Source organism: Xenopus laevis, chromosome 5L (genome assembly GCF_017654675.1).
Source record: "Xenopus laevis strain J_2021 chromosome 5L, Xenopus_laevis_v10.1, whole genome shotgun sequence".
NCBI lineage: Eukaryota > Metazoa > Chordata > Amphibia > Anura > Pipidae > Xenopus > Xenopus laevis.
Genome location: NC_054379.1, coordinates 81,905,464 through 82,049,642, shown reverse-complemented (window position 1 = coordinate 82,049,642; position 144,179 = coordinate 81,905,464). Strand labels below are relative to the sequence as shown.

The 144,179-nt window shown below is 38.4% G+C and overlaps 3 protein-coding genes across 4 annotated transcripts in view; 2 read left to right on the top strand and 1 right to left on the bottom strand.

Annotated features, from left to right (window-relative positions):
- Positions 1-28,570: 28,570 nt before the first annotated feature.
- nr2e1.L (nuclear receptor subfamily 2 group E member 1 L homeolog) lies at positions 28,571-55,962 on the top strand. The gene is made up of 9 exons (XM_018263330.2): positions 28,571-29,075; positions 43,745-43,890; positions 47,788-47,875; positions 48,309-48,544; positions 49,426-49,572; positions 51,032-51,128; positions 51,535-51,687; positions 53,290-53,395; positions 54,468-55,962. Exons 1-9 carry the CDS (start codon positions 29,051-29,053, stop codon positions 54,628-54,630), a joined length of 1,161 nt encoding a protein of 386 aa, XP_018118819.1. The 5' UTR covers positions 28,571-29,050; the 3' UTR covers positions 54,631-55,962.
- A 2,155-nt stretch (positions 55,963-58,117) lies between these two features.
- snx3.L (sorting nexin 3 L homeolog) lies at positions 58,118-82,626 on the bottom strand. The gene is given in 6 exon segments (NM_001094475.1): positions 58,118-60,875; positions 61,153-61,317; positions 61,489-61,877; positions 65,982-66,106; positions 66,393-66,488; positions 82,398-82,626. Coding segments are annotated over 4 exon segments (489 nt in total). The 5' UTR covers positions 82,560-82,626; the 3' UTR covers positions 58,118-60,875; positions 61,153-61,317; positions 61,489-61,771.
- Positions 82,627-123,016: 40,390 nt separating this feature from the next.
- Positions 123,017-144,179, top strand: part of afg1l.L (AFG1 like ATPase L homeolog) — a 47,896-nt gene continuing 26,733 nt past the window's right edge. Inside the window, exons 1-5 of one of the 2 annotated variants that reach the window (XM_018263327.2) lie at positions 123,017-123,166; positions 126,577-126,800; positions 131,636-131,687; positions 134,670-134,771; positions 136,034-136,164. In XM_018263327.2, coding sequence (XP_018118816.1) covers positions 123,022-123,166; positions 126,577-126,800; positions 131,636-131,687; positions 134,670-134,771; positions 136,034-136,164 — 654 coding nt within the window. In that variant the 5' untranslated portion in view covers positions 123,017-123,021. Of the gene's footprint in view, positions 123,291-126,576; positions 126,801-131,635; positions 131,688-134,669; positions 134,772-136,033; positions 136,165-144,179 lie in introns of both variants that reach the window. The other variant, XM_018263328.2, reaches the window with a different exon arrangement.

The following is a 144,179-nucleotide window of genomic DNA, read 5'->3' as shown; positions in this document are numbered from 1 at the left end:
TTGTGTCTTCTTTCCAGTTACTATATAACAACTAGTTTCTGCTGGTTAAGATTATTAACCTATAGGAGCCACACCTGTCTCCCTTCAGTCCTATCAAGGCTGTAGTTTTGCAAAAGCAGGAAGTTCAAAATATTCTGAAATATGTAACGAGTTTAACTGAATTGTTTGCTCACCCTTTGGATTCAAATGTTGACTAAAAGTTTATCAGAACAAGGAAATTCAGTGGCTGATCCAGAAAAGACTGGGACCACTCCCCACTACACATATCCATTCAAAAACAAGGTTAAATCTCATAAAAGCAGAAGGCTTATGTGTTTCATGCTGAACCATAGACTGGGCATCATTTGTCAACACTGGACAAATTTGAGATTTGGCAGTAACCCATAGCATCCCAATTTCTAAGTGAAGACACCAATACCTGAAGTTCATCAATTAGGTGTTCACAATTTTATGTGATAAGGACTTAAAGGAGAAATAAACCCTTAATTTAAAAAAAACCCTATCCCCCTACCCTAGATAGACCCTCCTCCCTGCTACCCTCCAGCCTAGCTGTTACCCCTGGTAAATGCCCTTAACTCTTTACTGTGCAGATTCAGGGCATCGGAGTTCACAGGCACTATCTTCTTATCTTCGGTAATCTTCGGGAAGAGAGCAGCATATAGGCCCATGTACAGTTGGAGAAATCTTCCGTTTCGCGACAAGTGCGCATGCGTCAAAAGTCACAGAAATTGCCAAAGTGCCGGAAGAAGACCCAAAGATTACCAAAGAGAAAAAGATGGGGCCCATGAACTCCAATGCCCTGAATCCGCACAGAGGGGTAAGTAAAGAGTTAGGGGCATTTGCCAGGGGTAACACCTAGGCTGGGGGGGAGCAGGGAGGGAATCTATGTAGGGTAGAAGGGCGTGTTTTTTTTAATTAAGGGTTTAGTTCTCCTTTAAGGAAGGGATGGGTATACTATTATCCCGAAACATTTGGTCCCATCAATGTGTCCTGAGCACCTCATCTTTCTTCACTTATGAATTGGGATACTTATACAGGTGTAGGAGGAGGAGGCCAGCATGAATACTCTATCCCCATCAGCATTTATCAAGTAACCCATAGCAACCAATCAATTGCATGCTTTCAATAACTAATTGGTTGCTATGGGTTACTGCCCAGGAGCAAATGAGCCCCAGTGTCTTTTATTCCAAAACACCATTGTCTAGTTCCAGGTTCCTCAATTTGGTGCCATGAGGAAGAGCGTCATAACAGAAGAACAGTTACAGCTTCCTGATGTTTTTTCTTATGGATGGAAGCAGCCGATCAATGTTATCACTTGAGACGGCTGACTTTGATTTTCACTTGGGGGCACATTTTCTTAGCTCGAGTGAAGGATTAGAAAAAAAATTCTTCGAATTTCGAAGTATTTTTTTGGCTACTTCGACCATCGAATTGGCTACTTCGACCTTCGACTACGACTTCGAATCGAACGATTCGAACTAAAAATCGTTCGACTATTCGACCATTCGATAGTCGAAGTACTGTCTCTTTAAAAAAAACTTTGACCACCTACTTCGCCACCTAAAACCTACCGAACATCAATGTTAGCCAATGGGGAAGATCCCCATAGGCTTTCTAGCCAATTTGTGATCGAAGGAAATTCGTTTGATCGATGGATTAAAATCCTTCAAATCGTTCGATTCTAAGGATTTTTCCTTCGATCGTACTAAATGCGGTAAATTCTTCGACTTCTATACTCGAAGTCGAAGGATTATACTTAGATGGTCAAATATCGAGGGTTAATTAACCCTCGATATTTGACGCTAAGTAAATGTGCCCCTTGATCTGTGTGTTCCCAATGGAAAAGATAATTGTGCTTACTAGAGATTTATGTTAAAAAAATAAAATGCCAAGAATACATAATGTTTAAATCATTTAAAAATTAATGAAACCCAATAAGTTTTGCCACCAATATGGATTCATGCATCTAAGTTACCCTCAAGTACAACATATGTTTTATTATTACAGAGAAAAGAGAAATAATTAAAAAAAATGATTTTCTTAAAATGGATTCTATGGGAGATAGCCTTCCCCTAATTCCCATAAATACCATACCTGTATTGAAAAAAATCATGGCATTTTTTAGCCGTGAGCCACATTCAAATGTAAAAAGGGTTTTGGAGCAACATAAGTATGAAACAAGTAACCTGGGGTTGCCAAATAAGATAGGCTATTTAGTAGCTCCTGTGAGGACTGGAAGCCTATAGTATACCTGGTTTTGATGCAACCAAAACTTCCCTCCATCTCTGAAGTTCAAAAATAAGCACATATGGAATGCATTTTAGGACATCATCAGGGGAAATCATTGTCCTGCATGCACTGTCCTATGCAAGAGGAATGCGACATGGCATGCTTTTTTACTCACCCATCCTCTGAGGCTGATGTCACACCTCACTCCTCCCTCCTCAGCCATCCGTCCTGGGTCCTCACTTCTCACTACTCCCTCATCAGCCATGAGTCCTGGGTCCTCGTTCCTCACTCCTCCCTCCTCAGCCATCCGTCCTGGGTCCCAGCTTCTCCCTCGTCAGCTCTTGCTCCTCACTCCTCAGGGTGCGTATATTCAACCCTGCTCCCTGATTATAGTTACTTGTTCTTCCCATTTGTTTTAGCCAATAGGCGTTTTAGGTTTTTTAATTGCAGCAGTCAAATTCGAGCTACAGCTGAAGGCTGAGGAAGGAGAAGCTATGACCCAGGACAGAGGAGGGAGGAATGAGGAGTGAGTACCCGGGTCTAGGGGCGCTTCTATAATGAGGCGGCCTGAGAATCTCGCCTCAGGCAGCAAAATGTGGGTCAGTACAAGGGGCGTCATTTTGGCCGGTGTAATAGACTGCTGCTCGACCCCTTGACATGCACTGTGAGGCCTCAATTTTACATCTCCTTAATATAAGTTTGTTCAGCATTTACTTAATTATAATGCAATTATAATCTATAGTGTAACATTAATGCTACAGTTTCTACTGTATCTCCAATCATCCTACACTTATTCTACTTGACTCTTCTCCTTTCAATGGAAGCAACACTGTCACATCTTAACTGATCTGTTCTTCAGAGGGATTTTTAACAGTGCAAGGTACTGTAACTTAAAGGGATTGTGTCATGATTTTTATGGTGTAGTTTTTATTTCTAAATTACACTGTTTACACTGCAAATAATTCACTCTATAATATTAAAATTAATTCCTTAACCAGCAAGTGTATTTAGTTGTAATATTGGTGTGTAGGTGCATCTCAGGTCATTTTGCCAAGTTATGTGCTTTCAGAAAGAGCCAGCACTTTAGGATGGAACTGCTTTCTGGCAGGCTATTCTTTCTCCTACTAAATGTAACTGAATGTGTCTCAGTGGGATTTTACTATTGAGTGTTGTTCTTAGATCTACCAGGCAGCTACTATCTTGTGTTAAGGTGGCCATAGACGTAACAATTATGATCTTTCTTGGAAAAGATCTTTCCAAGAAAGATCGTTCGTTTCAATACACACGTGTAGAGCTGAATCGTCAGATATACAGGTAGGTATACGGGAAGAAACAATAGAATTCTACCTGTATCTGATGATTCAGCACTAACAATGGGCGATGTTTGGGCACCCGATCAAAATTTTCTGTCCAGCCTGATCGACGAGCTGACCGATATCCAAGTCTTCTGCCGATATCGGCCGGCTCTTTTTCCACCATACACGCAACTAATTTCTGACAAAAATTTGTTTTGTACGATATTATCTGTGCGTCTATGGCCACCTTTAGGGAGCGGCTATCTGGTTACCTTCCCATTGTTCTTTTGTTTGGCTGCTGGGGGGAAAGGGAAGGGGTGACATCACTCCAACTTGCAGTGCAGCAGTAAAGAGTGACTGAGGTTTATCAGAGCACAAGTCACATGACTGGGGGCAGCTGGGAAACTGACAATATGTCTAGCCCCATGTCAGATTTCAAAATGATAGATGAATTTCCCCTGATGATATGCTAATATGCGTTCCGTAAGCACATGCTTTGAGGCAACTGAGATCAACATCCAAGGGCTTGTGAGCTTGTCAACTAACCCTGTTAAAAATAATCAGTAAAATACGCAAGCTTCTAATTCCCTCAGCCACTAGAAGTCTCAGTTTCTTGCCTATATCATAACTACTTCAGTGCAACTGATTTTTAATTGATAAAAACCTCAGACATGTCAACCAGGCCAGCCTGGTTGCAGAGTAATTACAGCTAGACAACATATACATTAGGGATGCACCCAATCCACTATTTTGGATTTGGCCGAACCCCCGAATCCTTCACAAAAGATTCGGCCGAATACTGAACCGAATCCGAATCCTAATTTACATATGCAAATTAGGGGTGGGAAGGGGAAAATTTTTTTACTTCCTTGTTTTGTGACAAAAACTCATGCAATTTCCCTTCCTGCCCATACTTTGCATATGCAAATTAGGATTTGTATTCGGTTCGGCTGGGCAGAAACATTCGGCCGAACCCAAATCCTGCTGAAAAAGCCTGAATCCTGGCCAAATCCCGAACCGAATCCTGGATTCGGCGCATCCCTACACTACGGTATATACATTAAAGCCTAATGCTAACCCCCCTTCTTTACTTACATTCTTTACTCCTCCCATTTTTGATTACATTTTGTACTTGAGAGATTTTTTCCTCACTTTCCTGTCTTCCACTTAACCATTAGAATAACAATGGCTGTACGAAATGTATCACAATACAAATATGAATAACACCCCCCCAAAGAGTAAATCTCTTTACGACCAGCTCAGTGATTGACTTATATTAAGCGCCTTGTGCAAGTCTGTAGGTGTCTGCTGAGAGATCAGTATAAACTAGAGTGTTTGTTGAGCTCTGGAAGTGTATAGTTGATGGACAAGTAAGGTTTATCCCCCGTGGGGAAAGGTTTTCAGATCTACTCAGTGAATAGAAGTCAGGACCTAGTCTTGGTTTGGCTCACATCATAAAGGCACTTCTTTCTTTCTTATAGAGTAAAATGACAATTTAGCACTCTGGAAACAAAGTTGCATAAAAGATGCCCTGCCTATGCTCTTTGTGGTGTAGGAAACCCTGATAGGCCTAGCTTTTTTTTGAAACAACAATCATCCAATCAGTCTGACCTCGTAGAAGAAGTGAATGCTCCGAATGACCATTCTTTTCTGCAAAATTCCGCTGTACTGGGAGATTAGCATGTATTACCTAGGTCTGAAAAAATCAAAAAAACAAAATAAAAGAAACCAAAGAATTACATGACATCCCAAAGCATGTCTTTGGTCTTGTGACAGACATTATTTCTAAAGTTAGTAAAAGAATGTCCATCAACTAAACAGTGTTGTTGGCACTTGTTAGACCCCATTCCAATTTTGTGTCTAATTAAAAAGTGCTCTTGTACTGCTTTTTATGCACAAGCATCTTAACTGCCTTTTGTGAGAGGGGAATACAGGACTGCCATGCTGCAAAACAGTTGCATAATCGACTATTTGTTTGTTTATTGATTTATACACTGTAGAGTACTTTCATTTACTATGTTATTTGTTTAGCTCTAACCTGACTTTGTGATATGGGCAGAAAACAAGAAAAACACTTTTTACCAGTACAGTTTGCAAAAAATAGAATACTCATTTCACCCGTGCATTAGGCAGTAAAAAGCAAACTGTTAGACTGGTCTTCTAGGGGGCGTCTGAAGAAGTGTTAGGGAGGGCTCAGCCTGAAGGCTTATCTGGAGGATACATTGAGCTCCAAATCTGACCAAATGCAAGCCAAGCTTGAAGATCCATAATGGTGAGATTAACGTTGCTACTGGGATTTGATTCAACAACCTACAGGTTCCTGGTGCTTCTGATCTTTTTTTTACCTCGTTTTCCCACCACATCCCAACAGTCTTATTGGTCTCTGTGCCTGCTCCATCCTAATCCTGCTTGCCCTGTACCTATGACTTCTAGTACAGGCTGAAATTCAGAATAGGCCCTGGTAGGTAGTGGATATCAAGTATAGATAATTCATTCAGTAATTAATAAAGGTACAATTATAAGTTGATGATTTACTGGATAGATAGATAGATAGATAATGGATCTCCTTTTGTAACACATAATGATAGTATAAATCACCAAGGAGTTCCCTGACCATATAGAAGTATAAGGCTGAAGTTTGATCACGTTCTTAACATTTTAAGTAAATGTATTTTTCAACTTTGGTTTATTAATATAATTTTTTTTTCCACTTTCTATACATTCTTTACCTTCTTAAACATTAAAGGTAGCCATACATGGGCTGAGAATTCTATAGGGCTCATTTACAAGCAGGGCAAGAGTGTGCCCCTTGGTGCTCATTTACTAGCATTGCACATAGTAATGGTGGGTTTGTTCACCCATGAAACTCCTCAACAAATAGTTCTTGTGTTATAACCAAGGAAATTTCCTTTTTAAATGGAGAATATAGAATCATAGATTTTATAATTTTTTTTCCCCAAACCTCTTTTCATTTTTTCTTTTTTCTACTTTTGCATTTTAGACCCCCCCCCCCTCCCCATTTAATTTTTTGACACTTTGTGTGAAAGAAGTTTTGGAATGCACAGAGGTCAGTAAGGATTCCTATTATCCATGTCTGATTTTGGTCTTAATACCCATCAACACACGTCTTCACTTGATTGCTGTGCTTTCTTACTCAGGCACCCATGTGTACCAACTGAATTCTGTCACTCATTCTCCATTTCTGTTTCCTTCTTTTCTTTTCCTCACTCTCGCCATCTCTCTCTGCCCTTCTTTCTCAACTCTCCCTCTCTCATTCTCTCCTCCCTCTCCCACTCTCAGGTTCAATAAAGATTACATCATGGACAAAGTATGCCCTGTGAATCAAAGCCGTCACAATTGGCGGCTATTTAACTGTAATGTTGCTGAAACACATCCCTCCACACCCCACCCTCTGAAATCCCCCTTACCATTAAGGGTAGCATTATTTAGCAGGGGCAAATCTGATCAAAACTGTCGACCGCCAACTGCAGATTTTCTATGGCTTCAATAAAGGCCACCTTAACGATTTCCCTAATTAATGGATGACATCTTTGGCTAGAGGAGAGGCAATGTATTCTACTCTGCCTTATTCTTTGTTAGGCCACTAATTAACTTTCCTAGGTCACCCAGGTCTCCCAAACCTAAGAGAGGAGAGGTCTATTGTGAAAAATGCAGTAAGCTCACTTTTTCTGCATTGGGTACTTAAAAAGGAGGCATGATTATAGTCAGGGGAAAAATAACTCTGCTAAAAGTCTTTGAGGCTGCCAAGAATACATAAGCATTCTCCCTTGGAAAGTAATCAGAAAGCCTTCCATACTAATATTTCCATATGTAATAAAAATGCATAGAGGTACTGTTTGATATTTTGTTTAATATTTTTTGTATTTCTGTATTTTTTTTGTGTGCAGAACACAATGAGTTGTCTAAGGACTTATGCATTTTGCCACAGCGATGAGGCTTCATACTGACCGATCCTTTACAAAGGTTCTGCTCAATATTCACACAAGGCAGATCAGGCTGCTTGTATCATGCAGGAAGAATCACAGAGCAATAGTCTACATTTTCCTTCCATTAGCTCCAAAGATGTCCTTCAGCTATAAACAGAGAACGTTTTCAAGCTGAAAGCAACAGGGTGCACAATGATTATGCTCAAATAATAGAAACTGAGTTGAAATGTACCAAATTCTCCCTTACGCTGAAAATACGGTTTGTTTGTTGATTTCAGGATAAACTACAATTAAACCAGGGACACTTCTTTCTAGAGCATAGACAGTTACATTTAAAAATGTGACTTAGGTTCAATGAGAGAAACACACAGCAATGAGTCAGTGTTCGTCTGTAGTTTTATGTCACATTTTGCTTAAATTTTTTCTGTTTTCAGGAAAATACAATGGGGTATAAAGCACATTTTATTTTGATCTTTTGGGGCAGAAGAGTTGGTGACGACACAATTATGTTGATGTAATGAAAGGCACAAAATGAACACTGGTGATCAGTAAATTGTACTTGCTAAGTAGTAACTACCCATGGTATAGCTGGTGCCAACTTTGTTGATTCGGGTTTAGAGGTGCCATGTCTGTGTGTAGTGTGTGTTTCTGTATTGAATAATGCACTTTTTTACTGTAAATTATAAGGATATTAGAAGTCACAGAGGAGTTCCATAACCATATATATATATGCAGGTCATGGAACTCCGAGGTGACCAGGGGTATAACTACAGAGGAAGCAGACCCTGTGGCTGCAGGGGGGCCCAGGGCGTATAAGGGCCCCATGAGATCCTAATTCAAATACAGTTTCAATAAAGTTTATTACTTTAAAACACTTCCTTTTTTTGATGTTACTGTCCCTTTAAGGAGTAGAGAAAAGCAGTCTGGGAACCAATAAGTTTATATTTCATATTCACAATATAAAAAATGCCTACATAGCTGAGAAAGCCTTTCACTTGTTTCATAAAATGACTATGTATCTCAGCTGGAGTATGTTTGTTTACTTTACAAATATGAATTACAATCAATGAGTGTAATAAATATGGAATGAAATGATCCTGAAAATTTGCAAAATAGGCTCTTTTCCTTTTATTTAATTTTATTATTCCTGCCTCTCCACAGGTTGTTGATCTGCGTATTCTCTTGAAAGAATCAAGCATGCTTACAAATGCCTGCAAATAATCCCATTAATAGGCCATAATGCTGCAGAAAAACCTGAGTGAATAGAAACGAGAGACAATTTAGAGCATCTCTGAGTTAAATGTTAATTCCTGAAGAGAGATAATCAAGTGTGAACTGCAGTTGTCTCTTTATGTACCATGCCTTGTGCAACTAGCGTTCAGCAGGATTCACACTGCAAACAAAATAACTGGAACAACTTGACAATATTTCTGCTCATCCTGTATATACAGGCAGCTAAGCGAAGTGCAAAACCTATTAGGGATACTTATATACCAACAACATAAAAATGGAATTAAAATGGATTAAAGATACAAATTATGCAAAGATCAATACTGCATTTCACTGTGGAAGTCTTGCCTTGGAAATGTGAGTTTGAGTTTGCATCTGTGTTATAGTAATTATCCCAGGGAGGAGCAAATTATACAGCTCTTCATTGTTTGCTTTCCCAGGGGATCCCTGTCTAATTATTATATACAATTGACCCGTTTTTAACACGATTCCCTGTGACTTTTAAATTCCTGTGTGAGACAGAAAGCGTGCTACAGACGAATGAGCCCTCTATAGTCCCAATGCATTTAACATATATGTACTCATGTATGCATACCAGCTAATCTATTCCTAAATACCACACATCATTTAAAATGTCTTTTGCATGAGTTTAATAAGCCGGTCTGCAGTGTTAATAAGTGACAACTCTAACACCATCCTCTGAAAATGCACTAGAGCAGTGATCCCCAACCAGTAGCTCGTGAGCAACATGTTGCTCTCCGACCCCTTGGATGTTGCTCCCAGTGGCTTCAAAGCAGGTGATCATTTTTGAATTCCAGGCTTGGAAGTAAGTTTTGGTTGTATAAAAACCAGGTGCAGTGCCAAAGAGAGTCTCAATGTATGTTGACAATCCACATAGGGACTACCACATGGCCAATTTACAGCACTTATTTGGCACCCCAAGAACATTTTTCGTGCATGTGTTGCTCCCCAACTCCTTTTACTTTTGAATGTTGCTCACAGGTTCAAAAGGTTGGGGATCCCTGCACTAGAGTATCAAGTACAGTTAAAGACAGCTAACTGTATAATTCAACTAATATAAAGCCTGACCCACAAAGATTGCATATTACCTTTATTTTAATACATTAACCTTAGGGATGGGCCAAGTACGCCCGGGTGCTCTAGGCAAGCCGGCCAGCCCACTAGCCACTGTGTGCATGCCCGAACGAGTGCGCACATGTGCACTGTAACAGAGCAGTGGTGAGGGACGGGGAGCGAAGTTAGGGCAAGGGGAAGGAGGGAGGGGAAGGAGGAGGGAAGAGAGTGAAGGAGAGGGGACGAGGGAGGGGAGAGGTAGAGATGCCTGTGAACATGGACTAGGGGTAGGCAGAAGACCTTAATATGTACCTGCAGGGTCGAACTGGGGGGCTCAAGGCCCACTGGGGCTGCCGCTTCAGGGCCCCCTTCCAGCCCTCCTCCCTGCATATTCCGCGTGCACGCCTGTGCACGATGTCCACCGCGGCTACTGCCTCAGGGCCCCTCTCCGCCCCCCCCCCTGCGATGTCTGTGTGCGTGTACTTACACGTGCACGCCTGCGCATGCTGTGTTTTTCAGGCTCTTCTTCGGGCCGGTGGCGGCAGTCCAGGAGTGTAGGGTGCAAATCTGGGCCGGCCCAGTCCGACCCTGGGTACCTGCCAAGCAGGTCCGGACTGAGAATTAAAATAGGCCCTGGCATTTCAGGTACACAGAGGCCCAGACACCCACTCAGAGGCCCAAACAGCCCCCACCAGCCCACTAAATAGTGACTTTCTATGGCACCTTATAGCAGCCCCTCTGGCATTTGCCAGAACCCACAGATTACCAGTCTGGGCCTGCTGCCAAGTGCCCCCTTATCATTGTGCCCTAGGCAGGTGCCTCTTCTGCCTACCCTTAGTTCCGGCCCTGCATTAACTATACAGATGCTGTTAGTAAATGAGGGCTGGAGTCTGATGGTAGTTACCAGTGTGTGGTTGCAGTGCTTTTGATTGCCACTGTTGTTGTAGGGTGAATTCCACTGCACAGAACATGCTTCTTCTGGCAGCAGCCACTTGCCATTTACTTGAATAAAAACACTCTGTGTTGGTAGCAGACACTTGTATTGGTAAGTGGGTGTCACTGACAACCCCCAGTCATACCCACCTACAGTGTAACATGACGTTTCTTATATAACTCAGAGAGGTATTTCAATACAGTTTTTCCTTATAGTTTTGCCAGTTGTGGTGCACTCAGAATTGAAAATCAAATAAATGCGCCACTGCTGTCATATAAGAAAATACATTAATTTAATATTATTATTAAATTCTTATATTGTCAAGTTTTGGTCCTACTGGGGGGCTTTCACAATATACTTCTCAAGATACACACACAAAAAAATAAATATATATATATATATATATATATGTATATATATATATATATATATTTATATATATATATATATATATATATATATATATATATATATATATATATATATATATATATATATATAGACAGGTATGGGACTTGTTATGCAGAATGCTCGTGACCTGGGATTTTCCGGATAACAGATCTTTCCGTAATTTGGATCTTCATACCTTAAGTCTACTAGAAAATAATGTAAACATTAAATAAATACAATAAGCTGATTTTGCTTTCAATAAAGATTAATTATATTTTAGTTCAAATCAAGCACAATCTACTGTTTTATAATTATAGAGAAAAGGGAAATCATTTTTTAAAATCAGGATTATTTGATTACAATGAAGTCTATGGGAGATGGCCTTTCCGTAATTCGGAGCATTCTGGATAATGGGTTTCCGGATAATGGATCACATACCTGTATACATGAATCAGAGATGCCATTTCAATAGTATTGCAGCATTTTCACAAACTTCACCAAAGTAATACAGTCTATCTCTATTAAGGACATGAATGGCATACCTCTATTTATGAAAGCAATATGGTAGTTCCAACTTCCTTCTCTACAGTATAACAGCAAATAAATGTAATATCAGCGCTACATAGGACTACAGTGTACTTTGGGTGAGGTAGAGGTAAGTTGTTTTTATACTTTGTGATATTTTTTTGTGAGCCACAAATTGTTCTGTCCAAATCTTAGCCTTAAAATGTAGTAAGAAATACAGGATTTGTTGATATTTGTACTGGGGAGTCCAAAGTGAGCACAAAGCAAATGGTTTAACTTTTCCCGTCCACTTGTCTATCTGGAGAAAGTAACTAACTTTAGAGCCCAATAGAGAGAGAAGCAAACAACGAGATCTTCTAATCCATCAAGTCACCTTCCACAGCTCAAACATGGGCTTCATTTCTTTCCCTCTCTCTCTTTCTCTCTCGCTCTCTCTTGCTGGCTAGAAAAAAATGAGAGAGAAATTGACTTTTGTTTGGAGTTTGTGAAAAGTGGGGCTGTGGTCCCAGTCAATGGGGCTCCCCGCAGTGCGGGCTGAGTGGAGCCATCTCGAATCAGCCAGCCAAGGCCCCAATTAATCCGCTCTTTGTCCCGTCCAAACCACCAGCAGCACATCAACACATTTGGCTATTGTTCAGACCTTCATGCAATGGGATTTACCCTTTCAAACAGCCAGTTTTGTCCAAAATAGTTCGAGCGGAAGTTTCTCACTGACAATTTGCCCCAAATAGATAGATTTGTCAGCACCGACCTTTAGCAAAAGCCAAGGAAAGTTAGATGTCTACCAGGGAACAGGTGGGGGGTGCCAGGTTATGCTATCCTTGTGGGTCGTGGGGAAGTCAGCTCCCCACAAGATCAGTTTGAGAAGCTAATATCCTTATCGTTCGCAGAAATGGAATTGGATAATGGACCTTTCACATGGCTGGTTATATCTTGAATATTGTGTGCTTTGCATTACCAAATGTTTTTTTTTTTTTTTGCAGCATATACTATATAAAAATGCAAATGATATATTATTTTTTTATTTTATTATATTCATAATAATGTTGTCTTTTTCATGCATTTTTTGTGCTGGCATAGGATTTCATACATAATAGATGAGAAGTGACTTGAAAAAAAAAGAATGCAGATGCTTAAAATACAGGAGTTTCCCACGTGATGGTGAAAGATCCTGAGTACAAAAGCAGACAGTCTATTGTTTTGCATGAACTCCATCTCATAAAGAAATCACACAGGAGTCAGAAAAAACAATGTACCAGCTATGGCTCAGCCAGGAACCCATGGAGTCCTGTACAGACTTTGAGAATTATGTACCCTACTGAGCCACCTCACCTTTAGCTTGGATCATCAAGAATGTTGATGAGCTACAGACAGCTTCAGAAGAGAACCCACTGGAACAAAAGATTAAACAAGGGATCCAGGGCATGGTTACCCCACAGTTTTTGCAAAGATTTTATTTAGCATAAAAACATATACATGAAAAATACCCTGGTGCCCACTTATAGAATGCAGGCAAAAGGGAGCAAAGAAAATGCAATTGGAGAGATTAAAAAAACTGAAAAAAAAGAGGACACAATGAGATTGCAGAGAATACAAATATAGGATTCACTACCGATTAGTCTGATTATCCAACCATGCCTTTCAAACTTGACCAAACATCAAGAATCGACCAAAATGCATGCTTTTGTGTTTTTAAAGCCAATCTCCGCTCTGTGTAGCTACATTCAGCCCAACTATATAGAGCAAATTTACTTACGTGTAAATTTTCGCTTCTGAAGGCTATTCCATTTCATGCAACTACGTCCGCCATTATTTCATCTTGGAAAATGAACGCTGGCATACTTTTGCAGGCGAAAATTCGTCAGCGAAATGAAGTTTCTTTTTTTTCCTCTAGCGTTACTTTCTTCCTAGCGAAAATTCGTTAACATACTTACGCTTATGTCAATTTAAATATGGGGGTACATACAGGTCATATATATTAGTGATGGTGAAATTGCTGGATATAATGTTGAGGCTGTATCTTCATCTAATTAATACATCAAATATAATATTAGCGAAAAGGGTAACGTATTGGATAGTTCACACTTAAATTTGTGGATTAAGATTGTTCGCCCTGAGTGAAAATTTGCCTGGCAAAACAAAGCCAAACTTCTCTAGCGCTGAGCTTTTTCACTAGTAATTGTCTTCTTCACCGTTTAATAAATTGCCGATGTCCATGCAAATTGTAATTTTGGTAAATTTTCGCTAAAAAACATGCTTCCCCCTTTAGTAAATTTGCCCCTATGCCTCTCAATGCAGCTACACACAGAAGCGTATAGGATTGGATCTGTTTCCATCTGCCTACAAAAATACATTAAAAATCTTAACTTTTTTTCCCTTAGGCAAAAAAGTAAACTTGAATCATATTAAAAGGTATCATATGTAAGTACATATATTTACATATGTGATACTACTACCAGAGGCATTTGTCGCATGGTTAACATGGTAAATTAATTCTAAAATGAGCCTATTTAATTGGTTGTGAAACGCTACACATATACTATATTTATACAGTATACATACAGTGCATTCCATAATTGTTTATCCCTCTTCTTATACTTTTCCAGATTTTTTGTGTTACAACCTGGAATTAAAATGATTATATGTGCTACTTTTACCATGAGACTTCCACAATATTCTTTTAAGTAAACACATAGCAGCTTTATTTACTGATTGGGAGTGATGTTATGATGCATGTGCCCCTCAATTTTTAAATAGTCCTGCAGAATCTCAACAAGATTTGATCTATCATCTATCCCTCTCTCGCTCACTCTCTCTCTCCCTCTCTCTATGTTTATCTATCTATCTATCTATTTATCTATCTATCTACCTATCTATATATCTATCTATCATCTATCTATCTATCTACCTATCTATATATCTATCTATCGCTATCTATCTATAGGTATCTATCATCTATCCCCCCTCTCTCTATGTCTATCTATCTATTTCTATCCATCTTTCTATCGCACTCTTTCTATCTCTCTCAATGTATCTTTATCATCTCTCTCTCTCTCTCTCTCTCTCTCTCTCTCTCCCTCTCTCTCTCTCTCTCTCTCTCTCTCTCTCTCTTTATCTATCTCTATTAAACAATCTATCTGGCAATCTCTCTATATCTATCTAACTATCTTTCTATATTCACTTTTATTCACAACTAAGGGATGTATAGCAAAAAAACAACAATGTCTTTATAGTAAATTGAATCAACTCTTTTTTCCTTGTAGTTTCTGGAAAATTCTAGGGTGACCAAAGAAATCATTTTTAAAAATACTAAACAAAGAAGTCAGGAAGATAGAGTACAATTTCCCCAGGGTAAGCCTATGTAGTTATATTATAAGAAATAATGTATTTGTTTAGGACAATATTAAAACTAACAGTTGCTCAAAGCACCCTGCCTCCTTAGTCTGTCTGTCTGTCTGTCTGTCTAACATTTATTAAAGGTGTTGTCCATCTTTATTAAACACCTAGTTGCTTTCAAATAGATCACCAGAAATAATGACTTTTTCTAATTACCTTCTATTTTCTATGTGTCGCCGTTTCCTAATATTGAAGTGTAAAGTGTCATTTTTCACCTTCTAAAGCAGCTCTGGGGAGGGGGGTCGCCGGCCCTTCTAAATGGATACATTTAGTTGATACATTTCTTATTTTTGTCCCTGCTGAGCAGAATCTCTGGGTTTCATTACAGACAGCTGTTAGAATTGATACAATAGTTGCTAAAACTCCAGAGATGCTGCTGAGAAATGTATCAACTAAATGTTGCAAAATTGTAACAGTTCAGAGTCTGCACCTGAATTACTAAACTGCCAGACTCAAACACCAGAGACATGAACATTCAACTTTAAAATTAGATTTTGGAAGAACAGTAAAAAAATAAATAATGGAAAGTAATTGAAAAAAGTCTTTATTTCCAGGGAACAATCTGAAACCAACTAAACTGAAAAAAGTGTTTGGAAGGTGAACAACCCCTTTAATGTCTATCTATCTCTTTCGCTATCTATTATTCTCTATCTATCTATTTATCTACAGTGTATCTATCTATCTATCTATCTATCTATCTATCTATCTATCTATCTATCTATCTATATTTTTCATTATTCTATCATTATTTACAACTAAGGTACTAAATCAATAGTTTATAATGTACAGCAAAACACAACAATTTCTTTATAGTAAATTAAATTAACTTTTTCGTGTAGTTTCTGGAAAATTCTATTTCCCTATAACTGTGCCTGCTTTTTTCCCCCCAAATTAGTCAAATAAAAACAGCTCCCTACCGTCTTTATCTTCATTTTGTTAAAGGACTTGTCCAGAAAGGAGCTTCTGAGATCAAAAGTTATGCTCTGTTTGGTTGTAGTTCTAGCACTGTCTGAAGCACAAAAACATAACATCTTATTTCGCTCTCACCCAATTACTGCTTTCAGATGAGCCATGTGAAAATGAACTGGAAAACTGCCTTTACAAAGGGACATTATTTCAGTTTGAAGACGTGACTCCTATTTAAAACATAATCCTGATTACCCTCTTAGTCAATTATTTTGTAACATCCAGAGGTAGAATGGGGCATAAGATAGTTCAATCATCACAGCTGCTTGTTCTACACAATAGAGAGGGAGTTAAAAAGCCCCAAGCTGCTTATAGACTTTCAGTTCTTTTTGTGAAGTACCCTCTCCACAAACAGTTTCTTGGCTATACCCACTAATGTACTTCCAATTGAAACATCCAATGGTAAACATTAACAAAATGCTGCACAGCAAATTAAAATGAAATGCTCCTCTAACTTCTATTCACTCAAGGGGTATTTCTCATTGTCCTGGCAGAAATCATCAAGGTAACTTCAAATAGGTTTGGCCTTTTCTTTATCAGAGCTGTGCAGATGTGTCAGTAGGGTTACAAGTGGGTCAGTTAACCCTTTTCACATCAGTAGGACAGGCTGTTTCCTTTCTGCCAGCTTGGTGCATCATCTCACAACCCTGCTATGCACTATAAGTTATCCCACTAACGCATGGGTTAAAGGGAAAATATAGGCAACGTTTTTTTTTAATTAGCATTAGGACATTAGCTGTGCAGTTTCCCGCTAATAGCATGTAAAAAAAATTAGCATTTTGCTATGTTTTACTGGCAAGGACCATCATTTCTGGGACCGTGTTGAAACAGCTGAGTATAGTAGGTATAGCAGGAGATAGCAGCATCTATTCATCGGTGCAATTCACAGATAAGGACTGTTCTGTACACACAATCAGCTAAACTGCTGTATAAGTTTTACTTTAATTGTATTACTTAAAAGGGTGGTTCATTTTTAAATTAACCTTTAGTATGTTATACAACTGACAATTCTAAGCGACGTTTCAGTTCAGTTTCATTATTAATTTTTTCGTTTTTTAATTATTAGCCTTTTTCTTCTGACTCTTTCCAGCTTTTAACTGGGGGTCACTGACCCCATCTATAAACAAATGCTTTTTAATGCTACAAATGTATTGTTATTGCTATTTTTTTTATTGCTCATCTTTATATTCAGTCTTCTCCTATTCATATTCTAGTCTCTTATGTAGATCAATGCATAGTTGCTAGGGGGATTTGGACCCTAGCAACCAGATTGCTAAAACTGCAAACTGGAGAGCTTGCTGAATAAAAAGCTAAATAACTAGAAAAAAAAATTGCAAATACAGAAATATGAAAAACAATTGCCAATTATGTCAGAATATCACTCTCTAAATCATACTAAAAGTCAGTGTCGGACTGGGCCGGCGGGACACCGGGAAAAACCCCGGTGGGCCCCGGGCTCTTGTGGGCCCCGCCGGCCCAGATCCGCTACTTAGTGGGGCGGCGCGACCCCACTTTGTTTGGGGTCGCGGTAGAATAGAAGGGCTGCGCATGCGCACAAACGCGGCGCCGCGCGCATGCGCACAAACGCGGCGCCGCGCGCATGCGCACTAGCCGCCTGCAGCACTCCGGAGCGGCAGTGGCGGCTGGAGGGGGCCCTGGGGCAGTAGCCCCGGTGGGCCCCATGCCTCCCAGTCCGACCCTGCTAAAAGTTAACTCACAGGTGAACAGCCCTTAAATGTTACATATAATATTCCTTTCTTACTAGCCTTGCTTACTTGACAAGCCTTGTGTTGCTGTTTTCAGTTGCCACATGTCAGCATTAATTGCACCCAGTGTAAAACTGCATGATGACAATGTTTTACAGTAAGGCATGTCTTAACAACTAGAAAACAACATTATGTGCTATTTACTCATTTTCTAATTCCTGCTAATGAGCTGTTATTATGATACATATGGTGTTAGCACAAAACATATACCGTAAGAAATTAACATTTGCGTTGTATGTTGTTCCTATACAGTGCATTCTCCTTGCACATAATGTTGATTGCAATTAGCATAATGTTCAGTTACAGTAGCAAACATCATATGGGAAAGCAATGCTAAACAATATGAATATGTAATATTTTAATTTACCTAATGTGTCTTAGTTTCATTTCTGCTTCCATAATTTAGAACCAGAAAACTTTTTTATATTAACTCACTCCTGTCCATAATTGAATGCAATCATGCCTTTCTTTTCTCACGCAGGTCTGATTGGTCAGATGAGTGAAAAAATGACATGGGGCAGATCACCACTTGTTTGTGAGGACCTTTAAAGATACATTATTACATTTCCATGACCCTTTTCAAGGCAGAGGATTGGGGGTTGAATCATGACCTGAGGCATGGTCCCCCAAAAAATGTTGCTGGACAGTGAGTAGAATTGAGTATGTTACCTGGACAGGGATGATGACTAGTGGCGGGTTTCAGAATGGTCTGTCATATATTCATTCTTTACATAATCCACAAATATGAGATTTGGGGATAAGCCTGGTGTAGAGACACTGTGCTTCTGTAATCCAGCTCCTAGCCTTTCCGCATAATATAAATATAATATAGCTGTACGCTTGAGACAGATACTGACTTTTTTTCGGCATTGGAAAATAATAGTTTAAAAGACAGAAATCATTAATATTGACTATTATGAAGTCTGGGGTGTTTATTTTGTTTTGAGGGAGTGTGTCCTATTCCAAGATGTTGCTGAGTCCTTGCACAGGAAAGGAAATGCTCCCTGTATGAGCAGAACGTTTCTTCCCTGTATCTGACTGCTATGATGTACAAGGGAGTAAACAGGTAGGGGAGGGAACCAGGATGCTTACATGCCTCCCGTTCTTCATGAATAGATTATTACTTAACCTAGGCAGTGCTATATTCATTGGGGAGGCAACAGGAACGTATGGAGCAACCGTACACCCTTACCTCACCCGGTAAAATAAGCTTGGTGCTCGATGATGGAAGTTTTGGCACCCTCCCAAGAATCCAAGCAGAAATTTCACCTGCACACAAGACTGCTTACTGCAGGGCAAGCCCTTGCCGTTTATTAGTGTGGAAGTGCAACGTTTCAGGACCACGCCCCCTTTATCAAGCATATTGAGGACAGTAGTAGAAGGGTATTTAACACAGTCCAATTTACAAAATTAACATAACAATGTAATTAATTAAACAAAACACACCCACAGAAGAAAAGTCCTAAAGGAAAGATAAGAAAATTGAAAAAAATCCTAAAGGTGGCCATACACGGGCCGATAAAAGCTGCGGACAGACTGAGTCGACAGCTTAGTGGCCCGTGTATGGGGCCCCCCGACGGGCTTCCCCGATCGAGATCTTGACGAAAGTCGATCTCGATCAGATGGGACTAAAAATCCCGTCGGATCGCGGCCGCATCTGTACGTTAATGCGGTCCCGCGATCCGACCGCCTGTTACCATTTGTTAGCATCAGCCCGATATTGCCTACCTCAAGGTGGGCATATCGGGGAGAGATCGGCTCGTTTGGCAATGTTGCCTCCGTGTATGGCCACCTTAAGGAATGAGTTCAATGCTGTTGAACCATACCAATAAAGTCCGTGGTAGGTTAATGCAATGTATCATAAGGAAAGTATAATTTACAGAAAACAAGACATGTTGTATTCTTCATTAAGGCCCCTAGGAACACTAGACTTCAGTAACCAGATTCAGTACATTCCCTTTGAAAACGCAAACAATTTTTGTCCTGGCCCTGCTTGACCGTCATTTTTTTGAAAAACAGAGTTGTGCCACCCGATGGCCTTGTGTGAAGAAATGTCTAGCTAACATTGTTTCTCTCTTTGATTCACCCATATCTTTATCCATCGAGGGATTCAGTGGTGTGGGAGGCAGCTGGTAATTACGTATTGTAGATTTATGCTCATTTATCCTTATTTTCATAGCTCTGGAGGTCTGGCCAACATACTGTATGCCAGACCAGAAGGACATTTAATGCAATATACCACACAATACACCAAACCTTAAAGGGATACTGTCATGGGAAAACATGTTTTTTTCAAAACACATCAGTTAATAGTGCTACTCTATTCTGCACTGAAATCCAATTCTCAAAAGAGCAAACAGATTTTTTTATATTCAATTTTGAAATCTGACATGGGGCAAGACATATTGTCAGTTTCCCAGCTGCCCCAGTCATGTGACTTGTGCCTGCACTTTAGGATGGAACTACTTTCTGGCAGGCTGTAATTTCTCCTACTTAGTGTAACTGAATCAGTCTCAGTGGGACTTGGCTTTTAATATTGAGTGTTGTTCTTAAGGTCCCCATAGACACAAAGATTTCTCTTACGATTTTTCGGCCGACATCTGTCAGGAAATTGATCGGCCAGGTTAAAAAATCTTTGTCGGTCCCAGTGCAATCTATCTATGTTTGCAGGGCCAAGCAGGCAGCTCCCCTTTGTTTTCCTGGCAAATTGGTCTTTTTAGTTGATGGACAATACGTACGATCGTATGACCGAGAAAATCGTGGTCTCACGATGAGGATCTTTTAAAAATCTTTACATCTATGGCCAGCTTTAGATGTACCAGGGAGCTATTATCTTGTGTTAGGGAGCTGTTACCTTCCCATTGTTCTGTTGTTAGGTTTCTGGGGGGGGGGCAATGGAGGGGGTGATATCACTCAAACTTTCAGTACAGAGTGACTGAAGTTTATCAGAGCACAAGTCACATGACTGGGGAAAGCTAGGAAACTGATAATATGTCTAGCCCTATGTCAGATTTCAAAATTGAATAAAAAAAATCTGTTTGCTCTTTTGAAAAATGGTTTTCAGTGCAGAACTCTGCTGGAGCAGCACTATATCCCTTTAATTCTATGTTTAGAGCCTTGTTGTGGATGTGTTACCATGTTTCCTGGGATGATGCTATTACAATGGCCACAGTTCCTACATGGTAACATACCATTAAAACTTATGTTACTGGGAATATAACCACCGTGTCTCTTTTGGGACCTGGTTATAATCAGTTCCCCAATACTTTTGCCCCACCGATAAGAAAACAGGGACTGGAATAAGTGGCCATATTGTGCAAAAATGGACCTGGGTGTAAAAACCCCAGGTCTATCACGTTCAGGTTCAGCCTCTACACATCGGCGGTATGAATAAGCGTAAGTGATAAATATACCACACTCACCGATGGCATCTGATGGCGCAGTTGCACCGCGCAGAACCCATAGCTTTAGGGAGTAATACCAACGATAATCTGAATAGAACACACACTCCTGGAGCCGGTACATTGGAAACACTTAATGATTTTCTCAGTTATTTAAACAAAGTGCACTCCATGGTCAAATTCACCTTGGAGGTTAGTTCTACTGAAATACATTTTCTGGATGTAAATATTGTTTACACAGGTACACATTTTGTCACTTCAGTATACACTAAAAACGATAAAACTTGATTTTATTCCAATATGCTAAAACAATTGTTTTAGCATATTGGAATGAAATCAAGTTTTATCTGCATTGGCAAAATGCAATAAACTGGTAGATGCACCCATTTTTGCACATTGCCTTCTGTGATGTAAATGAGCCCTAGGATCTCATATGACTAACGGCATCTTTGTCTTTGTGATCCATTGTGCATATAACAATGTCAAGAAACAGCTTCAGGGACATCTGCCATTGACTTCTACATGGCCTCAACAAGTTTGATTGTATTTTTGGATGTGGATTTTTAGCAGCTTTGGGGTAAAATAAATCTAAAAAATTAAGGGATCTTTTTCAACAAAAAATTCTAGTTTCCCCCTTTAAAATCTCGACCAGATAAATTTGAGGTCTAATAAATGGGCCCCTTAAAATCATATGCCATTCACTTAGAATGGCAGTCACCCAAACCTACTCTGACACGATTGCTATTGAAAGTGAATGGGGAGCAATTTTGCTATGTCCCACATCGAAGCAGCTACAAACTTCTCAGGTAAGAAAATGGTGGAAATTGTCCCATGTGTCATTGCCAGTAATCAATATTATCATAATTTGCTATTGTTATTTAAGAAGCACAGAAATGTTTGCAGCACTGAATGCAGACTACATACAGAAATACAACCAACAACGGATACAAGAGGTAAAGAGGGCCATGCTCAACAGAGCTTACAATCCAATCGTGTCTATAATATATATAAAATATATCCAGCTCCTACAGTTCCCAGCAATTTTGAATGTTGAAGTCACCTTAACCATGATTTTTTTGGCAGTCCTGTAGTGAGAATAATCTGTATAGATATTTGCAATAGAAAATGGCAGTGATTATTTGTATGGAAATAGGGAATGGCATTAGCCAGCGGCATATCAACAGAGACAACAGACCCAGCATGGAAACAGGGCCGTATTTATATATAGGTCCCCTTGGGTTTTGGGACTGCCCTCGGGGTGCCTATTTTTTTCAAAACTAAGATATAATTAATCGTTATTGGAAGCAAAACCAGCCTATTGGCTTGATTTAATGTTTACATGATTTTCTAATAGACAAGGTATGGAGATCCAAATTACGGAAAAGATCTGTTAACTGGAAAACCCCAGGTCCCGAACATTCTGGATAACAGGTCCCATACCTATACTATCATCATATGATTTGAAGGTCCAAAAGTTGTATTCACGGAATGCTACCAGAAACTATATTTGCTCTCAGGCTAAATATTTTTTCTACTTTTAAAATCTGTTTTAGCTCATCAGCATTATATATTTTATTTTCAGCTTTGCTCGTGAAGTGATGCTTCTTTACATATGTCATCTATTAATAAGTTGGGTTCCATTCAGTAATAAATTCGATTTCATTATCAACGGGAGGTTTTCAAGGTTATTCTTGATTAAAAATCATCAAATGGTGATTAGTACAGGGAGAAATCTGAATACCTGTTACAGGAAATGTTTTAGATTTCCCATTCCTTTTGTTTTATGTTCATTCAGCGTTCAGCAGTGTACTAACAATATCACTGCAAAGTATTTTGCCACCATGAAATTGACTCGCCCTTACTCTCACATGGTTAACATTGTGCACTCACAAAACAGCATAATAAGATTATCCTAAAGGGGCTGACATATTATTATTATTAGTAGTAGTAGTATTAATATTATTATTATATAATATTATCTCATTGCCCGATTAATTATGCTATTGCAAGATTTTTTCAGGGGTTGACAAAAAGGTTATTAGTACAGGTATGGCACCTGTTATCCAGAATACTAGGGACCTGGGGTTTTCTGGATAATGGATCTTTCCGTAATTTGGCTTTTCATACCTTAAAGGTAGTCATACACAGGCAGATTTAAGATGCTGATTTGGGTACTTTATTTATTAATTTAATTAATGGTACGCTATGGGGGGGGGGGGCATGTGCAAGGTCTCTCTGTCAGTCACATACACAACCTAAAGCAACAAGTGATTGCATCTGGTTTTAAACCTTTTATATTTCACAAATAATAACATTTATAGTGGAACAATATTGGATTCTCTTGTCTGTTCTATTAGTATCCCAAACTGTAACTCTTAGTCATTTGCCTAATAATGATGCTACTCAGTGGGCATAGAAAGAAGTCATTTTGACCAGCCTATAACAGTGATCTAGCTATAACCAATACGCAGAACTTCAGTAATGACAGAATGGACATGAGTAATGTTCTTTGGGATTCTGGAGAGAACTACTCACATGATATACGAAGAATAACTGTAACATAATTGTGGCACGGTAGCTGGGAAGACCCTAAAGGGGAGTTATAGTTCTACCAGCTGGATTTTCCAGACTCTATGATGAGTCTGTACCTGTAGAAAAGTGGAGGGGTGAAGAGTAAGTTCTCTGTACAAGAAGTAGGAAGGGAGCTTGTGCAGTTTGAGAGGGCTGACGTGAAAAGTTATAAAAAGTGAATTAAATATATGTACTTTTCCTGGATTAATTTACCCTAATAGTTACTGAGGTAATACCCATAGGAGGTATCTCATTTATGAACAGACTGCCAGAATACCAGCTTGTTCTGTTGTCAGGATGCAAAAAAAAAACGGGAGCAAATGGTGGGGGCATAGGTCGTAAGGGCAACTTATTTTCCTATGTTTTGTTTCTTTCAACTTTCAATATTATCATTTATTTGCACAGTTGCAAAGCTCTTCACAAGGATTTAGAAGAAACAATAACAAGTTACAATAATATTTAAATATATATATATATATATATATATATATATATATATATATATATATATATATATTATATATATAATCCAGTAAATGGACCCGCACTCGTTCATATTAGTGAAATAAATGTGCCTTTATTCACAAGTTCATTTCCAACATTTCGGAAAAAGGTCCCAGAGAGGACCGAAACGTTGGAAATGAACTTGTGAATAAAGACACATTTATTTCACTAATATGAACGAGTGCGGGTCCATTTACTGGATTGTATTATCGAACTTTGACCAACGCACCACCATCGACAAAAATATATCCGGGAGGAGTGCGTTCACTGTACAGACATAATATATATATATATATATATATAAATATATATATATATATATATATATCATAAAATATATTTAATTATAGGCTTGGGGGACCCTGTTCACAAGAACTTACATTTTAAGGGTAAGATATGAGAATGCATTAGACTAAATACTCATCCCTAAAGATATCTTAAAAGGTTGTACAGCACTTCACAGTGATTTATAAGTTTATAAGAAACAATAACAAGTTACAACAATTTTACAAATAAGAGCAACAGAAAGACATAGGTTTGGAGGGCCCTGTTTACAAGAGCTTACACTTTAAAGGGTAAGATATGAGAATGCAGGATACTAAATACTCATCCCTAAATATATCTTAAAATGAGATACCTAACATGATGGATCCTGATATTAATGGTACATATTTAATAATGTAGCTTTGTACCAATGCTAGTACAGTTACATTTGTGAAAACAAATGCCAGGCTGGTTGCTCTGGGTTACTGCACAGGAGCAGATTTGCACCCATATTAGTAAATGAGAACCAACTGTCTCCTTTTCAGTTGTGCCTGACCACAATACCATTGGAATGTTCTTCATTTACAGACTGAGAGATTATTTACAAAGACTTCCATTTGTTTGCCTGATATTCCAGCAGGAGGGTAACACCACTATACACACTGCAGTGAGAAATACATGACTTAGCTTTGCTCTTTTGTGTTCAGCGTTCATATTACCTTTTGTTTGCTAAATAAGTGATGTAATTTGATCTATGTCCCTAATCAGTTATCAACAGTTATGTGCTAAGCAATCTCAGTCCTTTTGAGAATACAATTATCCTTCTCAGCTTCCAGGACAGCCTCTCTTCCCAGCTCATGTGCAATGCTTTATACTAAGAGATACATGATGTCATAAGCAGGAGCAGCAGTGCATACATTTCTCTGTATAGAGGCACCAGCAGAGTTTGGGGGTTATATTTAAAGATTTGCAAAGAATTTAAATCCAGACACTGTCTGGAAGGTGAAGCAGTATTAGGGGATATTTGAGCTACTACTCATTCTGCTGGACAAGAAATAATAATATAAATAATCACAAGAAATTATGGAGTAACATCTCTTACCACCTCTTCCGACTTGGGCTATTAGAGAATTTTGGGGGTTGTAGTTTCACATCAGATATATGTAACAGATCGTCGGCTGAACGGGGTTTTTGAGCAGAGAACAGAAAAAATAATACAATTAGTAATATTTGATATATACATTCCTGTACTGTCACGTTAATAAATACGGGAATATGTAAAGTTCGCTTTTTTTGCAGTGCAACTAAAAATAAATGTAATTGGAAAATGAATATAACAAAGCGAGTTTATTTCAGGTAAATAATGATTCGTCTGTACGAGCTTGAACTTGGATTTGTAAAAGCACAATTAAAAAAAATATCCCAGTGTACCAAGTGACTTATCTAAATTGTATCAGATATTAGAGATAAACGAATGAACTTTTCTAGCCATTACCCCCACAGCGATCCTGCGCTAGACAGTTTCCGACTGGTGAAGTTGCAGCGCTAAAGATCTTTCCTAACTTTCCCTTTAATGGGTTTATTCCATCAGATGAACATTGCAGTGATCTGGGGGGAAATAACACATTACACTTCCACTGGGATCCTGTTACAGGGGGGGGGGGTGAATATGTTAGTTCCCATACTGAGAGATTTCATTCAAACTGCAATAGCAGCTAATTACTACTCTCCCCCCTGCAAAGTGACCCGCTTATTAGGGATCTCAGGTAAATCCCACATCAAATGCCTTTGCTTGTGTCACGTGTGTGCTTTATTCCATTTGTGATCTGCAAATGTATCATAAGAATAATTACATAATTGCCCAGTGAACACGACGCTCTTTCTCTCTTTATAAAAAGGTATTTTATATATTATACTGTACATAGGTGTGTGTATGATAGGGGGAATTCGTGGAATGATAATTTATGAATACAAACAGGTAGCATTGTAACAAATAATACAAATAATAATCATACGAAGATAATAGAGTTTCTGTTAAAAAAAAATATATTGACTTAGGAATAGACGAAACTTCTTATTACAAGAAAGAGAGAAAGTGCCTGTGTCTTATTGGCATCGGTGTGTGTGTGTATATATATATATATATATATATATAGTGAATAAAGTACCCCCTCTTGTAAAATATAAGGATATTATAAGTTGTAATATCCTCATATTTTGCAACAGGGGGTACTTTATTTATTATAATACCCCCTGTGACTGAAATGACATTAGAACTCACCGTTTATAACTGATGACATCAGAACTCACTGTTTATAAGGATATAATTTACAAGATATTCATGGCTTTTGTGTATTATATATACGTATCTTCGAAGAGTTAAACATTTTCTACATACATGCCGATTATGAGGTCTGAATATTATTTTCTGATAAGGGGTTACAGGAGAGGGTGCCTATAACTACTCTAGCTCACCACTAACTCCAGTTTATTGTTTATTCTAGTATCATTATTTGGGCCGATGAGAGGCAGAGGGGTTTCCTACAAATCGGCTCTGTCGGTTTCTTCCCTTTTCTGATTAAAGGTGATGATCCATAATAGAATGTTTATATTTCACATATTCGTGTGGATAGAAAGCTCTATACGATTCGCTTGGAGAATCCGTTTTTATGAGGGTGGTTATATAATACAAATTGAATTAGGGTTTGGACAGTACAAGCAGGGGCGAGTATTTAACATATAAGCACCTGAAGCACCACATGCCCATTCCATAGAGCCCAGTGTAACAGCAGGTAGGAGTCACTCTAGGTAATATAACTGTACATGTGGCAGGACCATTTAGATATAATGTCATATGCATATTATATCCACCTCACCTCCCTGGGTCAGGCTACATAGATGCAGAGAAGGGCAGAGGATTGGAACAGTGTCAACAGTGAGCGATAATTTCTGCCTTATATTTACAAACTACAAACTTAATGTGACACCACCAAGGTTGCAGCTCAGCTTAGTGTGTGCGATCAGCTGTGCCAGGCAGAAGAATCCCATTATAAATCCATGCAGCCAGAATGCACAGGGTACTGACTAGTAAGAAACTAAAGGAGTAAGTACTTCCCCACTGGTAATACCCTTGATGGAGTGGGACATACACACTATGGTCCAGGTAACTGGAACCCATAGCTAAATAATTTTACCCCCCCCCCCCAAACTTTAGTAAGAACACCTAGCAGGAGAGTCCATTCTATACTAATGCCAGGTCTACTTTTAGTGATGTTGTCCCATTATGATCTACATCCATAATAGCAGTGTTAGCATTCTGTTCCATATGGAAAATATTACTTAAATACTGATTTATGAGAAAATGAATGAGGTTATATTTAACAAACACCCATTTCTTATGTAACCTTCTCAAAATAAATATGTGAATGAAAAGCATGAAACAGGAGGGTGATTGAGACAAACTGTTTGAGTCTTGAGATGTTCTGATCAGCAGCTAAAAGTCTACTGCTACATCCAGATCTACCTTTTGGACACCTATTCCATAAAACTGTTTATCAGTCAGAACCCTTATGTTAGCCCTTCTATACTTCCCATCAAATGCAGGGACTCTGTGGAATTAACTTTTTTTTTTTTAAATACACCTTTCTGAATTTAGAAGCTGTATTCAATTGTAAAGGTAGACAAGCAGCATAGAAACCATGGGCAAAGTTATACGGCTGGCACCTGCACTGGGATCATGTCTAATAATAGGCTTACCCATGACAACACGCATTTTGTTATAAATAACAACGGGAGACAATGTTTAAAAAAGATGACACTTTATTAGATAGGTGATTATTACATACCTTGTCCCTATAACAGCTCTGGGGAAGATGTGCGCAGTCACACTGAGCTCCACTCGCTCCTTCCCAAGAACACATGGCAGCAAACACAGGCAGACACACGGGTACCTGAGACTGATGAGGGGAGAAGAGTCTGTAACATCGTGGGATGCGCGGCCCAGTGCAACCAACTCGCACTTCATCATCCCGACCCCCCCCCTCCCCTGTGCAATGTGACGTCACCATTCTCCAGCACTTGGGGAGAGAAGGGGAAGCTAATGGGCAATGAGAGGCCAATTCTCCTCCCTTGTGTCCTGTCACTTGTTCCAATCCCTGTTTTATTCTTGGGGCTGTTGCTGCCCGCGGCTCAGAGCACAAAGTCACAGGGTGTAATGAACTTGTGAGCACCTTGATTTCCCTAATTCTGTCACTTTCCTCCCCTGCTCCTGTTCTGCCCTCAATCCATGTCTCCTGGGCACCTGCCTTCTCGCCCTCTGACTTGCACTGGGGAGGCGTTATCTTTCTAATAAGTCGCGCAACTTGTTTTTAAATATTTGTTGGAGATTTTTTTGTTTTCTTCTTCTACGGCGAATGTCGCAAGGGAAGCGGCTTTATCGATTGTCTACATTTAATTTGATCTTGAGAGCCAGGATGCTGTGATTTATCCCAGAGGAGCGATCTGGAGTTGCGCCTGTTTCATAGGAGACTGGGACTTTGCGTCACTTTCTGCGGACGAGATGAGCAAACCGACCGGATCAACAAGTGGGTGATTTGCACTTTTCCCCCATCCACTGGCAAATGTTTAGTTCCATTAGCCTGTTATATTGTAATTATTCTCCCCAGATTTTAGTCTGTTTCTATATATCTTTCCTTATTATTATTATTATTATTATCATTTTACTGCAGAAATTGTAGCAACTCAGGGACTAACATATTCAGAAATTTTTTTTGGGTCAGTTCCTTAAGAAAAGTAACATATTAATTCGTTTGCTACCGTTTCTCCTTATAATTATGCTATAACATATAATTGTATTCGTTTTAGTTTTTCCCTTTGGAAATAAATGGCAGCAACCGAAACGAATATCACTGAAATGAGCCCCAATAACCCGCTTTGCAAAGTTACCCACTGAGCACATGATTCATGTAAAACTCCATAATACTTCTTGCCACAAAACAGAAACTTTTCAAAGTAGCCATTGAAATAAATCATCCGGGATCACAGAATCATCTGGATGCAAATCGGATTTAAATGGAGCCTGCTGCACACGGCTTCTCTAATTATTTCCAATAATCCTGCAAACGAACCAGGCAAGAAAAACACCAGTTTAAAAGTCACATTTTCCCTAATCCCAAATCCAGGCACTTTAACACTGGAACAATTCTCTGTGTGGCTGATTGTTAATTGCTAAAGTTTCTGCTAATCCTGGGCATGGTTAGGGTGGGCATGGAGTGGGGAACACACACATTTCTATGACTTCTTGATAATGTTAATAATCAGCCACATTTCAGTGCAACCAATATGGGTTAGTGACTGTTCTCACCAATCAAAACGTTAGAAATAATATTGAGTGTTTCAAACTAGTTCTGAATTCATTCAACTAGCACTGTTGAATTATTTTGTAATGCAAAACTATAACCTGTTTTATACACTTGTGAAACAGAGATTTTTATACTCAGCTACTGAATATAATATTTAGGAGCTTTGAAAAATGACTCCCTGCCTGTCCCCTGACTATCCATCTATCTATCTATCTATCTATCTATCTATCTATCTATCTATCTATCTATCTATCTATCTATCTATCTATCTATCTATCTATCTATCAATCATCTATATATCTATCAATCTATCATCTATTGATCTTTCTATCTATCATATCTCTCTATTATCACCTATGTAGTTCTATATTATCTATCTATCTATCTATCTATCTATCTATCTATCTATCTATCTATCTATCTATCTATCTATCTATCTATCTATCTATCTATCTATCTATCTATCATCTATCATTTAACTATCTATCAAGCCTAAACTGAAACATTCATAGAGTTTAAGAGAGTGCATCTATAGGGAAGCTGGTGTTTGCCCTAACTGGAAGGTTATCAGATGGATATTAATGCATACTAGTAAAACTGAGGAATGAGTGCAGCTGTGTGTCATTTAGAAACTGAACGGAGCCATAACCTGATAAGAATACAAACTTCAAATGAGAATCATATAATTTATATTATAAAAGTGACATTTTGACACTGAAGACAGCTGTGTATATAGTGTTTCGCTGTTATATCTATGGCGTACATGTCACATAAATATATGATGTTCACTGAGGACTGTGCATATTTGCTGGCACATGGAACTTGTTTCTGTATTTCTCTCACCAAAAGAATTAAAATAATGAAAATACAGTTGTGCTTACTATATTTGTTAGTAAAATACTCCTTTTCTTATATATGTTGTCCTGCAATGACAGCAACTCTTTGGGTAATGTGGAAAGGGGGTTTATATGTGAACTGTATTATATAATACTCCCAGGGGTATTGGGTCCACTTAGGACCCAGTATTGAACTTATACTTTGATTACTATATAATGTAAGTAGACATATATAGGCACAATGCAGAATACAGAGAGAGCCTTAGAATAGTAAGTAAGATATAACGCAAATAGGAATATAGAGAGCCTTAGAACAGTGAGTAATATATACTGTAACTATAAATACATAGGCACAATGAAGGACATAGAGAGATCCTTAGAATAGTGAGTAATACATAATATATAATGTAACTAGGAACATAGAGGGACCCTAGAGGGTATAGAGAGTGCCTTGGCACAGTCAATACTTTTTGCTGTAAATAGAACTATATAGGCACATCGGAGGATAGTTATAGCACAGCGCGAATCGAGTGATACAGTCTCCCTGGGTCTATCTGAATCCACCAGTGGATATAGCACTGAATATGCATAATAAGTATTGTATAACAACCCTGGGAATTTCTAGGCCAGTGTTTTACAAACTGCCTTACTTGTGAGGCTACATTGCAAATATACATGTAGTAAGCTCCATGTGAAATATTGGCTCCCCATACATGAAGGCATCCAGTGCGCTACTTCCACAGGAAACATTTATATAATAGTCTATTTTGAGCACGTCCTTCGCTCTTTATGGCAATTTCAAAAGTGAGGTTTGAAACAGGTAACACTTGGGTTACTATAATAAGAAAAGGAGACCTTGGTGAGAAATGGTTTCAGAACAGTTAATCCAGGCCACTAGAAGAAAAGGTTGTTCAGCCTGCATAGTGAGTACTATGTAAGGACTGTAGAAATGCATTATATCATTGGGAATATCTGTGCCTTCTGCAGGATTGCAGAGTCTCCTTGCACAGCGATTCATACATAATGTTCCTGAGAATGCTTAATCCCACTGGAGGATATGAACAGAGTGTTGAGCAGTGCATATAATATTCCTGGTGTTGGTCTATTGGTGAATATGGAGAATGCACTGGGCAAGTGAGTGTGGTACAATGTTCCTGGCAATAACTGTACCTACTAGAAAATATTGAGACAATGTATGTAGTATAATATAGATGGAGATATCTGTACACACTGGAATATATAGAGAGATATTTTGCTTTGTGAGTATTGTATATGTCTCTGGAAAGCTTTTGGCACAGGGTACCCAGAGTGCCTTGCAAGTTTTTAATTTTTGCACACTTATTAGTACAGGTATAGGATCCCTTATCCGGAAACCCGATATCCAGAAAGCTCCGAATTACGGAATTGCTGTCTCCCATAGACTCCAATTTATCCAAATAATTCAAATTTTTAAAAATGATTTCCTTTTTCTTTGTAATAATAAAACAGCAGCTTGTACTTAATCCCAACTAAAATATAATTAATCCTTATTGGAAGCAAAACCAGCCTATTGGGTTTATTTAATGTTTAAATGAATTTCTCGTAGACTTAAGGAATGAAGACCCAAATTATGGAAAGATCCGTTATCTGGAAAACCCCAGGTCCCGAGCATTCTGGATAAGAGGTCCCATACCTGTAGTATATAACTTCAATAGGAAGTTCTTAAAACACAGAGAATAACTTGAAACAGTGAGAGATTTATAATGTTCCCGAGAATACATGTTCATGCTAGAGAATATAGCAAGGGCCTTTGCACAGTGAGCATTGTATAATACTTCTGGAGGACTTGTGCAGGGACTGGGAAGCAGCAGGGCTGTTTGTACACAGCAAGGCTGCCCTGAGAGTATAGTTATGTGAACTGATCTCTGCCTGGGTGGTAGGGTTACTCCTGTAGTTCATACGCTCTCTTCTTTCAGCAGCCCCTGATGGTAATTACAGTAATCTAAGCTGCCATATATCTTTAAGCAATTATAACACACAAAAAGTCCCTGGGCACCCTGCTGTGGGATGTTAAAAACGGTTTCCCAGTTCAATAAAAATCTGTTTGTGTCTCGCTGTACTGTCAAATCCAAGCTGCCTTGAGGAAGAGGCTTCTGCTCAATCACTGGGTTCTTCCAAACCCTCATTAGCCTCCATCCAAGTGACCTTGTGTCAGGCTGTATTGCTTTCAGATTCTGGATATGTATGTCCTGTTCCAAGAGCTGCCAGGTTTTCTAGCATGGGGTGCATTCCTTAGTTTTGCCCACCAAATGCCAGCTTTGGGGTATACTTCTGTGGTGCACACAGCCTGGTCTGTGTATGTGTGTGCACATGTCCCATGTAAATCTATCTATCTATCTATCTATCTATCTATCTATCTATCTATCTATCTATCTATCTATCTATCTATCTATCTACCTATCATCTATCTTTCATCTACTTATCATCTATCTATCTTTCCAGATACACCTTTATAGCATCTGTCCATTATCTATGACATCAATCTGTCTAGATTTTTTCTACTTTCTTTGTGCTGTAAAAGATGCTGTAGGAAGCCCAAAGTAAAATAATAATTAAAAAAACCAAGATCTATTCCAAATATATTGACATATATATATATAATGCAAGTAAAATCACATGATCAGCAGCAGTATCCAAAATATCTACTTAGTGTAGTGTATTACAAAATATTAATGTTTTAACCAAAAAATAATTGTGTTTACTAATTATACATTAGTGACTTAATGAATGAGCAGAACTCAAAAGTAAGAGTGTTTTATATTACAGCAGGGAAAAATGTAAGAGAATTGGGCTTCTAAAATGTTATATGTTTTTGCCACATATTTATTAGTATGAAACAGGCCATTGACCTGTGTGTGTAAGGCATCACATTGTAAGCTGGCAGCCTATTCCCAAGGAGCAGTAGAAGTCAGAGTTTGCAGCAGGCCACCCCATGCCCTGTGTATGTAATGCATGACATTGTTAGCTGACTGCCCATTGCTGAGGGCTTGCAGTAGTCGTAAGAGTGCATTGCTTGGCTGGATCAGGAAGGTGGAGTTAGTATCAGAAGAAGCTAAGCCTGCAGGAGGGGGTGCGTGTGCTCCCTGTAGGCATTGTGTGACAGCAGAATTCCCATGCTACTCTTTTTGACGGGTCACTGGTGAATCAATAGGTAGGTGCCAAAGGGACCTTGTAATTACACATTTAGAGGAACAAAACAAGTACATATCTGCTTTAAAAGCTCCCCACGCAAACCTACCTGAAAAGTGTCCTAACCTACACTGAAAGTTGCTTAAACTAGCACATAAACTGCTGTTTGAAGTTATTAGAAAGTTTTCTATCAAATAAATTCACCCCCACCCCACCCAAGCTTAATCCCCCTTTCCCGTAGCCCTGCTCTACACAGCAGCTGTCGAGGCTCATTTACTAGGAGATGTGGCAGCTTGTGCATGTTGGAGGCAGTCAAACAGGTCTCAATGGGAAAATCATTAAGTTAACACTCTATCTAATGCATTGTTTTAGAGTCCCTGCTGGATATGAATGTCCTGTCCTAACCCCACATCTCCCTGGGAAGATGCCTTGTTTGCCTTGTTATTACCCTGCCCCCCTCCCTCAAACACACACTAATTCCATTCCCATATACTTCCTATAGCTTATAGCCTTCTCTTAACCAAATACAAAAAAAGTGCAGCACTCTCCTGCTGGGCAGCTCCCACACTTTACACCTGTTTGACTGCTCAGTCATGAGTATTTACTGCTTTAAATATCACTCACTGGGACCTTTATTAACACTGGGCATATTTGCCTTAGTTCAGTAACACAGAAACCCATCAGAGATTTGCCTTTAGTATTCTATCTGCATCAGACTGATCAAAGGTAATTTCTGTCTGGAACTAAACTGGGGAGATTAGCCAGTAAATGAGACCCACTGACCAATCCGCTGTCTGCAAGTGCAAAAACTACGGGGTGTCACAGGCATACATATCTATCTCTCCTCTCCTGATCTCAACCCAGAACTCCTAACTCGGGTCTCCTCCTGCCTGTCTGCTATCTCTACTTGTATGTCGCAATGCTACCTTAAAGGAAAAGTTCAGTGTGAAAATAAAAACTGTGTAAATAGATAGGCTGTGCAAAATAAAAAATGTTTCTAATATAGTTAGTTAGCCAAAAATGTAATTTATAAAGGCTGGAGTGACTGGATGTCTGATATAACAGCCAGAACACTACTTCCTGCTTTTCAGCTCTATAACTCTGAGCTAGTCTGAGTTAGCGACTTGAAGGGCCACATGGTACATATCTGTTCAGTGAGTTTGCAATTGATCCTCTTGATTGATTCAGCTCAGATTCAAAAGCAAGAGATATGACCCATGTGGCCCCCCTTCAAGTTTCTGATTGGTTACTGCCTGGTAACCAGGGTAACCAGTCAGTGTAAACCAAGAGAGCTGAGAAGCAGGAAGTAGTGTTCTGACTGATATGTTAGACATCCAGTCATTCCAGCCTTTATACATTACATTTTTGCCTAACTACACTTTATTAGAAACATTTTTTATTTTGCACAGCCTATCCATTTACCCAGTTTTTATTTTTAAACTGAACAATTCCTTTAAATTAAACCTCTCTAAAAACGGAAATGGTTCTCTTCCCTCCAACTAACACCATTAACATCCCGGAAGTATCCAGCATAGCTAACAATTCCCCAATCACCCCATCTCCCCAGGCCTGGTGCCTTGGGGTTATCCTAGATTCTGCCCAATCCTTCACTCCTAATATTCAGTCACTTATTAAATCATGTAATTTCCATTTCAGGAACATATCTAAAATACGATAATTTATCACCCAAGGTGCTGCCAAGATTTTTATTCACTCTCTCGTCATATCACGTCTAAACTACTGTAATTCTCTTTTAATTGGCCTTCCCCTCCAGATACTGTCACCTCTCCAGTCCATAATGAACACTGCTGCAAGGCTCATAAACCTCAGCAACCGCTCCTCCTCTGCCATGCCACTCTGCCAATCACTGGCTCCCGCTACCTTTCAGAAAAAAATTCAAATTAATGACCCTGACATTCAAAGCGCTTCATAACTTTGCCCCACCCTACATCTCTGATCTCATCTCTATATAATCACCCAACCGCTTGCTATGCTCCTCTACTGACCTGTTACTCAACTCTTCTCTTATTACCTCCTCACATGCTCTCATTCAAGACTTTGCAAGGGCTGCACCCCTCCTCTGGAATTCTCTTCTACGGTCTGTCCAACTTTCTCCCAACCTTTCTGCTTTCAAAAAACACACTTCTTTGAAGAAGCCTACCCTCACTCTGCTTAACTACTAGTACTACATCTCTCACTCACTTAATTCTGATCCTGCCCACTCCCACACCTTGTATTTAATCCCTTCCCTTTAGATTGTAAGCTCCTTTGCACAGGGCCTTCCTCACCTTTGTATCGGTATTGGTTGTGATGTATGTAACTCCATATGTTCTATGTACAGTATGTAATTAATATGATTTCGCTGTATTAACACATTTACTTTGCAGCGCTGCGAAATATGCTGGTGCTATATAAATAAATGTTAATAATAATAATAAATAATAATAATGATACTTGCAATTGCCACCCAGAGAATTATGCTATTATCAGTGTGCGGCCCTTCCTGAAACTTTAAAAACGTAAAGAGTTATGTGATAAAGGGCACTAAATTTTCTCAGGTGCAGTAACCCACAGCAATCTGCTGTAAGCATTTGTCACCTGTTTAAAATCAAACGGTTGCTATGAGTTACTGCCCCATGGCAAACTTAGTGCCTTTTATTACATATGGGGGATTCTCTAATTAACATCTTGTATTAAAATTATCCGCTGATCTTTTTCCCCTGCCCCAGTGCTTGCCACCCTACCAATCAATTTATCCAAAAAAAACCTGTTTATATAACACTGAAGTTATTGTTTAGTTGTGGTCTAAATAGCTTTTGAAAATCCTTATTAACTGCTGTTTATAACTGTACTTGCGAATAATTGTTCATGGCAAGTCAGTTACAATCATGTAATGTCCCAGCTATATATGTCATAATTTCATTACTGATGCAAAAGTGGCTTTAGATCTTAGTCTTCCTTATTATTCTCTAAGACTGAAAAGTATTGATAAAAATCCCCATATCATTTCTGAATCGCATGCAAATAGTAGAGCAAGGGTCACATGAAAAGAATGAATGAATGTAGCTGCAGTTTCTTTCTGCTGTAACCTAGCTGCAACTACATCAGGACTGGGATTGCTGGTTTGTAAAAAGTGACCCAGAAATGCACCTTTATAGCTGAATCTGAAGGAGCAGAGGAAAAGGCATGTGTTTTATAAATAAAAGGAGGATTTGTATTTACCTTATTAAATCGGGTGATATTTTTGCCATTTACAATACATCTAATTGTACACATCTTATACACACTTATGTACTAGGGAAAGGAGCCCTTTGCTCTATGTGCCTGGGACTTTCATGTCTTTAAAGGAACAGTAACACCAAAAAATGAAAGTGTTTTAAAGTAATGAAAATATAATGTAGTGTTGCCCTGCACTGGTAAAACTGGTGTATTTGCTTCAGAAACACAACTATTGTTTATATAAACAAGCTGCTGTGTAGCAATGGCGGAAGTTGAAAAAAGGCAATATGGCACAGGATAATAATGGATAACAGATAACATTGTGTTCTACAGAGCTTATCTGCTATCTGCTGTGTAACCTGAGCCTTTTCTCCTTTGAATAGCTGCCCCGATGGTTAACAGAACTATTTCTGCAAAGGAACTAGAGCTGTAGTTACACCCACTTTTCATTCTGCTTCTGTAGAAGAGTGATTGGCTGAATATTGTGCCTGGGTGATTAGAATACCTAAACCTCAGTTCTAATCTGGGTCCAAATGATTGTACTGAAATATACAATTCATGTTGTCTAGAAAGGGGTTGGCGCTATTTTTTGGTAAATGAGATAGATAAAATGTGACTTTTCTGAATGCCATATTGGAGTTTTTTTGTGTTCCACTAGCAATGAGCAGGGGTTTAGAAATGTAAAAGCCCCTCAAGTTTCCCTTACCTCATTACAGATATATAAAATTATGATATATAGCTTGATCCAGTTACAGAACCAAACTCTGATGGGGTCCTGGGACAAAACAACACATTGATCCCCTACAAGTACCTTGTGAGCACTTTTCACGATATTTTAGCTCCAAATATATTTGAAATATTTCTTTTATTAATTGATAAGGGACAGATATCCTGTGATTGCATAGCAACAGTAGGCCAGAAGTAGCCCCTTATTTTGCAGTTTTACTAGAAAAGTAGAAGGAAGATTATAATTCTTTCAATTATAACCCTAAAATGTAGGAACAGAAATCCTTCAGAAATTATTTAAAAAAATCTTTAACCTCCTTAACCTCCTCCTGTATCAAGCACTATACTGTAAAACAGGTACCACTGGGATTTGTCATTTCAAATTGTCAATATCAGAAAGAGACTGAAGTCTGTAAAACATGACCTGAGCGCATAGTGTGAATGTATTATAGTTATGTAATTTAATAACTAACAATGCCATTAGAGTGCAACTTTTGCTGTTGAAAATAATAACGGGTGTTCAAATAAATAGGGTAAGGTGTGTGGTAAGGGATACCAGATTATTTGCCAAATCAGGGCGGTATGTTAAAGGGCTCCTGCACTAAATAATTGTTGTTGTTTTTTTTGCATAATAAAAAATTTTTTTCTAAGAAAATTCAATTCTTAGCAAATTTTTATATACATTCATTAAAAATGTTATTAAATTGTTTTCGAACGATCGGACTACCCCATCTCCCGACCTGCCATTAACCATTCAGATCAAATAAAGTAGAAAAGAACAGCCGAAGTTCTGCCCCCTTTCGTACGAAAGTTATGTCCGACAACTAGAGACAGTCTCCCACTGAAAATCATACGATCGGTAATACATGCAGAAATATTATCGGCAGCCGACAGAAATTTTCTAACCTGTCCGATTGACCAAACGACCGATCTCCACCGGACGAAAAATGTCGGGACTCTCCACACACGATCCGAAAATCGTACGAATCCTCGATTCGTACGATCGGTTCTTTGCGTCTATGGCCAGCTTTAGTGTGAGGTCACAAAATATCATAAACACAGTTTGATCAATCTGTGGATGTATAGGCATTTATAGCTATGCAAGTTGCTATGCTGCTTTCCTTACCATAGATAAATGTAAAAATTCTCATTACACACCCACTGCCATAACACCCCCTATCTATGGCTATTTTGTCTGTTTTCTTCATGAAAAATATATCTTATATACTTAAATGTTTAAATATAAATATGGAAAATTATTTAGCGCAAACAATCCCTTTCCACGCGCATTAATGTAATTTCAAGAGACAGCGAATAGATATTAAACTGTACCTGCTAAGTGTTTATTGACCCTTTAATAGCTTAACTTAAGATACTAAACATGTTAAAAACACACATGTAAGCAAACCAATGAAGAATGAATAATGCTGAATAAGAATACGTGATGAACCAAAGTATAAAGAAAATAGAAGTGTACATAATTTAAACAAAACAAGTTTTAGTTTTTTAGTCCTCAATGGTCAATCATTATGAAACAGTCAAAGGTCTTGTTCCTTGATATGCCTTATTGTGAGGGTATTGAAGCCTAGGAAGGAGGCAGTATTCGCTTTTGCCACTTTTGTGTCCCCTAATGATAAAAAAAAAACAGCTCCAGTTGACCCTATATCCATGTAAAAAGTGGTCATATTATGCCCATGCATTAAGTCAAATAGCCCAGTCTGACCTTTGGGCAATGTATTACTGTAAAAATCGACCCATAATTCCAGGGAAAGTGACGTATAGAATATACTCACCCTCAATTACCAACACCGGCCAAAAGTATACCTGCACGGTAACCCATGGTAACCAATTACACTTTTGCTTTCCTTCGACCTGGAGCTGGCTGAACAAAGGGCCAAAGACACTAGAATATGAGTACCCATTAGTCACCATTTTTTTTTAAAATTCCAGGCTGAGTGGTTTAATAATTACATGATTTAATTTCCTGAGGATATGTGGATATACTGAGATGTACCACTACAGCTGTGACCAGTGATAAGAAAAAACATTGCTGCTCAACTCAGCAATCCTATTAATTTCATATTATATCAGCCCCCCCCCTTAAAATATGGGGATAAATGTTTTTTCATAAACATATATTTAACCTTCTGATCAGTTAGTTCCCTACTGGACCCAGGCCCAGATTTGTGGCAGGCCACAAAGGCCCGGGCCTAGGGCAGCTAAATTTTAGGGGCAGCTTGCCGCCCAGCCGCATTAGGTCAGAGTTACTCAGAGTTCCTGCACTGCACTTGTGTGGGGGAGGTGCACACGGACCACGGCCCTAGGACGGCATGCGCTAGGACCGCGAGGCCTCAGGCCATCACAGATGCAAATCCGGCCCTGACTGGACCCCCTATTCCCTGTGCCCACCCAAGAGTCAAAGGGTCAGTTTCCTCTATTCTTGGATTCTTCATATTTTCAATGAAAACGTATGAATGCTTTTAAAAAAAATACAGGAATGTCACCTTCATAATTTTGACTGTACAGCATCATGAGATCCTTAGGGCAAGGTCCCACATGGCGTTTTTACATTGTGTTTTTAAAAACGTGCAGCCGAACCTAAATTCTCACAAAATGAAGCCCTGTTGAAAATAATGGAATACGCACTATAGCAATTCCCGTGAGCCAACATCTGCTTTTTCAGCAGAAATGCCAATACTCCAAGGAAACGTTACATTATTGAACTGTATGGGATCCGCAAGTTTGGAAATATGCTTTGCTGAAACATGCTGTGTATTTTCAATATGCTGGCCAAACTCTCTCGAGATGGATTGCACATATCCGTGTTTGTATGCTGGTTACGTAATTACATTGCATATTGACGATCAGTACGGCTACATTTTGCATGTAAATTGCTTTTCCGCTTGACTTTTTTTCACAAAAGTTTACTAAAATTCTTCCAAGTGGAATTGTGGGGACGAGAAAAAACAGAAATGCATGATGGAAAAAGGAAGCTACAGGCTGAAAGCACATATTATCATGCACGTGGGTTTTATTGGCGTATTTACACTCAACCACGTGTTTTTTAGAACGCAACTTAAAAATACCACGTGTAGCCTCGCCTTTATAAAGAGATCCCCAGTTCAGAATGAGAAGCAAATGCTCCACTGTTAAAACATTTGCTATTTGCCAGCAGGATTTTCATAAATGTTTGCACACCAGAAAATGATCCCTAATTTTCTGCCCTGACCTGAACATTTAGAAATGCTTGAGACCTTGGGCTTTACAGAATTTGAAGAACAACCTTTATCGATAATGAACAGCACATTCAGCAACGTTTCAAGAGGAACGGCTTGAAACGTTGCTGAACTTGGTCTGAGCCATGAGATAATCAGGACCGGAACTAGGGGTAGGCAGAGTAGGCACGTGCCTAGGGCGCAAAGCTGGGGGGCGCCAGGCACGCACTTCCTCTGTCGCCTACCCCCAGTCCGGTGCCCGACTCTTTGTGGTTTTTACGTCTCCTTGCGCTCCTGCGCTGGTGCGCGAATGCATTTCTCGGCAATTTCCACATGCGCAAATTCGCACCAATTTGCGCATGCGCAGAAGCGCAAAAGAAGTAAAAAGCACCGCTTTTCTTGCGCACACGAGCACCACCTTGCACATGCGCAGTTGGGCTAAGCCAGCGCCGTGTCCGCCGGCTTGCCTTGGGCGCCTGTGCAGTGCGGCCTGGCCCTGGTGATAATAAAGGCTTTTTTATCAATACAAAAATACACTCTGGGAATATTGTGCTGACAAGAATTTTGAAAGTTTACAGAATTTGCATATATCTTAAATCTACAAAAAAAATTGAGCAATGAAAAAAAAACACCAATTTGAATTTATGTCAGCATAGTTAACATCAAGTTATTGTTTCATTAAAACACAGAAAAAATAAATCATTAAAAATGTATTTGCTTAAGGTGGACCCTATTGGGGGTAGACTTCTATTTCAAGGCTTTATAAATAATAGGTTTATGAATAAACACAGATGTTATTACAAACAAGTGTTAAGCAATACCATAAAAATGCCATGAGCCATCTCATTTTACTTTGTTTGGACATCACATGGCACACTATGCTGCACCATGCCACAGTATTTATTTCAGTCTGTGATAATGATCTATTTAAATAGGGTGACAAGGTGCTGCAGGGTGGGACATCCGAGCCAAATGTCTATATATGCTTGCTATATTTTGAAGTCCCCAGTGATATGCTTTAAATATGGGGTTGTTGCTGTTAAATATATATGAACAGATATGAATAAGACTTAAGCTGCAATTCAAGCCAAACTTCATAGAGCTTGTATAATAATGGAAGAGCTAGTTGCAAAGCAGTGAAATGAACACAAAGTTAAGCACATATAGAAGCTATGAACCCTTGGAAACTTGATCCACCTTGCCTGCAGAGGGCACTCTTTTCAAACTAAGCTGATTTATGATGTGCCAATAATTAATTTGGAATTCCATGTGGATAATGTAAGATATTAGGCTATTAAAGACATTTTCAGACATGATACCTTTGTTCAGCAGTTATGTTGCTGTTATGTTGCTCCTAGTATGATAAATTACCCCTTATTGGCCAATATGTGCAACTCTGTAATCTCCTTTGTAAGTTGCATCCATGCATGGGAAATGCACTATTTTACTCAGATAGTGGCACTGCTGCAGGAAGGGAAGGGAGTTTTAACTGCTGTGCTTCTCTGTGGCACAAATTCTAATTGTAACATGGGCTTTATGCCATTGGACTAACAGTTTGTCAGTGACAGAGGTGCTTAGTAAGGAAAGCAAATAAAAGAGAATAAGGTTTACTGTTTGGTTTTACATTCCTTTTTCAGAATTCTATTTTTACTAGACACACAATTGTCTTGCTTTATAAAGCTATTTAACTTTTTACACAAGTGTTCTGTTATAGTCACATAAGAGCTTTCATTGATTCAGATATAGAAATTTAGTTGCTTTTTCTGCCTCTGTTCTGTTCTTATTATCTTGTAAATTATATTTTCATTACCATAAGGCAAGAGAGGACTGTCATGTTTATGCCAGAAAGGAAGTAGGGGTGGGGGCTGCATATTCCCTAACTGAAAATGGACTAGCTTCATCAATGCCAGATAGCCAAGATCATTTTGTTTGTTACATTTTTGAGTTCTATTAGAGTCAGACAATTGATCTAGGGCCAAGTTTGCCTGTGGGTTAATGATCTCAGTAAAACAGGGTTGTCTTACATAAGACCCATTTGTATCCTTTGTCTTTTTAAGTGACTTTTTTGGGTCATGAGCAGTCCCCCTGACTCCTTGTTTTGATATTTTGCCTAAATGTAGGCATAATCATTAATCTGAAATCTGGATCCCAGTATTGAGTATTTATAGGCAACTAACATAAAGACCTATTTTTATTTTGTCGCCCACAACTTTACAGGGATACAATAGCTGTTCAGTATTAACATTTTGGACTCTTCCTGAATTGAATTCATTTAACCTTTTGTTCATGCCATTCTTTCTCTTCGGTCCAACTACTCCAAAAACAGGGGCCATTCTTTGCTTTCTCCTTCTTTCTTTTCTTTCCTCCTCTATAGACTCCAGATGTTTATTAAGCTATTGTCATTATTTGCAGTCTATTCTGTAAAAGTTAAAAAAAGGCAAATAAAAATCAGGAGTTAAGCATTCAATAGCAATTGTTTTTACAAATAACTTTAAAAGCACTGAACATTTTTAATAAATGCATATTGGGAAAAATAAATATTATAAAAATAATTATTAAAAATAATTGAACTTAGTGACAAGTTTGTATATTAACCATTCAATGTAGTATGAAACACTCCAATTTGTCAATGCTTTGCTACTTTTAGTTGCATTAAAATTTATGGATTTATTCGTAGATCATTCGTAGATCCTTCTGTGCCTTACTTGTCCATTTTCTCTACCTGTAGGTCGGATCCTGGACATACCATGCAAAGTATGCGGGGATCGCAGTTCAGGTAAACACTATGGAGTGTACGCCTGTGATGGATGCTCAGGGTTTTTCAAAAGAAGCATCAGACGGAACAGAACCTATGTCTGCAAATCTGGAAATCAAGTCAGTATTTCCCTGGCATTCTTCTTTTAGTAGTTTTTAGGTCTGTGCTAGTATATTTATATAACAGCATTCTGGATCAAACTGAGTTATACAGTATTGGTAAATTGACACCCGCCCCTTGCAAAAAGACTTTTAAACTTTAAAATATGACTCCAAGGGGCAGATTTATTAAGTGCCGAATAGGAAATTCGAATTTGAATTTTCGAATAGTTTTTTTGGTCAAAACTCACAAATACGAATTGGGAATAATCCAAACTCGATCCGAATTCGAATCCAAGGTTTATCAAACCTTTACCCTGGGTATAATTTAAATTTGACTATTCGCCACCTAAAACCTGCCAAATTCATGTATAAGTCAATGGTCCAGTGGTCCATTTGAAGATGTTAATAGCCTTCCTGACATTCGAGTTTTTTCGAGAAAAAAAAGTAAAAAATTCACATGAATTCAAATTCAACCTTTGACTAAATAGGCCTCCATATTGTATATGTAAAAAGTGCATATTGTGTATCCCACCATGAGAAATATGTTCATTGTGAGGAATCTTGTATAAAAGCACAGCTTGATGGCCATCTACGGTGAGCACCACTATACCTTGACCCGCTGTTATTCACCATTCATAGATATAATACTTGGAGCTGCACTTTCATTTGCTTAATTGTTTAGAAGATATTCCATGGGTCGGTGAAATAGACATCTAACATGATATCATTTCTGTGCTGAATTCTCAACCCCTTGCAGCGCAAATAGGGTTTGACAAGCAGCAGCCTTCTCTAGAAACAAATACTGGTTGGCTGCAAAATCACTATTGTCCTTTGATTGGTAAATTAATCTTTCCATTTCTTTTTTTTAATTGCTAAAACAAACACTGCGCTAAACTTTACGGTCACAATAGACATTTGTTAAATGAATGGAACTTAACATGAACGATGCATTTCAAATCATGCATATCTTCTTTTAACATAATTCTTTGAAATCATTTAAAGGAGTTTAAAATAAATTAACAAACAGCAGGGACTGTTCAGAAGAGTTACCTGCTGGATTTTTTTATGGCCACTTGTGTCTGGTAGTAGGATTTTAAGACTAGAATGCTTCAGGCTTAAATGGGTTGTTCACCTTCCAAACTTTTTCAGATTGTTCACCAGAAATAAAAGACTTTTCTAAAAATAACTGATTTCCATGAGGTATTTTTGACCATTTTCCAGAATTTAAGATTAGAATTTTTGTGTTCTTGTCTTGCTACATTATTTGATACATTTCTCAGCAGCATCTGTGGAATAATTGCAGCTATGGTGTCAATTATAACAGCTGCCTTTAACAAAACTCAAGGATTCAGCTCAACAGAGACAAATATAAGAAATGTATCAACTAATGTATCAATTTAGATAACGTTACAGAGTCAGTGACCCCCCCCAAGGCTCCTTCAGAAAGACATAAGAACGGTGAAAAATGAAACTTTAAATTTCAATTAGAAAAACAATAAAAACTAGGTATGTTGAAGGAAATTTTGATTCCATTTTACCTTAATTAGGAGCCCCGCTGATATTAAATTTACATGATGATCCTCAAATTCAGTTTAACTATTTTTTTATGCAATAATAGTGCTGAGCAGTGTTCAAAATGTTCTTTAAAAGCCATATTTAAAACTGCTGCTGAGTTGTTTCCTTACCAAAAATTTTCTCACTCATCTAATTTGTTCTGGGCTCAAAATCCCACAGTGATATAAATAGTGGTTTATGTAGGTACCATTCTGTTCTGAATACTCATTTATAAAGGTACTTAAGTAGGTACTTACCTTTCTCAAACATTACCCACTGTTATCAAAAAACAAACATTTGATCGAAGTATCCTAAGACTCTGTTTATGGTCTCAGTACTGAATGAAGAGGCCTGTTTATAATGACCAATATGTGTTTGAAACTGTGAATTATCTGAAGACATTTCATTCATATGCTTTTGTGGGTGCCGGCCTTTTTTAAAAAAATAAAAACAATTTGTGTAGCGTCAAACAGTGCTGTCACAAATGGCCCTAGCACACTAAGGGGCCTATTTATAAATATTCATATAGATTTTTTGCACTTTTGATGAAAGGTGAAATTTATCCTCAAGTGAGAATATGTTTTTCAATTCAAGTCAATTTTATTTTATAATCTTATAATTTAAAGGTAGGGATCTGTTAACCTAAGACTCGTTAGCCATAAAGCTGTGAATAATGCAGGCCCGGATTTCGGGCTTGGGCACCCGTAGGACGCTGGGGATTACACGTACAGGAGTATGTGTCCCCAGTGCTCCTTAAATTGTGGCTGGGCCTCACCACAAGTCTGGGCTTGGAATATGGGAAGGCCATCTCCCATAAAATTCATTTTATCCAAATAATCCAAAGTTTTAAAATGATTTCCTTTTTAAGTAATAATAAAACAGTACCTTGTACTTGACCCAAATTAAGATATAATTAATCCTTATTGGAAGCAAAACAATCCTATTGGATTTATTTAATGTTTAAATGATTTTCTAGCAGACTTAAGGTATGAAAATCCAAATTAAGGAAAGATTAATTATCCGGAAAACCCAAGGTCTCTAGCATTCTTGATAACAGGTCCCATATCTGTATCTATTTAGATTTTGTTTTCAGGTAGTATAAACCATAACTCCTAGGGCATCTATGTCCAAGCATTCTATGAAAATAGTATGTCAGAATAACTTATTACTATGGCAGGGATTCACTAGATTTATCCGAGTCCCCCAAGAATATGGTTAAGAATAACCTTATTCCTGGCTGGACCTGGATAAAGTTATTGAATCAGTTTAATGACCCAAACTTTGGTTTGGAATATTTTTAGCTATTTTTAAAGACCATTTTCTAACGTAGGAAGAATTTCATTGTATTAAAGGGGATCTGGGACACTAAACAAAACAGGGAAGGATCCCTGGTCCCCCAAATATATTTTAACGTCAAACACAAGTTGCAAACTTTAGCAAAAACAGGTAGTCATTTAGGGGGTTATTTACTAAAACTTAAATTTTTCTAGTCAGGCTTTTTGGGGAAAAACTTAAAATTTTTACTGGAAATTTTTTTTGAGATTTATTATATCCTAATGCTGCAAAAAGCCTGAATCTGAAAATCCACAATCTCAGACCTATTGAGGTCATGTATATATCAATCGGAGATGTCTCTATCCCAATTTGAAGATATCATGGTTTGCGCTGATTTTAGATCAATAATCCAAAAAATTTGAGTTTTTGGACGAAACCCGAAAAAATTGATTGATTCTGGAGAAAAGTCCAAAAAAAGTGTATGATTCGGATTTTCGGTTGATTTTATTGAGTTTTTTTACTGATCCAACTTATTTGAGTTATTTTATTAATAAATAATGCAAAATCAGGGATTGGAGTTTGGTCGAGCTTTTTTTTATTAAAACAATAAAATAAAAGCGAGTTTTAATAAATAACCCCCTTAATATACTTTTTTCAAATGCTTTACAAATGTTAATAAATAAGGTCTATGCCTCTGACCTGGTAGCTGAATTTATATTTTTTATACATTATTGGTAATCCATGTACACACTGCAATCTTATAAAATGTATCCCTTACAATGCTGGTGGTCAACTATTTGATATGTGTTGTCACAAGTGGCATAAGGCTAGAAATGTAAAATCAATGGTGCCAACATTCTACTTTATATAGAGCTTAAAGGGTTAACTACTAGAGTTATTATCTGTTTTTCCCATTTGTGATAAATCGAGAGTGAGAATGTAGATATTACAAACACAAAAGCGCATTATCAACAGCCAGTGTTGCTTTAGAACTGAAAAGATGATAGGGGTATTTCACATCTGAGCTTGCAATAAAGTGTATTACTATTAGTATGGGGCAGAAATAACCAGAATTTTCGGTTACAGGGGGGTTGTCCAGTTGACAAGACGCACAGGAATCAGTGCCGTGCATGTCGTCTGAAGAAATGTCTGGAAGTCAACATGAATAAAGATGGTAACTTCTCCTACTGGCTCCTGTTTATGAGAAAATATGTGATCCTTTCACTTACTTACACAATCACCTATTGTCATTCATATTAGAAAAAAAAGGGGGAACAATCCAATTATAATATTTTCTTAGCAATCAGCGAGACAGTCACTGTATATTTTTTTTAGATAAGCAAAATCAAAAGTGTTTTGCTGAAGAACAGAAGCTTATGTTATTATGTTAAAAAAAAAGAGAGAGCGATTGACGTGCCTGAAATAAAATATAGATTAATGTAGTTATTTAGAAAAGGAAAATCATAAGGAAGGGATGATCTCTCAAGGACACAGTATGAGGGAAATTTTTCATGATTTTAACCTTTTAATGAAACAAAGACAGCTCTCTACATCAATTTACCAAATGAGATGAAATAGTTGTGAGATGATTACTGGGTTGATTTCAGCTGTTCAACATGAAAGAGGACCAAGAACATCCACCATAAGGAAGCAAGTGGCACTATACTTTAGAGGACACAAAGAAGTGAATGGAAGCACGCCACACTTTTCATCAACAGCACTGCCGACCCCAACCTTCTTCACTACTGTTAGACAATTGGAAACCCACAACCTGGAGCTGGCAGCTGTCTCCGCTATCCCAGAAAGACAGACCTTGGTAGGACTGCCACAGCCAACCCCAAAGGTAAGCTTGACCTACTCAACAGCTAGTCATTTATACTTAGCTCAGTGATATTTCTAGCTTCTGCCCTTTCCTAATAAATTAAAGTCCCAGTAACCCAACATGATGTTTTCAAAGTCATCATTATCAGCTAAAGTTGTACTGGCGTGATAATTTCTGCTTAACATAACAAATATGGATATTTTTCTTTTAATGGGCACTTGTGATCTCATCATCTGAGGCTTGGCTGTAAAACAATGAAAAGTAAGATGAATTTTGTGGCCACTTTGCAGATATGGCTGATATTTATTATATTCTCGCTTTTGTACTTTGCAGCTATGTATTTTACTATATACAATACATATACAGTAATGTGTACTCTTATCCTGAAAAACAGAAATCCAGAAAGCTCCAAAGACCATCTCCCATAAAGATCAATTTTAAGCATTTTAATGCTATTGTTTAAACTATGCTATTTCCTTTTCCCTGTAACAAAAATAATTTAATACCATGTACATGAATGTAATTAAGTTGCATATGGCCAATTTTGTGGCAAAACAATCCTACTGGGTTTATTTAATGTTTAAATGTTTTTTTAAGAAGACTTAAGGTATAGTAATATAAAAAAAAGAAAAACTCTTATCCAGAACACCTCAGTATAATAGAACCCGTACCTGTGTGTATATATTAAAGTGTACTGATGCTCAGATTTTGAGTATTAAATGTTATTACATTTTTTCACAAAGAAATCAATGACTTGGCTTGACATTGTATTTGTTGTTTACTATTGGAACATACTCGATTACTTTTTAAATGTAATTTGATTTTCTGTACAGGCACTTCACATTTCATTTTATACTGTATACATGTAAAGCAGAATAATGTACATTTGCTCTGCCTTTTAGTACCCTCATGAAGTGAATGGAGCCCCCCTATATCTGTATGAGGTCGCCACTGAGTCAGTCTGTGAATCAGCTGCACGGCTTTTATTCATGAGCATTAAGTGGGCAAAGAGTGTACCTGCATTCTCTACACTTTCACTGCAAGACCAGGTAAGTTAAAGCCTGGCAGAAGTCAAGAGATTGTTTGATCCTTATCAGTTAAAAGAGCAAATAACCAGAAATAAATGGGTATATTTGGGTCAAAGAACTTTGCAGTTTACTTCATGGGCAACATTTAAATACAGGTATGGGATCCTTTATCCAGAAACCTGTTATTCAAAAAGTTCCAAATTACAGGAAAATTATTTTTTTTCTCTGTAATAATAAAACAGTACCTTGTACTTCATCCCAGCTAAGATATAATTAATCCTTATTGAAGGCAGTTGTGTTTATTTCATGTTTAAATTATCTTTTAGCAGTCTATAGTCACAGTAATCCAAATTACAGAAAGATATCCGGAAAACCCCAGGTTTCGAGCATTCTGGATAATAAATTCCATACCTGTACAGGTTTGGAAACCCCTACTGACATTTTATTTAAGGTTAATATTCATTAGTAGCTTTTTTTTAATTAATAGGACAATCACAGCCTTGCTAAATCTAGTTATTTGATTCTCTAATCCAAGACAGAGAAATATTCACTAGCTAAGGAAATACTAGCGGTGTCCCCAAAGATCAGTAGCACCATCTTAATATTTAAGGTGAATACTATCAGCTTATTTATATTACTAAAAAAATGTTATTGTAATAAATCAGAATGTTTCTGTACAAAGCTATAGGGAGATACCTGCTCTCTCTTTTGGAAAACAAATTACCATTCATATTACTTGAGTAGAAAGACCCATGTTCCCCATTCAAAATGCTAAAATTCCATACAATGGAAGTGTGCAGTATCTACTCCGTAACCAACAAGGGAAAGTTGTGCTCACCGCTATTTTTTGGGTGACTTCAGAAAATGAAGCGCTCCAAGTGCCATCCCGCCTGCGTTTTAGATTCTAGCCAGCAGGAAGGCTTTTCGGGGAGATAAGTCGCTTGAAGAAGAGGCGTTTTGTCGCCAGGCGACTAAATCTCGCCTAATCTTAGCGTGTGCACTTACCCATAAACAAAACAGGGATTGTTTGTCCATATATTGCAATATATTTCAGCTGGCCAACTACGTCAAAGTCATCCCCGGTATCTATGGCCAGTATCTACTCAATAACTCACAGATTGATAAAGTATCCCATTTTGTGCGGTATAAAAGATACACAAGAATACCATTTAAAGAATGCACAAGGCATGGGAGATGAGCCACTTAAACGGTTCTGCCATTCCCCGTGCCTCTCATTCTCTATTCCGCAAACTAGAAGTTTTTATATTTTAAAACCAATTAAGTACAATGAAGTTTGCTTGATCAAAATAGCACAATATGTTACAGACCCTTTTATTTACAAGTATCATTGACCAAACATGATTGAGATAATATATTCAGATAGAAAGGGTTCTAAAGAGTTAGCATAGCAACTGAGAGATAATGGGAATATGCATGGTTGATGTGCTTGTAAACCTATCATTCATATATTGTGTGGCAGCTGATGCTTCTAGAGGACGCGTGGAGAGAGCTGTTTGTTCTTGGAATAGCACAATGGGCGATCCCAGTTGATGCTAGTACACTACTGGCTGTATCTGGTAAGGGCTGCTCAATTTAATGACTTTGTTGTTGAAATTAACATTAAAATGCATTACTGGGAGTTAGAACAAAATGGCAAGAATAACAAATCCCATTCGAACAATAGCCTATACCTGTCATTTATAAATCTATATTTAAATGCAAATAATGTTGTCTTGTTGTATTCATAACTGCTTGTAGCGTTATTGAAATGCAAATGTCTGTGTTTGTTATCATCCAAAAAAAACAAAAAGAGTATTTTATAATAACTTTCATAAAACAAAATCTACACCAAAATCGTTTATCTCAGGCTGACAGCTTGATAGATGTTAATTGGTGCAGATTTGTCAGAGATTAAAACAAAGCGACTGCAGGGGGAGGGGAGGAGAGATTTATGATGAACCTGTTTTTTTTTTTATTTTTCAGGAATGAACAGTGAGAACACAGAATCTCAAAAGCTGAATAAGATAATCTCAGAGATCCAGGCTTTACAAGATGTGGTTTCTAGATTTCGACAGCTCCGGCTAGACGCTACTGAATTTGCTTGTCTCAAATGCATCGTCACTTTTAAGGCTGGTGGTAGGTAGCAATATTCCTGCTTCTCAATGGGAATGTTTTTGTAGACATTTTATCATAAAAAGAACTTCATATAGAGACAACCTTAGGTTAAATGGCTTCCTGTCCTGGAACCTGATCTTCAAAAAGCTTTGCATTACGGGAAGGCCATTTCCCATCGAATCTCCTTTAAGCATATCTATAACTTCTGAATTATTTCTTATGTGATAATAAAACAGTATAGGTATGAATTCAATTATCTGGAAACCTGTTATCCAGAAAGCTCCAAAATTACGCGAAAGCGGTCTCGCATAGACTCCATTTAATCCAAATAATTCAAGTATTTAGAAACTATTTCCTTTTTCTCTGTAATAACAAAACAGTACCTTGTACTTGATCAAAACTAAGATATAATTAATCCTCAAAGGAGACAATTCCAGACTACTGAGGGAAAGTTGCCCCGGGCCCCGTGATTTTTGGGTCTTTGGGGGGCCTGGCCGCTGTACTCACACTGTAAATGGGTAAAACTTTTATGGGGGCTCTCTGTCATCACTGTTTTTTTTAATTTATTGGGGGGCCCTGACCACTAATTATTTTTTTTAACTTATAGGGGGCCTGACCACCAATTTTTTTTTAACTTATGGAGGGGCCCTGACCACCAATGAATTTTTTTTAACTTGTAGGGTGGCACTGACCACAAATGTTTTTTTTGGGGTGGGGCTTGGGGCAGGATCTGGGGTGGGCGGGGACAAGGGGGCCCAGAAAATGTTGCCGTACCGGGCCATGTGATTTCTGATGGTGGCCCTGCCTGTTCCTCTACGAGGGGGCTGCCATATTTGTGCAGCAGAGTCCGTTACCATTAGAAATTCTAACTGACAGATTAAGATGGGACAGTCACGTTGGAAAAACAGTCAGGTTTAGGAACTTCAAGTGACAATTACTTACAAAAGCAGAATGATCAGCGAAAAAAGGTTAAACAGGACCTATAGGTAACTTTTAATGTAGATTAATATTTTGAAAAGAAAATTTTTAGTTTCAGTATCACTTTAAGGCAGCGATCCCCAACCAGTAGCTCGTGAGCAACATGTTGCTCACCAACCCCTTGGATGTTGCTCCCAGTGGCCTCAAAGCAGTTGCTTATTTTTGAATTCCAGGCTTGGAAGCAAGTTTTGGCTGCATAAAAACCAGGTGCACTGCTAAACAGAGCCTCAATGTAGGTTGACAATGCACATAGGGGCTACTAAATGACCAATCACAGCACTTATTTGGCCTTAGGAACATTTTCATGCTAGTGTTGCTCCCCCAACTCCTTTTACTTCTGAATGTTGCTCACGGGTTCACAAGGTTGGGGATCCCTGCTTTAAGGTATGAAGACAAATTATGGAAAGTTCTTTTATCTGGAAAACCTCAGGTCCACAGCATTCTGGATAACAGGTTCCATACCTGTACCTTGTACTTGATCCATATTGAATGAATTAGATGTTTCCTCTTTTCAGCCTTTTATTGCAAAACAAACTTCCAAGGGCAGGATGATCAGTAATAATGGCTTTATCCATGGGGCGGAACCTTAATATAGAGTTCTAGCAGGGTCTACAATACTAAACGTGTCTTTTTTTCTCTTTATAGTGCCTGCACACAGTGGTTCTGAGTTAAGGAGTTTCCGAAACGCTGCTGCTATTTCAGCCTTACAGGACGAGGCACAGCTCACACTCAACAGCTACATACACACCAGGTGATAACGATTTTTGTTGTGATTTGAACGCCAAAACGGAAATTGGCTTAAATATTTACATTTTCTTGTTGTTTTTGAGATGAGATCAAAATGTGCCAAATGGGTTTAAAATGTTGCTTCTAGGCTTCATGTGGTATAGCAAGAACAAATCAATAAAACACATGTAAGATCCAACTTTCAGGTGCACTGAGGCTATCCAATTCTTACTGAGGGATGTTACTAAATATATTCCGTTAGTGACATGTTTTTCACACAAAATATTTGCAATTTCACTAGCTATCTAGTCCAAAGTACCCAAACAAAGTCAAGAACACAATTTTATGGAGACTGATATGCTGCAGATTCCCATCCATGAAAATTGCTTGGTGGAGCTTAATCTTGATTAATTTCTTGATCTCATCCATCCTTAATGAATGTGTCCTGAAATAGTCACATGACCTAGACACTGCATTGGCCAAATAATATATTTAGGGCCTTCCACAACCAGAGCTACAACTGTTTCTGTATTACAAATTCACATATCCTTTAGTTCTACTTTGCTGCGGAATAGTTTTATTGCAGCACAGGCATCCTCTAGAATACAGATTCTCATATAGGCATCACTAGAGGTGCCCAAAGGAGTGGGTAGGACTCCCATCATGGCAAGGCCAATAAACATAAACCAATGCGGTTTTGGATACTGCTGACTCCTAGAGTAAGATTTTGGGTGTTCCGGAAAGGCTGCACTATACATTGAAGTAAATATGGTATGATAAAAGGTATTCTTTCATATAACTGTAACCTATCAGGTAAGGGTAGCCCATACCAAATGGTGGACCACAAAGGAGGGGTGTGAACGAAAAGAAAATCTCAAAAACAGAGCTCTAGATCTTGTATCACTATAGTTTAGAGAACAAAACTTTTTGGCTTGTTAATAAATAAGCCAGATACAACATCAGGGTACTTACACCAGAGCTTAGGTATCTCAGGTCTGGTTGTATTCACACAAGTATACATGAACCACGTAGTGTTCTTCTGGGAGCCTCCCACCTAATACACAACTAATACATGTTTTTAAAAACTTTTTATGCAGATACCCTACACAGCCATGTCGCTTTGGCAAACTCCTGTTGCTCCTGCCAGCACTGCGCTCTATAAACCCATCAACGATAGAAGAGGTTTTTTTCAAGAAAACCATTGGGAATGTTCCAATCACACGGCTACTTTCAGATATGTACAAGTCAAGTGACATCTAGCCTTAAGAAAAATCCTGAAAAATAAAGACAATTGCAAATAACTGTTTAAGCAGATATATGAACATTTCTTCAGAAGGCCATGTCCAGAACGAATAAAGTTTTTTGTCAAAAAGCCATCATATTGATGAACAAGCTATTCAACTACATTCTATCATGGACAAGAACTTGACTTCAAGAAGCAATCCATATTAAAAACGGAGTTACCCTCTACGGTTTTAAAAGTGCTGAGGCTAAAGTGCCATTGTACATAAGCATATTACATCCCGTCAAACTGAATCATCTTAATGTCTAAAAGAACGTCGTATCTTCTTGTTTCAACCTTTTACAGAAAGGAAGAACAAACAATAACAGAAGGCAAGATTTGCTAAGGTGGCAAATGGGTGTTTTCAAGAGTGTATATAGACACAAAAATTCTTGGGAATATGGCTGCTTTTATTCAGACTTGCTTGGTTCCCTGATCTCTGTGTTGCACAGTTCTGTAACATAGTCCTGTATAGGCCTTGGTGCCATAAAAAAAACATATACCACTTCCACTTCTCTGGGGTGGCTTGTGGTTCCAGCCACAAGTTTTGTATCCCCTAGGCTAAGAATGTGCCACACAGATGATTAATACTTTGCACTTGAGAGTGTTTGGAAGTCCATAAATTACTTTTCCATGTCTTATAAATCCTCTAATTTCAATTTGCTGCAATCCCAATCAATACCACGACATGATGAGCTGGAAGCATGCACAATCCATGTATTGAATCTTAGTAATACAGTGTGAGCAAGTACTTAACCAACACGATTAATTCAGCTCCAATTGTTTGAGAATCATTGCTTTAATTTATGTTTTGTAAGTCAGAAATATGTCAAAAATCCTATGTTTTAATAAGACACAAATGCCTTTCTGGAGATGGAACACAAAGAGAACCAAAAGTGAAGGGAGAAGAAGTTGGCTTAGGGTATGAAAACCAAAGGCAAGTGTCCAAATCACTACCATATCATAAACAAATTGATTCTTGTATAGTTCTAAGAACTAATTAGAGGCAATTAAAACATTCATTTGTGTAGTTATTCTGGACTCTATCAATTATCACAATACACGCAAAACCATTGTATCATTACACAACATTTAGAAAGGGACCATTTAGTAACAGTATAAAGACATAGCTGCTTTACTTTCAGAGTTTTGGTGTGATGTTAGGTTCTAGCACTGAGAAATGAAATCAGCACTTCAACTATCATAGACGAGTAAAGATGTTGTTCCCTGTACAAAGTGTCTACTAATTTGTGAAGATAAAAGTTGTATTCAATTTCTTTACAAAGAAAAATAAACTATATTGAATTTAAGCCTTTTCCCTTGGTTCTAGAACGCAACAAACAGTATTGCGGAAGCAATTTTGGGTATCTGGAATCGGAGTTGCCAAAATGTACCGACTCTGATCACTAATAAGTTTAAATACAAGCACTAAAAATAAATCAGATTTAAGAGCTTCTATGAAGGAGGATATGACAGAAGCAATTCTGTTTCTAAGAACAATACTTAATTTAGGATTGTATTTAACAACTATTCAACAGCTATATGTCAAGTTCAATTAATATATAAGTTGTTTTAGGGTTTCCAATTGTTTCTGGTCTATGTCAGGGGTGCCCAAAAGGTAGATTGGGATGTACCAGTAGACCTTTAGCTGGTGATCAGTAGATCTCAAGACTCAAGATCAACAAACGGCTTGACTAAATTACCCTCCTATATCATGCTTTTCATTCAGATATTTATTATGTTAAAGGAGAAGGAAAGCTCCAAGACAGTTTATTGCCAACAGATTAGCCACAATAGTGCAAGCTATAACACTATATTCATTCTGCAGAATGCTTTACCATACCTGAGTAAACAGCTCTAGACACTATCTCTGTTTGTTCGGTATAGAAGCTGCCATATAAGCTTGGTGTGACATCACTTCCTGCCTGAGTCTCTCCCTGCTCAATTACAGCTCTGAGCTCAGATTAAAGCAGGGATGGGAGAAGGGAAGGGGAGCAGACTGAGCATGCTCAAGCCCTGCCCTGGAGGTTTATGCTGATAACAGTAAGTCTGATACAGAAGCCCATGTGTACACAATAGAAGGAAAGAAATGCAGTGTTTCTTTTGACAGAGGACTCAGAGCAGCATTACTTTGAGGGTTTTCTGGTGTATTTATATAGACCTTTCTGATAAAGCCTACTTAGTTTTCACCTTTCCTTCTCCTTTAAGGTTCCAGAAGAAATAGTAATTTTTACACTTTCTTATAAATCAATATTTAAGTAATATTTTCCATGGAATAGAATGCTAACTATGTTATTATGGATTTAGATTATATAATATAATAGGACAACATCACTAAAAGTAGACCTCTCATTAGTAAAGTATGGGCACTCCTGGTCTATGTATTTTAGCTTTGATTTTGTTTTAGTTACCGAAGAATGTGGTTTATATTTTTGAGCTTTGGCAGTGATAAAAATGCCTTGTATGTTGTGTAATTAACTTCTTTCAATCAACATGGAAAATACATTAGTATATTAAAGTAACAGTAACCACAAAAATTAAAACATTTTAAAGTAATTCACATATGATATACTGTTAGCATGCACTGGTAAAAGCCGTGTCGTTGCTTTAGAAAGACCATTATAGTTTATAGAAACAAGCTGCTGAGTAGCCATGGGGACAGCCATTCAAGCTGCTGGAAAAAAGGAGAAAAGCACAGGTTACATAGCAGATAACAGATAAGCCCTGTCCAATACAATGATGTTTTATCTGTAATGTGCTATGTAACCTGTTCTTTTTCTTCCAGCTGGAATGGCTGCCCCCATAGCTACACAGCAGCTTCCTTATATAAACTATAGTAGTCTTTGTGAAGCAAACAGGCCAGTTTTACCAGTGCTGAGCAACAGTACATTATATATTTATTACTTTGAGCAACAGTACATTATATTTTAATTACTTTTATCCACTTTTACTGTTCCTTTAAAAACTGAGAAGTCGGGAGGTACCATAAACTGAGGAGTTGAAGGTTTTATGTACCGACTCCTGCCCACAAACCATATAAAAGTAAAGGTGAGAGAAAATACTAGGTTCTCATGTGGGGAACCATGTAATTCTTCAGCAGAGAACCACAGCCCAATGCAGTTCTTATCAAACTGTAACTATACCCATTCTTTTTGTCTGAAATCAGCTATTGATCACGGTTTTTGTCCCATGCATGAGAAAATACACTCAGGAGTGTCAGCAGCTAATATCAGAATGTTCATGGCCAGCTCGACTGGCAGGTGGGTTCAAAAACAAAAGAATTGACACATTATGATAATATAATCCATAATCAATGTAGGAACCTATAGAGTATTCCAAAAAGCCAGGAAATTGTGTTCTGCTGTTAATATTTATATTAGCTGGAAATAATGTGGAGTGATATTTAAGCAAATCTGAATAATAGTTTCAAATATGTGAATGAAGACAGGCCACAAAGAAGCACTGTGGATTTTTTAGACTTACAATTTTATTTCAAAAAGGTAAAATATTACACAAATCATATAAATGTTTAATATTTTATAAAGTAATTTCTCCATAATGTTAAGTATAAAGTCTTCTGCAAGCATAAAAGCAGATCAACTGGGGTAAGAATAATAATGTGGTTTACTCAAGGTTTTAAGCAAGTATTTACTTTCCAATGAAGTGAATAAGATGCTACCTATTGTTTGGTACTTGCTCCCATTATTACTTTACCCCATACATGTCTACACATTATTATACATTAGAAAAAAACAGAATATATGATGAATGATGCAGAGTAAGACCAGGAGGTGATGATACAACAAGAAGCAGTTTAGAGGTTAGTTACAGTTCGCAGCCAGACATACAGGACAATTTCTACCAAGTGGACTTTCATTAAAAAATCAAGTGGTCTTATTTTCAATTTCAAAGAACATTGCAATAACAAACACATTTTAGATATAAAAGCTGAATTTAAAGGGGAACTAACCCTAAAATGAATGCAACTGACCTTAGAGTTCTTCTAAGCAGTTTGAAATGAACCTTAACTGTCTACTTCTTTAAATCTTTTGCACTGATAATATGCTTTTTCGTTAGCACTACTGTGCTGGCCATAAATGGTTTAAATAACTGGTCCAAGCAGCATTTTCAGACACTACTCTGTATAGTTATCTCCCTCATAATCAGCTTGTTCAGATTTTAAAGCTGATGGGGTTGAAATAGAGGAAGAGAATTGTGCAGAGAAGTGAAAATTACCTGGTCTGTTTTACATTTCCTGGTTGCTAAAACAGTTAAACACAAAAACCAAACAGCATGGATAAAATAACTTAATTAAGGATGCCATACTGAAAAATGGGTCACTGTGAAAGTCTGGGAGTTACTAAATATCAGTTAAAGGAAGAAAATCCTGAATTATAGAGCTGCAACCAACATGGCTCTCCTAATTATTGCTGAAATACAAGAGTAAATATCAGGGAATTCTAGCTCCAGAGCCAGAGATTGCAGGTCTCTGTGATAAAGCAACTAATCGTACATGAAACACCCTCTTTTAAACATGTGGGCTACTGGAACTGAGAATGGTTATATTTTTCTAGCTGTTGCTGAACCCATTGTGGTATCTATAAAAACCTAAATGCTTACACGGGTGGAGTTCTACAGATTGGGCTTCATTTTAATAGGGGATACAATCATAATATTGCTTTATTTTAAATCTTGTAAATAAAAGAAATACAGGTTGAAAGAATACAACTATAATACTGTGCATATATCCAGCCATAATTTTCCCACATGAATGGGAAAAAAAAATGATGCAAGGCAGGCGCATGCGATTGCTGGAATTACAGATAAATCAAAGCTCTTAAAGGCTGTCATTACGTATTTCAACTGCTTGAGCACTGTAGGACTATCAGTCTATCCCACAAATGGTTGATGCTGAAAGCACTCACAACTGATTGGAACTCTGTTAATACTACTCTGTCTAGCACTTTTTGTGCTTGTTTTCATATTTACCTGGATACACATTTTGCTACAAGCAGATCTCCTATCAGTTACACAATCTATAAAAAAAGATCTGATTATAAGAAGAATAACACTTAGGGCATATTTGTAAAGCTGTGTAAAAATGATGTTATAATACAATAACACCCTGGTACACTAAAAAGTACAAATCACACATATTTATAAAGTGGTCTAGTGATATTATGCAAATGTCCAGTTGATGGCACCAATCTTACCTAAAAAGATGCACTGTTTGGGAAAAGGCCACATAAAAACCAAAACCAGTGCATAGTGTTGTCACTTATTTCAAACCAATCTGCACGATTTACTTCAGAAATTCTGTGAACCCTGAATTGGTCCCATTGACTTCAATGGGTTGTGCCACACAGAGAGCGGTGTAAAATAACGGGGTAATTTTAGGCTTAAGCATAGTAAAATACACATTTATAAATATGCAGACTAGCTCTTTGCAAAGGGTTATTTACATGATTGTGATATATGGCATTTTATGGCTAAAGGCAAGAGACATTATAAATTGGCCATTTGCTCCAAACTTTACAACTTTTTGGCCATTAAACATGAAACACACCTTTATAAATATGCCTATTAAGGACCAGTATAGAGAAACTTGTTAGATAACCATTATGATGCACAGGGCCCCAATCATTAAAGAATTCAAAATATGGTTTAAGAAAAGCAATAGGAAGCAAGTCAATGGGGGATATTTCCTCATCCATCACTGCTTAAAACTGTTTAAAGGGGCTGTTCACTAATGAGTTAACTTTTAGTATGATGTAGAGAGGGATATTCTGAGACAATTTGCAATTGGTTTTCATTATTTATTAATTGCGGTTATTTAGCTTTTTATTCAGCAGTTCTCCAATTTGCAATTTCAGCAGTCTAGTTGCTAGAGTCCAAATTACCCTAGCAACCATGCATTTGCTATGAAGAAGAAAATGGAATATGAATAGGAGAGGGCCATGAATAGAAAGAGGAGTGATAAAAAGTCGCAATAACAATACATTTATAGCCTTACAGAGCATTTGCTTTTTTAGAAACAGTCAGTGAACCCCATTTGAAAGCTGGAAAAAAAAAAGGCAAATACAGTTATGGGATCCACTATCCTGAAACCCGTCATCAAGAAAGTTCTGAATTACGGAAAGGCCGTCTCCCATAGACTCCCCAAATACTTAAAAATTATTTTCCCTCTGTTATAATAAAACAGTAGCTCGTAATTGATCCAGACAAAAAAAACATACAAGGAGATGAAGACTATCACTATCACTTCCCATTTTCTCCACTTGCTCCCCTGATACCACCTCGTGTCTGTAGGCATAGTGGTATTAGACTATCACTGTATGTATGTAGGACCGAAAAATGCTGGTGTATTTTTGGGGCAAAATTCCATGTAAATGACAGACAGGGGTCTACGACTATCTCCCCTAAACTCCATTATAAGCAAAGAATTCTAATTTTTAAAAAATGATTTCCTTTTTCACTGTAATAATAAAACAGTACCCAACTAAGATATAATTAATCCTTATTGGAAGCAAAACCAGCCTATTGGGTTTATTTAATGTTTACATGATATTCTAGTACACGTAAGGTATGGAGATCCAATTTATGGACAGATCCATTTTCTGGAAAACCCCAGGTCCTGAGCATTCTGGATAACAGGTCCCATACCTGCACTTAAAAAAAACTATAAAAAAATGAATGAAGAAATGTTGCTTAGAATTGTAATATACTAAAAGTTAACTAAATGGTGAACAACCCCTTTAACAGTCCTTTAAACAGTGTAAAATAACCCCTTTTTTTGCCTACTTCCTGACAGAATTGCGATATGTTTTAATCAGTCTCAGCTTTGTATATGGCCAACGGAAAACAAAAATATCAGCAACATGTAGGGTCCTCAATGTATAAAACAAGACTAATCCACAGTCCAGCACAGGCAACCAAGCAGACGGAGTCACAATAGCAGCAAATGAACCAGTTTGTGGAACAACATTTAAAGAAAGAAGATGGAGGTTAGTATGTTACATTCATAACAGCAGATTGTAACATGCTGATGACAGTAAATGTTATAAGGGTCATAGTATTTGACGTATTAAAGTCATAGTATTTCAGTCCAATTTCCAGTTCTTAGGCGTGTCTTATTTTGGATGGGGTGTAGTCCTTGTCTAGAATTTCATCTTGTAAAAACATATGAAGACACCGTTCATTCTGCGCCAATGGATGTCCCGCAACTCTGGGGGAAACAAAGCATAAACATTATGTTGTAATTGCAGTCATTCTGTATGATTACTCATCTGACATCTAAAGTGCAATTGCCAAGTGAGATGCATCCTTCAGGCCAGAAGTGTGGGGACCCAGTAAGGTACAGGTATGGGATCAGTTATCCAGAAACCAGTTATCCAGAAAGCTCCGAATTACTGAAAGGCCATCTCCAATAGACACCATTTTATCCAAAGAAGACAAATTTTTATAAACAATTTCCTTTTTCTCTGTAATAATAAAACAGTAGCTTGTGCTTGATCCCAACTAAGATATAATTAATCCTTATTGGAAACAAAATCATCCTATTGGTTTTTTTCAATGTTTACATGATTTTCCAGTAGACTTATGGTATGAAGATCCACATTACAGAAAGATCAGTTATCCCGAAAGCCCCAGGTCCCGAGCATCCTGGATAACAGATCCTATTTAACCGAGTCATAATAGGAGGAGCATCTGCACATTCACAATATCTTCTGACAGTCTATGGGGGGAAATTTACTAAAGGGCGAAGTGGCTAACGTTGGCAAAAATTCGCCAGCGTGACGTCATTTCGGCACTTCGTACATTTACCAATGGTAGCTGGCGTAATTTCGCCAAGGAGATAGACTCTGGCGCAACTTCGCACTCTAACGCCAGTCGAATTTTCGGTCTGGCGAAAGAGCGTTACTACGCAAATTCACAAAATTTTTGATGTTACTGACCGCTACCACTATTGCCAGACTTGCTTTTGCCACCTCAGACCAGACGAAGTGCAATAGAGGAGATAGGAGTTCCTCAAAAAAAAAGTTTAAATTTTTTCTAAGTCCCAAAAAACGCTGGCGTTCTTTCCTATTTAAAGGGTGATAGACTGAAAAAGATTGTAGTTCTTTTTTTGGGGTACCCTCCTTCCCCCCTACATTTGCTAACATATGGAACCTAAACTATACTGTGGGCACATGTGTAGGGCATTATAACAACCAGCGCCGATTCTGGGGCTGCTGTCTGAGGCAGCAGCCAGATGCCTCCCCCCTCCTCTCCCGCTCCGCGCTTAAAAATTAGCGTCGGAGCGGGTTTCAGGGGGCAGTATCGCTAGTGCATTGAGCGCAATAGCGCTCTTTGCACTAGCAGAGCTGAATTTCCGGGTTAAAACCCGGAAGTTCGGCTCTTAAAGTTACAAGAGGCGGCTTTTTGCCGCCCCTTGTAACTGGCCGCTCGCTGCCGTCTGAGGCAAGGGTTTCACCTTGCCTCATGGCAGAAGCGGCCCTGATAACAACTTTATATAATTTTATTAAGGTTCCCTGGCCTTGTGTAGTGTAATGCATTTGCTGCAGCATATACGGCCATTGTACTTTAACTGCACGCCGTATGCTAATTAGCCAACGCTAGCGTAACTTCTAACTGCTGAGCGTAATTTCACCAGCGTTCGGTACCCTGTGCGCAACTTCAGACCTTCGTGACTTAGCATTGTCCAGGCGAATTAAAGCCTGCCGAAGTGTTGCGATGTGCGCGAAGCCAGCGCTGGCGAATTTTCGCTGGTTAGTGAATTTGCCCCTATGAGCGTTCACTACTTGTGGTTCAGATAATTAATATCTAGTCTATATAGATTTTTGTATTACAGGTATGGGACCTGTTATCCAGAATGAATGGGACCAGGGTTTTTTTTCCGGATAAAGGATCTTTCCATAATTTGGACCTCTATCCCTTATATAACTCTATACCTTAAATCTACTAAAAATCATTTGAACATTAATTAAACCCAATAGGAGTGTTCTGCCTCCAATAAGGATTAATTATATCTTAGTTGGGTACTGTTTTATTATTACAGTGAAAAAGGAAATAATTTTTTAAAAATTAGAATTCTTTGCTTATAATGGAGTTTAGGGGAGATAGTCGTAGACCCCTGTCTGTCATTTACATGGAATTTTGCCTCAAAAATACACCAGCATTTTTCGGTCCTACATACATACACGTGTGCAGTGATAGTCTAATACCACTATGCCTACAGACACGAGGTGGTATCAGGGGAGCAAGTGGAGAAAATGGGAAGTGATAGTGATAGTCTTCATCTCCTTGTATGTTTTTTTTTTTGGGGAGGGGGAGAGCAAATTTGCTCTTACCCTAAATATTAAAGGGCATGTAAAGGCAAAAATATAAAATCCCATTTTTACTTTCTTTAATGAAAAAGAAATCTATCTCCAATATACTTTAATTAAAAGATGTCTACAGTTTTTATCATAAACCTGACTGTATGCAGTGCAATTCCCCCTTCTTTTACTGCTGTGGATAGGAATTGTCAGATGGTCCCCAACTGCTGTGCAGGTAAACAATCATACTTTCAAATGGCAGGGGGAGCCGGGGAGCCCCCCCACCTTACTTCCCAGAACTCGAGCAGCATTGTTGGATTTCCTGTAGAGATTTGTATCCAGAGACGCAGTGCAGTCTCTATATTATGATTATTAATCAGTCTTGCTGTATTGGCTTCTATGGCAGATATTATTTGACTTGTGCTGTTTTGATAATTTATGACGATCCCTAAGCTTAACCTCCCAACTGAAGCCCAGACCACACTGAGCATGTGCGAGTCTTGATATTGCAGAAATGTCTAACAAAGTTACAAGATGACAGCCCCCTGCGCCAACTTTGAAAGCATAAATCATTTGTCTTATTAGGCTGCTGGTGCAGTAAGTTCATGTTTATATTTAGTATACATAATACAGCATTTCTAACATTATTCTATTTTAGACTTTAGTTGCCCTTTAATTGCTGTTCAGGTACAGTTTGGGAACCTCTCATTTATGGCTTCCACAGTGAGCTAAAGAACAACCTGGACAATAGTGAATAATGTAACATTGTATAATATAAGTATATTATAAGTCACCGTGGAGTCCCATGACCATATAAAAGCACAAGGCCCAATGCCACGTGTTTTTATACAGGTCATGAAAGTTAGTTAAGCTTTAGTTCTCCTTTAAGTACACTTTAGAAGCACAGATTACAGTGAAACTTCAATTGTACATCCTCTGATTTTAAGTTTCCCCTCATTTTACTTTGTTGTTTTGTGGTCCCACCTATATATTATGCAGAATGCATTTCCCTGATTTTACATTTTCCTAAATTTTACACCATTTTTTCGGATCCCCTGAAAAAAGTAAAATGGGGTTTCTACTGTAGTTGTATGTCACTCTGCTGATTTCTAAAGTGAAATGCCATGAACTTGGTCAGGCATCTACTGTATACATATTGTTCATGGACTGATCATTCTGAACTGATGGTTTAACACAGTTAAAACTGTTAAAATATGTAGATGTGTACTCTTTCTTTGCATAACATCCTATGCCTTTAGGATTAACTGAACACAGTAAGACAAGGGCCAGACGATGTAGGTGAAGAATCCACTGCCCTACTACTCCCCTTGCCTTAACAACAGCAGGCTGATTTTGGCACAAAATGCAAAATGTCACGTTTTGGAGCAAAAATCTGCCTGGTTTGCCTGCATCTGAGCAGAAACAATGGTTCCTGGTGTAGAGAGAGAAGGAGCAGAAGAGCAGTGGGGCAGTGGATCTAAAACCTTCAAGCCCTGGTCTTACTATACATAGGTTTGACTTTCATGCATTATTACCAGTTCTGAGCTTTATACTGGCACACACAGATCCAAACCTATGCATTATATAATTAACAATTTAAATTAATAAAAAATTTGCAGATCTGTGTAAAAAAAACATCTATCCCTAGGATATTGTCAGATGTAAGTTTATTAAACAGAACCCAGAAAAGATAATACCACAATCTGTAATCAAAGTAGAATGATTATACTTCCATTGTAGATCATTCCAATGATGGGGCACACACTGAAACCAGGGACTACGGTTTAGGATCCAACCATTTGTTTCAGTGCTATCAATCCCAGAGGCAATTTGCATACATTACTTTGAAAAATAAATAGAAGGTCAACAATAAGACAAGCTTGTTTTAACTCCTCTGATACTGGCAGGGAACTGCATTTTATCTCACACCGACTACTGCAGATATATTCATGTAAATGGCATGTTTCCTAATGCAAGGATTTAGGCTAAATTCTAAACATACACCCACTTACTTGTTTAGAAATTGTTCGAGGCCTTGCTTCCTTTCCTCTATGAAAGAGTCATCAAATATTCCTTCATCTCCTCTAAATGGAAGCTGCCGAAAGAGAGCTTTTCCAGGTAAAGGAGGCACTACTACCTATAAGAAAGACAGCAAGAAATGAACTGTCAATATACTACACAAATTAATTTGACATCTAAATATATTCTGAGTGGTTTAACCAGTTAACCAGTTAACGATTACAACCTGAGCCATAAAGGTTTAGACTGCTACACATCGTACATTTTACAATCTTGTGGAGTACCAGGTTGGGGGCTCTTAGGACCCTACACAATGCCCGACACTTGGAAACCAGAGCAGCAGCCTCTGGCTTTATGAATAATATACATATTGGTGAAGCTGTAAAATGAATTAAGACTATTACCTTGCTTTCTCTTTCAAGCTCACTTTTTAGCCATTCAAAATCACTGTATCGTCTTCTAACACAAGACTCCTTCAGCTTAAAAATGGGAAGATTTGTCTGCCAAGATGAAAACATAAAAAGAACCTTATGTTATTAGAAAGTTAACGGTCTTATAGCATATATATATATATATATATATATGTTTACAAAAAGATCAGCAGTTTGGAACTGCATGAACAAATAATGCAACAATTTAAGAAGAACGTTCCTCAAAGTAAAATTGCAAAGAATTTAGGGATTTCATCATGTACATACATAAATATTATGAAATTATTTAGAGAATGCGGAAGGACAAGGCCAAAAGCCAGTATGTGATAGCCGTGATGTTCAGGCTCAGGTTCAGTATTGCAATTAAATCAACCACAATGCTGTAGTGCATGGGCTCAGGAATAATAGCACAAACCAGTCTGTAAATGGTTTGGGGAATTATGCTGCTGCTTCAACACGTGCAAGTTATAAACAATCAAAGAAGAAACCATATATAAAAATGATCCAGAAACACCGCTGCCTTCTCTGAGTCCAAACCCATTAAAGATGGACTGAGGCAAATTGGAAAACTGTCCTATGATCTGATAAATAAAAATCTTACATTCTTATTGGAAAAAGTACACCACCTCCTCAGTGCACAGAGGAAAAGCCAGCATCTGTGATGGTGCATGAGGGTGCATTAGTGCACATGGCATGGGTAGCTTGCACCTCTGGGAAGGTACCATTAATGCTGAATGATATATACAGGGTTTAAAGCAACATATGCCATCATCCAGATGGTGTCTTTTTCAGGGAGGGCCTTACTTATTTCAACAAGACAATGCCAAACCGAATTCTGCACATACATTATAAAAGCAAGGCTCGGTAGTAAGAGACAGCAGATGCTAAACTGACCTGCCTGCAGTCCAGACCTGTCATCCATTTAAAAAAATAGAAAATAAAACACAATGAAAGGAGACCCCAAATAGTTTAGCAGCTGAAATCTCATAGACAAGAATGGGACATTCCCCTTACAAAACTACAGCAACTGGTCTCCTCAGTTCCTAAACAGTTACAGAGTGTTGTTAAAAGAAAAGGTAATTCAGCAGAGTGGGAAACATGCCCCTGCTTTTTTTTTTTTTTTTAAAGTATGGTGCAGAAATCAAATTCAAACCGAGCATAAAGTTGATGTTTTGGCATTTGATGCGATCTGCAATGATATATAGGATTTAAATGATTTACAAATCATTGCATTCTGTTTTTATTTATTTTTGACAGTGTGTCAACTTTTTTGTACAACAGGGCTGTATATAGTCATTTAACTATATCATTCACATTCAGAAGACTGGTTTCAGGCTGGCCCTTCCCCAAAGCAGTTACATAGCTCTCATCACGTCTACATGATTTTTAGAAAACAGCAATTGCTATTGTAAGGCAGTTTCACACAATGTATTCTTACACCATTTAATGGATGCTATATTTTTCAACTATAACTGACATACAATTTCTGATGCAATGTTGTGGATACTACAGTAAACAAAAAATCTCATGTGATCTACAGTTGAATTGAACGTTTCTGCCCTTAACCCTGATTACTAGGCTTAAAAGGAGCTGTTGTTTGAGCATATTTGGATTTTATTAATGCATTTGGCATACACGTCTTTTTTTTTACAAAGTTCAAATAAAATGATCTTCATGGCCCTCCCTTGAGACAGGTTAATCATTACAATCATGGCTGATGCTAAGGTATTAGATATAAATAATGACACTGGAAGATGGAACAAACTCATTTGGGTCAAAAATTTATCCACTGGACTGCCATTAGGTGGAGGTGGTCTTCAGTATCTACATAGAATGTCCAAGAAAAACAAATGCAGAAGGCAATTTGTCAAGCATTGTTGCTTGCACCAATGTCTAGTGTCCAAAACTTATGCTGATGTTGGGCTCTGATAACATGACTCAGACCAGTTCACCAACTTTATGCAATCACTGTGCTATAAAGGAAGCAAACAATCAGTATTAATTTTTTAACGCCAAAACAGAATTTCAGAATATGTAAATCTAAATCAGGGTTACTTAAACCAGCACGTTTTCTGGTGTTTATTTTTTTGACCCACAGGTCTGACATTCAAATGTTCTGTCTATAGACACTGCATGTAAATGAATATGCACTGTAATGCTTTGTATTCAATCCCTTAGAGCAGTGCTGTCCAATTTATTTGGTACAGAGGGCCGGAATTTTTCTAATGGTGGAGGGCCGATAATGGAAGCCAGTGTTAGCCACTCCCTGTTTTTAGACCACACCCACTTTAAACCACACCCATGTTACCGCAAGACCATGCCCACATTAATAGCACATCAAAAAACCAGATGGTTAGTCCTCACTGCAGGGATCAGGGCCGGAACTAGGGGTAGGCAGAGTAGGTGGCTGTCTAGGACGCCATCATTGAGGGGTGCACTTTTAATGTTTTTTTTTTTTTTTTCTTCTTCATTTTTCAAGCGTTTATTTAAGAATTTGTTTCAGTAATCATGGTCACGCAGTTGGGTGGAATCTCCCTCCTTCTCCCTCTTGCCAGCAAATAATAGTAATAATGGGTGACAGAGAGAGGCAGAGAGCTGGTGGCCTGCTTGTGTGACTCACTCTTGCTGCTCTCAGCCTTGCACAGTTGCACTGAACTCAAGACATTCTTTCTATTACTGTGAAAGTGTGAAGCTTCCTGCTGGCACAGCCAGGTACAGATTGGGCTGGGCGCTGGCACAGGTACATAAATACTTGGAGGCAATATGTTGTGATCAGATTTATTTTTGGCTGCTGCTGGCACAGGTAAAGATTGGGGACAATATGATGGCTGCTGGAGGGCTGTATGATGGATGGCTGCTGAGCTTGCTGGTACAGGTATGGAGGGGGGAGTATAATAAATGGCTACTGGCACAGGTATGGGGGCAGTATAATGGATGGCTATTGGCACAGGGGGGCTGTATTATGGATGACTGCTGGGCTTGCTGGTGCAGGTACAGGGGACAGTAATATAAATGAAAAAGTGTTGTACATTTTCTTGCTTTCTTTATTTAAAAACCATCATGGGAGAGAAATGGTAATGCAGAACAGGGGGGCACTGATTAAAGCTCTTGCCTAGGGAGCCAAACTACCTTGGCCCGGCACTGGCAGGGATGCCACTCATATGTGAAAAAAGTTGTCATATTAAGACATACCCTTAAATCCATATGCCTCCTCCTCCCCTATGTTTAATACAGTACCCCAGCATATGATTAAACACATTAGGGGCCCCTAACAATAATTTTCAAATGCCAACAAACCCCCAGAACAAATACCAGGCTTATGTTCCATAGGGACACACACAAAGTATGACAAACACAGTGACACAGGGAGCATATGGAAGGCAGAACAAAGCATGAGACAAGAAAATCAGGACCAGTCTAATATGTACTACATACAGTGACACAGTGCTGGTGCCCCATTAGCATTTTGTATAAAGTGTGAACAGGTGAACAATGTGGGCAGTTTCAGTCCACTTTGATGTGGAGGGCCACATAAAGGGGGGTCGCCAGTTGGACAGCCCTGCCTTAGAGCAGTACTGTCCAACTTCTGTGGTACTGAAAACTTTTTCTGGCCTACGCCGAAGAAGACACGAGGGCCCGGAAGATGGCTGCCATGAACTCCGATCCTTGAATCTGCACCGAGCGGTAAGTAAAAAGTTAGGGGCATTTGTCAGGGTAGCAGCTAGGCTGGGGGGGGGAGAGGTGTCTATGTGGGGTAAGGAGGTAGGGTTTTTTTTTTTAATAAGGGGTTTATTTCTCCTCTAAACTTACCAAACTACTCTACCAGGGGCATTTGTTTGCAGAATTAGGGGTGGCTAAAAAAATTATCCATCTTAATAGAGTCTTTCCTTGTTCCTTACACTCCTGTTCTGTCAGAAATTACTTTATAACGTAATTAGTGATGTCACACTTTTCTTCTATTTTTTTTTATTTACTTTAAAAAAAAGCATGTCAAACAAGGAATGCACTGGGAAAACAATCCCCAATTTACAAAAGGATAGACTACAAAAGTACATTGTTTACCTGGTAACCCCATTCCTAATTGCGGAGATGACGAATACTTAATTACAGTGAAGAAACCAGTTATTTAAGATTAAAGTCAAACTTGTATTTAATCAGCTAGGCCTCTAAATAAAGAGTATTGAGTAGATTAAGAGAGGTCACCAATATCACAGGATGGGGGAATCTGGAATAATCAAGGTATCAAGTCTCTCTGATTACACATCTATTGGCTTTTTACCTGGCTTCAACTCTCAAACACTCAATGCTAGAGAACCACATTATCGACGTAAAAGTCTTTAAATTTCAGTGTGTTCTACAGGTGATATTTTGCATGTTCAATTCCCATCTCTCAAATTACTTTACAAAGAGGATTAACTGCTCTCTTCTAGTGATCCTGTAAAGATCAAGCTTGTGAAAAGTTTTTAGATAAATTTTCATACACTGAGTACGGAAGTCTATAAAGTTAATCTCTGAAATAACATATCGAGTTTACAGGTACAATGACAGAGGTAAAAGTGCCAGTTCATCTCGTTTTACCTTCTGTTTTACATTCTGAACTTTTGACATAATCAAGGGAGAAGAAAATTCTGTTTTTAAGATAAATTTCTACATAAAATAAACCTTGAAAAAAAATGTTCCCTTTGCTTTCCCTATGTTAGGCTAAGGGCACACTAGGCGATAGCGCCGTGATTTGACTCGCTGCGACTTTTCGCCGCGACTTTTAAGCCGCAATCGCTGGGGAAACTTTTGCGCTGGCGTCTATGGGGAATCGCGTAAAATCGCCAGCGTAAAAACACACGCGGCGATCTTTTTTCTATTGTCGCTCAAAATCGCCTAGCGAGGCAATTTCGAGCGACAGTAGAGAAAAGATCGCCGCGTGTGTTTTTACGCTGGCGATTTTACGCGATTCCCCATAGACGCCAGCGCAAAAGTTTCCCCAGCGATTGCTTAAAAGTCGCAACGAAAAGTCGCGGCGCTATCGCCTAGTGTGGCCTTAGCCTTACTGTTTTGCCTTCAAATGGGATTACAGGTATGGGAAGCAAAAACAGCCTATTGGGTTAGTATAAAAATTTAAATGATTTTCTAGTAGATAAAGTATGGTGAGCCAAATTTCAGTTGTCTGGAAAACCCTAAGTCCCTAGCATTCTGGATAACAGGTCCCATACCTGTATTCTGTCTTTCTAAAGTATATTATAGAGAGTATCAAGTCATTGGCACATTGCCTGCATGACTAGCCCTTTAAAGGGTAACTATCGCGAAAAAGAAAATTTAATATAAGCTTCATCATCCTCAAGTAAGAAATTTTCAAAATACAATCAATTAAAATTTCTGCATTGTTTATGTAATCAAATGTATCTTCATTATTCCTCTCTCAGGATCTGTTTTTCTTCATTCTGTCTTTATGCAGCAGTTGGGTGTCAGATATTCATTGACAGTTAGATCCAGTATATCTTATAGGCTGGCTCCTTTTACCAGAAATATTGTCTCTCTACATGTAGAATTTGTTCAAACACCAGTTATTTTGTTTGTACTAGAATCAGTTATTTGCATGAGATCTAATTTATCTTCTAGGAAATGAAGCCCCCCTATAAGATATATTAGATCTAACTGTCAATGATTATCGGACACCCAGCTGCTGAATGAAGAAAAACAGATGCTGAGAGAGGGATAGTGAACATAAACTTGATTATTTCAGAAATGATGCAGAATATTTAATTAATTGTATTTAGAAAATGTATCATTTCGGTATGACGAAGCTTATATTAAATTATCATTTTTGCTATAGTTCCCCTTTAATATATCAGGCACACCTTATCAATAGTTGGTAACATGGGAAAGCTTGCCTTGTCCAGATGACACAAATCATGGATATGTTCACCTGTACAATGAGTCTAATGTTAACATCTGGATATACCTTGAATGTGGTATATTTTTTCAACAAGAGGGACAATGGCAAATAATGTTATAGAAAGATGAGAGAAAAGTTATGAGATAACTAATATTTTTCCTGACTGGAAGAACATTAGAACAGCCCTCTTTCTTTCTCCTGACAACTCAACTGCTTGGTGGTCAGAACAACCAGACACTGACCAGCAGGTGGCGAGGTTGTAACAAAATTCATTCATATAAACCAGTGATCGCCAACTAGTTGCTCACAAGCAACATGTTGCTCACCAAACCCTTGGATGTTGCTCTCAGTGGCCTCAAATCAAGTGCTTATTTTTGAATTCCTGGTTTGGAGGCAAGTTTTGCTTGCATAAATAAACAGGTGTACTGGCAAACAGACCCTCCTATATGCTGCCAGTACACACATGAGCTACCAAATAAGCCAATCACAGCCGTTACTTGACACGCCCAGGAAACTTTTTCATACTGTGTTGCTCCCCAACTCTTTTTAAATTTGAATGTGGCTCACAGATATAAAAAGTTGGAATTAAAAAAAATAATAAAGGTTAAGTGGTAAAAAGTGCCTAGAATAGCACTCTCAATTTTACATTGAGATATTTTGAAAGTTTATTTATTATTTAACACGATCATGGAAGATTTTTTAAATGCAAAGTTTCTACATCATGTTTATATTTACTTAGCAAAAAAAAAAAAATAGCATCCCAAACTTTTGTTCATGTGGGAAACCTAAGGGATTGAACAATGGAGCACTTCGTATTGGAGTTTGAGGAGTCATTAACAATCGTACTCTACATGAGGAGCCTTGTTAGGCTTCCTTTCCTTTGTTGCTGAATATACCCAAATCCTCACAGAAATTTTTTTCATTAGTGGGAAAGCACAATTATTTTGCAAAAAAAAATAAATAAAATCCCCAAACCTTGTTATAAATAACAGACTGGCTCAAAAGCACAAATGAGCCTATGACTGATTTTTACATATATTTTTACAGAGCTTAACAGGTCTTGTTCCCCACCCATAAATTACCACATAAAGGAAAAAATGGGTAATGATACTAGAAATTCAAAAAAAAGTCAAGTGGCACTTTATGTTGTCGCTAGATGCTTTTTAGAAGCCAATGAACATAATGAATAATAGTGCGGGGCTTCTTTCATCCTGCCTTACTAGTCATAGGCATAACCATAAAGCTGCTTGTTGCCATGGTGCCTACTTTTATGCTGTCATTTCAAGGAGGCCACTGTAGCCTTGATACAGCTGGGTTTACATTTCCATTAAAATAGTTGTTTGAAAGTTTAAAAAGAAACCATTCACTTTGGTTTACTGTTTACCGCTTATGTTAATATCCAATTAACTTTCAAAAGGACATCTCAATGCTGTGAGCATCAGAAGTGAGCTTGGGAAAACAAACAAAAGAGGTGGAGTACATCAAGCAACATGAACTCTCTGGGCTTCACCTCAAGGAGCTCCCACTGCAACATTAAATTGAAAATGAATGCAGAGCAAAAACCCTTGGCCCTTTGTTACTCAGAAATTTAGATTATAATTTAAAACATGTTTAGCAATAACAGCAATATCAAACACTTAAATGAGAACTTGTATACTGGTTGACTAAAGCTGGTCATAGACGCAAAGATCTGATTGTACTAATCAATGATTCGTACTATTTTCGGACCGTGTGTGGAGAGTCCCGAAATTTTTTGTCAGACGGAGATCAGTCTTTGGTAGATCGTACAGGTTAAAAGATTTCTGTTGGCTGCCGATAATATCTCTGCATGTATTGCCGATCGTATGATTTTAGTGGGAGTCACTAGCTTTTGTCGGACATAACTTTCTTATGATTGCTGTCAGGGGCAGAACATCGGCTGATCTGTTCTTTTGTACTTTATTTAATCGGAATGGTTAGTGGCAGGTTGGGAGATGGGGAAGTCCGATCGTACGTTGATTCGTACTATCAGATCTTTGCGTCTGTGGCCAGCTTAAAGGAGAACTAAACCCCTTCGGCGCTAAAATCCCTCCCCCTCCCCTGTGTTGCCCCCCTCCCTCCTGGCCTACCCCCCCTCCCCGGGCAAATGCCCCTAAGTTGCTACTTACCCCTCGGCGCAGGTCCTGTCCATGGAGTTCACAGACGTGATCTTCTCGAGTGCGGTCTTCTTCCTGGATTGCCCGGCGCATGCGCAGTAGGAGTATTTGCTGGTTCAGCTCTACTGCGCATGGGCCGAAAGTCACAAAGTTTTCAGATTCCTTTTTTCGGAAACTTTGTGACTTTGGGAGGGATTTTAGCGCCAAAAGGGTTGACTTCTGCTTTAAGAGTTTGTCAACAGGAGGCCTACCGGGCAGGTCTAGCCTACCAGTGCATCTATCAGTGGAAAATGGTTTCCACTGTGGGCTAATAGTACCTGAACTCCACTTGGAGGAGACAATACTATTCTTGAAAAAAAAAAAAAAAAAAAAAAAAAAAAAAAAGGCACAATATGTGCAGCTATGTTTTGTCTCACACACACTTGTCCTTAAAGGAACAGTTCAGTGTAAAAATGAAAACTGGGTAAATAGATAGGTTGTGCAAAATGGAAAATGTTTCTAATACAGTTAGTTAGCCAAAAATGTATTGGGACTTTTTTTTTTTTTTTTAAATAATAGTAATAGTATCATATCTGGTGGGAAATGGCAATATATTTTAAAAAATTCTGGTCACAAATTTTCCAGCTCGTTGAAGAGGCACTAAAATGCTCAATACCCCAGACATTGACATACTGGGTCTGCTCCACCACAAACCCAACTTCAAATAAAAGTACTACTACTAGACAGACAGCGACAACAACAAAGCTTAGCAAACTAATATAATAGACATCATCAATGATGTAACTAAAAACGGTAATTATGATAGTGAACATTCAATTCTAAAGGGAAAATAAAAATTTAAAGTGCCTGAAAGACATGGGATGTTCATTTGGAACAAAGCAAAATAAGCAAACCATTTCATAATACCAACTGACTTTCAACAAAAGTTTATTTTATTTATTTTAGTTTCCTCTGTACATCAGGTCAAATGCAAGCCTGTGCCTTTTAAATACATTTGGTAAATAAAAAATTATGCATCAAAAATGGAACAGGGTGAATATATGTAATTACAGTGTACAACTGCTGAAAAGAAACTAGCTCATTATTTTTATTTGCTGCTCCCTTACCTCTCTGAACCCAATATACATACACGATCCCCTATTTAGAACCTAGCAGATATAAAAATAGACTCTTGTTTTTGGAGTAGTGGAATGGAATTTTCTTGCTGAGGAGCCCCACCCTCTACTATTAGTGTAGTGACTAAAAGTAATACAGCTGCACTGAGAGATTAGAGAAATGTTATGGTATGTTCCATATGAGGGCACTTGCATGGCATATTTTGTTCAACGTTTGTAGCAGCTCCCTTATGACAGGGAGAATGGAGCTGCATTCATGAAGAGGCCAGTGGAGAGACCTGTATAAAAGTACCTTGTGCCTTTATAGACTTAGAATATCCTTATATTTTACAATAGGGAAGTACATGCAATATGATTGGCCCAATTTATGGAAAAAATATACAGCCCTGCAATATATATTAAAGTGCCTTAAAAAATTCAATTCAGAATCTTACCCACAAAGATTTAGTTGTACTAACAAATGACATTAGCTATCATATACTGCATCAATATTATTTATTAGGCTGCACCAAATGAAAACAGTTGAGAGATAGACATTATATTAGCAATAAAGGCTTGCCAGACTAGTGCGTGTTCCCTAAAAAAAACATGGATATATTAATGCACCTGCCTTTATTTTTAAAAACCAACAGTTTTTCGTTTAAATTGAGAATCCACCAAATCCATGCCTGTCTAGGTTTTGGCCAACATTTTTGCAGGTAAAACTCTGAACAAATACAAACAACATTATTGTCCATATATAATGTATTTTTGATTTGGATTCATTTCAATATTTGGCAGATCTTTTTCAGATGATTCAGTATATAAATGAATCCAAAAATTATGGAGTTGGTGCATCGCTAATTCTAAGGACTCCTTTTTTCCAAACAGTTTTTTCTTAATAAAAGGAATTAAGCGACTTTCAAATACAAATTAATTATTTGCAAATGTAACCTTTATTAAAAGTAATATCTCATAGACCATTTATATTCTCTGCACTACTGGATCTGATTGCTGAGACAATGTAGCAGGAGCCATTGATTAACAGGCCTAGAAAAGAAGTGGCTTCTGCAACACTATTTAAAGGAACAGTAACACCAAAAAATGAAAATATCATGTAGTGTTGCCCTGCACTGGTAAATCTGATCTGTTTGCTTCAGTATAAACAAGCTGCTGTGTAGCAATGGTGGAAATTGAAAAAAGGCTATATGGCACAGGTTAAATAATGGAAAACAGATAACACCATTATGTTCTACAGAGCTTATCGGCTGTGTAACCGGAGCCTTTTCTCCTTTGAATGGCTGCCCGCATTGCTACACAGCAACTTATTTATATAAACTATAGTAGTGTTTCTGAAGCAAACACATCAGTTTACCAGTGCAGGGCAATACTGCATTATATTTTTATTACTTTAAAACACTTTCATTTTTTGATGTTACTGTTCCTTTAAAGAGTCAGAGAACAAAATAAATAAGCAAATACTGCTTTCAGCAGCAATAAAATACAGTAAAAGCCCAATCTTCCTTTTTACAAGCGACCAGAAAAAAATTGTGTAAAAATCAGGAAAAAGTATTATCCATTATATGTTGTTGGGGCCTCAAAAAACTTACAAAATCAGGGTATGTAAAATTGAAGTTTCAATGTAGTTTGTTGTTTACCACTATCAAAGAGTTTTAACTAGTTTTAACTACTTAGTATTTTTAATTCCTTATAAAATTTCAATTCCAAAGGCAGCCATAGACGTTACAATCAAGATCTTTCCTGGAAAAGATATTTCCAGGAAAGATTGTTCGTTTCAAAACGTGTAGAGCTGAATCGTCACATATACAGGTAGAAACAATAATTCTATCTGTGTCTCACGATTCAGCACTAACAACGGGCGATGTTCAGGTGCCTTCAAAGGCGTCTATCAAAATTTTCCGGCCGGCCCGAAGCCAACCGATATTCAAGTCTTCTGACAATATCGGTCGGCTTGTCTCCCACCATACTCACACTGAATATCAGAGGAAAAAATGTTTTGTACAATATTATTGGTGTGTCTATGGCCACCTTTCGATGTATACTTTTGGTCATGTCGTTGGAAGATCAGCCAGGTAGATGAGAGAAATACTGATGTAAAGGATAATTTATCGAGGTCGAGCTAAAATTAAAAATTTTAGTTATAAGCAAAACGGGAAAAAAGTTGTTTTTTGTCGCAGATCAAGACTTTTACATATCTGTAATTTATCCTTTCATTTTTTAATGAAAAAAATCTTAACCCTGAAAAAGATATATTGTATCTAATGGACCATCAGTGTTTGTTGAATGGAAATCTTTCTAACACTCACTCAAGAGGTCTTGAGAGCTTTCAAGTGCCTTGGGAATCTTGACCACTGCGAGAAACATTTTAGGTGTCACTTTTCACATTCAAAAAAATGCAAGCAAATATTCGGCAACACGGCTACTTTGGTTTTTCTACAAGGAAACGGATGCATAAAAAACTGTTGCAGAACTCAATATGGACCCTTTGGCCCTCCGTGATATAAAGGTCATGTCCCTCTCTTTTCCTCTGTACAATCTCTCGGTCTCGCTCTTAGAACTTCTCTCTCACTTTCCACCCTCCATTACCAACACCGCATTCCTACCTACTACCCCCTCCCTGAAGATTCTTAGGATAACCTATAAGACCTGCCTATAAGTTTCTGGACATTGCTTATCTATTATTGCATTTTCCTGGATCTCTGACCATTCTGTTAATATATTCATGTATCAATTATGCTATCACAACTCAAACGTTTGAGAAAAAAAAAAATCAAGCAACAAATGATAAATGACATAAAAACAAAAAAAGTAGACCTTCTCTGTGGAATTTCTGTGAGGAATTTGGTGAGTGAGAGACAAAGAAGAATTCTGACATTCTGATAAATCACCCTCATTATGTCAGGTCTTGAGTATAGTGTGAGCAATGGTAAAATGTTAAAAGTTACATTGCAATAAAATGTTAGCATTCACCTATAATTGTGACATTTTGTCCTTTTCTATATTCAATACCTATGCAGAATCTGTTACTACACCTGAATGCATGTGTCTGAATATTAAATATAGAGTTTACAGAGCTACGCAATATGTTGGCGCTATATAAATACATGTTAATAAGAGGGTAAATGTATGTATGTGTATATAGACTTAGGCTGCAACAGCCTATATAATAGTAAATTCCACTAGGGTGTATGCTCCATTATTGTGAATGATAAAGTCTATTAAAAAAGCAGAATACATATTTTGCCACTGTATAAATAAAAGCTAACAGCGCTGTCTGTTTAAATCTTATTCACTGGCACCAGTGTAACAATGGCCCTTGATGTTAAGACTAAAAATATGGGTCAGCCAGACCAGGTTGGACATACCCACCATAACTAGAAGGCTCTGTTGGTTTAGCTTTGTGTTCCTTTACAGAGCAATGCATTTGTTAAAAGAGAAACAAAGGTATAATCATTAGGGGGTGCCAAAATATCAGGCACCACCCGGTGATTATAATTGCTTACCTGAAACCCTAGGCCAGTGCTCCTGTTCACTGAATACTAGATCATCCCTGCAGAAGCACCACACTGCCATCTTCTTCTGTATCTTTCTTGTTCTCTTCAGCCCCTGTCAGGGTGCACATATGAAGTAGGGCACACAGGCAAAGAGAAAAAGGAATATGCAGAAGAAGATTGCAATGTGGTGCTCTAACAGAAATACTCCAGTGCAATTTTGCAGTGTACAGGAGCAACAGTCCAGTGCATAAGGTAAACAGTTGTAATCAATGGGGGGTATCTAAAATTTTGCGTCCACCAGTGATTACACCTATCCTTCTCCTTTAAAGGGCATCAAGCTTTGCACCCCATAGCAGTGTCTGGTCACACTAATGTCAGTGCAGCAACCTGTATCAACCGGTTGTTATTGTTAGTACAGATCAATAGGGCAGATTGAAATTGCACAGCATGTCAAATGCTTAGGCTAATAGCAAATGGGTGGGTTTCTCTTCTGGTGTTTAAACACCGGAAGAGAAAAGCCAATCCATTGCCTTCTTCACCCTGAATAAGTTTGCCCTGACATGCATTGGATGAGCCCATCAGGGCACGCACATTCAGGGAGAGGAAAGCAATGGAGGTTTCCTAAAGCTAATAGCACATGAGGCTCTTTCTCCACCTGCATAGAAAAACTATCCAGGCGGATACTCTCCAATCTGCTCAACTCTGCAAGTACATTGACAGGTGAAGGAGTTGGTCAGTGTATACAAAAGAGACACATTTTGGAGTGAAAATTCCACACCAAAATCTTTTGTGTGTGTAACCAGGCCAGTGCCATGCTTATCATATACAGGAGGTAGCAGATCCACTTGGATTGGCTTTTTGTGCACCTACATGTGCAGAAACAGCCCTAGGTATACACACTCACAGCCTAACATAAATGCACAATATGCATACCTGGCATTTTGTTCATCTCAGGTAAAATGACAGCAATATGAACAAAAACCCAGAGTTGGTAATTGCTTCCTGTACACTGTATAGAAATGACATGACTTCAATCAAATAATGCTACTTTTAATGTGTTCTGTTGTGATGCTGACTCCTAAAAATAGCATGATTCAAAATGGAATGGGAAGTGGCTTCCAGCAATTCCTGGCTGTCCATATGTCAATTAAACACATCTCCAAGTTATTGCAGACCAATCCAAACTCACCTAAATTGACCTACAAATAATATTTAACTGTGAGCCTCACGTTGACTAAATACATATTCCAGGTTTAGAAAACTGCATGTTAGGTTGCCAAAGAAGTTTAGTACAGGCAGAAGAACAGAAATAGGAATGTTTAGATTGCTGCCCCTCTCTTAAAGGGGGGCAATCATGGAGTAGCTTCAAATTCCCTTCAATTTTCTCTAAAAAAAAAAATAGATTTTAGTATGATGTAGAAAGTGATATTCTGAGACAATTTGCAACAGGGTTTAATTTTTTATTATTTGTAGATTTTGAATTATTTAGCTTTTTCTACAGCAGCTCTCAAATTCGCAATTTCAGCAATCTGATTGCTATAATCCAAATTACCCTAGCAACAATTCACTGACTTGAATGAGAGACTGGAATGTGAATAGGAGAGGGCATACATAGAAAGAAGAGTAATAAAAAGTAGCAATAGCAATAAACGTGTAGCCTTACAAAGCATTGTTTTTTTTAGCTGGGGACTGTTACCCCCTTTTTTAAAGCTGGACACAGTCTGAAGAAGTAGACATATAACTCAAAAACTATTAAAAGAAAAGTTGCTTAGAATTAGCAATTCTATAACATACTACATGTTAACCTAAAGGTGAAATCAAATTTTAATATACTGTAACTACTGCCAACCCGCACCTAACAAAGACAGCCTATATGTTAATAACTTTAGTCCTTCATAGCTTTTGCACCCATCGTTACACTTCGCCTGGTGAAAATTCGCTCAGGCAACGCAAATTCACTGGAATGCAGAGTTTTGTGCTAGCTTTCATTTCTGCCTAGCGCAAATTCGCTAGAGGTCTTGCGCTCAGGTTAATTTGCATACGGCGGGAAATTTAAGTTAAATGGACATACAGGGAAAATTAATAAAGAAAAAAGAGTTGTTATAATGCCCTACACATGAGCTCACTGTATAGTTTATGTTCCACATGCTAGAAAATATATGGGGGAACCCAGTTACCCCAAAAAAATTTGAAGGACTTTTGCAGGCTATCAATCGGAAAAAAGGAAAAGACGCCAGCATTTTTTTGGACTTAGAAGCCTTTTCCACTAAAAAATATGATTTAAGTAACAGAAGATTGAGGAAGATCTATGCATTCCAGTCTGAGCTGGCGAAGGCAAGTCTGGCGAAAGAGGTAACGTTCAGTAAAATTCGCATTTCATTGAATTTGCGGAGTAACATCCATAAGCCAGAGCGAATTGTCACCTGGCGATAGAGTGCGAATGACCGCTAGCGTCTATCTCTTTTGCCAACAAAGTGACGCCTGCATCCGTTATTAAATTGTCGATGTCCCTGCAGCGGTAACGCTAGCAAATTGATGCTAGCGTTAGCCACTTCGCTCTCAAGTAAATCTGCCCCTATGTTTCCATTGTGGGAGAATTGGTAGGGGGAGGGGCGTATCGATTTTTCCATGGGGCCCAATAACTCAGGTTGCACGAATAACTTTTCTGTAGTCTGTCACTAGAAAACCAAGTATATGCAAGTTATAATGTCTAAAGGTGGCCATAGACACACAGATCCGATCGTACGAATCGAGGATTCGTACGATTTTCGGATCGTGTGTGGCGGGTCCCGACTTCTTTCGTCCGGCGGAGATCGGTTGTTTGGTCGATCGGTCAGGTTTGATTTTGACCCGACCAATCCCGCCGGAACCCAGGGCACATCGTAATCGGATCGTTCGGCCATGCGGCCGAACAATCAGATTACACCCGATATAGCCATGTTTGTTAATGGCATATCGGGGAAAGATCCGCTCGTTTGGCGATGTTGCCAAACGAGCAGATCTTTGCATCTATGGCCACCTTAAAGGTGGCCATACACTGGCCGATAAAAGCTGCCGACAGACGGAGTCGGCAGCTCATTGGCCCGTGCATGGGGCCCTCCGACGGGCTTCCCCGATCGAGATGTGGCCGAAAGTCCCAGATGACGATCGGACGGGACTAAAAATCCCGTCAGATCGCGGCCACATCTGTTCGTTGTACCGATTCCCAAAAACACTGGGCTAAACCTAAAGGATCCTCTCCAGCTGTAGTTGAACTCCAACACGCAGCGTTCTATAGTAACACATCAGCTACGGGCAGCATCCTGATAATAAATTAACAATGTGCTTGGTAAGTGCGCTCTCACCTTCAAGCGGACCTCATAAGTAGTGAACCTGCCCCGGCCAACCCCTACTGTCTGCGGGTTGCGCACATCAATCTCAAGGAAGTTGCTAGGAGGTCCGTAGGCATCATTTAGATTCTGTGGTTTGCTCAGAAGCCGGCGAGTGTCCGCCACTGTATCCGCCATGTTACTGGGAATGGGAGGTGGAGGGCAGGAAGGGAAAGGATCGAGTCCCCGAACAGAGGCGACTTTTTCCACACTATCTCAGTGGATGCCGGAAGTGGCGGCAGCAGAAAGCAGGAATCAGGTGACAGAGAGGCACGCGCGCGCGTTCTAGTGCGCAAACATGTCAAGTTCACAGGGGGAGGGGCTTTGTCGCCAGTGCTGTACATTGATTGACCGCTCTGTATTGGAAATAATAATAATAATAAAAAATCCTATGAACAGACCAGTGGAATTCCGCGAATGGAATGTGAGTGAAACGGTTTCTTGGCCTAATAAATCGAAAGATGTGGAATATCGTGTGGGTCCGGACTGAGAATTAAAATAGGTACATTTCAGGTACACAGAGGCCCAATAAGCCCACCACCAGCCCACTAAATATTGACTTTCTATGGCATCTTATAGCAGCCCCTCTGGCATTTGCCAGAACCCACAGATTGCCAGTCCGGGGCTGCGTGTAGACCACTGTCGGAAGTGTTTGTGAATCGTTCAATGATATGGGCGATTTTGATCTTTTGATAAACTGAAGAGAGATTCGTCAGGGCTTTATTACAAAATTAAAGTTTGATTTTAATATTGTTTACTTATGTCGTTAAGGGTTTTCTCTATAGGAACGAAATTGCCCAGTCAGGTGGTGTTCTTCATTTGTATTGGGGATGCACCAAATCCTCTAATCTGAGATTCGGCCAAAATCCCACATTTTTTATGAAGGATTCCAGCAAATCCCAAACTGGATCTGAATCTTAATTTACATATGCAAATTAGGGCACAGACGGGTTAGGAAAAAAATTGTGTCTTCTTTGTTCACAAGCCAAAAGTCACATGATTTCTAGGGTTTCAATTTGGTTCAGCCAAAGACTTGCATTGGGCTGAATTGGAATCCTGCAGAAAAATGCTCAAACTTGGTGTATCCCTAATTTGTATGCCACCGAAGCTGCTCTTGATGTGATGCCCTTACAGCTTTTGTTGTAACACATGGCCCAAAATCCTGAATTAGTATTATAAATAAATATATACAAAGTAACAGAACAAGTAGTTTCCGAGCCTGGGTGAGGGCTGTGCATCCGGGCTCCCACTTCACTCTGGAAGCATTATTTCTAGCGGCCTTGCACCCACGCCAGTGTCTGTCAGGCCCTGGGTGCACCCCTGGTAGTTCTGCCCCTGTACACACATCTATCAGCCATCAGTGTGAGTGTAATCTAAGGACAAAGGTTCATAGGGGTGATTGCAAGCATCTTGTAACCTGGATGTTTTCAAGCAAAATGCTTAAAATGGGGGGGATCATGTGAATAGCAATTGCCTGAAAGTGTGGGTACACCTTTTTTACAGACAATTGTCTCTCCCAAGTGGGGAAACCCACAGTTCCAAGTGCCAATCAAATGTCACAAAAGTGCACCCACACTTTTAGGCGAATTTAAGTGAATTGTGGTTTTGGAGCATTTTGTCTCCAACCAGGTGACAAAAACATTCAGCAGGCTAGAACTTCTACTTTAAAGTCAGTTACGCTAGCCTGGAACTCTCTCCTTCACCAGTGTCTATATTGGAACAGAGAGGAGCGCTCTAAAACAATGCACTGTACTGTACAACAAGAAAAAGTGTCTTGTTTGATACACAAGAGCCATGAATATCCTGTAAATTATATCCTTATAAACGGTGCATAGTGATATCATTTATAATCGGAGATTAGTGATGTCATTTGTGTCACATGTTTTACTGAAATTTGTGTATTTTAGTAAATAAAGTGTTCCCTGTTGCAAAATATGAGGATATTAGAAGTCATCTCGGCGTTCCATGACCAGTATAAAAGCACACATGGTCATGGAACTCCTTGGTAACATAATATCCTTCTGATTGACGTGATGTAATCGTCAGCATTTAGCGACTGCCCATCAAACCAACTTTCATTGCTGCACATAAGTGTTGCTTAAATAGTTAATATATCTAAACCCATTATAGGGAACCAAAAGGCTACTTTTAAATAATAGTTTAAAACAAAGTTAAAAACAAACCACAGTGTTGCAATGTTATTTGTTGAAATTATTATAATAAAATTGTAACAATCAAAGTGTTGCTACTGTGTATAATACATGAGGATCTAATAAGACATGGACAACTCGTTCTATCACTGGGCCATATTATACCTTAACTCCATAAAACTAAGTTTATTTTTCATATATCATAATAAATTATGTAGATGTCCCTCTCACTGACTCTATATAACACTAGTTTAATGAACTCACATGTTCGTTAGCTCACGCTACATAGAAGCACACACTTCTATATACCTCAGACCTTTTAAACTATGCACAGGTGATTACCCTAGTCTCTACGCCCACCTACTATTGTGAAACCCAGTAGAATGTGTCATAAATATAAATAATACATAATAAAAAGGTTATATGTTCTGATGTGTATCCAAGTCACTATGTGTCCTTAAAGGAATCAAACTGTTAATACATAAATCTAAATAAATAAATTAAAATTCCCCACGAATAACTTCAAAGTAAACTACCCATACAGTACATTATGCATCACACCGATCCCAAAAAGGGCTTCATTTACCCTTAATTGTGTAAATGCTATTTGGTTTAAATAAACACTAAAGTGCTACCCACCATAAATACCAGTCAATCACAAATGCATAAATAGAAAAAAATGTGAAAAATATATAAAAAAATAAAGTGAAAAAGCAAAAAATGGGGAAGACAAAAGTACAAAAATTGATTGCATATTATGCACAGTTCTTATGTCAGATCAAATCTGCTGCATTCCCTCATGCAGCGTTAATCTATGAAGCTTCTAGTTATAGTTCATGTGTGCAAGTTCATTGATGAAGCTTCTAGTTATAGTTCATGTGTGCAAGTTCATTGATGAAGCTTCTAGTTATAGTTCATGTGTGCAAGTTCATGATGTATCTTTTTATCAAGGCGTTAGAGCTAAGGATGTGATATTTATTATTGCCCCCACTACCGCCTCTACGGCTGCAAGGGGCCAAGGCTGCATCCGCCACTTGCTATTGTCAACTGGTTTGCGGCTATCAGTCACCAGGCGCCCACAGAGTATAGGGGCCATCACACTTCTAGTAACAGGCTGGAATCCACTCACCACCCGTCGAGTCGAATCGGCCCCCGATCGCCATCTCTGCGCACAGCCACAATGCACCGGCTGCTGACACACACAACCGCATCGCTTCAGCCGCTCCCGCCATGCCACTCCATTTGCACACTCACCGATCTCATGGCCCATCTCGTAGCAGTCACGGAAAGGTTCTTCCATCAGATCTGGTTATAGTCTAACGTAGCATTACTCTGCAGGGTTTTGGCTGTTCTCTCCAGGCAGGTTAAATTATCCTGCTGTATTTCCGGTCTCCCTCTGTAGCCACTGGGGTGGAAGCGATAATGCAGGGAAATGGTGTCTCAGTTTGTAGCAGGATGTATGCTCGCCCAGTTTGTCACGAAAACCCACATCCATCTTAGGTGGAAAACCATCAGGTGGGGAAAAAGGTAATGGCCATTTCGATACGAACGCTGCTCCTAAAGTTCCACAGCTGTTATTAAGGCAGGGAAATGTCCATGTGTTCAATCAATGCTGTTGTTTTATCGCTTCATATGATAGATGCACGTTAAACAGTACTTTAGTGTTTCAAGCTTTAAATAATAACTCGGGTGCACAGCTAAAATTTATGTCAAATACAACCTCCATGTTGCCAGCACTCTCGACAAAAAGGTTTACATGCCTGGGTGCAGTGTCCCACGTATTTATCGAAACCAAAATGCAATAAGGTCCGCACTCTCAGGACTTCTTAAAAGGAAAAAATTATTTATTGTAGAAGTTACAGACTGACGTTTCGGCCTGGTCCCAGGCCTTTCTCAGAGTAACAATTCAATATTGAAAATGCATTTTATACACATGATAAGGCGGGCAAACAACAGTCTGATTGACGTGATGTAATCGTCAGCATTTAGCGACTGCCAATCAAACCAACTTTCATTGCTGCACATAAGTGTTGCTTAAATAGTTAATTTATCTAAACCCATTATAGGGAACCAAAAGGCTACTTTTAACCCTTTAAGTGCCAGCAGAATTTCACATTTTGGTTACGCGAAATGCCAGCCGTTTTTGAAACATTTTGTGCTCTCTCACTTTAGGGGCATTTTCTGAGGGGAAACCTATAGTTTACCTAGGAAAACTATACATTGTTTTTTTCGGTAGAAACTGAGCTTTCTAAATCTGCCTGAGTTTTCATGTATTTCCACCTGTGCAAAAAACATTTATAGTGCTAAATACCAAAAAAAAAATGAAAAATTACCATTTTTCATCGTATATCAATTCATACCAGAAAAATATTTCATTTTACAGATGAAAATCCAACTGATTTGGAAAGCCTTATGTCTCTCGAACGTGCCAATACCAGATATGTATAGTTTTAGGGAGATTTAGGACTTCTGTACCTCAAAAACTCCCGGCAGTATATTGCCGAATTTTGAAAGCACTAAGGCAGAAAACGGCATGCTTTAGATTCCAAGGCAAAAACTCCTGAAACCGTAGGTTTACCCCAGAAAACCATACATTTTTGAAAAGTACACATTCTGCCGATTACAAAATGGGTAACTATGTCTCTCTACTCCCAACTACCAAACATAAAAGCTTGTCTGAACATAGCGGTTTTTCAAAAAAAAATTCAAAATTCTGAAAAATCATTTCAAAGGTTTTATTTTGCTGCTCCGCATATCCCAAACTATATTAGGTACCAAGAAAAAGCACCTGAAATATGATTGCCAGGGGTCCACTGAACAGTTTGATACCCATTATGCATAGGTTTACCAAAGTATCTGGCATTTAGAGACACCAATATGAAGTTAGCACATCCAAATTGATCAGGACTTTACTTCAGCTACTGAGAAATCAACACATTGACTGCATTTTTTGTGGGGTAAAAACACAGAAATATATGTTTACCCCCCAAACCCATATATTTTGGAAAGTACACATTCTACCGAATCTAAAATGGGTACCCATGCCTTTCTGCTCCAAACTACTGAGTCGCAAGGCTTTCCCAAAATTGTCGGTTTTGGTGAAATATGTGAAAATTGCCTCAAACCTTCAACTTCCCAGCACCATATCACCCATGTATCATTATGCACTAAGAAAAAGCACCCTAAATATGATTGCCATGGTTCCTCTGAACATTTTGGTGGCCATTGTTCATAGGTTTACCAAAGTATCTGGCATTTAGAGGCCCCAAAATGAAGTTAGCGCATACAAACAGTCCCGTGGGTAACTTCAGCTAATGAAAGATCAACACACAGGAGAAAGCTCTCTGTTTAGTGCTGAATTAAGCATTGAAATTCCTGTTTGAGACAGGATTTTTTGTTATCACTTGGTGTGTGAATGTGTTGTCCACTTGGTGGGTGAAATTTGGGAAGTTTTGAGTTGATTTTCTTTACTAAAAATCGATTTTTCTTTTGACCCTGAAGGTGAGTGATTCCTAGCCCAGTTCCTTTCACTTGCTCTGGGCTACAAACTCACTGTTAGATCCCCTACCCCTCCCCCGCACCTGGGTGTCAGTTTCATTTGCATTTTTCTCTTGTTTCAGCACAAATTGTTTAATTTTTGTACAGATTGAGTGGATATTTTGATTTTGCACTCAGTTCTGTGAGGAGAGAAAGCTAAAGGGAGAAGGATTTAATATAAGTATAAATATAAAATCTTTTCCAGCAGCAGCAGTGCAGCTCCCAGGCACCTGCTCACATTAACCCTCTCCCTGCCACAGCTTCTCAACTTAAAACTTACTTTTTTGTTAATCAATAGTATAAAGCTTTCTTTTTGTGTGGTGTTGTGTAAAATAATGGGAGGGAATAAAAAGGAAAGTTATAAAAAAACATCTCTTGGTTCTAAAGCAAAAGGACCTGAAAAACCCAGCTGTAGCTCTGCAAGGAAACACCAGTCAGAGCCCATGTCAAAAAGCCCCATTGCCTCTACTTCTGCTGCTGCAGCCAATGTGACCCCTGCTAAAACATTTGCACACGCGGTAGCTACTGGCAGCAACCCAAGCCAAGTCACTGCTGGGGTAGAGAAGCTTACAAGGAAGCATGGGGTCAGATGCCTAATGTCAAGCACTCATGGCATAGAGGCTTATATAAAGGCTGCAGCTGAAGTGGTGGGCCACTCTGCAGTAGTGGCAGCAAGTAAAATGTATGGGAAAGCCATAATCTTTGCCCGTACTCTAACTGCAGTGCATACTCTGGTACAGAGGGGTATCACAGTGGGAGGGAGTTATGTCCCTGTAGAACCCCTAGAAGGATTGGGCACAAGGGTGGTTTTATCTAATGTGCCCCCCTTCCTGCAAGACCACTTATTGTACCCCCACCTGCAAGCCCTTGGGGAGTTAAAATCAAATATGTCTAGAATTCCCCTGGGATGTAAGGAGAGCAGACTGAGGCACGTCCTTTCCTTTAAAAGGCAGGTGCAACTACTTTTACCTCGGGGGCAAGACACTATTGAGGGGTCTTTCGGGGTTCCATTTGAAGGGGTGCTGTATAAAATTTTTTACAGCACAGAGGAAGTGAGGTGCTTCCTTTGCAAGAACCTGGGGCACACTCGCCAGAGTTGCCCCAAAGGGCAAATTAAGACCACAGCCCCTGTTCCTGCTCCCAGTGCCTCAAATAAAACATCTTATCCTGCTGGGACTATTTCAGCAGGGTCCTCAAAGGGGATATCTCCTTCACTAAAGAACCTCAAGGTGGCTGTTACACAACCCACCTCTACAACATCCAAACCTCCTCCTTCTTCACTTAAGACATCTAAGGCTGCAGCATGTCTTACAATTGCGGCAAAAGAGAAGGGGGGAAAACATGTCATAGCTTCCCCCAGGGTCACAGTTGTTCCTACCACAAAAAAGTGTACCCCTGTTATGGGCACCCCTGAAGGTGTGGGGGTACCCATGATTGCAACACCTGTTGGGGTTGGGGCAGATAGTGGCCTTTCCTCTTCAGATGCCAAGAAAAAGAGGAAATTTAAATCAAACTGGCTGGTACCTGAGGAATGGGCATCAGTGGTTAATGATGGGGCACCCCCATCCAAGGGTAAAAAGGGTAGCAAAACTTCTGCTCCTCATGTGGTGACATTGTCTGGCCCAACTGTTGGTCACGATCAACCGGTGTCAGACCATGCACTCTTGCCTCCAGACCAGGTGTGGAATAATGAGGTTAATGGTCTGCATGGCCGTGAACATGGCAGTGTTGGTTTCCCCACAGAGTCAGGGGTGCAGTATCTGCCTCAAAATCATTTGGAAGATCTTCCCTTGGAGTGTAAAGAGACACCTAATGAGACTCCTGCAGAGTGGGCAGTCAGTGTTCCTGAGGTGCTGAGATTTGGCAACTGCAACCAGCCTCAGTTTTTAGTGCCTCAGGGTATTTCACTCCAGGAGGGGGAGAATATTGGGCTAACCCCCATACAGGACCCTGCAGATAAAACTGCTGGGAAGGATGGTGAGGGTGGAGTTGTAAATACGGTGGAGGGTAGCCAGACAACCTCTACTGTTCATGCTAAAATCTCTCCTCCCTTGTCTTCAACTGACCCAAATGTTATTGCCATCCAGAAAGCACAGGAGGTAGTAGAGAGGGCAGAGGCTAACCATCGAGCCTCCAAAGCTCTACCTGTTGCTGGGGAGCTAATTAGTTCTGTTGCTCCTGTGTCAAACACTTCCAAATGTGTTTCAAGTGAAGTTGAGGGAACACCTGAGCCATTGCAGGGTCTCCAGAAAAGTGATTCTGATACTTTTCCTGTAACAACTTGTGGAGAGATTCTCAAAGCTCTAGTGGAGAGGGGAGATTATCAATCCCTTAGCCAGGAAGAGCTCATGGATGAGGGGAACATCGAAGAGGAGGTTGACATAGGAGTGGCAAATCCTTCTACCCCAATCATCCCTGCTGAGGAACTCAAAAAGTTTCTTGAGAGCACCCTTGGTGTTAAATTAGAGAAGAAGATGCACATGGCTCTGGAGAAGTGGCATGATTTGCCTTTAGTTATCAATTCTGTGAGACAATACATTAAGGTCATAAAAGAGGCCAAGAACTATGGAACAGCGGAATATCTCCGTATAATGAAGTTTCACAAAAAATGTTTGTCTCATCAGACCTTGATGAAGGTTAAAGCACTTCCTAAGACTCAGTAATGGCCTTGAGTATAAGCACACTTAATACTAATGGCTGTCGGAATCCTTTCCGAATGTTTCAGGTACTCTCCTTTCTTCGTCAAGGAGGGTACTCTGTGAGTTTCCTCCAAGAGACCCACACCACTCCAGAGCTTGAAGCAAGCTGGAATCTGGAGTGGAAGGGAAGGGTCTTTTTTAATCACCTCACTTGGACATCATGCGGGGTGGTGACCCTTTTCTCAGATTCCTTCCAGCCAGAGGTCCTGAATGCTACCTCTGTCATCCCTGGCCGTCTATTGCATCTTCGGGTCCGGGAGTCAGGTAGAACATATAATCTAATGAATGTGTATGCTCCTACTACCGGACCAGAGAGGGCACGGTTCTTTGAAAGTTTGTCAGCCTACATGGAGACAATTGACTCTGATGAAGCCTTGATTATAGGGGGTGATTTTAATTACACCCTTGATGCTCGAGATCGCAATGTACCCAAGAAAAGAGACTCGTCTGAGTCCGTTTTGCGAGAACTAATTGCTCATTTCTCCTTGGTTGATGTCTGGAGAGAACAGAACCCAGAGACGGTTGCTTTTACCTATGTCAGGGTGAGAGATGGTCATGTTTCTCAATCCCGGATTGATAGGATATATATATCGAGCCATCTCATGTCACGAGCCCAGTCGAGCACCATTAGATTGGCACCATTCTCAGACCACAATTGTGTATCCCTGAGAATGTCAATCGCACCATCTCTGCCAAAAGCTGCTTACTGGCACTTTAACAACAGTTTATTAGAAGATGAGGGTTTTGCAAAGTCAGTCCGGGATACATGGAGAGGCTGGAGGGCCTTTCAGGATGAATTTGCCACATTGAACCAGTGGTGGGATGTAGGCAAGGTTCACCTAAAGCTCTTGTGTCAAGAGTATACCAAAAGTGTGAGCGGGCAGTGCAATGCAGAGATTGAGGCACTGAATGGGGAGGTGCTTGATCTTGAGCAAAGGCTATCAGGCTCTGAAGACCAAGCCCTTCAGTGTGAATATCTAGAAAGGAAAGAAGCGCTGCGTAACATGGAACAACGACAGGCTCGTGGTGCCTTTGTGCGAAGCCGGATGCAGTTACTTTGTGATATGGATCGTGGTTCCCGATTCTTCTATGCTCTGGAGAGGAAGAAGGGGAACCGAAAACAAATCACATGCCTTTTTGCGGAGGATGGAACCCCCCTTGAGGATCCGGAGGCTATCCGGGACAGAGCCCGGTCCTTCTATCAAAACCTTTTTTCTCCAGATCCCATCTCTCCAAATGCCTGTGAGGAGCTATGGGATGGGCTTCCAGTGGTCAGTGAGAGGAGAAAAGAGAGGTTGGAAACACCAATCACTCTAGATGAACTCTCTCAAGCACTCCGTTTAATGCCCCACAATAAATCTCCTGGGCTTGACGGACTGACCATAGAGTTCTTCCAGTTCTTTTGGGATACTCTGGGCCCTGATTTCCATAGGGTCCTAACTGAGGCCTTCAAGAAAGGTGAGTTGCCACTTTCGTGTCGTCGAGCAGTATTATCACTACTTCCTAAGAAGGGGGATCTCCGTCTTATTAAGAACTGGAGACCAGTCTCACTGCTTAGCACAGACTATAAGATCGTGGCCAAAGCTATCTCACTTAGGCTCAAATCTGTGCTGGCAGAGGTGATTCATCCTGACCAGTCCTATACAGTCCCCGGTCGGACAATTTTTGATAATGTCTTTTTAATCCGAGACTTACTACATTTTGCGAGAAGGACTGGTCTATCTCTTGCTTTTCTCTCTCTGGATCAAGAGAAGGCATTTGACAGGGTGGATCACCAATATCTTATAGGCACTCTGCAAGCCTATAGCTTTGGCCCACAGTTTGTGGGCTACCTGAAAACAATGTATGCCTCTGCAGAGTGTTTAGTTAAAATCAACTGGTCTCTGACTGCACCTCTGGCCTTTGGACGAGGAGTTCGGCAAGGATGCCCCTTGTCGGGACAACTGTACTCGCTGGCCATTGAGCCCTTCCTGTGTCTCTTAAGGAAAAGGCTCACGGGACTGGTGCTCAAAGAACCTGACATGAGGGTGGTTCTCTCAGCCTACGCTGATGATGTAATTCTTGTGGCCCAGGACCTAGTTGATCTTGAGCGGGCACAAGAGTGTCAAGAAGTCTACGCTGCTGCCTCATCTGCCCGGATCAACTGGTCCAAGAGCTCAGGCCTTCTGGAGGGTTCTCTAAAGGTAGATTTCCTGCCTCCTGCTTTTCGTGACATCTCGTGGGAGAGTAAAATCATTAAATATTTAGGCGTCTACCTATCAGCTGAGGAGTATCCTGTCTCACAGAATTTCATTGAACTTGAGGAGTGTGTTCTAACGCGCCTTGGAAAGTGGAAGGGTTTTGCTAAAGTACTTTCTATGAGGGGGAGAGCTTTGGTGATTAATCAGCTGGTGGCCTCTCAGATCTGGTACCGGCTGATATGTCTTAGCCCAACCCAAGAATTCATTGCTAAGATCCAGAGAAGGTTACTGGACTTTCTCTGGATAGGAAAGCATTGGGGTTTCTGCAGGTGTCTCAAGCCTCCCGTTGAAAGAGGGAGGGCAGGGAGTCGTGTGTATACGTTCTCAAGTGCACACCTTCCGTCTCCAGCAAATACAGAGATACTTGCATGCAGATCCTTCTCCACAGTGGTGTACTCTAGCATCGAGTTTTTATCGCCAGGTACGAAATATGGGATATGACCGGCAATTGTTTATAATTGAACCTGAGGGTTTCCTAAGAAACCTTTCAACCCTGCCGGCTTACTACCAAGACACGCTAAAAACCTGGAGCATGGTATCCGTGTTAAGGCAAGGAGCCATTGAAGGGGAAGACATTCTAAATGAGCCCCTACTTTACAATCCATCTTTTAAGACTAGGATGTTAGAATCCATCAGCATCCGACGTCGCCTTTGCCAGGCTCGGTTAACCAGAGTTGGAGATCTCCTGGATTTTGAGAAATCAGATTGGGTGGACTCTCAAGCAGTTATGCAACGCATGGGATTCCTCACCACTAGGGTTCCACACCGTCTTCTCAAGGAAATCAAGGACACAATCTCTCCTGATTCTCACACCTTCATTGATGGGGTTTTACATGCTGGAGAGCCACGTCCACCTTGGAACTCCTCACCTCCAGACATAATAATAGCACCTAAAACCCGTCAATCCCCCCAAGCACCTCCTTCCCCCAACTTGAGCCAGTTGGAGAATTTTCCATTGACACGCTTTCATGATATAACAAGAAAGCTGTTGTACTCTCTAATGCTTCACACTGTACACTTCCTTGCTCTCATCTCCCGATATGATACCATCTGGAGACGTGTGCTTAATGAGGGTGAAGGACCTCAGTGGCAAGCTCTTTATTCCAGTTTGGTGCCTAGACCAACTGGAGACTTGAGTTGGAAAGTGCTGCATGGTGCATTGAGCACGGGAGAGTATTTAGCTCGTTTTACAGACTCCCCAGCTGCTTGTCCATTCTGTGGCAAAGGAGAGTCTGTGTTTCATGCTTATTTTACGTGTGCCAGACTGCAACCTCTATTGGCTCTTTTGAGGAAGCTTTACCTGCAGTTCTGGTTACACTTTTCCCCTCATGTTTATATTTTTGGACGCCCAGTATCCCGGGACAATAAAGAGAAAGACCTTCTCTCCAACTTGCTCCTGGCTTTAGCTAAATTAGTCATCCATAAATCTAGAAAGCAATGTTTGGAAGGTGGGAATCCTCTGCCAGCAGAGGTCTTGTTCCGAGTGCTGGTGCGTTCCCGCATCCGAGCAGAGTACACCCAAGCAGTGTTTACTGGTCGGTTGAAAGAATTTGCTGACCAGTGGGCAATAGATGGGGTACTTTGCTCAGTATCCCAGACCTGGTTTCTGTTCAGACAATTCTCACACTCCATATTTAAGTGCACTTTAATTTAAGTGACAGTTGTATTTTAATCAGTTAATTATCTCCTTTGAGATGTGATTAACTTTGGTGAGCAATCACTCACCTGCAATTTGAATAATATATCAGCTAATGAAAAATCAACACATTGACTGCATTTTTGTGGGGTAAAAACACAGAAATATATGTTTACCCCCAAACCCATATATTTTTGGAAAGTACACATTCTACCGAATCTAAAATGGGTACCCATGCCTTTCTGCTCCAAACTACTGAGTCGCAAGGCTTTCCCACAATTGTCGGTTTTGGTGAAATATCTGAAAATTGCCTCAAAGCTTCAACTTCTCAGCACCATATCGCCCATGTATCGTTACGCACCAAGATAAAGCACCCTAAATATGATTGCCAGGGTTCCTCCAAACAGTTTGGTGGCCATTGTTCCTAGGTTTACCAAAGTATCTGGCATTTAGAGGCCCCAAAATGAAGTTAGCGCATACAAACAGTCCCGTGGGTAATTTCAGCTAATGAAAAATCAACACATTGACTGCATTTTTGTGGGTAAAAACACAGAAATATAGTTTACCCCCAAACATATTGAAAGTACACATTCTAGAAATTAAATGGGTACCATGCCTTCTGCCCAAACTACTGAGCCAGCTTCAAATGCGTTTGTAATATCTGAAATTGCCCAAAGCTTCATTCACACCATATCACCAGTATCTTACACAAAAGCACAAATTAGCAGGTCCTAAAGTTCCATGTCTAGTTTACCAAACTACTGATACGCAGGCCCAATGATTATCGACAAATGTCCGTGGGTATTGCTGAAATAACACTTGATCATTATTGGACCACAGAAATATGTTTACCCCCAAACCATATATTTTTGAAAGTACCATTCTACCGAATCTAAATGGTACCATGCTTTCTGCTCCAAACTAAGAGCGCAAGCCCACATGCCGTTTGTAAATTCTGAAAATTGTCAAAGTTCAATCTAGCCCATACGCCATGTTCGTACACAAGAAAACACCCTAAATATGATTGCCAGGGTTCTCAAACATTGTGCCATTGTCATAGGTTTACCAAAGTATCTGGCATTTAGAGGCCCAAAATGAAGTTAGCGCATACAAATAGTCCTGTGGGTAACTTCAGCTAATGAAAATCAACACATTGACTGCATTTTTGTGGGGTAAAAACACAGAAATATATGTTTACCCCCAAAACCCATAATTTTTGGAAAGTACACATTCTACGAATCTAAAATGGGTACCCATGCCTTTCTGCTCCAAACTACTGAGTCGCAAGGCTTTCCCACAATTGTCGGTTTTGGTGAAATATCTGAAAATTGCCTCAAAGCTTCAACTTCCAGCACATATCGCCCATGTATCGTTAGCACACAGAAAAAGCACCCTAAATATGATTGCCAGGGTTCCTCCAAACAGTTTGGTGCCATTGTTCATAGGTTTACCAAAGTATCTGGCATTTAGAGGCCCCAAATGAAGTTAGCGCATACAAATAGTCCGTGGGTAACTTCAGCTAATGAAAAATCAACACATTGACTGCATTTTGTGGGGTAAAAACACAGAAATATATGTTTACCCCCCAAAACCCATATATTTTTGGAAAGTACACATTCTACGAATCTAAAATGGGTACCCATGCTTTCTGCTCCAAACTACTGAGTCGCAAGGCTTTGCCAAATTTCGGTTTTGGTGAAATATCTGAAAATTGCCTCAAAGCTTCAACTTTCCAGCACTATATGCCCATGTTCGTATCATCCCAGCATAAAAGCACCTAAATATGAAATGCCAGGGTCTACAAACAGTTTGGTGCCCATGTGCATAGGATTATACCAAATATTGGCGCATTTAGAGCCCCAAAATGAAATATGCAATACATTTTCCACGTGCGGACTTGCAGCTAATGAAATCAACCACCTGCGTTTTGTATGGCGACATTAACACACATAAATAATTTTAGCCCCAAAACCATATATTTTGAAAGTACACATTCTACGAATCCAAAATGGGTAAATGCTTTACTGCCTCCAAACATGCAGCCAAGCTGTACAAACGGTTTTTATGAAATTCTGAAAATTGCTCACAAAGCTTCGAATTTCCCATCTATATGCTCCACGTTCGAACTTTATCAGCATAAAACATCCTAAATATGAAGCCAGGGTCTACTGAACATTTGATGCCCAATTGCATAGATATACCAAACTATGTGGCCATAGAGACCCCAAATGACAATAGTGTATATACATTTCACGGCTGACGGCTGGCTGCTGCAATATAAGCCACCTGGTGTGTGTATAGCGACATTAGACCCCTAACAGTACAGAGACCCCAAAAACCATATATTTTCAGAAAGTACACATTCTGACGAATCCAATATGGTAATAAGTGTTTCTACTACAAACTGCCAAACTGCAAAGCAATGCTGAACATAACGGTTTTTATCAAATTTCTGAAAATCGTCACAAAGCTTGAATTTTACCCCATTATATGCTCCACGTTTCGTAACGTATCAGCATAAAACATCCTAAATATGAACGCCAGGGGTCTACTAAATAGTTTGATGCCCAATGTGCATAGATATACCAAACTATGTGGCGCACAGAGACCCCCAAATGACAATAGTGTATATACATTTTCACGGCTGACGCGCTGGCTGCTGCAATATAAGCACCTGGTGTGTGTATTATGCGATATTAGACCCCCCTAACAGTACAGAGACCCCAGAAAACCATATATTTTCAGAAAGTACACATTCTGACGAATCCAATATGGGTAAATAAGTGTTTCTACTACAAACTGCCAAACTGCAAAGCAATGCTGAACATAACGGTTTTTATCAAATTTCTGAAAATCGTCACAAAGCTTGAATTTTACCCCATTATATGCTCCACGTTTCGTAACGTATCAGCATAAAACATCCTAAATATGAACGCCAGAGGTCTACTGAACACTTTGATGCTCAATATGCATAGATATACCAAACTATGTGGCACACAGAGACCACCAAATGACAATAGTGTATATACATTTTCACAGCTGACGCGCTGGCTGCTGCAATATAAGCGCCTGGTGTGTGTATTATGCGACATTAGACCCCCCCTAACAGTACAGAGACCCCAGAAAACCAGATATTTTCAGAAAGTACACATTCTGACGAATCCAATATGGGTAAATAAGTGTTTCTACTACAAACTGCCAAACTGCAAAGCAATGCTGAACATAACGGTTTTTATCAAATTTCTGAAAATCGTCACAAAGCTTGAATTTTACCCCATTATATGCTCCACGTTTCGTAACGTATCAGCATAAAACATCCTAAATATGAACGCCAGGGGTCTACTGAACACTTTGATGCCCAATATGCATAGATATACCAAACTATGTGGCGCACAGAGACCCCCAAATGACAATAGTGTATATACATTTTCACGGCTGACGCGCTGGCTGCTGCAATATAAGCACCTGGTGTGTGTATTATGCGACATTAGACCCCCCTAACAGTACAGAGACCACAGAAAACCAGATATTTTCAGAAAGTACACATTCTGACGAATCCAATATGGGTAAATAAGTGTTTCTACTACAAACTGCCAAACTGCAAAGCAATGCTGAACATAACGGTTTTTATCAAATTTCTGAAAATCGTCACAAAGCTTGAATTTTACCCCATTATATGCTCCATGTTTCGTAACGTATCAGCATAAAACATCCTAAATATGAACGCCAGGGGTCTACTAAATAGTTTGATGCCCAATGTGCATAGATATACCAAACTATGTGGCGCACAGAGACCCCCAAATGACAATAGTGTATATACATTTTCACGGCTGACGCGCTGGCTGCTGCAATATAAGCACCTGGTGTGTGTATTATGCGATATTAGACCCCCCTAACAGTACAGAGACCCCAGAAAACCATATATTTTCAGAAAGTACACATTCTGACGAATCCAATATGGGTAAATAAGTGTTTCTACTACAAACTGCCAAACTGCAAAGCAATGCTGAACATAACGGTTTTTATCAAATTTCTGAAAATCGTCACAAAGCTTGAATTTTACCCCATTATATGCTCCACGTTTCGTAACGTATCAGCATAAAACATCCTAAATATGAACGCCAGAGGTCTACTGAACACTTTGATGCTCAATATGCATAGATATACCAAACTATGTGGCACACAGAGACCACCAAATGACAATAGTGTATATACATTTTCACAGCTGACGCGCTGGCTGCTGCAATATAAGCGCCTGGTGTGTGTATTATGCGACATTAGACCCCCCCTAACAGTACAGAGACCCCAGAAAACCAGATATTTTCAGAAAGTACACATTCTGACGAATCCAATATGGGTAAATAAGTGTTTCTACTACAAACTGCCAAACTGCAAAGCAATGCTGAACATAACGGTTTTTATCAAATTTCTGAAAATCGTCACAAAGCTTGAATTTTACCCCATTATATGCTCCACGTTTCGTAACGTATCAGCATAAAACATCCTAAATATGAACGCCAGGGGTCTACTGAACACTTTGATGCCCAATATGCATAGATATACCAAACTATGTGGCGCACAGAGACCCCCAAATGACAATAGTGTATATACATTTTCACGGCTGACGCGCTGGCTGCTGCAATATAAGCACCTGGTGTGTGTATTATGCGACATTAGACCCCCCTAACAGTACAGAGACCACAGAAAACCAGATATTTTCAGAAAGTACACATTCTGACGAATCCAATATGGGTAAATAAGTGTTTCTACTACAAACTGCCAAACTGCAAAGCAATGCTGAACATAACGGTTTTTATCAAATTTCTGAAAATCGTCACAAAGCTTGAATTTTACCCCATTATATGCTCCATGTTTCGTAACGTATCAGCATAAAACATCCTAAATATGAACGCCAGGGGTCTACTAAATAGTTTGATGCCCAATGTGCATAGATATACCAAACTATGTGGCGCACAGAGACCCCCAAATGACAATAGTGTATATACATTTTCACGGCTGACGCGCTGGCTGCTGCAATATAAGCACCTGGTGTGTGTATTATGCGATATTAGACCCCCCTAACAGTACAGAGACCCCAGAAAACCATATATTTTCAGAAAGTACACATTCTGACGAATCCAATATGGGTAAATAAGTGTTTCTACTACAAACTGCCAAACTGCAAAGCAATGCTGAACATAACGGTTTTTATCAAATTTCTGAAAATCGTCACAAAGCTTGAATTTTACCCCATTATATGCTCCACGTTTCGTAACGTATCAGCATAAAACATCCTAAATATGAACGCCAGAGGTCTACTGAACACTTTGATGCTCAATATGCATAGATATACCAAACTATGTGGCACACAGAGACCACCAAATGACAATAGTGTATATACATTTTCACAGCTGACGCGCTGGCTGCTGCAATATAAGCGCCTGGTGTGTGTATTATGCGACATTAGACCCCCCTAACAGTACAGAGACCCCAGAAAACCATATATTTTCAGAAAGTACACATTCTGACGAATCCAATATGGGTAAATAAGTGTTTCTACTACAAACTGCCAAACTGCAAAGCAATGCTGAACATAACGGTTTTTTATCAAATTTCTGAAAATCGTCACAAAGCTTGAATTTTACCCCATTATATGCCCCACATTTCGTAACGTATCAGCATAAAACATCCTAAATATGAACGCCAGGGGTCTACTGAACACTTTGATGCTCAATATGCATAGATATACCAAACTATGTGGCGCACAGAGACCACCAAATGACAATAGTGTATATACATTTTCACAGCTGACGCGCTGGCTGCTGCAATATGAGCACCTGGTGTGTGTATTATGCGACATTAGACCCCCCTAACAGTACAGAGACCCCAGAAAACCATATATTTTCAGAAAGTACACATTCTGACGAATCCAATATGGGTAAATAAGTGTTTCTACTACAAACTGCCAAACTGCAAAGCAATGCTGAACATAACGGTTTTTATCAAATTTCTGAAAATCGTCACAAAGCTTGAATTTTACCCCATTATATGCCCCACATTTCGTAACGTATCAGCATAAAACATCCTAAATATGAACGCCAGGGGTCTACTGAACACTTTGATGCCCAATATGCATAGATATACCAAACTATGTGGCGCACAGAGACCCCCAAATGGATATATAGTAGATAAAATTTACAAGGCAAAACAAAATAAGGCAGTAAAGAGTGAAATGAAAAAAAATCCAATAAAACCACAAAAATCAATGTTTTTTTTCCAGAATAGTGTTATCGGCCATCAGAATCACAGTTTGTATATTTTAGCTGGGCCAAACAGGTTATACGGCTAGAAACAAGTGAACACAACATATGCAGAGCTGAAAATGCAATAAAATGGCTAAAAATTCAATAAAATGGCTAAAAATGCACCAAAATACCCAAAATTGCAATATAATCACCGAAATAACATACAAAAGATATTGCACAGTACGGTTAGCGAATACGCTATTCGTAATGGCAATAAAACATTTTTTTCAGCAAAAAAAAGAGACGATGCGATAAGAAAAAAAAAGCCACAATGCCATGTATGTGCGTGTGTACAAATGGTAAATTACATGTTATGTGCGCGTGTGTGCGTGTGCACGTGTGTGTAAGTGCAGTGAGTGTAAGTGACCCCCCCAATCCCCAAAAATGTATGTGTAAGTGTGTGTAAGTGTGAATCTAAGTGTGTATTACTGTAATAAGTGTGTGTTGGTGTGTTTGTGTGTGTAATTGTTGCACTAACCTGAAAAAGTCGCTGAAGACTGTTGCACACGATGTGGAGGGGTCCCAGGAAGACATCTGCGACGATCTGCGTGTCTCTGTGCTGTGGGGGCGGAGCTGGATGGTGCAGTGCAGGCTGCAGCAGCAGGACACGTAAGGAACACGTGCCTGCTGCTGTTTTTGGGCCCCTGGGCGATCGCGCCCCAGGGGCCACTCGATCCCCTGCTCTGCTCATTGCCTAGGGGCAGGGGATCAAAGCGGAACGGAGCGAGCAGCTCTAACAGCCGCTCCTCCGCTCCCGAACCCGGAAGTGCTGCAGAACGTAGAATCTACGTTCTGTGGCATTTCAAGTTACTTTTCCACAGAACGTAGATTCTACGTTCTGTGGCACTTAAAGGGTTAAATAATAGTTTAAAACAAAGTTAAAAACAAACCACAGTGTTGCAATGTTACTTGTTGAAATTATTATAGTAAAATTGTAACAATCAAAGTGTTGCTACTGTGTATAATACATGAGGATCTAATAAGACATGGACAACTCGTTCTATCACTGGGCCATATTATACCTTAACTCCATAAAACTAAGTATATTTATAATTTATAATGATATATGAAAAATAAACTTAGTTTTATGGAGTTAAGGTATAATATGGCCCAGTGATAGAACGAGTTGTCCATGTCTTATTAGATCCTCATGTATTATACACAGTAGCAACACTTTGATTGTTACAATTTTATTATAATAATTTCAACAAGTAACATTGCAACACTGTGGTTTGTTTTTAACTTTGTTTTAAACTATTATTTAAAAGTAGCCTTTTGGTTCCCTATAATGGGTTTAGATAAATTAAAGGGATACTGTCATGGGAAAAAAACATTTTTTCAAAATGAATCAGTTAATAGTGCTGCTCCAGCAGAATTCTGCACTGAAATCCATTTCTCAAAAGAGCAAACAGATTTTTTTATATTCAATTTTGAAATCTGACATGGGGCTTGACAATTTGTCAATTTCCCAGCTGCCCCCAGTCATGTGACTTGTGCCTGCACTTTAGGAGAGAAATGCTTTCTGGCAGGCTGCTGTTTTTCCTTCTCAATGTAACTGAATGTGTCTCAGTGGGACATGGGTTTTTACTATTGAGTGTTGTTCTTAGATCTACCAGGCAGCTGTTATCTTGTGTTAGGGAGCTGTTATCTGGTTACCTTCCCATTGTTCTTTTGTTTGGCTGCTAGGGGGAAAAAGGGAGGGGTGATATCACTCCAAGTTGCAGTACAGCAGTAAAGAGTGATTAAAGTTTATCATAGCACAAGTCACATGACCAGGGGCAGCTGGGAAATTGACAATATGTCTAGCCCCATGTCAGAATTCAAAATTGAATATAAAAAAATCTGTTTGCTCTTTTGAGAAATGGATTTCAGTGCAGAATTCTGCACATACATATCTATATTGCTCTTGCTGTATAAGGAAGTTTGAGTGGAGTTTTTAATGTGGATAGTTTTTTCCAGGAAGTTGTGGTTTGGAATTGAATTTCAGATTTAAGGAAGGATAGAATTTATTGTAATAATAGCGTACTTTTAGCAGAATCTCCTCATCAACAGTACAGAATATTAGTAAATTATTTATGTAAAGCACACTCCACCAAATTGACCATATTCATTTGTGTATTGCAGCATAAACCATAATCCAAAAGCCTTCCCAGTTTATTATTTGTTGTGTATTTATCCTTTTTGGGAATGTTGGTTTACAATGATTAGGGTTGCCACCTGTCCTGTTTTGAACTGGAGAGACAAGTTTTTCTAGGGGCTCTCTGGTTCAAAACAGCCTGTATCAGTTTTAGCATTGTGATACCCAGACTAAAATCATTCCTGACTTCATAGGCCTGCCCTTGATATCATTTTACCCCCTAATGTCACAAGCCCATTTGCTAATATCAATGCACTACACCACACGGTCCCTTTTGTCAAGGTTTTACCACTGGCAAAGGTGACAATGATTTCATATCCATAGTTGCACTACTATTGTTCACGCAACACTGACACACTAGGGTTCAGAGGAGTGCAAAGCAGTATGCAAGAGCAAAATGAATCATGTATGTCACCCAGTATTTTAGTAAAATAATGTAGGAAAAAAAAACAACTCATTGGCAGAGTATTTGGAGTTGCGTTTGGAGTTATCTATGTGCACTGACAGTTATTCAGGAGACCATTATAAGCTATGTTTTTTGCCTTTAGCCAAAGCAGTGGGTAGTGGGCAGTGATTGACACTAAAAATCACTGGCTACCACGTAGCTATATTGACATCCTCCAGTGCGAATCATAGTAGTTGGCAGCTGCTGTGGTTTACGGCAGGAAGGGGGATGCTGCTTTTAAAAAATGTATTAAACAAATTATATTTATAATAAGAAAAAATATATTGCTACTCCACAGCAGCAGCTATCTAATATTGATAACTTACTCTTCTGCAATATAGCCCATGAAGGCCCTTGGTCTTGACTCCTAGGACTAGGCCAGCATTCAGTGCACATGCTCCACTTTATCAATCACTGCAGAGGAGGCTGCCCATGGACAAATATGATGTCTGCTAAACCAAATGAGTAAGTTTCATGCAAACTTAGTGGGGATGGGGGCATATTTCATAAGTAAATAAGCATTATTCCAACCTGTTTTGGATTAAGAAAACAATACTTGTTTTATGGTCTTTCTTTCTGAGAAACCTAGGGTACTGTTCCAATTAGCGTATGTTGACATGGTTACCTAGTCAAAGCAATATTTGAATTAAAGTGAATGTAAACCTTATTTAGAATAATATGGTATAATGTACCTTATCTAGGCTTGGGTGGTGGAGTGTTAAAACAAGCTTACTCGATTACAGCTGTCTCAAAGTAATATCTGGAATTAGTGGTCCAGTCGATGGTCAAGATTAAGGCAAGATGGTCAGACCCTCTGCAAATGGTTGTTTTTTTGGCTTGAAGACATTTGTATGCCCCCCTCATTTTGTGATTGCCTTTCTGGCTGAACCTCCCAACCCAAAAACATGTTCCTTAATTGGAAGCTGTAATTTAATTTTATACATCCATTTGTTTTTATAAATGCAGTGAAATCAGTTATGCACCCAAACAGGCATATTCTTTAGCTGCATATTTGTAGTATTTATTTATATAATCTATATTTACTGTATATTTGTTTTACTTATTTCTATGGCAGCCAGAAACTTATTTAATATTCCACACTGATTTAATAAGAAGCCATTACGTGGATGATGTGTTTTGGTGTCTGAACTTATTACATTTTTTGAACTGCAAATTTTGTGTTTTATCTAATCATTTACTAATACAGTTAAAACAGGTTTATAATTGAGAATGTTGCAAATTTCTTACAGTCCTCTTAGATTCAACGTAGCTTGACAATAGTACAGGTATGGGATCCATTATCCAGAAAGCTCTGAATTACAGGAAGGCCGTCTCCCATAGACTACATTGCATACAAATAATTAAAAATTTTAAAAAACAATTTCTATGTAATAAAACAGTACCTTGTACCTGATTATAACTAGATAAAATTAGTCTTTATTGAAGGTAAAACAAGCCTACTGGGTTTATTTAATGTTAATGATTTTTTAGTAGACTAAAGGTACGAAGATCTAAATTACAAAAAGATCAATTATCTGGAAAACCCCAGGCCCAAAGCATTCTTGATAACAGATCTAAATAAGTTAATAACCACTATTTGTCAATCGAACATTATTTTCATTCACAGTCATAGAGGTTTCTCACAAGGTTTACATCTCTGGCATTAATTGAATAGGCAGACACAGAAGTTTTAGTCATAATTTAACATTTGTGCTTCAGTTAAAAGCTTGACACTCTAAAGCTACATTTTTATCCCTTTATTACTATAATTTTTTGTTCTTCTATTTATATTCCAGTATCTCATGCAAACCACTGCCTGAATGCTAGAATCAATTCCAAACTGGATATTGTTGAACAAAAAGCTAAATAAAAAAATACAAAAAATAAAGATCAATTGTATTTCTGGACAGAAGTGCAGTAAGGGGTGCAATAACAAACACTTAAATGTTCATTCAGAGGGCAGTTCTGACTAGTGTTAAGTGTTATGCATCCTATGTCCACCACTGATCCTTAACTTGTGTATCAGAAGTGAATACATGCCTCCCACCACTATTCCATCATGAAAATAGCCCTGTTGAATGCAGGCAATGTGGTATTCGTATGCCACATGTTGGTCTCTGTATCAATACCTGCAGGGCAGGGAGCAAAGTGCAAAAACACAGTTGACTGCACCTGTTTTTTCAGCCTGCCCTGCAGCTATTGCCTATAGTTCAATTACAGGTTACCCACCCCTTAATTTATTTAAAGTGGAGAAACAGACTAGTATTATAGTCCTATATCCCAGCAGTGAGGGACATAACAACAAAGTATGTATAATTATTTCAGCATCGGTGTTACTGCAAAGGCAAATGGATGAAACGTAAGGGTAAATTTTATTAAGATTCCATCTAGTATAGTAGAATCTATAGAGGACATATAGTTAATTTGTATAAACCTATTATTTTATTTGAGAGAGATAAGTTGGGGTTTAGCACCCCTAAATTTTCTTCCCATTGAGCTCTGCATTTTAAGGGAAGATGTTCAGGCAGGGGTTTAGACAGTAGATTGTACTGTAATATTGCCTCTAAATAAATGTCTTTAATGGTAGGGTATGATTTATACTAACAGTGAAAAGTAGTTGCAGTGGGTGCCTTAGAAATAAATTTAAATATGTGAAAAGTCATGGCTAAGTGTCTCAGGCAGAAAAAGATTGACATGATGGTTCCATTACTGTTATCAGGACACAAGGGAATTTAGAGCTACCTAGGAACGTGAGAGGAGGCAATGTCTCCATATAGTGACAGGTCCATTTCCAACCTTTAACATGAAAAGAGTACAACAAAGCTACATCTCTTCATTAAAAACCTATGTAAAAACAAACACTGGCTTGATACTACAAATAAAATATAGTGATTCCCAATGTTATCACTCCCTGATAGTGATGGGTGAATTTATTCTCCAAGCATGGATTCATGGCGAATTTCCGCATTTCGCCAAAAGCAATTTTTTGTGAAACTGCTGCAAAATTATTTTAGACTGAGATGTGTTTCGATTTTTTTTCAGAGTTTTCACTCATTTTTCTGTGGAGCGATGCGGGACAGATTTGCCCATCACTACTCCCTGACTTACTAACACAGAATAGCAGTAAAAGCACAATGTAATCACCAAGTATACCAAGCCTATACTCGTTTAGAAGCATATGTTTTTTAAAAAACGTAAGGTTTTACTAATGCTGAATGAGGATTTAAGATGTTGACATCTATTAATGTGAAAAAAGGTATCATTACATTAGTTAAAAGGTAAATGTGCCATATTGGATACCCCAACCCCAATAATACTGCTCCTAACTCATATAAAGTAACAATAAAGCCATGAACCGTATTGACCCCTGCACAAAGCTGATAGAAATGGGGCATATTAGATGTGCACAGATCATGCACATATCATGCAAATGCTCTAAATTAGTAGACATGCCTGTGAGGAAGCTGGCTCAGCAAACGCGTCAGGCAGGGTTGGCGTCACGGCGAGTTGCAGGGAGAATCATGAGGCGATTAATACATACCGGCAATATCTTCCTCTGTAATCCTATGGAAACCTGCAAAGACTTAAGCGTGACAGACCCAAAGATAACAAATGTGAGTGCAATTGTTTTTAAACAAAAGTTTTTATAAAATAAATGGTATTATGCTATTTGAATCTGTAGGTTGGAGTCAGAGGACTCATCATGAATGAAGTCCTAACAGACTACTACAGGCAATATATCTTATTATTGGTTTGTAAGTAGGTACTATTTTTGAATGAGAAAGACCTTTGAAGGGGACTTACACGTTAAAGGAATTTTCTGACACCGGGTGTTATCTGATAAAGTTAAACATACTACACAATATTAGTTCCTGGTTTCTCTGTTGCCTTAGGCGCTGATCCATATTTGGATTGTGGGACTTCATATACAGTGGAGAGACTGTGAATGGACTGGTAAGGGAAAATAAGACTGAAGATCTGACTGTTCTATTTATTATTTTCAGTTCAGTATTTTTTGGCTGTCTCTTATCTGCCCCAACCCTCATAATCATAATAAAATATCCAGTTCTTCTGAAAGACAGAGCTGGGCCACTTTTTCTTCTTACCATAATGTGATGCATAACCATGTCTCCATATTCACTTTCAGAATTATTTATGTAATGACTGAGCAAGAACAGAAAGTGAGCCGATTTGGCTACAATCTTGAATGTCACATCATAGTTTGCATTATTAATCAGAAGATGTGATAAGAAAAACTCAGACAGTTTCAGAAATCAGATGTTTTCATGGAAGATTACACTGTGATTTACTTTAATTATTCATGACATCTAACCCTTCCATATTGTAAACTGCTTTAACAGTAGAAGTAGAAAAAATGTCTCCTTGCTAGCTCATTGTTCTCAAGGAGACGGGCTCCTTATAAAGAAAAGTTATTTGTTATTTAAATCATTTTTACTGAAGTTGTTTATTTCCATGTTTGTGTTTCTAAAAATACTCCAACAATTGTAAGGCATTTAAGAGAAGCTTATTCAAATCACTCAAAACTGTATTAAAATTCATTGCTAAATAGGCACAGGTGCTGATGTGAGCAAAGTACTAATAATCTCCAAGCTACTTTAGCCATTTGTGCAGAGAGGGTTGTTGGTTGCATTAGTTTCAGTCTGAAATTATAACTAGTTCTTTGAAAAGCAGTGAAAGCAGTGAAGATTTCAACTGAAGAACATAGTCCTCAAAGTAATACCAAGGATATTGTTTATTAACCAGTTCCGTCATTAACTTTCTAAATAGCAAGGGATTTCTGAAGGTGACCTCTTTCCTACAAGTGTTTAAATGACGTTTTCTTTTTTCTAGGGATGCACCAAATCCAGGTTTTGGTTCGGGATTCGGCCAAGATTCGGCATTTTTCAACAGGATTCGGATTCGGCAAAATCCTTGTGCCTGGCCAAACCGAATCTTAATTTGCGTATGCAAATTGTGGGGAGGGCGGGATTTCACGTGACGTTTTGTAACAAAACAAGGAAGTAAACCAATTTTTGGATTCGGATTCAGTATTCGGCCGAATCTTACAAGATGGATTCGGGGATTAGACCGAATCCAAAATAGTGGATTCGGTGTATCCCTACTTTTTTTTAATATTTTCACGGCAGGTGAGATTGTAATAAGACATTAGCATTAACGCTGAACTTTTGAATAAGAAAATCTTACTTAGCTACAGTATTTTTTTATCCTTTAGCCTGGTTTTCTGATTTAGTCTGGGAGCATCTGCATTTAAATCCACATCTAGATCGGCTTCAACTTTGCTGGTGCAAGATCAGTGAAATAAGGACATCAAGAGGTGCAAGAGGGCACCTGTCATCCCAACAAATAGGGAAGTACTCTGTTTTTCTTATTGAGGAAATGCCAAATGCACTGAAAATTTTGTTTTTCCACAATCTTTTGTAACATATTTTATTACTCTTCTCACATAAGGCTAAGGCCACACTAGGCGATAGCGCCGCGATTTGACTCGCGGCGACTTTTCGCCGCGACTTTTCGTTGCGACTTTTAAGCAAACGCTGGGGAAACTTTTGCGCTGGCGTCTATGGGGAATCGCGTAAAATCGCCAGCGTAAAAACACACGCGGCGATCTTTTCTCTACTGTCGCTCGAAATTGCCTCGCTAGGCGATTTCGAGCGACAATAGAAAAAAGATCGCCGCGTGTGTTTTTACGCTGGCGATTTTACGCGATTCCCCATAGACGCCAGCGCAAAAGTTTCCACAGCGATTGCGGCTTAAAAGTTGCGGCGAAAAGTCGCCGCGAGTCAAATCGCCGCGCTATCGCCTAGTGTGGCCTTAGCCTAAGAGCTTTTGCTCTTTTGTTTTTTTTATTTGGAAGTGCCAATATGAATTAGAGTCTGTTGACTTGACTCATAAAGGCTGGTATTTGAGGACTTACTTCACCACCTCAGCAGGTTGCTGGCTTTCTTATTGGCCAAACACATTATATGACCAGCAAGTGGAAACAAACACTTTTAGACTCATTGATCATCACTGGGCACAAAACCGCAGTCAGCTTTATTTCTTTAATGTGTATACGCCAATATTAACTCCTCTATCCTTGCACTTGCTTTACTGGATATTGCACTTGATCCAAGGTGCGTGCTCTGATGTACATGCTCTGGAAATACCACTTGCATGCTTGACTTGAATGCTGAGTCAACCAGAACCATGTGTTACTAAGCGAGTGTAACTTTAGTGCCATAGTTGATGCATAAGAAATAAGTAGTGCAAAGGTTTTGTTCTTCATTTTCAAGATAATCCTATAGCCTCACCTTTGCTACAGTGGTATAAACAATAAACTTATTGAGCTGCATAAACAAAATAATTACCAAAAAAGTGCAAGATGCTATTTATTAATTTATTAATAAAAATATTTTCTAAAATTTTAAGACCTGAGAGTGCTGATCCTTTTTGCCTATGTTGGAGATTAAATGATGATCGTGCACCCAGGCATACTAACACTCTTTATCGAGAGTGCTGGCTTCTCGTGGATTTGTTGGATTTGTCGTGACCTTTATACAATACAGCCACGCTTACGCTACTACTAAAAACATGATATTATGCAACTCTGTTTCTTTCTTGTTACATCCCACTTGCTTGACGCAGGTTTGAACTAAGTTGCAAAGAGTATCAAAAATTTGAGATAAGATAATGTTACAGAATGTTTATTTCAAGATTGGCCTTAGCAAACATCCCCCAGGGGCCTGCAATAGCCTGGAGTGGAGACTACCAATCCACAATCTAGGATGATGGCCGAAATTCGGGCGATTGGATTGGATTCCATCTACACACTACCCTCAATGATCAGTAAAGGACAGACGGAGCGGCCCACCAAAAAGTTTAAAAAGGTATAAAGGTATATTTGACCTAATAAGACTGATATTTATGTGTGGGTGTCTGCGATGTTTTAAACGGATCTGGCAACTACCCGGTGAGCAGATAGGAGATACTGAATCCATATGAGCCGGTCGTCTCTAGCCACTATATATCTGGTGCTTGCCGATGGTCTATATATATCATACATGCTCACTCCTGCATTGTTCTGCGCACCCAAATTAAGTTGTTAGACCGATGTGGTGCACACTCCCATACCTCACAGCATGGCTCTGCACACCTTAATGGTCTGTGGATGGTGGATTTACCTCTCTACAACATCTGAATCCGGTTGAGGTGAGCACCGTACATCTGTATTCTCCACAGTTTGTTTGGAAATGCTTTGCACCCTGACATTTAAACGTATAAAGTGTGTAAAACTTTGCATCTTGATCATTTCACCTCATAGCTCGCATACGGAGAACTTTTAAAAACATTAAGTGACTATTCGGCCTTATCCTAAGTGGTAATTAATCTTTCGGTGTTGTATGTAATAACCTTCAAATGCACCCTCTCCAACTATTTTACTGACTGTTCCTTGCAGCAGTCTAAATCTGGTGATTGTGTACTTGTTCTTCTTATACTCCTAAACAACACTCACTGTAGATGGAAGTAGATGAGCGGATACCACAACTCCCGGATAGTGATCGGAACTGCACACCATGTGTGATATTGGGACTTAGTAGACATTCCTACATTTTTATATTTCACATATTCTAATTTTACATTTTTGGGGTTTTTGCTTTTTTTATTAATGTTGTATAATTTTTGTGGGGTTGATTTACATGTATATATATAAATGTGCCAAGTATTTTTTAGCCATTAGTGGCATATTAGGACCACGATAGCATTCACTATTAAAATCCACATAGTGGATGAGTAATTAAACATTAATTAAACATTTTTCTTGACACCTAAACTAGGGTGATATAACAATATAGGGAATCCATGAGATGAATCTGTTGCACTGCTAAATGGGTTGTTTGCTACACAAAACACGATACACTTTTAATTTACTTACACACATCAGCTGTGCAGTCGCAGGCATCCGCATGAGCAGGAAGGTGCTTGAGTTTGTTCACTTAGTGAAAAGGCCAAAGATATAATGCAGTTACATCCACATTGTGTCACAACTATAAGGTCGTATAATAGACACACTATAGTGGGTGTCACGGCCGGCACCCAATACCAGAACAGGTGCCAAGTACCCTGGTCTCGGCTCGGCTTCACCAGTAGTGTGACCACCGTTGGGCTTCGGGAGGAGCCCTCAGCTTACTTGGGTGCCACCTGGACTTAACGAGGGGTACTAGGCGAGATGTTCTGGCTAGCAGAGGGGCACGGCAGGTAGCAGAGTCTTTTGGGCCGAAGGTCACGGTACAAACGGAACAGGCAACAGAATCGTCAGACAGGCTGGGTCGAGGCAGGCAGATAACAAGAATCGTCAAACAGGCTGGGTCGAGGCAGGCAGATAACAAGAATCGTCAAACAGGCAAAAAGGGTCAAAACCGGGTGATCAATCAAAGGGTTAAACTGGAGAATAGTCGTAAGCAGGCAAGGTCAGGATCCAGAATTCAGAATGGTCAAAATAGCCAGGCAGGGGTCAAAACAGGAATCAGGCAGAATCAGACAAAAGCACACAGCTCAGAAGCACCAGGAATTCAATCCTATCACGGGCAATGCATAAAGTAAAACTGTACCTTTAAATAGCATTTGAATTTCGCGCCCTTGCGCGCTGACGTCACTACATCAGCGCGCCTGCGCCTTTAAGAAATTCCAGAGCGCGCCGCGCGCGCCCTAGGATGCCGGCGCCTGCGGCCTACAGAGCCGCTCGTCGAGGCAGGCGTCCCTGCCGAGGGGGCGACAGGCGTCCCTGTCGTCCCCCCCCCCTAGACCACCAGGTATGTTCGTTACAGTGGGGCACATAAGGGGGCAAAACCTTGTTTAGCGACCCCCCATGTATTTGTACGGCTTTGATGTAGATATCTAGTGAACATATGCAGGGGTTTGAAGCTATACATTGAGAGGTAGTATTTTTTTATTTTTTTATAATTGAAGTACTAATTAACACATACGATGGATAGAACTCCAGAGCAGGCTTGTCAACTATGCTCAATTGTTAGATGTTTTTGTAACAATGTTTAACACTGTGATAAAGACGTGATAAGTGATAACAAAGTGATATATTGAAACATAGTTACATAAGATTGTGATTTTAGTAATAGCAATAGAAGAGTTATATTGTTTAAACGTACAGATTTCTAGCAAAACCTATTTATATATGTGCTATGCACTTTTAATACATTTACTTGTATGTTATTAGTGATATTTAATTGGCAGTTGCGTTTTGGTGATGTTGTCAATACGTCATATCCTATGTGTCTAGTTTCCCGCCAACTCTTGTATTTATGGCATTCTCACAAACAATTTGTCACTTTGAGAAAGGCCTCGGAGGAGGCCGAAACGTTAGTCTTACATCTTTGCAATAAAACGTTTTTATTTTTTACCTAAGACCTGTGAGTGCGGATCTTTCCTGTTGGTTATACAAACATACAGATCATTAAACCATCCCTCCTTGTATAGCTGCAAGTTGCTAGGAGCATGCATGTGTGTTAATAGCATCAATGCATAGCCAATTTTGCATCCAAACCAGTGCTTTCCAAATGCAAACTGTTATTGTAAATGACGTTCCTCAACCTTGAAAAATGTACCTGACTGGGTGCCTGGTACTTACTAGAGCAGTGCCTCCACCTAGTGGGATCCGGTAATGCACCTAAGGGTGGCCCCACTAGGAACACTGTAATAAAACACACACAGTATTTAGTGAACTGAAGGGGGAGAATTACAGGGATGGGCACACCTCTCTGTGAAGCTCAATAAGCTCCAATGCAAGCCCTCGCAAACTCTATTGGATCTTGCAACACAAAGCAGGTCCAGACCCAGGTCAATCAGCAACAGTGGTCAAGGCAGCATCTCTCCAGACCTCAAAAGTCTGTAGGTTCCACACCAGAAAATATTTTCAGTCTCTTATAATTGCCATTGTATGCCCGATGTCTCAAATTCTCACTGACTTGTGCCAATACTTCCACAAGCTGGGCTGCTTCAAAGACATCACTTAGGGGTGGGTTCCTCCCTGCAGAATTCAAACTCTCACACGATGCAGTGTATTTCAACTTTCTTTCAGGTGTCCCATCAGTCTTTTAGTCACTGGGCTGTGCGAAGCGGCAGGTAGCTGTGGTATGCCAGTGCAAGGGGGGTTTGGATCCTCCAAAAATAGTTCCTACTTCATCCTCACTGTCACTAAGTTCCTTCACCTCTAGAACATATGGCAAGACAATTTGCCAGTAACCATCCTCTTCTGCCTCAACACAACATGTACAGGTCTCTTTGTTAATCTCAGCAGGACTATCCACAAGCATGTTTAACAGTACACTGTCTGTGTCCTATCGAGAAGCTACGATTCTAGGCCGATAAATGGATCTATCAGCATCTAGGATCTTGTAAACAACATCCTCTTTTGTTCTGGGAATCATAGGGCCTACTACAGCAGTCCTTTTTGGTTTCAGGCCCAAACTCTTGCACCACTCCAGAACACTCTGGGGACTCTCAACAGATTACGCCATCTTATTTCACTTTGTCTGTGACCAGATCCCAGCTCTATCTCAATAGTGCCTCCAAAATGTAACCCTTTCTACACCCATTTTGTCGGTGTTACACTCCATGTGTGGTACTTAGATGATGGCATGGGACAAACCTGAGCCACTCCGTATTGGTATCAGGAGAGACTGAGTACCTGGTACTTACTAGCGCAGTGCCTTCACGTTGTGGGATCCCGGGAATGCACCTACACGTGGCCCCACTGGGAACACAGTATTAAAAAACACACACTATATAGTGAATTAAATAACTGTTTAGTAGAATTAAACGGGCAACTACTACAAACAGCACTCCTAACCAGATGGAAATAGGGCCTCACTATCTGACTAAGCAGGTGCAAACTAAAATAAATGCAGTCCTTTAAGGTATTTCCAAACCACACAGTCTATGTACTCTTCAAGCACTCCTTTAGGATACTGTTACTTTAAAAAGGATGCTCACTCCAAAGGTCTCTTTGGATGATTCACACAGATCCTTTGGGTGAGTCCAGCACTTGCAACCCTGTCCCTTTGGATATTCAGATGGAAATCCCCTGCTGATGCTGGTTTCTCCAATCTGGATTTCTTTCACACTCTCTGTCACTCCAGGCACATTATCTAGCATCCAAATGGGCCCACCAGCAGTTCCTCTTTCTCTCTCTCTCATGTCAGGCTCTTCTGCTTCTTTTTCCTGCTGCCCCCCCCCCCCCAGCTGCTGTGTAACTTCCTTCAGCACTGAGATCACTGTGCAGCTAGGTAACAGCTTACAGACAGACACATGCTTTACTTCCCTACAAGGCAATATATTGAAAGGGAAAGTCAACCCAAAAATATTTTTTTATATCGAGTTATGCAAATGTTGCTTTCAATAGCAATGGTTTTTACACAAAACTTTAAAGGAACTAGATTTTTTAATAATAACAATAGCTACATATTGGAAAGTTTCCAGAGCTGTGAAATTGGAATTTTGGAGTCAGAACAATTTTGCGTATCCGGAGTTGGAGCCGCCAAAAATTTACCGACTCCAACTCCTAATAACTTTAAATACAAACACTGAAAATAATCAAATCAGTTTTAAGAGCTTGTATGGAGGAGAATATGGCATGCCACAGAAGTAATTCTGTTTCTAAGAACAATACTTTAGTTAATTTTGGATTGTATTTAATAGCTATTATACAGCTATATGCTAGGTTCAATAAATAAAAGTTATTTTTACCTACCGGTAAATAAAGCATTAGAGAGGTTCCCTTATATATTTATATATAGTAATCATATCCCACCTTAACTGCCTCTTCTCCAATGGGAGCAACCCAAACTTGGCCAGTCATAGCTGAGATTGTAAAAAAAAACATAATTTAGGGGTGTATGCTATCTTTCAGTGGGAACTGTGCACAGGTCCAATACCTAATGTAACTTTATAAAATACAAGCATGCACAGTGTCTCACTTAAAACATTAATTAGTGCAATTTAACCATTATACAAATCACATTAGTGGAGCCTTACAAGGCATTTTAACACAACACACCACAATGCAGTGTCTCCCCCCAGTCTGCCTATGTTTTTACGTGCCATAAAATTTCACAAATAACTGTTATTAAAAATATCTTAACAATTAAAGCTCATAGGTGCAACCAAATTCATAAATGTATTAAAAATGTTTAACTGAGTTCTGTAAAGACTATATATACTTTAATTTTTAAATATTTAAAACCAACATATTTAATTCCATAATAATGTAGGGAATGGTTTCAATTCAAAATGGCTATTCATTCCCTCAGGTATAATTGTCCCCAATCTAAAAATCCAGTTTGATTCTAATTTTAATAATTTAGTAGTTAAATTACTTCCACTTTTTTTTTGTTAATACTATCAATCCCAAACATCTTAAACTCTTACATTAATCCCCCATGGGCTGCCTCAAAGTGTTTAAATATTGGATTATCTTTATCTTTATTATTAACGCCTCTAGATGTTCTCCCAATCTGACTCGCAATTGTCTAATCGTGTGACCAACATATAAGGCACCACACTGACATTGTACAGCATAAACTACATATTTTGTGAGGCAAGTTATAGTTTTCTTATTGTAAATTCTTGATTACTCTCTTTATTACATAGCTGAGATTGTATAAGTATACATGAAATTGCACTGTGCCATCCTACTATGAATTCTGGGGGCATTTATACATGGAATTGCGCCTGTGCCATCCTACTATGAATTCTGGGGGCATTTATACATGGAATTGCGCCTGTGCCATCCTACTATGAATTCTGGGGGCATTTATACATGGAATTGCGCCTGTGCCTTCTTGATATAAGTTCTGGGGGTATTTATTTCTGCTATTAATTCTGGGGGTATTTATACATGGACTTTCCCCTATGCCTTCCTGCTATGGGTTCTGGGGGGTATGTATACATGGAATTGCGCCTGTGCCATCCTGCTATGAATTCTGGAGGTTTTATACATGTGGTGCCATCCTGCCATGAATTCTGGGGGTATTTATGCCACTGTGCCTTCTTGATATAAGTTATGGGGGTATTTATACTTGGAATTGCCATTCTGCTATGAATTCTGGGGGTGTTTATAAATGAAGTTACCATTCCGCTTTGATTCTTAGGGGTATTTATACATGGAATTCTACTGTGCCATTCTGCTTTCTGGGTGGGGGCTATACAGAAAATACAGGGTTAGATCTTAGTACAAAATTAATCCAGGAAAAGGTTGAATTGTATCTTGGGAGTCAGGAAGAATTTTTTTGAAGCAAATTGGAGAAGCTTTAGGAGGGGTTGTTCTCCTTCCTTTGTATCAACAAGAAGTTAGACAGGTTTTACTTAGGCCAAAAGGCTAGACGTGTCTTTTTTCAAACTAAATTACTATGTTTATATATAATTATTATGCTAATGCAGTGGGAATGGAGAATTTGTACAACTGTCCCATTATAATATAACATTGCTGTCTAACTAGCAGAAAAGGGTTCCATGTAGTGAGAGATATTTGAATTTTTCACATTACTAATGCAGCTCCTCATAACTTGCATTTTGGCAGAGCAATAGAGTGAAGCAGTACATCTGGAGGTGCTAAAAATGTATAGGCTTGGAGTGCCTGTGCTTACTGATTCTTACTTTATAATGCATTCGTGTACTTACACCCACTTTGTTTTATTGTATATTGTACTTGGCCTGCCAGTATTCTCTATATCTTACTGTTCATGGTGCTATTGTCCATTGCTCTCTATGAATGTATTTGGTATGTAAAATGTTCTTTAAAGTGCTTGTGGTGCCTTATTTTTATGTTCTTGGGAGATCAGTACCTACTGCTCCTTTGTATGTCTTTTGAGTACCTCATAGTTTCTGCATGTAATGTATTTAGTTACAGATTATTTTCCCCCTTTTCCCCATTACATGCATGTAGTGTAGCATTCACAGCTCTCAGTTAAAATTGTACATGTGGTCTTAATACCCCCTGCCTGCAGTGCAAGACGTTAACCAAATTTTGCTCCCAATGCTATAGTTTGATTTTCCTAAAAATTCAATGAAAGCACACCGGAAAGTGGGTGGAGTCCAAAGGGAGTGGCCAAAAGGGACATGACCAATTTTTTTGCAGCGGCGTGCTAAGCATACCGCCTATTTTCTGCTGCCTATGACAGTAGAAGAAAAAACACCTCCTCCTGTGAATCGATGCCCCATTTAATACAGTTCAAGACCCTGTTTGCTCTTGAAACTTCTGATTGGCATTGCTTTTTTCAGCCAAGTTTATTATCTACAAGGACTCCAAGGTATATTTCCATTATGGATTTGCCTAGTGCAGTCCCATTAAGGGTACAAGTGGCTTGCATGTTTTTACATCCCAGGTGCATGACTTTACATTTATCAACATTGAATCTCAACTGCCACTCAGCTGCCCAGATGCCAGTTTGTCAAGATCCTGCAGCAAGGAAGTCACATCCTGGATGGAATTAATTGGGCTGCAAGGTTTTGTGTTATGTGCAAACACTGATACTCCTAAGTCATTAATGAACAAGTTAAATAAACATGGGTCCAATACAGAGCCCTGAGGGACCCAACTAAGACCCTTACTTACAAGTAAAGAATGTACCATTAACAATTAACAAAAGCTCTTTGTACCCAATCCTGCAGCCAGTTTCCTATCCATGTGCAAACAACTTCATTAAGCCCAACAGCCCTTAGTTTAGAAAGCAGTTGTTTGTGTGGCACTGTATTCTTTTATTAGACAAATTATTTTTATTTTGGGGTTGCCGTTTCATTTAATTCTACTTCCTTCCAGTGATAAGTAGTCATAAGTGGTCATAAGTGCAGTTGCACAAAGCAAATACCCCCATAGTCGTGTGAAAAACATCCCATTCATTAGTAAGGTACCAAGGTAAAAGTTACTTGCATCAATAGATGCTCTTTTGCTAAAGCTGTGCCCTGTGCTAATCCATCCATACAACCTCCTGTTTTAAATTGAGTGCAGTGCATCTATTGATAGGCCACCAACATAAATCTTGAGGCCTGCCAAGACTATTGGCCATGCCCTTGTATGAACTATACAAAAGATCAACTAGCAAAATAAAACTTGATGTATGTATGTGTGTGTTTTTCAACCACAGCTAGTATGATACAAACTCACAAATCATTTTACTGAAAAGCAGGGACAGACCTGATCCCCTGAAACAGACCCTGCAACTGCTGGGGGCCTAGGAACTATAGGGAGTCCAGTGGGAGCTGCGATATATGTTTATGGAAAATATCTTATACCCAAAGTTTAGGGGTTCAATAATCTTACTGTGGGGCCCACTAACTAGTCATTACATTGCTGAAACACAGGTGAAAATTCATATTAATTAATTAGATAGATCACAGTATAAACAGTTGATGGTACTTAATAATAAGTAGTTCATATAAATAGTTCAGGTAATGTGCTAATAAGTCAGTCAGTTCAAAGGTTGCCAGTGAAGTTTGCCCTCAATCTCAACCCTACACTACTGCCTGTTCCTGTCAAGCTGCCCAGCATTGTCATTGCTTGCTAAGTTACACTAAGGGGGTTATTTATCAAGGCTTATGTTTTAGAGGTTTGTGAGCTTTATTATACATTGAATGAACTCACAACTCAAAAGGTTTCTAAATTATGAAAAAAACTGGAATGAATAAAACTCGAATCAGTGAATTCGGCATAAAAAAAACAGAAAACTTCATAAACCTACTTTTCAGCTAAAAAAAACTTGAATCACTCAAAGTAATCAAGTTTTCGCTGAAAAAAACAGAACCCAGAAGTTTCTATAAGTTATGAATGTTATAGAAGCTTGTGCTATGTGGCTGGGTCCCCACACTGGTCAACTCTGGTGGAACTCTGAAAAAGTGCCGGTTCTGAAGGCACGAAATGCGTTAGTTCTGTAAACTCAACAACTTCCAATGTCACAGAGTGTTGTTCAATAAAAGCCGTTAAATCAATACAGCAGCGACTCCGTGGATGCCTTTTGTCAGCGCCGAACTGCAGGTAATTCTGAGAGTGTTCCGGACCGAAGTTGCCGGATTCCCGCGAGAGCAGGGACAGGCAAGTAGACGCTGTACTGCGTGGGTGAGCTCCTCTTATCTTGCCACATTTTCTTAATTTGTGTTTCCCCACTCTGGTCAAATCCAGGAAAAAGTCCCAAATTTTAATGCATCAGACATGAAATTTTGCACATGTGCCCCTTGTGACTGCAATTATGCTTAGATTATGTGGAAAATGCTGCATTGTGGGTTAAAAAATAAACATTTCAATTGTGTCCAAAAGTACAATTTGCACTCTGCAGTTGTGGGTTGTAATTGACGACTAGAATTTTTCATAAAAGCAGAAATAAGTAGCCTGTTTCTGTTAATTGATTATTGCTTTTTATTTTTTTTTTTAATTGTTCTTCTTTGTTACATATTTAAATTTGAACACATAGACAGAGATATTAAAAAAACACTATAGCCTGGACAGATAAAAAAGGAAGGGATACTCTAATTTATACTCTAATACTTTATGTATATTAATGCTGTATCACTTTATTTATTGCCACTTGTACAAACTACTTTTTTCATGTTAAGTTATTGAAAGGGTGCTTCAGTTCTAGGTCCTTGGGCCCCTGATATTCTCTCTATATAAATTCTTTGCATTCTGCATAATCCCTCTGATCAGCTTCCATTGAAGGGATGGGTTATAATATTAACTCAAAATAAAGCTGTCCTATAAGCATATATATATTATGATGATTGATTACAAAACATTAGCAGATTGGTATGTAGTTAAGGCAAGTAGCAAAAATTGTTGCCTGTCTGCCTGGAACATTTTCCTCACAGTAAAAAAAATCCAAGTGGACATAATTTATTATACCTAATACATGTTTAGTTCTTAAGAACACCATTTTGCTCTATGGAGTGATTGTGCTCAGTGCTGCTTACTGGTATTCATTGCATTCACTGGGAGTCATTGCTCCCCAGTGCGAATTACATGTGGGGAAGATATGCAGAAAATTATAAATAAGAAGTCTTCCAGTGCAGACATTAAACTGTGGTATATAGAAGGCTATGTAAAGTTTAACCAAGTGGTGATAAATTGGCTGCTTAGTATTGAGGTGAATACCTATGACTTTTACATTTTAAATGAATTCAAAGAAAGGGCTTATAAAAGTTGGTCTTCACTGCAAGCACAGAAAGACATCTAGAAAAGGGCAGAAACCTGTACAAATAGTACAATAGTGGCCTCCACTGGAGTGATGGCGGACTGCACTGGAACTAGCACAAAACAGCAGTAGGTCACCAACAATCAGTTACTTTCTGACTAATTGCCATGAGAATCCATACTATTTTATTAATGACCCAGACTGCTTATTGTGGCCTAACAGGAAATCCATGGGGCCAAATCAGTTGCTGAGTCTGCTCTAACCTTTACCTAAGATCCTCACTCTGATAATTTCATGCAGATTTTATCCCACTCCCACAGGTACTATACTGTATAAGTTCCAAAGGCCGACTCACTGGAATTAAATAGATTTTGTCACATAGCATCTATAATATCCCTATCAACCTTACTCCATTCAATCTATGTATGGACCATCTTTAGCCTTTCCAAACAAAAACAAATCACCCTCCGCCTATGTCTATGGGGTTAGTGAGTAATATGTTGCTCCAGAGCCACTTGTTGGGGATCACTGGTCTTGAGTCTGCATTTACTAATAGGGATGCGTTTTTAAAAAGATACTGTCATTGCAATAAAAATGATACCAACATTTTGTGGATTCTTGTTGAGGTATGTAATATTTTAAATAGGGATGCACCGAATCCAGGATTCGGTTCGGGATTCGGCCTTTTTCATCAGGATTCGGATTCCGCTGAATCCTTCTTCCTGGCCGAACCGAATCCTAATTTGCATAAGCAAATTAGGGACGGGGAGGGAAATTGCTTGACTTTTTGTCACAAAACAAGGAAGTAAGAAATGTTTCCCCTTCCCACCCCTAATTTGCATATGCAAATTCGGATTCGGTTCGGTATTCGGCCGAATCTTTCGTGAAGGATTCAGGGGTTCGGCCCAATCCAAAAATAGCGGATTAGGTGCAGGAAAGGTTAACTCAATGGGGGTACAAAGTTTTTAGGCTATAGTGCTTTTACTACAACCCACACCTCCCCCTGATCTTAGCATTACCTGCTGCTCTGACACTTCAGCATAGTAACTACTCCAACTATGTCATTAGGGTGATAATGATCCAGATTTTTTTTACACCCAATCCTCTTTAGAATAAATGGTGCCATGAAATAAGGTCTCAAAAATAACCAGAGTGGATCATTATCACCCTAATAACGAGTGGCTAGTTTTTAGGCTAATGACACATGCCATTTTTTACTCTGCGGTTATACAGCAGAAAACAGTTGCCAGTGGTAGACAAATTGTCCCCTCCATTATTTCTTGTTTGGAATGTCTTTTAAAGGCTGTGATCCCCAACCAGTAGCTTGCGAGCAACATGTTGCTCACCAACCCCTTGGATGTTGCTCTCAGTGGCCTCAAAGCAGGTGTTTATTTTTAAATTCCTGGTTTCAAGGCAAGTTTTGGTTGCATAAATAAACAGGTGTACTGCCAAAAATAGCCTCCTGTAGGCTACCAGTCCATAAAGGGGCTACCAAACAGCCAATCACAGCCCTTATTTGACAATTGACATCCCCATTGACGTTTTCATGCTTGTGTTGCTCTCCAACTCTTTTATACATTTAAATCTTTTTTACATTTAAATGTGGTAAATAAAAAAAGGTTGGGGACCTCTGTTCAAAGGAAAGCACCATGAAGTGGTGACAGGCAAGACTTCTGCACAAACATTCTGTGCCTGTCACTTTTCTGTTGCATCAGTCAGTAAGCTTTCTATTTTATGACGTTACAAATGTGTGAGCAGTGGTCAAAACACCCCTTACCTATTTGATTTGTCTTAGGTCCTGGATCCATTGCTCACGCAGGGATGGAGGCAGAACAATCCTCAATAGGTTTGAGTACTAACTTAATGGACAATCTCACCACAACTAGGCGCCCAGTCTAGACCAATAGGTTAGGAACTGCTGCAACACAGTGAATGTTGTACTGAATAAATTACAGTATATACAGAGGGTATAATCAAATCTCAAAAAGAGCAAAATCAAATCAAAATCAATACCAAAAATAAATATTTTTAATGTACGTGTTGCCCCTTTAAACATTCCAAATAAATATCCTTTTAGAACAAAATAAGTGAAATTATATTACACCAAGTGGTTTATTAAAAAGAAATTTACATCTGCACAAATAGGAAACTTGCGTAGGGAAAGACAGACTTCTATGGTCTTGTTGATGTGGACACTAGGCTGCCACGCTGTTGTCAAGTCGGCTCTAAATAAAGTTATTTAAACTTGCCTCTACAAAGATGGCGGCTGCCGGTTCGCCCTTGGTTTCTATTCGCTTGCTATGGAGGGTATCTAGTTATTGTCGGACGAGGGGGCTGCTTGATGATGTGCGGTGGGGGACGTTTGGAAAGCATAAAATACCCCGGCCGTGGAATACAGGGAAAGGTTAGTCAGAAGTTCATAAAGGAAAGGGAGCTGTGGCAGAACAGGGAAGTTCAGGTAGGCATGGGAACTGACACGACCGGTGCTGAAGAGAACAATTTCAAAATCAGGATAAATATTTTTGGAGGTACTTAGATGTGGGTTGCGATTACTGCGTGGGCACTGGCAGTTAGAAAGAGTGTTCGGAAGGAAAGCAACATGTGTGTCATAATGAATTGTGTAACCTGGAAAGCTCGAAGATTTACAGTTGAACGAGAATGTTTACTTGTGCAAGAATGAAATGTGTCGTGGGCACAATTGGCCCCTCTAAATGTAACTGAGACAGGCTGCCTAGAAGTTATGTCACGTTACGCTGTTCACGTAGAACCATTCTTTATTTACCTCACAGTACGCTAGCCGGTTTGAAACGGGCTGAATTCAAGTCAGCAGTGACGAAAAGGGCTGCCTGGCAGTATCACGTTAGATTAGATTTAGCAGTCCAGACAGAAAATGCTGAAAAAGCCTTTACTGAAACTGAATTGTCTGGTGCTATTTAAAAGCACTAACCCAAAAGAAAAAAGAAATGACTGACTTATCAATGTCAGACTGTTTAAGCCCTTTTTATTCACTGACATTCCTAATGTAAAAAAAATGCTCTAAAAGCAAATTGTACACTGTACTTGTGTTTAATAGGTGAGCAAGGTCATTCGATCTTACCACACTGTGTACACGCACCTCTTATAGGATGATGTTGTTTATTGGTCTCATAATGAAATGGAGCCATTTCAGATGCATGCAAATACATTATGTATTAATAAAATAAGAACATTTTAAAAATTCAGACATTCCTTGTCACATGAAAAAAGTAACTCCGGTTCTGGATTCATCCCTATTATTTTCCTACCATAGATTTCCCTTTTTCTGATCACAGAACATGACTGATATCCGTTCCAGATGTGTAAAACAGAATTACATGATGAGAAAGCTACAATCCAATAGGAGAGCGCTAGATAAAACATAAAAGGCCAGTAACGCCAAAATTTTTTTTTTACTGTATTATATGCATTAAAGAGGACAATGCAATTCAAAAAATCGAAATAGTAAGTATTGACCATAGTCAGTATAAATTCTTACCAGCAGTAGGTAGCTTAACATTCTGTGATGTCTCTGTAATCAACAAACCCAAACCTTCAGTTTTAAAGGGGTGGTTCACCTTTAAGTTAACTTCTATTATGTTATAGAATGGCCAATTCTAAGCAACTTTTCAATTGGATTCATTATTTTTTTTTTATAGTTTGATTTTTATAGTTATTTGCCTTTTTCTTCTGACTCTTTGCAGCTTTCAAATGGGGGTCGCTGACTCCCTTCTAAAAAAAATAAATGCTCTGTAAGGCTACAAATGTATTGTGATTGTTACTTTTTATTGCTGATTCTTCTATTCAGGCCCTCGCCTAATCATATTCCAGTCTCTTACTCAAATCAATGTATGGTTGCTAGGGTAATTTGGACCCTAGTTACCAGATTGCTTAAAATAAAAGAGCTGCTGAATAAAAAGCTAAATAACTCAAAAACCACAAATAATAAAAAATGAAAACCAATTGCAAACTGTCTCAGAATATCCCTCTCTACATCATACCAAAAGTTATCTCAAGGTGAACAGCCCCTTTAAAGGGATGGTTAACCTTTATGTTAACTTTTAATATGTTATATAATTGCCAATTCTAAGCAACTTTTCAATTGGCCTTCATTTTTTTTCTTTTTTTATAGTTTTTGAATTATTTGCTTTTTTTCTTCTGACTCTTTCCAGCTTTCAAAAGGGGGCCACTAACCCCATCTAAACACAAAGGCTCTGTAAGGCTATACATTTTATTGCTTGTATTACTCATCTTTCTATTCAGACGCTCTCCTATTCATATTACATCCTCTTATTCAAATCAATGCATGGTTGCTAGGGCAATTTGGACCCTAGCAACCAGATGGCTGAAATAGCAAACTGGAGAGCTGCTGAATAAAAAGTTAAATAACTCAAAAAACACAAATAAAAAAAAATGTAAACCAATTGCAAATTGTCTCAGAATATCACTCTCTACATCATACTTAAAGTGAATTTAAAGGTGAACAACCCCTTTAAACAAGAGTATTGCAATACCTACTGTAGATTCCTGTCAAATTAGGAAATAGCTGTCTCAGGCAAACGCATACGCAGAATAATTTTTTTAAGTCCTGCACTTGCGTAGATCAGTTTTAGTAATTTCAGCTTTAACGATGACACCTTGAGTCATATGAATGAATGGTATCACTGATGCCTCAACAGTTTTCAGTACATGCTCTGTGCTCATTTTGCTCCAGACTTAGAGTAAAGGATATTCTAACAGAAGCAATCTGTGAGGTCTAGTTGTGTGTACACGAAGATAAATTCCAGGGGTCAGGGGGAGGATTTCTAATTCATCATACACTGTACAGAATTCAGTCTTGCTCAAAGGGTAAAATATGCAGCTGCTAGCTCGTATGGGAACAGAGAATTACACAGCAGAAACAGAGGTGACGGGAGGCGTATATTTATATTTTATATTGGTGGTTGGGGGGTAAATACTAACTGCATGATTTAAGTTTGTGAAGTCGTGTTTCATTCTCCAAACTGTTACTCAACACTGGTACAAATTGCATGTGAGCTGCAGAAGCATTACTATAGGTTCTATTAGTAAACTGCTATGTAGCCATGAGGGGAAGAAATGCAAGGAAAATATGGCAAAAAGCAAATAATAGGTACAATTACATTTGATTCCAATAAATAGCAACATATACAAACTTTAAATGGACTACCTATATCGCCTATTTATCAAAGCTGTCAGGCTTTATAAAAAAGCTTTTCGAAAGGCCTCTTTTACCATCTGTCTTAGCCTAGAATTAGTCAGAAAATAAACAAAATTCCAAAGTTGCTTATTATAGGTTTGTCTTTAATATACTAAAATATAATTTAAAGGGAACTTCCTTTTTAACGGTGTTGTAAACTTAAAAACATCATTTTGCATAATGAAGGAAAATGTAATTCTAAGCAGCATATATTATGTAAAATAAGCAATTTTGATAACAGAAGCATGCAAGGCACTGTCAGAATTGGCGTCACAATAGTGTGAACCAGTAGTGACTGCAAAGAATTACATTTATGAAAGTGATGCAATGCTGGTTGTTTGCAAAAAAAAAAAAAAAAGCAAACATTTTGAGATTAGAGGCATTATAATATTAGGTGAATATGTCCTATTTTCGGTCTATATTTAAATGTTCATGTACTGATATATTATATTGGCAGGGAGATGATTATTCTTGAATGTAAAACAAATCTATTCCTTGTAGTAAATTTCTTTGTTATTTAGGGGTGGTATGTTGTTAACCTACAAGTAAATAAATTTGTATGTTTGTTGACTGTTTTTCAGCTTTCATTAGCCAAGTAGCTGAGACTTACGCTCCAACTTGTGAATTAAACTCGAACCCAAACGCCTTAGAGAAATGTACAGGACCATTACATCACTATGATTATCTCGTAAAGGAGGCCTTACTAAGAAAAGATGACCATCAACGGAGAGTAATGCAGCATTTACAGAGCCTTCAGGAAAACCTAAAGGGATACAGAAAGGATTCTAAAGGTGTCTTGTCTAAGGTAAAGTTTGCTAGCCACTTTTTGTACATTGTGCAAAAGACGTTCAGCATAGTAGAAAATTGGATAATTTTGCAGTACAGGTATAGGAACTATTATCCTGAATGTTTGGGACTTGAGGTTTTCTGGATAAGGGATAGTTCTCTGTTTGGATCTCCATAACCTAAGCCTGCAAAAATCCTTTAATTATTAAATAAGCCCAATAGGATTGTTTTGCCACCAATATGGATCCATGCATCTTGGCAAGGATCAAGTACAAGGCATTTTTTGATTATTATAGAGAAAGGGAAATAATTTTTTTTAAAAATTCAATTATTTGGCTGAAATGTAGTCTATGGGAAATTGCCTTCCTGTAATTTTGTGCTTTCCAAGTAACTGCTTTCAAGATAAGCGATCCCATACCTATATTTTACTTCTCACTTGTGATTATTGACAAAGATATATTTAAAGGCCTTGTAATATGAAACCCTCTGTTTTGAAAAAGTATGTTCATGATGTAGAATTAATTCCTGGTAAATGAGTCCACTGTCATAACTTAACAGAGCAGACCCCCCTTGGCTCACCCCCAGGTGCTCTATGGTAGCTATGCCAATGCATGGGTCAGGGGACTATCTCTTAATTCGTTTTTATGTACAAATTTGCATAGAGTTCTCTTCCAACCACCCCTGCCCCCCTGCCATATTTTTGTGTTTTAGTTGTTATGTGTTTGGCTTGAAGACTTCTCCTTTTTAATGGCACACAATTTGATTCAAACTATTTTACAGCTCATGTGATTACCATCTCAGCTTTCCATAACTGTATGTATTTATTTGAAATTGTTACACCCTAAAACAAACTGTTTCATTAAAAAAAAAACACAACAAATGAACAATGAAGCAACAAAGAGTGATTTTTTTTATTATATATGTATAATCTTTTACTTGCAATGCTTGTGACTTGGGTTTTTTTTAAATAAGGAATCTTTATGTAGTTTGGTTCACCAAATTCATTGTAGCTTAGTTACCATCAAGTACAAGGTGCTGTTTTATAATTAAAGAGAAAAAGGAAATCATATTAAAAAAAAAATGGCCTTCCTGTATTTCAGAGCTTTACGGATAAAGGATCCCATACATGGTTATCATGTTAAAGATGAGTTCTGTTGTTAAAGATGAGTTCTGTTCTTATGAGTTGAGTCTACCACCCTTTGATTTTATTGTTTATTCTGCTCCTGCATTACTTAAAATGACTGATATATTTGAACTGATAGCCCATTTAATTGGCTGTTAAAATTAATTATAGACTATAAAGCACATGGTTAACTTTTGTGCAGCCACCTCTTCTCTACCTGGTAATCATTAAAGGGGAACTCCACAAAAACATAACTTGAGCTTTTTGTAAAGTAAACACAATTTCAAGCAACTTTGCAATATACATCAATTAAAAACTATGCAGACTTTTCATGATTTGTAATGGTTTGGAACAGTTCCCTAAGCCTAGCCCCTTCTCTCCTTCTGATCTCTCTGAAGGAGAGCTGGCTGACTATTGTTACTTTGTATCAGCAGTCAGCTGTCCTTAGCCTGCATCCTCCAAACCCCACAATTCCCTGCACACGTGATTTCAATAAGGAACAGAACATCACAGTGCAATGCATTGTGGGTTATGTAGTTCCTGCATGCTGTCTGTAACCTGTGGAGAAGTTGTTACAATTTGTAACATCAGTGTTTTAGTCCCTTCTTCCCTGCCAGGATTTCAAATGATGCAGAAACAGAAGAATTGTGGATTCAGCATAGAAAATGGCTTTTATTCCTAATTTTTGAAGAAACTGAAAATGGGGATGGGTATATTAGGGGTTGCAGTGTTATGTGGGCCTCTTTATCTAATTTTGGTTTGGAAGCAAGAGTTCTCCTTTAAGGAGCTGGTATACACAGTTTTCTCTTAAGAACTTGGTGATCATTTAGCAATGGCAGACTGGACTGGATTGTTGTCTGAATGCACAGCATAACCCTGTTAATTCCCTTTTCAGAATTGCTGTTTATATGAGAGCTGTACACTTAATTTTGGCATGCACATAGAATAACTGCATTAACAATTAATAGGTCTAAAGATTTACAATTCAAATTAAATACAAAAATACCAATAAGTAGTACAAAAAGTAAAGAGGGCAATAATGAAACATTGGTAGGAAGTAAAATGCAAGATGTCCTTTTACCTTAAGACATTATTGGCAATTCCTATGAAAGGTAAACATTATATTTTGTCATTCTCAGGGTCACTAATGCTATAAGTTTAATGGAATCTACAAGATTTGATTGCTATTTTCTTTTACTCCAAACTTCACGTAAAGTTAGATTTTGGGAAGTTTTATAGAATGGCTGCAATTTTCATTATATGGGCAGTTGAAGCCTTTAATTCTTAAGAAAATGTTCTCAGGCAATGAAGTACTCTACTTTAATACAGAAGTGTTCCTTGTGGTGAGTGATATAATGCTAGGGCTTTTTAAGGAAATAATTATACCCTGCATTACATCTAGAATCATTTGTCCCTGATTCTTTGAGATTCTTTAAGGAGATAATCATTTAGCAGGGAAGAAGATTTCATAGTTTGAAAAATCTCATATAGGCTTGTGGAAGAAATAAGATAAAATAGAGAATCTGGACTTTTTTAAGTTTTCAAGATATGATTTATTGATCTCCGAGTGCAACGTGTCATTTGCAAGAGTACTGTAGTTTTTCGGAGGTCGATGTGTGTGTATGTATGTATGTATGTGTATATATATATATATATACTGTAGCTCCAATGGTTCTGTGAAAGGGGTTCTCTGTATGGATGGTATAACGGTGTGTGCCTTTTGGGGACGAAGAAAAGTTATAATCATGTTCTGCAGTCAGTCCAAGTTTGATTGCAAACGATACCTACATTACTGTACATATGAGATTACCGTAGTTTTGTTTAATAGACTAAGAAGTAATTTTTTTTAGGTATAAAAGGGAAATAAAAATTGTTCAAACTCACTTACAAGTACACACACTTGTGTCTAAGAGAAAAATAGTACTGAATATGGGTTCTACTTAAAATGAATTGTAACCCATTGTTTCCTATAATCACAGAAACAAGAATAGTTGGAAAATCATAGCGTTCTGGAAAGCAAACACCTAAAAAAAGCAATAGAATTAGCAACACAATGTGTACAGCTGCAGACTGAAACAGATGTTACACATTTAGAACCAGTTAATCAAACTTAACATTTATAATTTCACATCTGACACATTTTAGCATAGTTATATATGTAAACCACCAGTACCCTGCTGTTACATTCACCTTTTTTAAGTTTCGCAAATGGACATAAATAATGACATACTTGTTGACCTAAATGTTTTTGTAATTTAAAAAAAAATAGTTTCTCCGTTTTTTATAGCAAAGATTATACGGTTTGGATGAGTATAAAAGTATTTTATTGCTAAACTATTTTTTAAATGATATTGTCTGTAAAGTTATTTTAGCAAAAGTAGTTCCATAAAGACAGACCAAACCTAAACTGTTTATATAAACGAGTAAATGGGAATTCAATTAACAGTTCAGGCACCTGGATACCCAAAGACTATGAACACTTTAAAGATATATTTGTAAAAAAACAATTAATGGTGCTTCACAGTGAAAGTCCTTACGAATATAAATATCTCTAGTAGTATGAGCAGACGTAATGTGTCAGTATAATATCCAGATGCAGTAATACAAAATGGACATCATTTCTTGATGCTTTTTATTGTCTTACCCTTTCCAATTAATTAGTGTTCCAGGTTTGAGAAACATATCTACACAGACGTGAAGTTGCTTAGTAATTACAAAGTCCCAAATGAGACATTGTTTTCATTATAATCATCTTCTGTTGTAGTGTTCTCTTCATAGACCTATACAATCACAAGACATATTAATATTTAACCATGGATGCTTATAAAACATTCTAATGCAGGTCATACCATTGGCTTACATTTTTTTGACATTTCTCATCTTGTTTGGGAAAGTAGTAATACAATGTGTGTCTTTAGCCAGCTCTTAACAGGATCTTTCATAACATGAAAAATAGGTTGAAAGCTACTCAAGGATTTTTTTAACTGAGAATATTATTTGCCAATACAAAGACCAAAAGCTATTGACCAAAAACAGGCTATGATAAAAAATGATGTCCCCAAAATGGCATTCTTAACCTTCACTTAATTTTTAGTTTATTGCCTGGCAAGGATGATCTATTTTGGGTAAACAAGTTTGGACTAGCGTGTTAGGAACAATACTTTTAAACTCTGAACTCAATATATTATTTCTTAACATCACTCAGTACAAACCCAGCAACCCTTCATCAAAGTCCTAAAGAAAAAAACGTATTCATCCAAAAAAAAAAAAAGCCATATACAACTTTGTTAAATGGAATGAGACTAGTCTCTGTATCAAGATTGTTATTATTTAAAAAACAATTTGGCATTATGAAAAAAAGTTTAATGTGTCATTTAATGCAACATGGTTTAACAAATCTGTGGTTCCTTAGCCTCAGGGATGACTAACTTAATTGTCCTAATTAAATACCTACATCATTTGGCCAATACTACCATCATTAAAATAACACAGCTCTACTGTACAGCAGTACTTTAAAAAGTGTATATTTTCTAATTAACAGCCTCTTGTTGCTGATGGGGAGGGTTTTCAAAAATGCACTGTTTTATATATGGATCTCTCTGTTCATCTTGGTGTTTAACACCATTGTCATCCCATTTTAACCAAAATCTAGCATTTGGCTTCTTATCAAACCTGATTTACTGAAAAATGTTAAATGCAATCAGTTCATTAATATTTCCTTAATATTGCAGCTTTTTGGCAGAAGAAAGACTCCAAAAGGACTCTATGTCTTTGGGGATGTTGGTAAGTTATAAAAAATATTTATAATGTTATGTTTCAAATAAAAATCTTAAAGGAAAAACGAATCCTAATAAAAAAAAAAACCCTTCCCTACATAGACCCCCTACCTCCTCCCCCCCAGCCTAGCTGCTCCCCCCCTGGGCAAATGCCCCTAACTATTTACTTACCCCTCCGTGCAGATTTTGTCCAGCGGAGTTCATGGGCGCCATCTTCTTCTCTTCAATAATCTTCGAAATGAGACCGGCGAAGCGACGCATGGGCAGTTGGAGCAATTTTCTCTTTTGCGACAACTGCACTTGTGCCAAAACTCATAAGAATTGCCAAAGCGCCAGTCTCATTCCGAAGATTACCGAAATGGCTGAAGATGTCTGCCTTGAACTCCACTGGACAGAATCTGCACGGAGGGGTAAGTAAAGAGTTAGGGACATTTGCCGGGGGGGGGGGGTCTATGTAGGGTAGGGGGGATAGGTTTTTTTTTAATCAAGGGTTTGTTTCTCCTTTTAATGTTGGTTTTATGCAGGTCTTTAATGCAGAGACTTAGAAGATGAAACGCTCAGGGCAAACAATAAAAATCTTTTTGTGGGTTAAAAAAAACTTTAAAAGGGGTTTTCATTTTTTATTACTTGTGGTTTTTGAATTATTTAGCTTGTAACTTTTTTTTTTTTTTTAAAGGTAAATTTTATTGCTTTTACTTACAACACAAAACAATCCAAAACAGAAAATGGACATTTTATAGTTACAATAGTTACACTTTGCGATGGTGCAGGTACAGTGTCTTGTTTATAACAAGTTATTGTGCCTGACGGCTGGTAGAGTCTACGTGAAGATGAGAGATACAAAACAGATACATGTAGGTTAGCTTGTAGCTTTTTCATTTTATTTAGCTTTTTATTTAGCAGCTCTCCTGTTTGCAATTTCAGCTGATTGTTAGGGTCCACATTACCCTAGCAACCGTACACTGATTTAAGTAAGAGACTGGAATATGAATGAGAGGGCCTCATTTTTAGCCTTACAGAGCATTTGTGAAAGTTGAGAAAGGCAAATAATAACTGTAAAAAAGAAAAAATGATGGCCAGTTAAAAAGTTGCTTCTATAACATGCTTAAATTTAACACTTATATAACATTAACACTTGTATGAGCTAAATTAAAGGGGGTTTTCACCACAGGTGATGGCAGTGGTGACCAATTAAAGAGCAACCCATTTTGGGAGTTTTAACCTTAAATTCAAGCAAGAAGAAATAAAATGGGGCCCCTGTGTATAATGTATAATGAAGCAATAGAATTCTTAATAAATCAGATGAAAGTGAGTATAGGACTAGCTATACCAGACTTTGACGTATTTGGACATCTTAAATATATTGCAATATATGGCTAATAATCCCTGTTTTGTTTAAAGGGGAGGGCATTTATTTAGTAGTTAACTAAACCTCTCAGTGTCCTTAACAAATTGATAATGGGTTGAGTGCAGAGGATCTCTTGTAGTTGATCACCTTTCAGTTAACTTTTGATATGCTGTAAAGAGTGATATTATGAGACAATTTGTAATTGGTTTTCAGTTATTTGGTTCTTTATTCAGCAATCCTTCAGTTTGCAGTTTCAGCAGTCTAGTTGCTAGGGTCAAAATTACCATAGCAATCATGATTTGAACGTGAGACTGGAATATGAATAGGAGAGGCTAAAAGTAACATTAACAATATATTTGTAACCCCATCAACAGAGCATTTGTTGATGGGGTCAGTGACCCCCATTTGAAAGCTGTAAAGAGTCAGAAGAAGAAGGCAAATAATTAAAAAAAGCTATTAAAAATATTGAAGAGTTGCTTAGTATTGGGCAGACAGGGCAGTTGAAAAAAACTGAGGGGCAAATTTATCAAGGGTCGAATTTGAAAAACATTGAAATTCGATTTCAAAAAGATCAACCGAAATGAAATTTTCGATCGAATAGGTCCCTTTTTTTTAATCAAATTTGAATCGTACAAATCAAAGTAATAGCACATTCGATCGAATTTGATTTGATCATTTTTCAAAAAAAAACCTTTGATTTTTCAGTACACCAATTGACTCCAAATAGGTCCCCCATAGGCTAAAAAAGCAATTCGACAAGTTTTAGATGGCGAATGGTTGAAGTCGAATTTTTAAATAGACAGTATCAGACAAATTTCGATATTTGAATTTTCGCATTTTTTTCAAATTCGAGTCGAATTTGGACTATTCCCTAGTCGAAGAACACAAAAGTTAGCTCTTTTTTTAATTCGAATTTTCACTTCTACCTTTGATAAATCTGCCCCTGAATGTCTAGAGAGTAGCTGGGCTTGGCAAGGTTGGGTTGGGAACAGGTTGGGTTGGGAACAGGGTCTAAACCATTTGTAGCCAATGCTTTTTTTTTTAAATCAGGGCATAGTATGCATTGACCTATTTTCTAAAATCCCACAATTTGCTATTAATTTAAGATGAAAAATCGCAAGATAAAAAGACCTGAGCATAATATTGTACACTTATGTAACATTTAGCAAGTCAACAGGACCTGGCAAAGAAAATTTCGTAATTTTGGCAGGTGCCAGCTGTCTCTAGCAATGTATACTGAGTGGGCCAAAAGAATTACAAGGCATAAGAAAGAGTACTGTTTGAAAGCCAAAGAAATACATTTTTTATGGGATTAGTGCAGGCACTGTTGGCTCTGTGAAAGTGCTGTATTATGCTTATATTTCAGTGTTTCCAGTGTTGACTCTTGGTTAAAAGTGCAGATAGTAGCTAAAGGTTGCATAGAGTAGGAATGAAAGTTGGATACGAAATACTCATCCACTTTTCATGTTTTTCACTTCTGTGCCCAAATGAGTGTCCACACCAATGTGTCCTCTCTTTTGCTTTTAAAGTTTAGCAGCCAGCACCAGTAGTAAAGTACAGAGAAAATGGCAGATTTTGTTTGTAAGTGACCATTATATATTGCTTGAAAAAACAAGTTGTACCATTGTATATTTTTTGTAGGTACTGGAAAGACTATGGTAATGGACATGTTTTTTGATCATGTTGAAGTTGAACAGAAAAAGCGAGTACATTTCCATGGGTTTATGCTTAATGTACATGAAAGTAAGTGCTTATTGGTTATGTGTTTTATGGATATTATCCTTCAAAATTCTAACGATCTCATAGTGTTACTGGCATTCTCGATAAAGTTCATTGGTGTGCCTGGGTGCAAATTCATCATAACTTATCCATACCTCCAGAAAAAGATCCGTACTCGCAGGACTTAAAAAAAACTTCACTTTATTGTAGAGCAAAAGGACTGACGTTTCGACCCTCACCTCAAATAAACAATGAAAGTGCCTGATATCTACAATGTGGCGGGAAAACAACAGCATTGCCCCTGATGTGTTAACCCCGTCAGACCAAAGCGACTATCATTTTAAACATCACTAGACATACTAGACATAAAAAAGTTATAAATACATATCAATTATAAAATTATATATTGATACTATTCATTACTTGTTATACATACATTTAAAAACAGGACACATAATCTGGTCAAGTATATACCACTACTTTAACTATTAATTACATTTATAACATTATAGATCCTGCTACCCTTATTTGTTACAACATTATAATTTAATTCCTTAATATACATTAATATGTCACTTAATTCATCACTAAATTTAATTAAATCATTATTCATCCTTTATTAGTTATCACTGGGAAGCTGTTTAGGACACCCGGGCTATTAACGCACTACACTCTTAGGGGGTTATTTACTAAGCTCAGAATACCCGAAAAAACCCCGAAATGCGAAAAATTCATGATTTTTTTTTTTAATCGGACTTTAAAAATCACGAATTTTTCGGAATTTATTAAACCCCGAGGGCTAAAAAGCCAGAATATAAAAACACGGCATCTCAAACCTGTCGAAGTGGCATAAAAGTCAATGGGAACAGTCCCATTGATTTTTGGTTGTGTTGGGGATTTCGGGCAATTTCACAATGTTTTCGGAGCTTTCCGGTGAAAACTCAGAAAAAATCTGAGAAAAAATCATGAAAATCTGAGCTTTTCCCTCAAAGCAAATTTTAATAATAAATTTAATAATAAATAAGCGTTAAAAACCCAAGCGGGTTAGATCGGAGTTTGTAGCAGCCGATATAGAGATAAATTCGGACCTTAATAAATAACCCCCTTAGTGTTGTGCGTTAAAAGCCCGGGTGTCAGACACTTTTTCTGGTACTAAAATGTAGAAATACTTTTATTCCAACTCAAGTTCTCAGGCTCCCCTGTAAGTATTTTAGTATAACGCCACAGAAATACAAATATGTTGGTCTTTTTGACAGCACAATAAATAGTTATTGTATCTACCCTAGGAATACATCGTCTGAAGAGAAATTTACCAAAAAGGAAGGCGGGATTTATGGCCAAAGCCTATGATCCCATTGCACCAATAGCTGAAGAAATTAGTGAGGAGGCCTGCCTTCTGTGTTTTGATGAATTTCAGGTATGTATATTTGTTAAAATAGAGTAAATGGCAGGAAATCTGCAAACCTGCATGATTCCCAATTCTATATTTGGTAAATCTGCTACTATAGTTTTGTAGCTTGTTTTCCACACAAAGAAACATATTTTTCTGATGGGAGTACCCCTTTAAAGAAAATACATTTTATAACCGTAATAACAAGCATATTCTGTTTCAGTATGTTGAAGAACTGCTATTTTAGAGCAACTCTTGGAGGTCAAGTAAAAAAAATTTTTACTTTTTAAACAGTATTTTTACAAGTTTTTTTTCTTAAGCAGTACCATATTTAGAAAAAAAAACCTTGTACATAAGCGAGAATCACATTGTTCCATTAATTTTTAAGGAAAAAAACACCAACTCAATTTCTGATAAATAACCCCCACGGCAGCTATTTATTTGATATGGTCCAGTTTATCCTAACAACCAGGCAGAAGTTTGAATGGAATATGAATAGGAGAGGTCCCGAATAGGAAGATACTGTAAGTAATCAAAACTAACAATAACATTGGAGCCTCACAGAACAATAGTTTTGGCTATTTGAAAGCTGCACAGAGTCAGAAAAGGGAGGCAAATAATTAAAAAAACAATCATCAATTCAAAATAGATCTATTCAGTTGAAAAGTTACAAAAATAGGACATTTTATGGTATATTAAGGGGGTTATTTATCAAAGGTTAAGTTTTAGAGGTTTGTGAAACATTTGTGTTGTTTTTTTAACCTGAAAAGTTTAAGTTTTGACTGAAAAATATCCTTGAAAACAATAACCATCTAAAAGTAAACTCACGTGTATACTAACCCAATAAAATATATTTCTTTTTTGCCTTACCTATAGTTTCTTATATGGAATTAAAAATTAAGAGCCAATATAATTAATAAAATCTACATACACAAGATAAAAGCCAAGGCCATTGACTATAGTCTTCATGGATTCATCATGTTATTGTGTTGAGTGATAAAGATATTTTCTTACACAACTATGTGTCAATGCACTTTTTGTTGCCTTCCCTGTTTGTGATATAAGCAGGCCTTTTTTGTGCCATTTATGAATTTTATTTTTCTGTGCACCAATACTTTGGAACATGCTGTTGTCCATCTAAACTTGAAAGTACATGAGTAAATATTTGTAAATTAAAATGGCACTAGATTTTTTTGTCTTGCATTAAAAGGTGTATATATATAACCACTAACGAAGAGCATATTTTAGCATTTTTATAAATTGTTGTTAAAGCCCAGGTTATTGTAAATTTTTACAGATAAAACCCAGAAAAGGGGAACTAAATTTATAATGTATCACCGTGCATTGACTCCAGAATTTGGTTAGTGTGAATCCTATCACTTTTGTTTTGGTGCATGCGAATTTGAGGATAGGTGAACCATGATAGAGTGTATGTAGTGAACTGTGAATTAAATCTGACCCCTGCTTATCTAAAAGTTCCATAGTTCAACCTCTTACAGTAAGTAAAACCTGACTTGTAGGGGATTCAGACAGAGGCCCAAAAACATGTTTGCTAGAAGAAAATCTTGCCAGATTCCAAAACTGTGCTGTATTTTTCTGCCGAACCGAATCCTAATTTGCATATGCAAATTAGGGGTGGGCGTGACTTTTTGTCACAGAACAAGGAAGTAAAACATGTTTTCCCCTTCCCACCCCTAATTTGCATATGCAAATTAGGATTTGGTTCGGTATTAGGCCGCAAATCTTTCCCAAAGGATTCGGGGGGTTCGGCCGGATCCAAAATAGTGGATTCGGTGTATCCCTATATGGTAGGGACAACAATTTTGGGAATCTTATGGTAAGGAGTCTTCTTAAAATCTTGTAAGTACTCATTGGTAAAACAATAGGCAAACATTAAACATTTTCTGCACAAGTCTTATTTATTGAATTCATGTTGAATAGCTAACATACAACAGAACCTTCACAGCAAAGGCACTTTAAAAGCATATCCTTAAATTGCGAATCTTAATGCTGTTTTTTAGACTGAGCAATCATTACACAATGCCTCTGTTATGATAAAGATAGGGTTACTCCACGGAATTCATTTTTTTTTTTTATAAGGATCCCCCTAGCTGGGAAGGTGAAATATTCTTGTCTAGATCATAGATGTTTTCTTTTTTGAGTAGTGAAGTGTGAATAAAAATTGGTGCATGCAACTAATAAGTCTGGGAGAAATGACATTGTGGCCACGAAACACTGCAAGCGTAAAGGATTAATAATCTGCTGAAGTTCAGGTGCCTGACCAAGAGAGATGAGTGAACACGTTTAAAAAAAAAAAAATTGCCGTTCCGAAGAGCAGCAGGAGAACTATCTATGTACAAGAGAGTCTTGGGAAAAGGAAACCTTTCATTATCCTTTACAATTGCATTGTATTTAGCAGTCCCTTATGGACATTCCTGTGTTAACCTACTAAGCAGCAAACCCATTTTATCTAACTTTGCTTCAGTCAGCCATGTGAATAATTCTCTATTTTCTTATTCATTTTAGCAGGTTATTTACTTGAATCCAAATGTATCATATTTTATTTAAAAACCCATGACCAAACTCCCATGATCAATTTTATCTAATTTATTAATTAAAAAACTCTATTTAATCGGATTGTGAAAAACTGGATAAAATTGAGCGAAAATCTGGATTGTACGAATTTTTCTGCCTTTTTCCCAAAAACCCTGAAAAAAGTTAGATTTCAGGCTAAACCCAGCTCAAACTATGATAACTTTAAATTGAGATTGGTGCCTCTCCCATTGAGGCGCGTATAGCATCTGGGTACATTATAATAAATCTTGAAATATTCAAGGTTTTTTTCCCACTAAAAATTCAAGTTTTTGGGAAAAAAAAGCTTGATCAGAAGAATTCGATGTTTAGTAAGTAAATAACCCCCTAAATATATGTTTTATACCAAGGACCATATTTAAACTCTGAGGATTAATCATTAATTTGTATGACTTAAAATAATGGCTGTTAGACCTATTCCCAACTTAAGTCATCATTTTATACTGCCTGCTGCTTGGCACTAAAACCTGTTACTTATTGTCATCTAGTATTCCTAGTCTATTACTGTGGTCATCTGCTGTGTATTTACCATTTATAAATTAATTTCTAAATTAAAGTGACCATTTTTCCAAAACATGAATATATGAATATATTTTATTTACAGTTACTCTAAACCAGGCATGTCCAAAGTCAGGCCCGGGGGCCAAATGTGGCCCGTTTTCAAATTTATACCGGCCTTCAGCCTTCATCATGAAATTAATAATAATAGAGCCTGCCATTATTATAATATTACTGCTACGGCTATGCGATTCCTTGTTTAAATCATGTTAATGGTTCAAAGAATGTCAGGCTGAATGGTCGGCCCCCACACGTTTTCACCTCACCAAATCTGGCCCTCATTGCAAAAAGTTTGGACACCCCTGCTCTAAGCACTTAGCATTTTATTTATCCATACCTATAATGTGTTTATCTTGGTCATAATGTTGAGGCTGTGTAGCCTCTTCTGGTCCAGGGAAAGGCAAACGATGTGAGAATGCCCGGCTAAACATATTGAGAGTTTAAAGTTAGAAAGCTATTAGTTATTGTCCTGCCTTAATTTAGAGTGCCAATTTCTTATTTGCAAACTGTACATATACATTCAACATATCCTGAAAGACAGGTTTTAGAATCTTTTGTACTAATACTAATTGCTAGTTGTATATGCTTATATTTGTCATTCATTACATGGCTCTGTACCAATCAGCAGATGACAGAGTCTCCGGCACTTACACATGTAAATTAGCTATGAGATTTTTCTTTCTCTCCTTTTTTTTCCGTCTTGCTTAAGTGAGTCATAATAGAAAGCAACGCTAGGTCATAATAAATCCTTTCTCTTAAATGCTAATGAAATTTCTCCATTCTCTTCATTAGCAGACTGCCATTAGTGGTAATTTGTAGCCTTCTCTTTTGTTCTACTGTATAATGAATGTGGGATACTAAAAAAAAAGACTGTTATAAGAATACATTGCCCATTGTTTTTCACTTACTACTTCTGTTCTGCAACAGAAGCGCAATTTTACTGCATAAGTAAGGGGACTAGATCAAAAGAGTGTAAATTGGCAACCAAGCGCATCAAGTGACTCTTGCTATATTAATTAAATAGCTTTCACAAATCAATTTATTCTGCTACTGCAAAAGGCATAAGAATGTTATACCATCAAAACACTACATTATTACCACATCTATTCAGTATCTGTTTTTTTCCCTGGAGAGTTTAGTATATTTTCCTTTGACACATAATCCAAATGTTGTTATAGAGCTTTCCAAACAGTGGCTGAGAAATAATGTTTGGCTTTGTAAAGAGAACTCATTACCACTGTATTAGATGGGATAGAAAATTAATGCAACTCAATTAGAGGGCAATTACTTGAAGTTAGTCTGATATGCCCTCCTGCAAGCATTTGTTTCTTCAGTTAAATCTCTTCTGTTACGTTAGTAGCAGTTGAAGATGACACCGTTTGTTTTTTGCTGCTAAATTGTAGAAACATCATCAATGTTGGTATAATTGCATTTTCAGTGTACTTCCCTAATATATCCCTCTTCTGATGATTTTAGACAGCATTTTTGTATGGGAGGGGCCTTGTTTGTCACAGACTCTATGCCACAGGGCTTCATATTTATATAGACAGCCATGTTTCCTAATCTCTGGAACCATTTTAGCCAACATATCACTGTGTAATTCTGTGATTTTGACATTGAGGTAATGGCTTAGTTAAAAGTAGACCGTTTTTTATTTGCAAAGAATCTGCATTTGTATGTAAACAGAGTTACTCTATAGAATTATCAATATTAATTAGTGGTTGGTAATACACTCAATTGGTATTACTGTTGTGCTGAGAGAGAGTCTCTTATTATGTTTTTTACTCTCCAGACAGTTCTCGGTAAATATTTACTCATTTTCAAGTAGGGATGCACCGAATCCAGGATTCGGTTTTGGATTCGGCCAGGATTCAGCCATTTTCGTCAGGATTCGGCCGAACCGAATCCTAATTTGCATATGCAAATTAGGGTTGGGAGGGAGATTGCGTGACTTTTTATCACAAAACAAGGAAGTAAAAAATGTTTTCCCCTTCCCACCCCTAATTTGCATATGCAAATTAGGATTCGGTTCGATATTCAGCCAAATCTCACGCGAAGGATTCGGGGGTTCAGCCAAATCCAAAATAGTGGATTCGGTGCATGCCTATTTTCAAGTCTCTCTTGCATATTACAGCTCAGAGAATCTAATCTAATTTTTATGCTCAAATATCACCTAATAGTTATACACACCATTTATTTTTTAATGGGTTTATTGCAATCATTTTAAAGTTAGTCAAGTGATTGGGAATGCTCGTACTAATGAATTTGAAGCTTACATGAAATGAGTGGTTTTAAATGAATGTATTAATTGATCAGTTAATAATTAATTGAATAAATAGCTTCTAAATAAATGTCAGCAGTCGTATAGCTCACTGCACTTTTCAGTAAATCCAATTGTAAGAATGATGTACTTATGCATGTTTTCTGTAATCTGTGGTATTTGGATTGATTTGGAAAGTAACTCCTGTTTCCAGGATTTTATATTTTCTGGACATTTTTGTACCCAAGAGCACAAGAGAGATGCTTTCACTTGTATTTGACTTTTGTGGTTATGTGAATTGAAAAAAAATGAGGGGAAGATGTAATAAGCTACTCTGCAGTGTTTTTAAATTAATTAGAATGTTTTAGAAATCATAGATTGTAGGGGCATATATTGAAATGAACCATGTATTTTGGCAATATAAAAGTGCTTTTCTGCATACATTTAAAGCCTGTTCAGTGGGTGGGGAGGTGTAGAAATATTTATAATGGGGTACAGATGTAGGGCATATTGTAAGCGCAAGGAAAACTATACCCCCCAAACAATGTAGGTCTCAATAAAAATATATCGCGTAAAACCCTGCTTCATGTAAATAAACCATTTTCATAATAATATACTTTTCTAGTAGTATGTGCCATTGGGTAATCCTAAATAGGATCCTAAATCTGTTGCTTAAGTATTCATAAGTATTAATTTACTCCCCCTTTGAATTTTGCATGATATGTCGAAATATATTTGGCGCAGGTGCGCTTTCAGAGTACAGCCATGCCCCAATAATATCTAATAGACCTTTGTTCGGTTCATCTTCAAAATGTGCTCAAATGTGATCATAGTTACATGGTTGCTCACATTTGATATTTTATAGCCCGTTTCAGACTAAAAACAGGAAAGAAAAATTATAATGAAGATGGAACAAATAGATTCCTTAAATTGGCGAGGGACGATGGTCCTAAAACCCTATTAGGTAATGCACAAAACATTGAGCTCAGAGCTGTTTGAAGAGTGCTTTGTTTTGTTAGCTATTGTCTTAAATATTTCTGCGGAGGTTACAGGTTAAGGTTCATGAGAAAAGTGACTGTATAATTATTTGAAACAGTGGGAATAAGGCTTTCTAGCACCATGAAGCCGCTTGTTTTTGTGATGGGCCATCTGCTGAATTGTGTTGTTCAGTTGGCCTATAATAGTATCCATATCATTTGATTCCACTCTAGTCAGCTACTTGTCCTCTGCTGTAAAGTGCTATAACCCTGCATTGCTTCCTCTCACAGCATTTCTAACAAAAGGATAATAGACATGTATAATACATTCATGCTTTTTGTGTTTTGTTTTGTTCATTACGCTAGCTCTAATTAACTGGATCACCTTAATGTTTGTTCTGATCGTGTATATCTGCCACTTGAATTCCTACAATAAAAGCTGACAATATTAGTGGTGGATAGATGTAATGAAACATTTGAAGTGTAGCTGATTTTAATTTTATACTAGGCATATGCTAGCTAGCTTAGTTACACTGCTGACTTTTTAGAATTGCATTACAAAAATGAATTTATTGTCCATATTCTAAAATTATCAAAAGACAAAATGCCTATATACTCCACACTGATATTGAATTTGAAAATCAATAATTCAAAAAATTCTGAAATCATAATTGACAATTCATTGCAGTACATAATGAAGTCATCTATATATTGCCCTATATACACCATATACATAATATTGCTCTAAAGTACAGAAAATTTCATAAAAGATACAAAAACAATATTTAATGAATTGGAGCCTTGCTGTGAAAAATAGTGACAAAATAGACAAGTCCATTGTTGCTGGCATATAAAAAGTTTTACTTTGCCTTTAAACAATTCTGTATTGCTAAATTTGCAAATTCCAGCATGTATTAATAAAACAAGGTTCTTTTTAAATCAAATCATGTGAATAGCACTCAATTCTGCAGGATATCCAGTTATAAAATTCGTGTAGCAAGGGTCATGGATATTGCACATATTACAGGCCAAAATCATGGGGGGAAAAAGAAGGAAAACCGTGCACTTGTTGTTTGAAATAAGCACTTAACCATAATTTACAGTCTATACAGATATGAGTGCTGCAGTTAGGGAAGATAGACCCTGCAAAACACGCCAAAACTTTATAATTTGTCGTTGATACAGTCCATAGCCACCAAAATGAGGTGGTCAGAGGCAGCGCTGAGTGTGTTCATGGCCAGTGTATTTGGCTACTGACATGGAACAGGATAGTCTAAGAGCTTGTAGGAGAAGGACTCTGAAAGCAGTCCACTGAATAGTTGAGTGGTAATGTATGGATTTGGGAACACCTCTTGGGCATTCTGCTTAGCTATTGAGTGTCCAAAAAGGGGTTAAGGAGGTTTCTTTTATATCTTTGCATTGTAGAAAGGCTTCTTAAAGTTAACTTGAATGTTGATGAGGAAACCCCTAGGTTCCAAATTTCTTTCCACTGCTAATCATGGACCAATGAAGTAGACTGGCCAATTTTAGCATGATTTGCACATGGGAACTACACCAATGGGTCTCTGTGAATCTGTGAGTTCCCTTACTGAGATGCCTCAAGCTGCACAGGCACAGCATTTTCCCTGCTCTCTGTAGCCTTTTCCCGAGGAAAC

Excerpts from the sequence above, each read along its gene's own strand:
- nr2e1.L (XM_018263330.2), top strand. The coding sequence starts at position 29,051 with ATGAGCAAACCGACCGGATCAACAA. Across the intron at positions 47,876-48,308 it reads AGTCAACATGAATAAAGATG|CTGTTCAACATGAAAGAGGA; the intron begins GTAACTTCTCCT and ends GGTTGATTTCAG. Across the intron at positions 51,688-53,289 it reads CGTCACTTTTAAGGCTGGTG|TGCCTGCACACAGTGGTTCT; the intron begins GTAGGTAGCAAT and ends TTCTCTTTATAG.